The sequence below is a fragment of the Nomascus leucogenys genome, chromosome 2 (genome assembly GCF_006542625.1).
Source record: "Nomascus leucogenys isolate Asia chromosome 2, Asia_NLE_v1, whole genome shotgun sequence".
Taxonomy (NCBI): Eukaryota; Metazoa; Chordata; class Mammalia; order Primates; family Hylobatidae; genus Nomascus; species Nomascus leucogenys.
Genome location: NC_044382.1, coordinates 74,608,895 through 74,719,874, shown reverse-complemented (window position 1 = coordinate 74,719,874; position 110,980 = coordinate 74,608,895). Strand labels below are relative to the sequence as shown.

The following is a 110,980-nucleotide window of genomic DNA, read 5'->3' as shown; positions in this document are numbered from 1 at the left end:
CTTAGCTATTGGATGAGGGCTGCTCTTGGTGAGGAGAAAGTGTTAATTTCCTACCACTTCTGGCCTGCCCTGAGTGTGGGGAGAGCGGACTCTAGTGGCCAGAGAAAGTGATACCAGTGCTGCTGGCTGGATGATTGACAGGTGAACACAGCCCCTGACAGGGCCCCTTTGGTTCAGGTCAGGGCACCAGGAGCACTTGCTGCCAAGGTGTGTGCAGGTGACATTTTGGTGGCTGCTTCCTCAGAGAGAGGACGCCCAGTGCCTGTCCCTCATACTTTGCAAACACAGTAAACACTACCCTGGCCTGAACATACATCCTCTCTAATCCTCACATCAGTCTTTGGTATTTATATGAATTTCACTTATGAGGAAACTGAGGCTTAGATAGATCATACCAGTTGCCTGAGGTCATACAGCTGGGAAGGAATGGAGCTAGGAGTTAATCCCAGCTATGCCTAGCTCTAAAGCTTTTCTCTTTTACTGTCCTGACAGCCTCAGAGGAATGGCCCCAGAATATGAGGGAGTGTGGGGAGAGGGTGGCTGTTATTTAACTGTTATGATATTAGGTTAAAACATGTGAAATTGATGACATGTTTTTGGACAAGAATTGTTCTTTCTTTCTCTCTCTTTCTCTCTTTCTTTCTCTCTTCTTTCTCTCTTCTTTCTTTTCTTTCTTTCTCTTTCTTTCAAAAAATACTGCGGTGGTACTATAAAACAATAAATTTGGAACCATTATAAACTGGGCCCCTCGAGGCCAATTATATTATGATTGTATGGGCCAGGCCCACTCATGTTCACAGGTTCCATCTGTCTGGCCCACTAATCCGGCCTATGATAGTGATTTAACTAAAAGGCTAGACCATAGGAAAAATGAATCTTTTAGATCTAGTTAGAACTCCTTTTAATACTTCTGTTAAGACACGTACGGATGGAGAAGCCTCCCATGGTTGGCCCATGGACACAGGGATCCACATGCCCTCTCTTGCCCTTACAAACAGAATACTATGCTGCCAATCAAAAGTTGAATCAATGCAAGTAAACAATCTACAATTTTCACAGGTTATAGTTTGGGATTCTGGTTTAATAACTATGTTTCCTACAACTAGCATATAAGGGGGTTTTACACAACTTTGTAAAGGAATTGTCATTGGAATTTAGGTTAATAGTATAATATGGCTTGTGATTTCTTGTTACCATAACTTGATTTCCAGACCAAATTGTAATGTGGTAGGAGGCCACAGTGAGCTTCCATAATTCTGGGTGTTCAGGATCAACAACAGGACTAACTAACTTTGGTTGGGGTGATGAAATCCCCTTTTTACTCCATTTCCATGGATAGGGTGATTTTAGCCTTTTATAAAGGCTAAAATCTCTTGCTTTCTTTCTTTCTTTCTTTCTTTCTTTCTTTTTCCTTCCTTCCTTCCTTCCTTCCTTCCTTCCTTCTCTCTTTCTTTCTCTGTCTCTCTCTCTCTCTCTTTCTTTCTTTCTCTCTTTCTTTCTTTCTTTCTTTCTCTCTTTCTTTCTTCTTTTTCATGGAGTCTCACTCTGTCGCCCATACTGGAGTGCAGTGGTGTGATCTCAGTTCACTGCAACCTCTCCCTCCCGGGTTCAAGTGATTATCTTGCCTCAGCCTCCTGAGTAGCTGGGATTACACGCGTGCACCACAATGTCTGGCTAATTTTTTTTTGTATTTTTGGTAGAGATGGGGTTCCACCATGTTGGCCAGGCTGGTCTTGAACTCCTGACCTCAGGTGATCCACCTGCCTCGGCCTCCCGAAGTGCTGGGATTACAGGCGTGAGTCACTGTGCCCAGCCAAAAAATGGTAATTTCATGATCTTCATTGAAATACAAGAAAATCATTACAGGGACACTTTTTCACATGTGGCAGGAGGAGAGAGGGCTTACTCCTTAGGGAAGTGAAGGAAGGGTCCCCAAGGGAGGTGACACCTGATTGAAGCAGGGCCAGAAGCCCTCCAGGCAGAAGGGAGGGCAGGGGAGGCTGGGAGAGTGGGCAGGGCTTGGGCACGAGTGCTTTGTAAGCCAGAGCAAGGAGTTTCCATTTCACTCATAGTGAAGTGAGATGCCCTCAAAAGGTGGCTGATGAGACAATGGCCCTTTGTATCTGTGGGGGTGACACAAAACACGGTCACCTTTAGACGGTTCTTTGCTATTTCCTCTCCTGACTTAAATAAAATCTATTGAGAATTTCTCTGTTTCCTTATGTTGAAAGATAAAAGTCTTCAAAATCTGCAGAAGTCCTGAATTGCCCAGGAACAGAGAGAGCTCCATACCTCTAGTCGCCTGTCCTTTCACCCTCCATGTCTGTACTCGCCTGTCCTTGCAGCCTCTGTGTCTGTAGCCACCTGTCCTTGCAGCCTCTGTACCTAGTCTCCTGTCCTTGCAGCCTCCGTGCTGGTCCTTGCAGCCTTCGTACCTAGTTGCTTGTCCTGGCAGCCTCCATACCTGTAGTTGCCTGTCCTTGCAGCCTCCGTGCCTGTAGCCACCAGTCCTTGCAGGGCAGTTAAAGTCCTGTGAGCTCAGAGTTCACCTCTGCGTCTTCAAATGAGAAGCTTGTGCTGAATTCAGCCAGATAGGAGCTTTATGACGGGTTAGAAAAGTAAATCATTTCAAGCGACAAATTTCCCTAGCATGACCACAAAGTGACTAATAAACAGGACCATAAATCTGGTGATAAGTGGCCAAGTCCAGGAACGTCTGCTTGCTTTTATTTTTGGGGATTTCTCACTTCAGAATAAATGAATCCCTTCAGTATCCACTCTCCTTTTCCCACTTAGAGTAAAATCTTAATTTGGGCCACCATGGGAGATGGTTACAGTTCTGACTCCCAGTGAATGGTGCTTCCTGGCCCCAAACCCTTGCAGTGTGACATTGCTGCCCCTGACATCACATGGTGCGGCCTGTCTACCTCCTTGAATCTGGGCTGGTCCTGTGGTTTGCTTTGATTAATAGAATACAGTAGGAGTGTGGTCATGTGAGTTCTGGGCCCTAGACCTTTAGGAGCACAGCAGCTCCTGCCCTGCACCCCTCAGAACACTGAGGCCACCACGCCGTGATCCATACGGCCCACTGGAGAATGAGTGGCCTCATGGAGGAGACAGCAGAGGCCACTGCCACTGTGCATGTGTGAGGCCACTGTGGTCCTTCCATCCAGCTGTCCAACACCTGCAGCCACTGGAGAGTCCCACAGAACTGCCTGGATTGTCACCTCATGCAACTGTATGAGAAATAATCAATTGCTGATGTCTCAGTCCTGCGTGGTGGTTTGTTACATCGCAATGGATATTGTGTATAGCCCCTTAGTTACAGGGCACGTCTCCCCACCTCCTCTGCAGCTGGCATGGCTGCCTGGCGATGTTCTGGCTGATGGGATGTGAGCAACAGTGAAGTGAGCAACTTTGAAGCCAGGTCCTTTGAGGGAAGAAGTGTCCTTTCTTTTCACCACCTTCCCGCTGGCTGGAGCGTCAGCATCACGGTGCACCATTTTGGACCTTGAAGATGAGTTTGACATCAAAGAATGCAAGAGTGGAACAGAGGAGGCTGGGTCCCGCCTCTGCGGAGGCACCATGTCAGCCCTGGACTCCACATTCTCATGCCATTATAGGAGAGAGATGAGAACACTGGTCTTGTTGAAAACACTATCACTCAGAGCCTCCGATACAGCAGTTTATCTGTGTTGTAACTGATATCACTACCTTCCCAAGATTCTGTTCTCCCACTTGTGGTAAAGCCTGAAGTCTTCTTCTTCTTCTTGTTCTTTTTCTTTTTTCAGACAGTGTCTCGCTCTGTTGCCAAAGCTGGAGTGCAGTGGTGTGATCACAGCTCACTGCAACCTTGAGCTCCTGGGCTCAAGTGATCTCCCACCTCAGCCTCCCGAGTAGGTGGAACTACAGGCATGTGCCATCACGCCTGGCTGATTGTTTTATTTTTTTTTGTAGAGACGGGGTCTTGCTATGTTGCCCAAGCTGGTCTTGAATTCCTGGCCTCAGGTGATCCTTCCTTCTTGGCCTCTCAAAGCACTGGGATGACAGGTGTGAGCTGCCACTCCCGGCCTCTGAAGGCCTCTTGATGGTGCAGCTACCCTAGCTCCTAGCATTTCAATCCCTTTCCTCTTATCACTACTCATGATAAGGCCAGCACTCAAAATAGAGGGTCCCCAAGATGGTCACAGGTGCAGTTATGTTTCTCCATGTGTAGGACCTTCTGTGATGAGCCCATGTGGCTTGGCCTCTAGGGATTTTACCCTCCACCTCTGAGAGCACTGTGGGGTGGGTCCTCTCCCTTCATTCCTTCCCACCTGGTGGCAGGATGACCTGATAGAGAAATAGGCCGTGACCTGTCCCCTTGCAGATGCATGAGAAAGCTACTAGAAAAGTGTTTCCCTCCCTCTCTGGAGTGATTCCCGAGAGATGTGTGCCCAGATGGTGTGGATTTCCCTTTCCCAGGGAAAACACACAGGCTTTGTTTTTGGAGATTCTTAGCTTGTAATCACTTCCAATTCAGAAAAGAGATTCCAAACTCGCAGGCTTTGGGCCAAACCCAGCTGTCAGGTCTTTTTTGACCTATATGGTCTTGTTTGTTTGTTTTTGATTAGTTGCTGACATTTTAAAATTGAGAGATTTCTGAGAGGAATCTGTATTTATAGCTTTTCTTGAAAAATTGGAGGCCAGTCGGGGGTGGAGCTAAGATGACAGAATAGGAACAGCTCCAGTCTACAGCTCCCAGCATGAGCGACGCAGAAGATGGGTGATTTCTGCATTTCCAACTGAGGTACTGGGTTCATCTCACTGGGGAGTGCCGGACAGTGGGTGCAGGACAGTGGGTGCAGTGCACTGTGCGTGAGCTGAAGTAGGGTGAGGCATCGCCTCACCCAGGAAGTGCAAGGGGTCAGGGAATTCCCTTTTCTAGTCAAAGAAAGGGGTGACAGATGGCACCTGGAAAATCAGGTCACTCCCACCCTAATACTGTGCTTTTCCAAAGGTTTATCAAACGGCACACCAGGAGATTATATCCCACACCTGGCTCAGAGGGTCCTACGCCCACAGAGCCTCGCTCATTGCTAGCACAGCAGTCTGAGATCAAACTGCAAGGTGGCAGCGAGGCTGGGGGAGGGGCGCCTGCCATTACTCAGGCTTGAGTACATAAACAAAGTGGCCAGGAAGCTCAAACTCGGTGGAGCCCACCACAGCTCAAGGAGGCCTGCCTGTCTCTCTGTAGGCTCCACCTCTGGGGGCAAGGCACAAACAAACAAAAGACAGCAACAACCTCTGCAGACTTAAATGTCCCTGTCTGACAGCTTTGAAGAGAGTAGTGGTTCTCCCAGCAAGCAGCTTGAGATCTGAGAATGGGCAGACTGCCTCCTCAAGTGGGTCCCTGACCTCTGAGTAGCCTAACTGGGAGGCACCCCCCAGTAGGGGCGGACTGACACCTCACATGGCTGGGTACTCCTCTGAGACAAAACTTCCAGAGGAACGATCAGGCAGCACCATTTGTGGTTCACCAATATCCGCTATTCTGCAGCCACCACTGCTGATACCCAGGCAAACAGGGTCTGGAGTGGACCTCCAGTAAACTCCAACAGACCTGCAGCTGAGGGTCCTGACTGTTAGAAGGAAAACTAACAAACAGAAAGGACATCCACACCAAAAACCCATCTATACCTCACCATCATCAAAGACCAAATGTAGATAAAACCACAAAGATTGGGGAAAAACAGAGCAGAAAAACCAGAAACTCTAAAAATCAGAGCGCCTCTCCTCCTACAAAGGAACACAGCTCCTCACCAGCAATGGAACAAAGCTGGATGGAGAATCACTTTGATGAGTTGAGAGAGGAAGGCTTCAGAAGATCAAACTACTCTGAGCTAAAGGAGGAAGTTCGAACCAATGGCAAAGAAGTTAAAAACTTTGAAAAGAAATTAGACGAATGGATAACTAGAATAATCAATGCAGAGAAGTCCTTAAAAGACCTGATGGAGCTGAAAACCACGCACGAGAACTATGTGATGAATGCACAAGCCTCAGTAACTGATGCAATCAACTGGAAGAAAGGGTATCAGCGATGGAAGATGAAATGAATGAAATGAAACGAGAAGGGAAGTCTAGAGAAAAAAGAATAAAAAGAAGTGAACAAAGCCTCCAAGAAATATGGGACTACGTGAAAAGACCAAAGCTACATGTCACTGGTGTACCTGAAAGTGACGGGGTGAACGGAACCAAGTTGGAAAACACTCTGCAGGATATTATCCAGGAGAACTTCCCCAATCTAGCAAGGCAGGCCAACATTCAAATTCAGGAAATACAGAGAACACCAAAAAGATATTCCTTGAGAAGAGCAACTCCAAGACACATAATTGTCAGATTCACCAAAGTTGAAATGAAGGAAAAAATGTTAAGGGCAGCCAGAGAGAAAGGTCAGGTTACCCACAAAGGGAAGCCCATCAGACTAACAGCTGATCTCTTGGCAGAAACTCTACAAGCCAGAAGAGAGTGGGGGTCAATATTCAACATTCTTAAAGAAAAGAATTTTCAACCCAGAATTTCATATCCAGCCAAACTAAGCTTCATAAGTGAAGGAGAAATAAAATCCTTTACAGACAAGCAAATGCTGAGAGATTTTGGCACCACCAGGCCTGCCCTAAAAGAGCTCCTGAAGGAAGCACTAAACATGGAAAGCAACAACCGGTACCAGCCACTGCAAAAACATGCCAAATTGTAAAGACCATCAAGGCTAGGAAGAAACTGCATCAACTAACGAGCAAAATAACCAGCTAACAGCATACTGACAGGATCAAATTCACACATAACAATACTAACCTTAAATGTAAATGGGCTAAATGCTCCAATTAAAAGACACAGACTGGCAAATTGGATAAAGAGCCAAGACCCATCAGTGTGCTGTATTCAGGAAACCCATCTCATGTGCAAAGACACACATAGGCTCAAAATAAAGGGATGGAGGAAGATCTACCAAGCAAATGGAAAACAAAAAAAGGCAGGGATTGCAATCCTAGTCTCAGATGAAACAGACTTTAAACCAGCAAAGATCAAAAGAGACAAAGAAGGCCATTACATAATGGTAAAGTGATCAATTCAACAGGAAGAACTAACTATCCTAAATATATATACATCCAATACAGGAGGACCCAGATTCATAAAGCAAGTCCTTAGTGACCTACAAAGAGACTTAGACTCCCACACAATAATAGTGGGAGACTTTAACAACCCACTGTCAACATTAGACAGATCAACGAGACAGAAAGTTAAAAAGGATATCCAGGAATTGAACTCAGCTCTGCACCAAGTGGACCTAATAGACATCTACAGAACTCTCCACCCCAAATCAACAAAATATACATTCTTTTCAGTACCACACCACACCTATTCCAAAATTGACCACATAGTTGGAAGTAAAGCACTCCTCAGCAAATGTAAAAGAACGGAAATTATAACAAACTGTCTCTTGGACCACAGTGCAATCAAACTAGCACTCAGGATTCAGAAACTCACTCAAAACCACTCAACTACATGGAAACTGAACAACCTGCTCCTGAATGACTACTGAGTACATAACGGAATGAAGGCAGAAATAGAGATGTTCTTTGAAACCAATGAGAACAAAGACACAACATACCAGAATCACTGGGACACATTCAAAGCAGTGTGTAGAGGGAAATTTATAGCACTAAATGCCCACAAGAGAAAGCAGGAAAGATCTAAAATTGACATCCTAACATCACAATTAAAAGAACTAGAGAAGCAAGAGCAAACACATTCAAAAGCTAGCAGAAGGCAAGAAATAACTAAGATCAGAGCAGAACTGAAGGAAATAGAGACAGAAAAAACCCTTCAAAAAATCAGTGAATCCAGGAGCTGGTTTTTTGAAAAGATCAACAAAATTGATAGACTGCTAGCAAGGTTAATAAAGAAGAAAAGAGAGAAGAATCAAATAGATGCAATAAAAAATGACAAAGGGGATATCAACACCGATCCCACAGAAATACAAACTACCATCAGAGAATACTATAAACACCTCTATGAAAATAAACTAGAAAATCTAGAAGAAGTGGATAAATTCCTCGACACATACACTCTCCCAAGACTAAACCAGGAAGAAGTTGAATCTCTGAATAGACCAATAACAGGCTCTGAAATTGAGGCAATAATCAATAGCTTACCAACCAAAAAAAAGCCCAGGACCAGACAGATTCACAGCCGAATTCTACCAGAGGTACAAGGAGGAGCTGGTACCATTCCTTCTGAAACTATTCCAATCAGTAGAAAAGAGGGAATCCTCCCTAACTCATTTTATGAGGCCAGCATCATCCTGATACCAAAGCCTGGCAGACACACAACAAAAAAAGAGAATTTTAGACCAATATCCTTGATGAACATTGATGCAAAAATCCTCAATAAAATACTGACAAACCAAATCCAGCAACACATCAAAAAGCTTATCCACCATGATCAAGTGGGCTTCAACCCTGGGATGCAAGGCTGGTTCAACATACGAAAATCAATAACCGTAATTCAGCATATAAACAGAACCAAAGACAAAAACTACATGATTATCTCAATAGATGCAGAAAAGGCCTTTGACAAAATTCAATAACCCTTCATGCTAAAAACTCTCAATAAATTAGGTATTGATGGGACATATCTCAAAATAATAAGAGCTATTATGACAAACCCACAGCCAATATCATACTGAATGGACAAAAACTGGAAGCATTCCCTTTGAAAACTGGCACAAGATAGGGATGCCCTCTGTCACCACTCCTATTCAACATAGTGTTGGAAGTTCTGGCCAGGGCAGTCAGGCAGGAGAAGGGAATAAAGGGCATTCAATTAGGAAAAGAGGAAGTCAGATTGTCCCTGTTTGCAGATGACATGATTGTATATCTAGAAAACCCCATTGTCTCAGCCCAAAATCTCTTTAAGCTGGTAAGCAACTTCAGCAAAGTCTCAGGATACAAAATCAATGTGCAAAAATCACAAGCATTCCTATACACCAATAACAGACAGCCAAATCATGAGTGAACTCCCATTCACAATTGCTTCAAAAAGAATAAAATACCTAGGAATCCAACTTACAAGGGATGTGAAGGACCTCTTCAAGGAGAACTACAAACCACTGCTCAATGAAATAAAAGACGATACAAACAAATGGAAGAACATTCCATGCTCATGGGTAGGAGGAATCAATATTGTGAAAATGGCCATACTGCCCAAGGTAATTTATAGATTCAATGCCATCCTCATCAAGCTACCAATGACTTTCTTCACAGAATTGGAAAAAACTACTTTAAAGTTCATATGGAACCAAAAAAGAGCCCGCATTGCCAAGTCAATCCTAAGCCAAAAGAACAAAGCTGGAGGCATCATGCTACCTGACTTCAAACTATACTACAAGGCTACAGTAACCAAAACAGCATGGTACTGGTACCAAAACAGAGATATAGACCAACGGAACAGAACAGAGCCCTCAGAAATAATGCCGCATATCTACTACTATCTGATCTTTGACAAACTTGACAAAAAGAAGAAACGGGGAAAGGATTCCCTATTTAATAAATGGTGCTGGGAAAACTGGCTAGCCATATGTAGAAAGCTGAAACTGGATCCCTTCCTTACGTCTTATACAAAAATTAATTCAAGATGGATTAAAGACTTACATGTTAGACCTAAAACCATAAAAACCCTAGAAGAAAACCTAGGCAATACCATTCAGGACATAGGTGTGGGCAAGGACTTCATGTCTAAAACACCAAAAGCAATGGAACAAAAGCGAAAATTGACAAATGGGATCTAATTAAACTAAAGAGGTTCTGCACAGCAAAAGAAACCACCATCAGAGTGAACAGGCAACCTACAGAATGGGAGAAAATTTTTGCAACCTAGTCATCTGACAAACGGCTAATATCCAGAATCTACAATGAACTCAAACAAATTTACAAGAAAAAAACAAACAACCCCATCAAAAAGTGGGCGAAGGATATGAACAGACACTTCTCAAAAGAAGACATTTATGCAGCCAAGAGACACATGAAAAAATGCTCATGATCACTGGCCATCAGAGAAATGCAAATCAAAACCACAATGAGATATCTCACACCAGTTAGAATGGCCATCATTAAAAAGTCAGGAAACGTACAGGTGCTGGAGAGGATGTGGAGAAATAGGAACACTTTTACACTGTTGGTGGGACTGTAAACTAGTTAAACCATTGTGGAAGTTGGTGTGGCGATTCCTCAGGGATCTAGAACTAGAAATACCATTTGACCCAGCCATCCCATTACTGGGTATATACCCAAAGGATTATAAATCATGCTGCTATAAAGACACATGCACACATATGTTTATTGCGGCATTATTCACAATAGCAAAGACTTGGAACCAACCCAAATGTCCAACAATGATAGACTTGATTAAGAAAATGTGGCACATATACACCATGGAATACTATGCAGCCATAAAAAAGGATGAGTTCATGTCCTTTGTAGGGACATGGATGAAGCTGGAAACCATCATTCTCAGCAAACTATTGCAAGGACAAAAAACCAAACACTGCATGTTCTCACTCATAGGTGGGAATTGAACAAAGAGAACACATGGACACAGGAAGGAGAACATCACACACCTGGGACTATTGTGGGGTGGAGGGAGGGGGGAGGGATAGCATTAGGTGATATACCTAATGCTAAATGACGAGTTAATGGGTGCAGCACACCAACATGGCACATGTGTACATATGTAACAAACCTTCACATTGTGCACATGTACCCTAAAACTTAAAGTATAATAATAATAATAAAAAGAAAAATTGGAGGCCAGTCATAGTGGTGCAGTTCTGTAATCCTAGCATTTGGGAGGCCAAGAGGGGCAGATTGCTTGAGCCCAGGAGTTCAAGACCAGCCTGAGCAACATAGCAAGACCTGTCTCTTAAAAAAATAAAATAAAATAAAGGGCCAGGTTCAGTGGCTCACACCTGTAATCCCAGCACTTTGGGAGGCTGAAGCTGGTGGATCACTTGAGGTCAGGAGTTCGAGACCAGCCTGGCCAACATGTCAAAACCTCGTCTCTACTAAAAATACAAAAAATTAGCTGGGAGTGGTGGCGGGTGTCTGCAATCCCAGCTACTCAGGAGGCTGAAGCAGAAGAATCGCTTGAACCCAGGAGGCGGGGGCTGTAGTGAGCCAAGATCACACCATTGTACTCTAGCTTGGGCAACAAGAGTGAAACTCCATCTCAAAAAAAAATAATAATAATAATTAACCAGGTGTGCTGGTGCACACCTGTGGTCTCAGTTACTCAGGAGGCTGAGGTGGGAGGATTGCTTGAGCCCAGGAGGTCAGTGCTGCAGTGAGCTATGATGGCCCCACTGCACTCCAGCTTGGACAACAGAATAATACCCTGCCTCAAAGGAAAAAGAAAAAAAAGAAAGAAAAAGAAAAACTGAAACGTTTGGCAATATGAGGCTACAACAGAACCACCCTATTAGGCAGGACATGGCTCTCCAATCCCTCTGGTCCCCTGACTCCACATAGCACTCTGCCCTCTGAGCCTGGGCAGTTGTTTTTGAGGTGACCTTTGAGACCCTGGCTTCCTCTGTAGCTCAGCTTCTGCCCTGGCCCACCCCTCCCTCTTGAAACTCACATTTCCGAGGTGAGCCACACTTCGGGTGACCAACACGCTTCTGAAAGTGAAAGGCATTGTGATTAGTAATTACCGGAGAAGCCCGGCTTCAACATGGCCTATCTGGGAACCTGTCTGCGTTCCCCTAACTCCCTCTCACCTCTCAATCTTTGCCTATGCTGTATCCTCTGCCCAGAACTCACTTCCTTTTCTTGTTCACCTGACCCCCGCCTCAGCTGAAGTGATCTTCCTCCAGATCCTCTTGATCCCCCAGCTGGGGGAAGTTCTGCCTCTCACTTGCTGCCATGGCAACCTGCATTTCTTTCCCTGGAGACTGCACATTCCCAGGGGACAGGAAGCCCCATCACACCCCTAGACCCTAGGACAATACCTGGAACATGTAACAAACAATTGCTGAGAGAGGGAATGAAAGAATGAACAGGCTTGGGTTTCCCCAGCTTCCTATTCTCTGTGCCCACTTGAAGGAGAGACAGCTCTCAGACATCTGTTTCCCTTCATCCTAACACATCTTCAGGACCATATAGTATCCAACTGGGCCACTTCAGATTTTTCTTTTCTTTTTTTTTTTTTTTTTTTTGAGACTCAGGGTCTCTTCTCTTTCATCCAGGCTGAGTGCAGTGGTGTGATCATAGCTCACTGCATGCTTGATCTCCTAGGCTCAAAGGATCCTCCTGCCTCAGCTTCCTGAGTAGCTGGGATTATAGGCTCCCACCACCACGCCTGGCTAATTTTTGTATTTTTAGTAGAGACGGGGTTTCACCATGTTGGTCAGGCTGGTCTTGAACTCCTGACCTCGTGATTTGCCCACCTTGGCCTCCCAAAGTGCTGGGATTGCAGGTGTGACCCACCGTGCCCAGCCAGTACTAGCCAAATTTTTAAATTTTTGTAAAGTCAGGGTCTTGCTGTGTTGCCCAGGTTGGTCTTGAGCTCCTGAGCTCAAGTGATCCTCCTCCTTCCGCCTCCCAAAGTGCCGGGATTACGGGCGTGAGCCACCGTACCTGGCATACTTCACATTTTCTAGAGTCCAAGAGACTGAATATACAAAGGGATAGTGGTCAGACTAGACATAAAAATAGACATCTGCCCCCCAGCCTGCAGCAACCAGCCCAGAAGGCCTATCAATAACTAACACTCAGCCCCATGTCCAGGACTTAATCAATAACTGATGGCTTCCCTAATTTTTGTCCCTACTTCCAACTTAGGACCAACCAGACAAAGCCAAATATGTCCCCTAGTCAATTGCACAGGATGCCCGCTTCCAGTGAGCCACATACAGCCTCCCGGGCCAGCAGCTTCTACTTGGGGCATCCCGGAAGCCTTCCCATTTTCCACTACAAAGCTTTCCTACTGTACTGCCCATTTTTGAGTCTCTGCCAAAACACAAGTGATGGCCACTGACTCCCTTGCTAGAGTCAGCTCTGAATAAATAGGCTTTGCCTGTTCTCATTTGGTTGGTCTTTGTGTCTTTCCGCAATCCTCTGGTCCAGCTACTGTGATAAATAGATCAATAGAGCAATTTCCTTTCTGCTTCCTCTGTGGGCATTCCCATCTTGGCACAGACTTGAACAATTGCTAGAATCCTTCCCCTTATCTGCCCCCTATCCCCCACTGCCATTAAAGGATAAGATCCCTCTGCAGGCTGGGCTGAGTGAACGTGAACGGAATGCATTGGTTGCCAAGTTCTGCCATATACGCATTTGCCTGTTGAGACCAATCCTGCTACCATGCCAGGGCCAGGAGAGAGAAGCTGAGTGGGATGACCCCCCCTTACTCCTCCTCTTTGGAATTCTCCCTCTCTTAATTCACACAGGCATCTCCAGCCCAGCCCCTCCCAGGCACAGCCCCACTGGCTCAAGTTCTCACAGAGACCCTGGATTTCTGCCCTGTTCTGTTCTCTCACCCCACCTTCCTAGGGATTCCCTCACTCCCTCCTTTTACCCTAAAAAGGGATTAAGATGAAATCATTCTGTGGTCACTAGATGTTGTCTGTGCCTGAGACAGAGCGTGGACCCCTCTTAGAGGCCTGCTGGGTTTCCCTACACATGGAAATAAAGAAAAATCTTGAGTTTCTTCAAGGAGAATTCCAGGCACCTTGCTAATCTGGAGAAGTATATGAGCAGCCCGGTAAGCAGGAAGATAACAGTCACTTCAAACAATAGCCAAGGAAGTGAGAGCCAAAAGATGTGTGGTTCCCCAGAAAACCAAGGGTTTAAACTACATCCCTGAGTTGTTTTTCAGAAACCTGGACCCCCACTGTATTAGTCCGTTCTTGCATCGCTACAAAGAACTTCCTGAGACTGGGTAATTTATAAAGAAAGGAGATTTAATTGGCTAATGGTTCCTCAGGCATTATAGGAAGCATGGCTAGGGAGACCTCAGGAAACTTACAGCCATGGTGGAAGGCGAAGAGGAAGGAGTCATGTCTTACACGGCTGGAGAAGGAAAGAAGAGAGACCAGGGCGAGGTGCCACACACTTTTAAACAACCAGATCTTGTGATGACTCACTCACTATCACGAGAACAGCAAGGGAGAAATCTGCACCCATGGTCCAATCACCTCCCACCAGGCCCCTCCTCCAACACTGCAGATTATAATCCAACATGAGATTTGAGTGGGGACACAAATCCAAACCATATCACCCCCAGATGGAAAATGCCATCTGTTGGTATGTAGGCCACCGATAAGGAGGAAGTGAAGACTGAACTGTGATCACTATTCTTTGCTCTAAATTTCTTCCTGAGGGCCCTGGAGAGACAGTCACTCCCATAGGCCAGACCTTAACATTCCTTCCTGCTGACCTCAAGTTTTTAGATGAAGCTTTCCTTCCTTAACCAATTGCAAATCAAAGAATCTTTGAACCCATGTATGACTTGTAAGCCTTGCTTCAATATATCCTGGCTTTTTAGGCCAAACTAATATATAACCTCCAGGTATTGGTTTATGATTTTGCCTATAACTTCTGCTTTCCTGAAATGTACCTTGCCCTTAAAAACTCTTGCTTAGAGGGTTAACGTTGGGTTAACACCAATTTCTCAGTTGCTGTGTTGATGCTCAAGGCTCACAAATGCCCCCAATCTCTGGGGAATGGTCTTGGCTGCAGGAGAGCAGCCCTTCTCCTGGGTGGCAGTGGGATAAGCTGGAGGAAGGGGGGAAGAATGGCTGGTGGTCAATGACTGACCCACCCAGGGAGAACAAAGGGCCACACTTCAGCCTCAGGGAAGGACCCATTCATGCTTACAGCTTCGGGGGACCAGGCTGGAGTCAGGGTCAGGGGAGAGCTCCTTGTCACTTAGCCTTTTTCCCCACTCCATCCTGCTTTCTTCTCCTTGTCTCTCCAACGATGGGCATTGGACACTGAGCAGATACAACCAGGGGTCAGTTCCTGTCTGTGGGTGTAGGACGGATGGGTGATGGGAGGGTGGATGGGTTTGTGTGTGGACAAGTGGATGGATGGAAGGATGGAGTGGTGGGTGGATGGGCAGATGGGTGGGTGGATGGGTGAACAGGTGGATGGGTGGGTGGAGGGGGCCTCCACTTTCAAATGGAAGCCTTTACATGGAAGGTATGGGTGTTGTCACCAACACTGTAAACCCAAGCCCCCTTCTGTGACCACCCCTTTTCTATAATCGTTCCTCTTCTCTCCCTTCTTCCCCGGTTTCTCAGTAACTTGTCTTCACTTCCCCTTTTCTCCTGTGTGTCTATTTCACTGAATTTAAGTACAAATTAAATCCATATTCTTCTCATTCTGGTGAAATCGCTTGCCAGCATGGGAGTCTGAGCAGGGACAGCCCTCATTTCTCCCCAGGCTTTGCCAGCAGGAGCTCCTTCCTCCCTCTTCCCTTTGCTCGTGACCCAGCATTTCCCTGTCTACCAGGGATGCGTTGGCCACGTTCCCCAACTTCTCATTGATTTCCTCTGCTTGACTTGTTTCCTGTTGCCTGTTACTCAAGTTAAATCCTTGTTTTATTCTAAATTTGCACCAAATCAAATTAGTTTACCTCTTAGGCGACTCCTGCTTTGCTCCAGGCAGCTTCTGATTCATGCAATTATTGAGCAGGTCTGTGGGTGAGGGGGCTGAGCATTTGGTCCATTTGCTTCAAACCTGTGAAGTCTCTCCTTCACCCACCCATCTACCAATCCACTTACCACCCCATCCTTCCATCCATTCACCTGTTCACCCATCCATCTACCCATCTACCCATCCACCCACCACTGCATCCTTCCACCTATCCACTTGTTCACCCATCCACCCACCCACCCATCTACCCTTCCACCCATCCACTTGTTCACCCACCCATCTACCCATCCACCCACCACCCCATCCTTCCACCCATCCACCTGTTCACCCACCCACCCACCCACCCACCTATTTGCCCATGCACCCTCCACCCCATCCTTTCATTCGTCCACCTGTCCACACACAAACCTATCCACCCTCCCGTCACCCATCCATCCTACACCCACAGACAGGAATTGACCCCTGGTTGTATCTGCTTGGTGTCCAATGCCCATTGCTGGAGAGACAAGGAGAAGTGAGATGCAGTATCTCCCTTCAAAGAACTCTAATCTAGAGAGTGTCACCTTTTATCCTTCACTGAGAAAGACTGATTATTAACTTCCCCATCCCCCACCCTCAGCTTAGAACCATTGCAGCAAATGCTCTTTCCCAGGCACATAACTGAGCTGCAACTGTGACTGGGACTGGAACTATCAGATCCTTGTGTTGCCTGGATAACATTCTGCCATTCTTTCACTTCATTCATGCGCCAAGTATGGACTGTGTGCCTTCCATGTATCAGGCATTGTGTGGAGACCTGGGGATGAAAGGGTTAAAACTGCCAGGCGTGGTGGCTCACACCTGTAATCTCAACACTTTGGGAGTCTGAGGTGGTGGGGGTGATTGCCTAAGGCCAGGAGTTCAAGACCAGCCTGGGCAACATAGCAAGGCCCCCAACTTCACAAAACATTTAAAAATTAGCTAGGCATGGTGGTGCATACCTGTAGTCCCAGCTACTCAAGAGGCTGAATTGGGAGGATCACTTGAGCCCTGGAGGTTGAGGCTGCAGTGAGCTCTGATCACACCACTGCACTCCAGCCTGGGTGACAGAGTAAGACTTTGTTTCTGAAAAACAAAACAATAAAAGAAATGTTAGAAGGACACGGCCCCAGTGTGTGGAAGCCAGCAGTCCCTGCCCAGCCCCTGGAGCACCAGGCACTGCCTCATTCATCTCAAGCCTCTCCCTCTGCGATTCAGCAAGCAGAGCTAATCACTTCCTTCCTTGGGTCACTCTGCTGTCTAGTAAAACTTCTGGGGTATAATCTCCTTCTGGGGTTTGACTCCTTGAGGGCTGAGACCCTTTCCTGTTTGTCTTGCTTCTCACAGTGGCCACCCCAGAGCCTGGGTCATGTGGGCAGCCCATGCATGTGGGATGAGTGGTTGAGGGAACAAATATGACACAGGCAGCCTTTAGGGCAGAGAGGAGGAAGTAAAGTCATTAGCAAAATAGTCAAGACTCCAGCACCTTGAGTACTGTCCTCAGCCCGCACTAGCTGGGTGACCTGAGGAGGACTACCCAACTTCTCAGGGCCTCAGTTTTGCATCCGTGAAACGGGGTGACAGCAGTCCCCATCACAGGGCTGCTGTGAGGGTTCAATTAGCTAGTATAGATAAAATGCAATAGCAAAGACGTAGAATCAACCTGGGTGCCCATCCATGGTGGATTGGTTAAAGAAAACGTGCTACACACACCACGGAATACTATGCAGCCATGAAAAAGAAAGAAATCACGTCCTTTGCTGCAACATGGATGCAGCTGGAGGTCACAGTCCTAAGTGAATTAATGCAGGAACAGAAAACCAAATACTGCACGTTCTCATTTATAAGTGGGAGCTGAACATTGGGTACCCATGTACATAAAGATGGGAACAACAGACACTGGAGTCTCCAGAAGGGGAGAGGGAGGGAGGGAAGCAAGGGTTGCAAAACCACCTATCAGGTACTCTGCTCACTGTTTGGGTGACAGGATCAACAGAAGTGCAAACCTCAGCACCCCGCAATATACCTGTGTAATAGACCTGCACATGTACCCGCTGAATTTAAAATTTTAAAAAAGAAGCCGAGTGAGATGGCTCATGCCTGTAATCCCATAACTTTGGGAGGCCAAGGCAGGTGGATTGCCTGAGGCCAGGAGTTCAAGACCAGCCTGAGAAACCCCATCTCTACTAAAAAAATAAATAAATAAAAATAAAAAAGAGAGAAGAAAAAAATTGTTTTTACTAAGAAAATAAATAAAGTGCGTGGTGCTATAAATGTCATCATGGCAGCTCCTGTGTTGGCCGCCCGATATCATTACCCCATGCCTGCTTCTCCTTTCCACCTCCTGAGCTTCCCAGACAGTGCTCTCAAACTGTCACCACACCGGAACGCCACGCCTTCAGGGTGGGTTTTTGGAGCAGAGCGTCTTCCCGAGTACCTCTGTATGTGTGTATTTCTACACTTTAGAATTAAAATAAATTGTATTTTAAGAAAATGTGGGGGTACAACAGGGATTGTCCTTCAAAGAGAGAAGAAAGAGCGACTGCAGGCAGGGAGAGGAAGGGCAGAAATTTTAGGGTAACTCCACTTGGGCCCCGTGGGTGAACATGGGCCGGAAACGGACCCAGAAATCTGAGGGTTTCTGCCCACCAGGTTTCTGTTCTCTTCTTTCCACAGAAAACAAAGGACACAGGAGACAGACCCCAAATTTTTCAGTTCCACTTAGGCAAATCAGATCCGTATTAAGGCAGCAGCGTCCGATCTGGCTTCTCCATATCCACCTCCTCCCCTGTTTGTGCCAGAACCACGCTGCCCTGACCTGCTGCCCTGCTGGAACCTTTTTCAACCGGCGCCCCTGGGTTCAGGGATGGAGCAAGGATGGTGAGGATCAGCCCAAGACAGGCTAGCTGCTCTCCAGACTCCCCCAGACCCTCCCTCTGCCCTTGACCTCTTGCCATGGGCTCAGCCTGGGCTCTGAGCACCCCAGAGGCTAGATGGGGAGCTGGGCTCTGCTGACTCAGGGTCCCACGGGGCTGAGGAGATGGGTGACGGGCAGCCCCCTCCTTCCTCACTTACATCATTTCCCCAGCTGCCATCCTTTCTCTGGAAACATCATAGTTATGATTCACAGAAGTGGGGCTATGAGTTTTAGACACCCTGAGGTCCAGGCTGCAGCCACATGGCTCTCATCTGTAAAAGGGGTGGGTTGAGTTGAGGACATGTCCTGTCTTCCTCTTTGCTGAGCCTGAGTTGTCTGTTCTAAAAGTGAGTGGTCTCACCGTGGCTTTCTTCCAATTCGAGTTCACCTTGGCTGAGCCTGGGGCACCGTGGAAGTCAGTGGACAGCTTGAGAGGAGACAGGGTCTTTCGTATGTCCAGGGTCCTCCTCTCCTGCCTCCTCCGCCAGAGGTGGACCTCAACCCAGGGAAAGGGGGTGTCGAGAAGGCTGGGATCGTGGCCTCCTCGAAGGCGAGGGCTCTCTGGCCCTCACCCTGCCCACAACCCCAGCCCTGCATCCCCAATTGCCAGTTCCTCTTTTATCCTCTCCAGACCCACCCTGCACTACTTCCTCTTTTGGGGGGATTTTCTGTTGCTGTTTCCTTCCTGGTGTTCAACCCCCCATCTTCTCTCTCTGCAGTTTTCTTTGTCTTCCCCTTTCTCCAGGGCCCTCTCCTACCCATGTGGCTTGGAAGTGTGTCCGAGGCTGTCACTCCAGGTGACAGCACTGCCACCTTCCTTGCGCTGGCCCCTACTATGCCCATGCCAGTCTGGCCTTCCCGCCACCCGAGCATGGCCCACTCCTGGGTCTCTGATGGCCTCTGTGACCAGAGCCGGGGACCTCCTCATCTCCTGCCTCACTGGATATCTGGCAGGCTGTGCTGTGGCTCATGTCCCCTGTGCAGCCTGCCCGTCTCTCTCCCAGCCTCCTCCCGTCTCTCTGTGGGGCCTCCTCAGTCTTCAGCATCTCCTGCTCTGTGGCCACCGCTGCTGTTTCCATGGCCTGCATGCTCCTCCCTCATCACACTCTCACCAGGACCTTGCCCAGCACTTCTGCTGATGGGCCCAGAATCCAGGCTGTTCCTGGGGTCCAGACCCACACACCCAACTACCTCCGACCTCTCTCTCGGAGGCTCCACAGATACCCTCTTCCCACTAGGACGGCTGTCACAGCACAGCAATGATCACAGCTGCCAGCCCAGGTTCCTGCCCACTCCCCCGAGCCCTCTACACTACTCAACTCTCCCAGCAACGACAGGGGGTGTGGAGTTTCATGATCACCCCCATTTTGCAGATGAGGAAACTGAGGCACAGAGAGGTTGAAATAGTCCAAGCTCTTAAACACTACACTCTGGTTTCCTCAAAACTGAGGTTGGCCTAACCCCCACCCTTCCTCTTCCATCACCTCCGTCCTCCCTGCGGTGACCCATCAGGCTCCAGCCCATCCCCACAGCCACCAGCCCACCACACACACACAGACCCCCAACATCTCTCTCCTGACAAATCAGTCTCCAGCTGCTTCCCAAAGAAACCATGCCCCATATAACCCACTTTCTAAAATGAAAATGTGAAGATCTCAGTCCCCATGAATTCCCTTCAATGCTCTCCTCCACCCTCAGGACAAAATCAATGTGTCTTCACCAGGTGCGGTGGCTCACACCTGTGATCCCAGCACTTTAGGAGGCTGAGGCAGGAGGACTGATTGGGACCAGGAGTTTGAGACCAGCCTGGCCAACATGGGGAAACTCTGTCTCTACTAAAAATTAAAAAATATATATATATATTCAGGTGCAGTGGTGCAATCCTATAGTCCTGGCTACTTGGGAGGCTGAGGCAGGAGGATCCCTTGGGCCCAGGAGTTCGAAGCAGCAGTGAACTATGATCACACCACTGCACTCCAGCCTGGGTGGCAGAGCAAGACTCTATTTCTGAAATTAAAAAAAAAAAAATTGATGTACATTGGGGGGCTTCCAGGGCCTGAGGACTGCTTCCCCTTCCTTTCCTCCCAGTGGCCCTGACCTTGTCTCTTACAACTTCCCACCCTGACTGTCTGGTTCCCATTGCTGATTTCACACACAGACCCTCCTGTCCCCTGCCTCATCCATGTCTGGCTGCCCTGTCATCTCCCGACTTTGGTTGCTTTCAATGCTCAGCTCAAGCGTCACCTCTTCCAGGAAGCCTTCTCAGAAAGCTACACCTTCCCAGCCTGGGTGAGGCATCCTGTGGTCTCTGTGCTTCCCCCTCACAACAATGAACTTGCTGTTTATACATTTGCCTCTCTACTGACCCCAGGGCTGGGGCTTTGTGGTTTATGTTTTCTTCCCCACCTAGCAGAGGGCTTTCGTCTCCAGGCTCAAATTAGGCTTCTTGAATAAATGATGAATAAATGAGTGAATGAATGAATGAACAAATACTCGCTCTGTGCTCCTCCTAGGGACCCGGATGCCCCACTCCTTGGCCCAGACTTTTCAAGTCAGAGTGGAGGCTCCCACCAGGGTTTCCTTTAGGGTCCTGAGGGATTGGCATCTGCCCCGCCCCCCTCCAGTCTGGCTGAAATTTCAAGGTCAAGGGGTGCCTTCTGGCAGTCAAGGGGGAGCCTGGGAGGGGCAGGGCAGGGATTTGCATCCACCTAAGCAAAGGGCATCAAGCCAAGTCATCTGATGAGAGTGACTCCGGTCGGGGGGTGGGGGCGTGTGGGCAGCCGAGCCTGTCCTGGGATCAGTTGCGTTCTCTGCCCGCCCCCTCTGACTCATGCTGACAACCTTCTTCCTGCCCCTGGCAACCTCTCTGCCCACTTACTTCCTAGTACCTTGGTCCAGCTCTGCCTGCAACGGCTCAGGAGCTCAGAGCTCCACGTCTGACCTAGTCATGACCAGGACCAGGGCAGCTCTCCTCCTGTTCACAGGTGAGCCTGGACCCCAACGAAGTAGGACTGGGGACCCAGGCCCAAGGGAGCCAGGGCCCTGAACTGGGGGCTCAGGCTGGGGGGTTAGGATCTGGGTAGGAAGAAAGACTCAGTCAAGCATAAGGGGGAGGCTGGCACATAGGGTTTGAGATTTGGAGTTTGTGGAGGGAGAGGATATTGATGAACCAATTTCGGGGGAGTTCCAGAGATGCTGGAAGAGAGGCCAGCTGTCTCTATACTCCAGAGATTTTTAAAATAGGCAGAATGCGCCAAGCTTGTGCTCTGTGGACAGCATGCTTTGGTCTGCAAGTTTTCCTGGACTCATTCTCACAGCACCTGAGGGGCACGTTGGGGAAAGATCATTTTTAGAGCCTGGGTACTGCTCTGCAGAAATGGAGAACTGAAATTCGATAGCGGATGGTGGGCAAGGGGCCTCCCTGGACCCTTGGAAGGAGAGAAGGGGATGAGTCAGGTGTCCAGAAGACCCAGGCACCCCAGGCATCAGGCTCAGAGGAGAGATGGGGACGCTGGGGCCGGGGGTGGAGGGCAGCCAGGCAGGAGGAAGACCCTTCTCCAAAGCTCTCTTCCCACCTCTTTCCCAGCCTTAGCGACTTCTCTAGGTTTCAACTTGGACACAGAGGAGCTGACAGCCTTCCATGTGGACAGTGCTGGGTTTGGAGACAGCGTGGTCCAGTATGCCAACTCCTGGTGAGGCCCAGGTGGTGCTCGCCTTCGGCTCCATCCATCCTCTACCTGCTCAGGGCCCCATGCCCCCGGCCCTGCCCTGTTATTTGCAAACTCTCCTCTCTGTCTGGTGTAGCGACTGCCCTGGCTAATGAAGATTTGCCTTGAAGGCAGGCACGGTCTCACAGCTAACATTTACAGAGCAGTAAGTGCAGTGCCAGGCTCATCACAGGTGGACGCTGATTTAGTCCACACGACAGCCCGTGAGTAGGAATCAGTCGTGCAACAGACACTTATTTGTTTTTTCTTTCTTTTTTTCTATACATTTAAAAATATATAGAGACAGAGTCTCACTATGTTGGTCTCAAACTCCTGGGCTCAAACAATCCTCCCGCCTCAGCCTCCTAAAGTGCTGGGATTCCAGGTGTGAGCCACCACACCCAGACTCAACAAATATTTCTTGTCTCCATACGCCAGAGAATCCAACAGATAGAAATCCCTTCCACATGGAATTTAAGTTATTAAAATCCATCTTGCAGATGAGGAAGCTGAGGCTCAGAGAGGGAACGCAAACCCGCCGGAGTGGCAGCTGTGCCACAGCGTCCACACTCTTACCTGAAGTGTTCTTTGTCTCCTCGCAGGGTGGTGGTTGGAGCCCCTCAAAAGATAACAGCTGCCAACCAAACGGGTGGCCTCTACCAGTGTGGCTACAGCACCGGTGCCTGTGAGCCCATCGGCCTGCAGGGTGAGTCACCGCCCCTCCCGGGACCCAGGGCCAGGCTCGCAGGCTCCCCTGCTCCAGGGGCCCGTGAACTCACGGCGTTTCACTTCCAGCTTCCACTGTGTCTGAGACCCTCACCCTCAGATATGCTTCCTGGCCCCTCAAGGCCTCCCGGCCCATCGCACCCCCGCAGCTCTGTCAAGACCCAACAGCTTCCTTCACCTTCAGACCTCTTTGTCTCCCAGGTGGAGGTGACCCCTGCCCAAGTCTTCCACAACCTTCTCTGTACCCCCGAGAGTGACCATGCACATATCTGTCCCCACAGTCCCCCTGGAGGCCGTGAACATGTCCCTGGGCCTGTCCCTGGCGGCTACCACCAGCCCTTCCCAGCTGCTGGTGAGTGGCCCTGGGTCACAGGAGGCTTCTGAGGGAGGGAGGGAGGAGCCGGGGCCGCAGGGGCTGGGAGTCTCCTGTAGGGTGGAGGTGCTGGAATGTGAGGGTGGGAGGAAGCAGCGGCAGCCCCCCAGCAGCCCGCTGTGTCCCCAGGCCTGCGGCCCCACAGTGCACCACGCGTGCGGCAGGAACATGTACCTGACCGGACTCTGCTTCCTCCTGGCCGCCGCCCAGCTCACCCAGAGGCTCCCAGCGTCCAGGCAGGGTGAGTGTTGGGACCACCAAAGCTTTGAGGAGCTCATGCACATCCAATTGGGGGTGCGGTGGGCTAGAGACAGTCTTGCCAGAGTGGATCAGAAAGAAGGGATCTGGAAAAAGAGTTACCATGTGTTGCAGTGGTTCCTGACGCTGCTGCCCGCACATCCTGCCCGTCGCCGGCACGCTGCCGGACCTTTCCTGTGACCTTAACCTCTCCAAGCCTCAGTTTCTTCGTGTTGGATGGGGATAATAACACACCCAGCACTGAAAGTAACACAGGATGATTCATGGCCAGGGGTTAGCACAGCAGCTAGCACCAGGCGACAGCCCTATGAAGGCCAGCTGTTGTTATTTTCAGAGGAGAGGATCTATTTTCATCCAATGGGTCCTGGGACATGACCAATCGGTTTGTGCAGTAGTTTAGGAAAGGTCAGTGAAAGTGCAGTGTGAGCAACGTGTGTGTGTGTGCACGTGGGTACATGTGTGTATATGTGTGCACGTGTATACATGTGCACATGCACACATGTACATGCATGTGTGTGCATGTATGTGTGTGTGCATGTGCACATGCTGGTTGAGACGCAGGGCCTGGCTTCCCTGGTGCTGATGGGGAAAAAAGATAAGGAAGCGGAACAGTGGGCTTTTCAGACCTGGCAGGCTGAGGCCTCCCCCTGGTTTCACATTTGCTCTCAAGCCCTTGGTGAGACTGACATCTGGCTGCAAATAGGGTGCGCCTTCCAGCACCTCCGTGGGTCCAGACTCCATCCACAGGGGACTGGGCACCCATCAGAATGCCCAGGACACCTATCTCTCCGGTGGAGGCCTCTGGGGCAGCGGGGATGCTGAGAGGTCGCATGGAAGGGGGTTTCCTCTCCAGGTGCTGGAAGAGCGTCTCTTCTCAGGACAGATGCTGCCTTCACACAGGAGGGGAGTGGGGGCCTGTATTTAAGCTGAGAACAGAATAGGCCCAGTGTGTGGCTGTTGCCTGGGATGATTTGTTTAAAATATTAACAATCAAGGCAGGAGGGTCGTTTGAGGCCTGGAGTTTGAGACCAGCCTGGGCAACATAGTGAGACCTCATCTCTACAAAAAATAAATATAAAATACAGAGTAGCTTGGCATGGTGTTACATACCTCTAGTCCCAACTACTGGGGAGGCTGAGGCAGGAGAATCGCTTGAGCCCGGGAGTTGGAGGCTGTAGGGAGCTTTGATTGCACCACTGCACTCCAGCCTGGGTGACAGAGTGAGACTCCATCTCAATTTAAAAAAAAAAAATTAACAAAACTACCATTCAGCACTGAGCAGTGAGGACAAACACTGGCTAGGGACTGGTGCCAGTTTGTGTCATTGCTGGTGGGGTGACGTTGAGGGAGGAAGGAGGGATGGGTCCAGGGAGGGGCACAGATATCCAGGGTGGTGGAGGGGGAGGCCCTCTGCTTCCTACCATCTGAATTGGAGAAATCTTCCTGTTTTTTGTTTTTTTTTTTTCTTTTTTTTTCGAGACAGTCTTACTCTGTCACTGAGGCTGGAATGCAGTGGTACAATCACAGCTCACTGCAGCCTCCAACTCCTGGGCTGGGACCATAGAGAAGAGCTACCATGCCCAGCTGATTTTTAACAATTTTTAGTAGATGTGAGGTCTAACTATGTTGTCCAGGCTGATCTTGAAATCCTAGGCTCAAGCAATTCTCCTGCCTAGGCCTCCCAAAGTGCTTGGATTACAGGAGTAAGTCACTGCACCCGGTCTGACCTTCACTTTTTTGTCGACGGGGCTGAGCAGCTTCATCACAGCCTTTTTTATTTTTTATTTTTTTGAGATGGAGCCTCATTCTGTTGCCAGGTTGGAGTGCTGTGGCACGATCTCAGCTCACTGCAACCTCCACCTCCCAGGTTCAAGCAATTCTGCCTCTGCCTCCCGAGTAGCTGGGACCACAGGCGCGTGCCACCACACCCAGCTAATTTTTGTATTTTTAGTAGAGATGGGGTTTCACCATGTGGGCCAGCATGGTCTCGATCTCCTGACCTCGTGATCCACCCACCTCGGCCTCCCAAAGTACTGGGATTACAGGCGTAAGCCACTGTGCCCGGCCCATCACAGCCTCTTTAGGCAACTTTAAGAGAACGAAGGGCCTTGTTCCAGGCAAGGGGTTAGGGAAGCCCTGCCCCTGATGAGGAGAGGACCCAGGGTGTGGAGCCTGACTCCCATCGCCAGACTAGGGGCTTAGGGGAGGAAGGGTTTTGGGAGAGTGAGCTCTTATGGCCAAGAGGCCACAGTCCTGGACTCCAGGAGTGTCCCTTGGAGGACTGGTGTCACCTCCTTCCCCAGAGTGCCCAAGACAGGAGCAGGATATTGTGTTCCTGATCGATGGCTCAGGCAGCATCTCCTCCGGCAACTTTGCCACGATGATGAACTTCGTGAGAGCTGTGATAAGCCAGTTCCAGAGACCCAGCACCCAGGTGTGCCATTGCGGGAGGGAGGCTGCTGGGGATGGGTGCTTGGATCCTGGTGAAATGGCCTCAGCCCCGCCCTGTGTGCTTCTCCCAGTTTTCCCTGATGCAGTTCTCCAACCGATTCGAAACACACTTCACTTTCGAGAAATTCAGGCGCAGCTCAAACCCCCTCAGCCTGTTGGCTTCTGTTCGCCAGCTGGGAGGGTTAACATACACGGCCACCGCCATCCAAAAAGTCGTGTGAGTCCTGACTCCTTCCAGGCACAGTCCCAAAGCACCCAGGTCTTCCCTTGGGCCTCATCTGTCTCCATGAGAAGGGGACAGGCAGGGACCGAAATTCAGCCCGTGATACCCTTGCCAAGCTGGGGCCTCTGGGTGGGACTGCGGCCTCCCGAAGGAAAAGGCATCTTCTCATTTTCACGAGGGCACCAGGGGCTAGTGTGGGTTTGTTCACAGGCCTCTAAGACCTCTTCTTTCCTGACAGGCACCAATTGTTCCATGCCTCATATGGGGCCCGTAGAGATGCCACCAAAATTCTCATTGTCATCACTGATGGGAAGAAAGAAGGCGACAGCCTGGATTATAAGCATGTCATCCCCATGGCTGATGCAGCAGGCATCATCCGCTATGCAATTGGGGTAGGGTGTGGGATGGCTTCCCCCTTCTCCCACGGCTTCCTCTCAGGGCAACTTCCCTTTCTATGTATTTTCTTTTCTCTTTGAGACAGGATCTTGCTCTATCACCCAGGAAGTGGTGCAATCCTAGATCACCGCAGCCTCGAATTCCTGGGCTCCAGTGATCCTCCCACCCCAGCCTCCCCAGTAGCTGGGACCACAGGCGTGTGCCATCAAGCCTGGCTATTTTCTTTTTGGTTGAGATGGGGTCTTGCTATGTTGCCCAGGCTGGTCTCAAATTCCTGGCCTCAAGCAATTCTACCACCTTGGTCTCCCAAAGCACAGGGATTACAAGCGTGAACCACCGCCAACAACATCCCTTTCAAGGATAGAAACACCAGCTCTCTCTGCTCTTACTGCCTTAAGGATGAAAACTCTGCCCTAGACTGGAGACCATGATCCTTTCTCCTAAACTCCCTGATGCCGTCTGGGCTTCGTGTTTCTCCTGTGTCCACAGGGTGTGATCATGTTGATCTTGTGGGATTATTGGAGGATGTTGCACCCAGTGCACACAGGCACATTTGATTTATTATTTCTACTGAGTTGATCTTTTCTGGGGACAGGTTGGATCAGCTTTTCAAAACACAAATTCTTGGAAAGAATTAAATGACATTGCATCGAAGCCCTCCCAGGAACACATATTTAAAGTGGAGGACTTTGATGCTCTGAAAGATATTCAAAACCAACTGAAGGAGAAGATCTTTGCCATTGAGGGTGAGTCTGAAGGGAGCTCTTCGCTTGGGGAATCCTCAGCCGTTAACACCTTTTCACTTAGAACCCGAGGCTCCGTGAAACAGGTAGACAGCATCCCGGTACTCCTGCTTTCTGGGGACCCTGATAGCCATGTCTGTCAGCTTGTCCCCACTGACGTCCCCCAGCACTGTCAGAGCCGCCCCAAAGTGGCCCCAGGATGGCCCTGCTCCCCACAGAGAATGATCTCACACCACCACCGGCTCCACTGCAGAACAAAAAGCAGTGCCAGGCCCAACCTAGGAGACCCTTCCACCCATACTGGGCCCTACCCAGCCACGTCCCACCAGCCACTCACTCCCCTGGGCAAGGGGCACACGGACACCTGGCCCCCTCGGGTCTGCATGTAGACCTGTGGGGGGCCCTGATGAGGACCAGATCGGTGCTGCCATCGCTGTCCACATCCATGGAGCAGAGGGGGGCCCCGAAGTTGGAGCTGATCTGGAGGGCAGAGCCTGGTCCCTGTCACAGGCACCAGCTCTCCCTGTAGCCTCCAGTCTTAGCTTCTCCTAAAGCTGAAGTGTTCTTGGACCTGGCAAAGCCCATCTCCCTCCCTCGCACTCAAGCGTCATGCCTTCCCCCAGGTACGGAGACCACAAGCAGTAGCTCCTTCGAATTGGAGATGGCACAGGAGGGCTTCAGCGCTGTGTTCACGCCTGTAAGTAGGGCCCCTTAGGCCGATGATGTGCTGTAAGGGGAGGGGGGGCAGGGAAGGCCAGGGTAGGTGTCAGGTGGGTAAGAGGCGGGGGCGGAAGGCATATCTCTGGTACATGCTGTCTTCCTGCTCCGGCCTCTGTTCAGCCCTGGAATCCTTTTCTCCCAGGATGGCCCCGTTCTGGGGGCCGTGGGGAGCTTCACTTGGTCTGGAGGCGCCTTCCTGTACCCCCCAAATATGAGCCCCACCTTCATCAACATGTCTCAGGAGAATGTGGACATGAGGGACTCTTACCTGGGTGAGAAACAGCCAGGGGTTGGGGACAGGTGGGAGATGCACTGCCCAGGGTGGGGTCCAGGGTTCTGGGGAAGGGGGATGGGGGCTGTGCTGCCTGGGGTGGGTTCCAGGGTTCTGGGGAGGAGGGATGGGGGCTGTGCTGCCTGGGGTGGGGGTCCAGGGTTCTGGGGAGGGGAGATGGGCGCTGTGCTGCCTGGGGTGGGTTCCAGGGTTCTGGGGAGGGGGTATGGGGACTGTGCTGCCTGGGGTGGGGGTCCAGGGTTCTGGGGAGGGGAGATGGGGGCTGTGCTGCCTGGGGTGGTGGGCCTGGGGAGGGGAGAAGGGGGCTGCGCTGCCTGGGGTGGGTTCCAGGGTTCCGGGGAGGGAGGATGGGGGCTGCACTGCCCAGGGTGGGGTCCAGGGTTCTGGGGAGGGGGAATGGGGGCTTTTGTGCTGAGGCCTGGGCCCCTCAGGTTACTCCACCGAGCTGGCCCTCTGGAAAGGGGTGCAGAGCCTGGTCCTGGGGGCCCCCCGCTACCAGCACACCGGGAAGGCTGTCATCTTCACCCAGGTGTCCAGGCAATGGAGGATGAAAGCCGAAGTCATGGGGACCCAGGTTGGGCGTGACAGGAGCCAGAGGGGAGGATGAGGGTGGGGATAGTGGCCGGGGCTGGGGAGAGGATGGAGGGGCTTTGAGGGCCTTGGGGGAGGTCCTGGTACCTGGGGAGAGGTGGGACCTGGCCCACAGGGCTGCCTCTGGCAGGGACAGGCAGCATGACCCAGGCTCTGTCCTCCAGATCGGCTCCTACTTCGGGGCTTCCCTCTGCTCCATGGATGTGGACAGCGACGGCAGCACCGACCTGGTCCTCATCGGGGCCCCCCATTACTACGAGCAGACCCGAGGGGGCCAGGTGTCTGTGTGTCCCTTGCCCAGGGGGGTGAGTGGCTGATGGGCCTGGGCTGGGTGGGGTCTGGTGTGGGTGGAGGGGTTGGGCGGGTTGGGCCTGGCACTGCTTTTGTTCTGCAGTGGAGAAGGTGGTGGTGTGATGCTGTTCTCTACGGGGAGCAGGGCCACCCCTGGGGTCGCTTTGGGGCGGCTCTGACAGTGCTGGGGGATGTGAATGGGGACAAGCTGACGGACGTGGCCATCGGGGCCCCAGGAGAGGAGGAGAACCGGGGTGCTGTCTACCTGTTTCACGGAGTCTTGGGACCCAGCATCAGCCCCTCCCACAGCCAGGTGAGGCCGTGTCCCATTTCTGTCACTAGAGCAGCCTGCTTCTTGCCTCTCCCACTCTGTCATACTGGAAAACTTTCCCTTTTTACTTTTTCTTACCTCCCTTGCCCAGCTCTGAGCACCTTGTAGTAGTGGCGTGGTCTCAGCTCACTGCAACCTCCATCTCCCAGGTTCAAGCGATTCTCTGCCTCAGCCTTCAGAGTAGCTGGGATTACAGGCATGCACCACCATGTCCGGTTAATTTTTGTATTTTAGTAGAGACAGGCTTTCGCCACGTTGGCTAGGCTGGTCTTGAACTCCTGGCCTCAGGTGATCTGCCTGTCTCGGCCTCCCAAAGTGCTGGGATTATAGGCGTGAGCCATGATGCCCAGGCCCCTGCCAGTTTTACAAGGTACACAGGTCAGGCACAGAAAACCCATTTTACAGATGGAATCTGGGACACTGGGAAGACAAGGGCCTTGGTTTGTTGGAGGTTCAGAGTGGGTCCGAGACGGCGAAGGGTGCTCTGGCCTCCTGACCTCTAACCCGGTGCGCAGTCTCCCGGCTCCCTGCTGCTCACCACTTAGGTCCAGTCGTTTCAACCTTCCCTTCCACTCGCCCCTCGCCTCCCTGGGTGCTACATGATTTTATTCCCTTCCTGCCATTGAGGTCCCACGAAATGCCCATCCATCCCTGCAGCCGCCCTCCACCCAAGGGAGCAGGTTCCCTGAGAACGAAGGGCTGCTTTTCTTGGCAAAAGTCAAGAAAGCCCTGTTAAAAAATAGGCAAAGGGGCTGCTCCAAGTGGCTCAGATCTGTAATTCCAACACTTTGGGAGGCCGAGGCAGGAGGATCACTTGAGGCCAGGAGTTTCAGGCCAGCCTGGGCAACATAGGGAGACCCCATCTCTAGAAAAAATTTTAAAAATTAGACAGGCATTGTGGTGCTGTAGTAACTCTAGTCCCAATTACTCGGGAGGCTGAGGTGGGAGATCACCTGAGCCCAGGAGGTTGAGGCTGCAGTGAGCTATGATTGCGTCACTTCACTTCAGCCCAGGTGAAAGAGCACAACCCTGTGTCAAAAAAAAAAAAGGCGGGGGGGGCAAAGGATTTGGATAGGGATAGACGTTTCTCCAAAGAAGAGGTACAAAGGGCCAATGAGTGCATAAAATGATTCTCAATGTCATTAGTCATCAGCAAATCGAACCCAGGAGGTGGAGCTTGCAGTGAGCCGAGATTGCGCCACTGCACTCCAGCCTGGGTGACAGAGCGAGACTCCGTCTCAAAACAAACAAACAAACAAACAAACAAACAAAAAACTATAACTATAATGAGATGCCACTTCTCACCTACTAGAATGGCTAGAAACAAAGGCAGATAATGACAGGTGTTGGTGAGGTTGTGGAGAACCGGGCATCCTCCCGCACTGCTGGGGATGATGTAAATCCACGCAGCTGCTTTGGAAATCAGTATGGCAGGTCCTCAAAACATTAAACACAGGCTGGGCACAGTGGCTCACGCCTGTAACCCCAGCACTTTGGGAGGCCGAGGCGGGTGGATAACCTGAGGAGTCTGAGACCAGCCTGGCCAACACAGTGAAACCCCATCTGTACTAAAAATACAAAAAAAAAAAAAAAATTAGCTGGGCATGGTGGTGGGTGCCTGTAATCCCAGCTACTCGGGAGGCTGAGGCAGGAGAATCTGTTGAACCTGGGAGGTGGAGGTTGTGGTAAGCCGAGATCGCGGCACTGCACTCCAGCCTAGGCAACAAGAGCAAAACTCTGTCTCAAACAAACAAACAAAAAGTTAAACATAGAGTTGCCATGTGATCTGGCAATTCCACCTATAAAACATGCTAAGTGAGGGAAGCCAGACACAGAAGGCCACATGTATTCAGGCCAAATGTCCAGAACAGGCAGATCTGTAGAAACGGAAAGTAGATGAGCAGTTTCACAGGGCTGGGTGTGGGGGAAAGTCAGGGGCATGAGGGTGACTGCTAATGGGTGTGGAGTCTCTTTTTGGGGTAGTGGAAATGTTCTAAAATTGATTGTGGTAGTGGTTTCACACCTCTCTAAACATACCAAAAGCCACTAAGTCATATACTTTAAAGGGGTGAGTTGTATGCTATATGGTCTATAGCTCAAAAAAGCTGTTACCAAAAAGAAAAAAGTGCCAAGGAAGGTCCCTGCAGTTCTGTCACACACCAGCTGTCTGATCTTTGACAGGTAACTCACCCTCTCTGTGCTCAGTTTTCTCACTGGTAAAATGGTGATACTAATAGAACCAACCTTATTGAGCTGCTGCTCTGAGGATTAAATGAGTTAGTATGCATGAAGTGCTTATCACAGTGCCTGGCACACAATAGGTGTCATGTTGTTATAATCTGTTTTAATTTTCATTAAGATAATTTAACAACTGGCCAGACGCGGTGGCTCTCGCCTGTAATCCCAGTACTTTGGGAGGCTGAGGCAGGCAGATCACTTGAGGTCAGGAGTTCCAGACTAGGCTGGCCAACATGGGGAAACCCTGTCTCTACCAAAAATACAAAAATTGGCTGTGCGTGGTGGCGCATGCCTGTAATCCCAGCTACTCGGGAGGCTGAGGCAGGAAAATGGCTTGAATCCAGGAGTCGGAGGTTGCAGTGAGCTGAGATTGCACTCCAGCCTGGGTGATAGAGTGAGACTCCATCTCAAAACAAACAAACAAAAAACACATAGTTTAACAACTGAAAGGGAATCTAAAGAAGAGGGTGAAAGACTGTTGAGAATAACAACGGCCCACGTGTTGTCATGAAACTGCAAACAGTTCGTACCAATTCCCACGACCCATCACATGCAGGCATACCTTGTTTTATGTGCTTTGCAGATACTGCATTTTTTACACGTTGAAGGTAGGCAGCGACCCTGCACTGAGCAAGTCTATCAGTGCTGTTTTCCCAGCTGTGTGCACTCACTTTGTGTCTCTGTGTTACCTTCGGTAATTCTCACAATGTTTCAAACTTTTTTGTAATTATCATGTCTGTGATGGTGATCTGTGACCAGTGATCTTCGATGTTACTATTGTCCTCGTTTTGGGGCACCATGAAGCACGTCCATATATGAAGGTGAACTTCATCAATGTGTGTGTTCTGACTGCTCCACCACCGATAGCTCCCCTGTCTCTCTCCCTCTCCTGTGGCCTCCCTATTCCCTGCAATGCAATGATATTGAAATTAAGCCAAATAATAACTCTACAATGGTCTTCAAGTGTTCAAGTGAAAGGAAGAGTCGCATGTCTCTCACTATTTATTTATTTATTGAGGCAGGGTCTCACTCTGTCACCCAGCCTGGAGTACACTGGTGTGATCTTGGCTTACTGAAACTTCTCCCTCTGGGGTTCAAGTGATTCTCCTGCCTCAGCCTCCTGAGTAGCTGGCATTACAGATGGGTGCCACCAGGCCTGGCTAATTTTTGTGTTTTTAGTAGAGATGGGGTTTTGCCATGTTGGCCAGGCTAGTCTTGAACTCCTGACTCTAAGTGATCTGCCTGCCTTGGCCTCCCAAAGCACTGGGATTACAGCATGAGCCACCACATCTGGCCACATATCTCTCACTTTAGATCAAAACCTAGAAATGATTAAGCTTGGTGAAGAAGCCATGTCAAAAGCCAACACGGGCTGAAGGCCTTTTGCACCAAACAGCCAAATTCTGAATGCAAAGAAAAAGTTATTGAAGGAAATTAAGAGTGCTACTCCAGTGAACATATGAATGATAAGAAAGTGAAACAGCCTAATTGCTGATATGAAGGAAGTTTGAGTGATCTGGATGGAAGATCAAACCAGCCACAACATCCCCTTAAGCCAAAGCCTAATCCAGAGCAAGATCCGAATGCTCTTCAGTTCTATGAAGGCTGAGAGAGGTGAGGAAGCTGCAGAAGAAACGTTGGAAGTCAGCAGAGGTGGAAGTCAGCAGGGTTCATGAGGTTTAAGGAAAGAAGCAATCTCCACAACATAAAAGCACAAGGTGAAGCAGCAAGTACAGATGGAGAAGGCGCAGCAAGTTCTGATGAAGGTGGCTACACTCAACAACAGGTTTTCAATGTAGATGAGATGGCCATCGATGGAAGAAGATGCCATCTAGGACTTTCAGAGAAGTCAATGCCTGGCTTCAAAGCTTCAAAGGACAGGCTGACTCTCTTGTTAGGGGCTAAAGCAGCTGGTAGGACTTCAAGGTATAGCCAGTGCTCATTTACCATTTGGAAAATCCCAGGGCCCTGAAGAATGATGCTAAATCCACCCTTCCTGTGCTCTAGAAATGGAACAAAGCTGGGGTGACAGCACATCTGTTTACAGCATGGTTGACTGAGTGTTTTAAGCCCATTCTGGAGACCTGCTGCTCAGAAAAATAGATTTCTTTCCAAAGTTTGCTGCTTATTGACAGTGCACCTGGTCACCCAAGAGCTCTGATGGAGATGTTCAAGGAGATTAGTGTTGTTTCCATGCCTGCAAACACAACACCCATTCTGCAGTCCATGGACCAAGGAGTAATTTTGACTTTCAAGTCTCATTATTTCAGAAATACATTTCATAAGGCTATAGCTGCCATAGATAGTGATTCTTCTGATGGATCTGGGCAAAGTCAATTGAAAACCTTCTGGAAAAAAATTCACAATTTTAGGTGCCATTAAGAACATTCGTGATTCATGAGAGGGGGTCAAAATATCAACATTAACAAGAGTTTGGGAGAAGCTGATTCCAATTCTCACGGATGACTTTGAGTGGCTCAAGGCTTCAGGGGAGGAAGTGACTGCGGATGTGGTGGAAATAGAGAACCAGAATTAGAAGTGGAGCCTGAATTGCTGCGGTCTCGATGAAACTTGCACAGATGAGGACCTGCTTCTTACGGATGAGGAAAGAAAGTGTTTTTTTTTTCAGATGGAATACATTCCTGGTGAAGATGATATAAATATTGTTGAAATGACAACACAAGATTAAGCATATTACATAAACGGGCCGGTCACAGTGGCTCACCCCTGTAATCCCAGCACTTTGGGAGGCTGAGGTGGGCAGACCACTTGAGGTCAGGAGTTCGAGACCAGCCTGGCCTACATAGGGAAACCTCATCTCTACTAAAAAAATTAGCTGGGTGTGGTGGTGGATGTCTATAATCCCAGCTACTCAGGAGGCTGAGGCAAGAGAATCGCTTGAACCCGGGAGGCAAAGGTTGCAGTGAGCCGAGATCACACCACTGCACTCTAGCCTGGGCGACCGAATGAAAGTGTGTCTCAAAAAAAAAAAAAAAGAAGAATATTATATAAATGTAATTGATAAATCAGCATAGAATTTGAGAGGATTGACTCCAACTTTCAAAGAAGCTCTACTGTGGGCAAAATGTTATCAACCAGCATCACATTCTCCAGAGAAATTTCATGAAAGGAAGAGTCCATCCAGGCAGCGAACTTCCTCACTGTCTTATTCTAGGAAATTGCCATAGCCACCCCAACCTCCAGCAGTTGCCACTGTGATCAGTCAGCCATGTCACCATCAGGCAAGACCCTCCACCAGCAAAAAGATTATGCCTTGCTAAAGGCTTAAACGATTGTTAGCATCTTTTACCAATCAAATATTTTATTTTTATTTTTGAACTTTTATTTTAGATTTAGATGGGGTACCTCTAGCCTTTGTAGACTTCCTCAGTAATTGGTAAATTTCTCTTTTTATTTTGTTATTATTCCTTTTTTTCTTTTCTTTTTCTTTTTTTAATTTTTATTGTTTGGAGGCAGAGTCTCATTATGTCACTTAGGCTGGAGTGCAGTGGCACAATCATAGCTGACTGCAGCCTCGAATTCCTGGGCTCAAGAGATCCTCCTGCCAAAGCCTCCTGAGTAGCTGGGACCACAGTCACAAGCCAGTGTGCCCTGCCCATTATTATTACATTTTTTATTTTTTCGAGACAAAGTCTCGCTCTGTCACCCAGGCTGGAGTGCCGTGGTGCAATCTCCACTCACTGCAACCTCCGCCTCCCGGATTCAAGCGATTCTCCTGCCTCAGCCTCCTGAGCAGCTTGGATTGCAGGTGTGTGCCATCATGCCCAGCTAATTTTTGTGTATTTAGTAGAAACGGGGTTTCACCATGTTGGCCAGGCTGGTCTGGAACTCCTGACCTCAGATGACCCACCCGCCTCGGCCTCCCAAAGTGTTGGGATTACAGGCTTGAGCCACCGCGTATGGCTATTATTATTACTTTTAATGTCTGCTAGTTCCAGGGTGCACAGAGATTTAAAGGGCACATTCTTCCAGGGACTGGGCATAACATGAGCACTGGGAATGAAGGTGATAGGTTCTACAGGGGAGGCAGTGCCCAGGAGGGTGGATCTGGGTGTGGGTGCGACCACTCCCTATCCCACCCCAGCTTTTTCTTGTCCTTTGAAGAGACAGTGACAGCAAGACACAAAAAGGGGACTTGGGCCTGGGGTCGGATGGTCTGGTGTTAGGTCTGGAGTCGGCCTCTTAAAGGCTACATGGGGTTGACACTGTCCCAAACCTCTCTCCTGCATCTTTGCAACGAGGGAGGTGAGGTTGGACGAACTCTGAGGTCCCTTTCAGCCTTAATACTCATTGTGATATATTATTGACTGCTGGCCGTATCCTGGGTGCTGTTCTAAGAACCGTAGGAATTCCTCTCCTGCGCACGGCTAAACTCTGAGCTAATAGTATCATTATGTGAAAGATGAGGAAACGGAGGCACAGACAGATTGAGTCCTTGCCCACGGCCTCGTGGCTCATATGTGGAGGAGTCAGAATTGGAACTAGAGACTGATTGAATGAATGACACTCGGGTCACCAGGACACCCTTCCAATCTCCACTCTTACATCTGTTTCTTAGCAATCATCTCCCAACTCCTACCTCCTCTTTTCAGGTTCTTCTTGGTGACATCTGTTCACAACTCACCCCTTCTCTCCCTTTCCGATGGTCCTACCTCCATATTCCCCTTGTTACTTATTTCCAACTTCTTCCCCCACTTTCCATCTTGATTCACCCTTCTCTCTTCTGGCCAGCGGATCGCCGGCTCCCAGCTCTCCTCCAGGCTGCAGTATTTTGGGCAGGCTCTGAGTGGGGGTCAAGACCTCACCCAGGATGGACTGGTGGACCTGGCTGTGGGGGCCCGAGGCCAGGTGCTCCTGCTCAGGTGAGAGCAGCCTTTCTCGGAGGCTCCCCAGGTGGTCCTAGGTCCAGATGGGGGTGCCCACCCCACGTGGTGCTCCCAGGAGCCGATGGCCTGTCCTCAGCTCGGTGCTCTGCCCGCAGGACCAGACCTGTGCTCTGGGTGCAGGTGAGCATGAAGTTCATACCTGCTGAGATCCCCAGGTCTGTGTTTGAGTGTCGGGAGCAGGTGGTCTCTGACCAGATCCTGGGACAGTCCAGCATCTGCCTTTACATTGACACAAGTTCCAAGAACCTGCTTAGGAGCCGTGAGTCCCCTCCCCTCCAACCCAGGACACCCTGACCTCTGGAGTCCCCCATCCCAGGCCCCTGTCTCCCACCCTGCCCATTGTCCACCCAAGGAGTTCCTGTCTCAACGCTGTCCCTGGGACTGCCTACAGGTGACCTCCAAAGCTCTGTGACCTTGGACCTGGCCCTCGACCCTGGCCGCCTGAGTCCCCGTGCCACCTTCCAGGAAACAAAGAACCGGAGTCTGAGCCGAGTTCGAGTCCTCGGGCTGGAGACACATTGTGAAAACTTCAACCTGCTGCTCCCGGTGCGTCTGGGCATGAACGTGGGTGGCGGCCACGCTGGGGCTGGCAGAAGGCAAGGCAGGGAGAGAACAGGCTGCATTCCGGCCTCCCTGTGGCTCAGCCCAGCACAGCACCAGCCATGCAGGACATGCTTACTGCTTGTTAGCCAGAGAGTGAGTGAGCGAGCAAATGAGTGATGAGATTGGCTGCAATTGCCAGGGGCCACACGGTTGGATTTCAGGAAAGAGAATTGGGCAGCCTGAGAGAACTCTGGGGCTTCCGGCTGGGCTTTTTTTCAGGCATTCACTGGACACGTGTTTTTCCAGCTGCTCCTGGGAGACAGGCCCTGCCCTGGGGGCCAGGGGCATAGGGGTGGCCAAAACAGTCATTGCTGATCGGGAGGTCTGCGGGGAGGAGGAAAAAAACAAAGACAAACCAGGGGAGAGAACAGAGAGGGTGTCAGGGAGGCCTCCTGAAGGCGGTGACGCTGAGCAGGCCCTGGAGGAAGCGGAAGCCGCGTGGGAGCTGGGCAGGGGCAGGATAAGAACTGTGGATGGGGCCGAGCGCAGCTCTGCACAGTGCTCCCCTTACCCTCCGCTCTCCCCCACACCTGTCCCCCAGACCTGCGTGGAGGACTCTGTGACCCCCATCACCTTGCGTCTGAACTTCACGCTGATGGGCAAGCCCCTCCCTGCCTTCAGAAACCTTCGGCCTATGCTGGCCGCCGATGCTCAGAGATACTTCACGGCCTCCGTGAGTCCTGGCGCTGGGTTCTCCCAGAGAGGGCGCACAGCGTGAGGCCTGGGTTTCGGAGAAAACCCCCCATTGCCTTCCCACGCAGCTACCCTTTGAGAAGAACTGTGGAGCTGACCATATCTGCCAGGACGATCTCGGCATCTCCTTCAGCTTCCCAGGGTGAGCGCCCCCACCTTAGACCTGCCCTACTGCCCCAGCCTCCTTCTTGGAATCTGGGACTCCTGTCTCTGGCTCTCCCTAACATTGTCTCATTCTATACTCAAAACCCAGGTGTCTTGGCTGGGCACGGTGGCTCACGCCTGTAATCCCAGCACTTTAGGAGGCCGAGGTGGGAGGATCTTTTGAGGCTAGGAGTTAGGGATCAGCCTGGGCAACAGAGCGAGATCCCATTTCCACAAAAACAAAACAAAACAACAACAACAACAAAAAAATCACTTGAGTGTGGTAGAGCATGCCTATAGTCCCAGCTACTTGGGAGGCTGAAGCTTAAGGATTGCTTGAGCTCTGGAGTTGGAGGCTGCAGTGAGCCATGATCACGCCACTCCACTCCAATCTGGGTGAAAGAGCAGGACTCTGTCTCTCAAAAAAAAAAAAAAAAAAAAAAAAGAAGAAGAAGAACCCAGGTGTCCTGTCCCCTGTCTATCTCCCACATCCCCATCCACCCTTTTATCCCAGACCATTTCTAGCCTCAGTCACAGAATCATCTTCTCCTTCCCCTCCCCTGATACCCAGCTTGAAGACCCTGCTGGTGGGGAGTAACCTGGAGCTGAACACAGAAGTGATGGTGTGGAACGACGGGGAAGACTCCTACGGAACCACCATCACCTTCTCCCACCCGGCAGGACTGTCCTACCGCTACGTGGCAGAGGGCCAGGTGCTCCCTCTGGGGAAGGAGGAGGAGGCTGGGCTGGGCATTAGCGTAGATTCCCGTGCGGTTCAGAACCTGGGCTGGGCTTGGAGGTGGTAGTGCCATCTGGGGCATGCCTCCGCTCGTGTGGTGTGCAACTTTGGGCATCACAGTTTAAGGACACTGACTATCAGGAATGATTTCCTGAGAGGCCACTAATGTGGAGACAGACGGGAACCTCCCCAAATTTCTTTCTATTCCATATTATATCAATATTCTTCTTTTAAAGGAAAACATATCTCAGCCTTCAAATATTTTAAAACACTGTTCTGTAGAAGCAAGGGGTTGAATTTATTGGTCACTCTACATTAAGGCTTGGCAACCTTTTTCTGTAAAGGGCTAGAGAGTAAATATTTCAGCTTCGTGGTCCACGTGGTCTGTGTCACAGCTGCTAACCTCTGGTGTTGTGGAATGAAAGCAGCCATTGACATGGATGAGTTTATGAATGAATATACCTGCGATGCAGTAAAACTTTATAAAAAATAGGTAGTGGCTGTTGTTTGCCCATCTCTGCTTTAGAATGCAGAACTAGGACCACAGGGAGTCAAAGAGAACCAGATTTTTTAAACAAAAGTGTTATTATGGCTGGGAGTGGTGGCTCATGCCTGTAATCCCAGGACTTTGGGAGGCTGAGGCAGGCGGATCACCTGAGGTCAGGAGTTTGAGACCAGCCTGGCCAACATGGTGAAACCCCATCTCTACGAAAAATACAAAAATTAGCTGGGTGTGGTGGCGGGCGCCTGTGATCCCAGCTACTGAGGAGGCCGAGGCGGGAGAAGTGCTTGAACTCAGAAGACGGAGGTTGCAGTGAGCCGAGATTGTGCCACTGCACTCCAGCCTGGACAACAGAGTAAGACTCTGTCTCAAAAAAAAAAAAGTTATTAAGAAAAATTTAAAACATTTACAAAAGTAGAAAGTAGTTCAACAAAACTCCCCAAAACTTGTCACCTATATTCAACAATTAGCAACATTTTGCCACATTTGTTTCATCAATTGTTCCCCTTTGCTAAGGTATTTTCTTTCTTTCTTTATTTTTGAGACAGGGTTTCGCTCTGTCACACAGGCTGGAGTGCAGTGGTACAATTTCAGCTCACTGTAGCCTTGACCTCCTGGGCTCAGGAGATCCTCCCATCTCAGCCTCCTGAGTAGCTAGAACCACATGCACACACCACCACGCCTGGCTAATTTTTTTATTTTTTTGTAGAGTTGGGGTCTTACCATGCTGCCCAAGCTGGTCTCTAACTCCTGGGTTCAAGCGGTCCTCCCATCTTAGCTTCCCGAAGTGTTGGAGTTACAAACATGAGCCACTGTGCCTGACCTGCTAAAGTATTTTAAAACAAATCTCAGACATGAGGGTCATTGTACTCCTCCTTATTCACTCTGCTATGGTTTGAATGCATCACCCAAAGTTCATGTGTTGGACACTTAATCCCCAATGTAACAGTGTTGAAAGGTGAAACCTTTAAAAGGTGATTCGGTTATGAGGGCTTTGCCCTCATGAATGGATGAATACTATTATCTCAAGAGTAGATTAGTTATTTCAGGAGTGGGTTTCCTTCCTTCCCTCCCTCTCCCTCCCTCCCCTTTCTTTTTCTTTTTCTCTTTTTCTCTTTCTTTCTTCCTTCCTTCCTTCCTTCCTTCCTTCCTTCTTTCCTTCCTTTCTTTCTTTTTCTTTCTTTCTTTTCTTTTCTTTTCTTTTCTTTTCTTTCTTTCTTTCCTTGAGAGGGTCTTGCTCTGTTGCCCAGGCTGGGGTGCAGTGGCACGATCTTGGCTCACTGCAGCCTCTGACTCCCAACTTCAAGCAATTCTTGTGCCTCAGCCTCCTGAGTAGCTGGGATTACAGGTGCCCACTGCTACGCCCAGCTAAGTTTTGCATTTTTAGTAGAGATGGGGTTTCACCATGTTGGGCAGTCTGGTCTTGAACTCCTGACCTCAAATAATGCACCGGCTTCGGCTTCCCAAAGTACAAGGATTACAGGTGTGAGCCACGGAGCCTAGCCCAGGAGTGGGTTTCTAATTAAAGGATGAGTTTGGCCCCCTTTCCCTCTCACTCTCACATGCGCTGTCTTGCACATGTGGCACAAAGGCCCTCACCAGATGCTGGTGCCATGCTTTTGGACTTCCCAGCCTCCAGAACCACAAAGCTTCTATTGATACATTACCTAGTTTGCGGTAATCTGTTATAGCAGCAGGGAACAGACAAAGACACACTCTATAGTTCTGAACAATGGGGACCTCTTATATGACCTCAACACCGTTATCACACCCAATGAAATAAGTGATTCCTTGGTATTAAGATCATAGTCAAAATTCCATAATTGTCTCAAAAATATCTTTTACTTCTGGTCTATTTGAATGAAAATTCGAACTAGGTCCACACATGATGTTTGGTTGTTATTTCTGCTGTCCCTCTTAGTCTAATATTCCCAATGGAAGCACATTTTGATTAACGTATAAAAGAACACAGCAGGAAAGGCCATCTCTTGCATGTGAGGGGTGATCACTGTCAATGAAAGTGCTCCTAGACATATCAACCAAATGTAATGGGTGGACCTTTGTTGAATATTGATTTTAACAAATGAGCTGTAAAGAAACATTTTTGGAGACAATCTAAGAAAATAGAACATGACCAGTATATTGGTATATTAAGGAGTAATTGTTAATTTTGTTGGCTGTGATTTATTGGATCTGTGGTTACATTTAAAATACCCTTATCTGTTGGTGGTATACACTGAAGTATTTCTAGATGAAACAATATGGTGTTTGGAATATGCTTTAAAGTGTTCAGAAAGAGAACATAGTAGAAAAAAGAGTAGAAAAATGTTGGTTACTTAAAATGAGTGATGGTTATATGGGGTTGATTTTCCAGTCTCTATTTTTGAATGTGTTTCAAATTTTCCATAATAAGAGGACTTTAAAATAACAATAAAATGGTGAACATTTTAATATATTTGAGATTTCTACTTTGGAAGAAAGTTTGACCAGATAGCTATGGGGGAGCTTTTAAAAATGTAACCTTGGCTGGAGATGGTGGCTCATACCTGTAATCCTAGTGTTCTGGGGGACCAAGATGGGAGGATTGCTTGAAGCCAGGAGTTCAAGACCAGCCTGGGCAATATAGTGAGATCCCATCTATAACAAATAATCTTTTTAAATTAGCCAGGCATGGTGGTGGTGTGTGCCTGTAGTCCTAGCTACTTGGGAGGCTGAGGCAAGAGGATGGCTTGAGGCCAGAGTTTGAGGCTGCAGTGAGCTGTGATTGCATCACCGCTTTCTGGCCTGGGTGACAGAGTGAGACCTGGTCTCAAAAAACAAACAAACAAACAAACAAAAACATAAGCTTAAGGTGGGCCCCAGGAAGCTTCATCACTACTTCGTGGCGTGTCTTTGGAATGCTGTTATGTTAGGTTGGTGCAAAAGTAATTGTGGTTTTTGCCATTGCTTTCAATTTCAACTAATACTCCTCTACTTTTTCTCATGCCTAGAAACAAAGGCAGCTGCGTTCCCTGCGCCTGACATGTGACAGCGCCCCAGCTGGGAGCCAGGGCACCTGGAGCACCAGCTGCAGAATCAACCACCTCGTCTTCCGTGGCGGTGCCCAGGTCAGGCTGGCTTCTGTCCCCTCGCCACTCCCCTGCCCCACCCTGTCTTTACTGCTCTGTGACCTCTCAGTTCCTTTTCCTCAGATCACCTTCGTGGCTACCTTTGACGTCTCCCCCAAGGCTGTCCTGGGAGACAGGCTGCTTCTGACAGCCAATGTGAGCAGGTGAGCCGGGCCGGGCCAGGCCAGGGGCAGCGCCCCTCGTCTCCAGCCTCACACCCCATTCTCCTCCTCTGGGACCTTTGGCAACTGGGTCTCTCCTCTTTCTCCAGCGAGAACAACACTCCCAGGACCAGCAAGACCAGCTTCCAGCTGGAGCTCCCGGTGAAGTACGCCGTCTACGCTGTGGCTAGCAGGTCAGCAGGTACCCCACTGCAGGAAAAAAAGGTTATTTTCTCTGACTCTGATGGGGGTGGATCTCACCCCCTGCAGCAGCTGAACATGAGATGTTTTAAGTTTTGTGTGGTAGATAATACTGCCAGCAGCACTTACCAGTCAACACATTTGTTTTGTTTTGGTTTTTGTTTCCTTTTATCTTTGATTCAATTATTATTATTATTATTGTTGTTGTTTTTTGAGACAGAGTTTTCTCTTGTTGCCCAGGCTGGAGTGCAATGGCGTGATCTCGACTCACTGCAACCTCCACCTCCCGGGTTCAAGGGATTCTCCTGCCTCAGCCTCCTGAGTAGCTGGGATTACAGGTGCGCACCACCACACCCAGTTAATTTTTGTATTTTTAGTAGAAACGGGGTTTCACCATGTTGGCTAGGATGGTCTCCAACTCCTGACCTCAGGTAATCCACCCGCCTCGGCCTCCCAAAGTGATGGGATTATAGGCATGAGCCACCATGCCCAGCCTATTTTCTAAATTTTTATTTCAACTTTGATGTTAGATTGGGGGGTACCTGTACAGATTTGTTACATGGGAATATTGCATGATGCTGAGGTTTGGGGTACAAATCCTACCACTCTGGCCGTGAATGCAGAACCCAATAGGTAGTTTTTCAACCCATGCCCCTCCCTGCACCCTCCAGTGGACCACAGTGTCTATTGTTTCCATCTTTGTGTCCATGTTTGCTCACTGCTTACCTCCCACGTGTAAGTGAGAGCATGTGGTATTTGATTTTCTGTTCCTGCACTAATTTGTTTAGGATTATACTCCAGCTCCATCCATGTTACTGCAGAGGACATGACTTCATTCTCTTCATGGCTGCATAGTATTCCGTGGTGTATATGCACCATGTGTATGTACATTTTCCTTATCCCACGGATGGGCATCTAGGTTGATTCCATGTCTTTGCTATTGTGAATAGCACAGCAATGAACATATGAGTGCATGTCTCTTTTTGGTAGAATGATTTATTTTTGGGAAAGGGGGGATATATCCACTAATGAGATTGCTCGCTCAAATGGTAGCTCTGTGTTTAAGTTTGTTGAGAACTTAAACTACTTTCCACAGTAGCTGAGCTAATTTACTTCCCCACCAACAGTGTGTAAGGGTTCCTTTTTCTCTGCAGCCTCATCAGCATCTGCTGTTTTTGACTTTTTAATAATATTCACTCTGACTGGTGTGAGATGGTTTCTCATTTTGGTTTTGATTTGCATTTCTCTGATGACTAGTAAGGCTGAGCATTTTTTCATACATTTTTTGGCCACTTGTATAGTGTTCTCTTTATTTTACTTTTTTGTTAATGTTTTATTACTGAAACACCATATATATTATTTTGAGAAGTGTCTGTTGGTATCCTTTGCCCATTTTTTTTTTTTTGAGATGGAGTCTTGCTCTGTTGCCCAGGCTGGAGTGCAGTGGCGTGATCTTGGCTCACTGCAAGCTCTGCCTCCCAAGTTCAAGTTCAAGCGATTCTTCTGCGTCAGCCACTGGAGTAGCTGGGATTACAGGCGCGCACCACCATGCTCAGCTAATTTTTGTATTTTTAGTGGAGACAGGGTTTCATCATGTTGGCCAGGCTGGTTTCGAACTCCTGACCTCAAGTGATCCACCCACCTCGGCCTCCCAAGGTGCTGGGATTCTGGGCGTGAACTATCATGTCTGGCTGTCAACAAGTGTTTATTGTGGGCTAGTTATGATAATAATAATTGTGATGTTATTATCATTATATCCCAGTTTTAATAGAGGTTACTGAAGCCTTTCTCAAAAGCACCAAGATTCTCTTGGCTTCCCCAGGAGATACGAGACATGTCCCTACCTTTGATCTTCTTCTAAGCCTCACTGGGGAGCAGCATCCAAGCCCGAATTCCATCTAGGGCCACTGTGGTTCTGTATTACAGGGGCGCAGGGGATGTGGGTTTCTGAGATGGGGCTAGGACCCCTTGTGAGGAGAGGCCTCAGTTAACACGGAAGGGTCCACAGCATCGAGGGGCCCTTGGCGTCTGGACAGGACATTTCTTCTTGTCTTGGGAATACACTTGTACACTGCAGGGCTTTTAGAAGCCCCTCTTCCTCTTCCTAGTACCCTTGAGGAAGGATAGGGACAGATGGCCTGCCTGCCACAGAGGCTGTATGTCAGGGAGAAGCTGGATAAAAATATAGGGCCAGCTGGGTGGGGTGGCTCATGCTTGTAATCCCAGCACTTTGGGAGGCTGAGGTGAGTGGATCACCTGAGGTCAGGAGTTTGAGACCAGCCTGGCCATGGCCAACATGGAGAAACCCCATCTCTACTAAAAACACAAAAATTAGCTGGGCGTGGTGGCAGGCGCTTGTAATCCCAGCTACTTGGGAGGCTGAGGCATGAGAATCACTTGAACCTGGGAGGTGGAGGTTGCAGTGAGCCGAGATTGCACCATTGCACTCCAACCTGGGCGACAAGATGAAAACTCTGTCTCAAAAAAAAAAAAAAAAAAAAAAAGGGCCTTGAAACGCTGTCAGAGAGGGTGAGATGGTGAGATAAGGTGTTTGAAACTAAAAGGTCAAGTGTTTCAGCAGACACCTTCCTTCAACCAATGCCTTCCTCGAATTTGCTGTGTGCCAGGCAGGGTGCTGTGGTTATTTTCCATACATTCATTTGACATTCATCGAAGAGTTACTGAGCCCTCATTACGTGTGATCAAAACCAGACATGAACCCTCGCCCTTGTGGTGTGTGCCTTGCTGGATGTTCTCCTGTGCCTGGTGTTTCCCACCCTCACCTGCCCCTGCATGCGTGGAGGCTCCCAGCCAGGTGCACGCTCTGAGCTCATGTGCTGGGGTGTGCCCCAGGCTCTCATACCCCTTGGCAGCGGACCCACAGGCAGGGCTCACCTCCTCTAGGCATGTGTGGTCCACAGTTGGCCACACACGGCAGATGTGACTCTGTGGGTTAGGGCACAGGGAGTGCCAGGTTGGGGCAGTTTTGGGGGAGGCCAAAGTGGGAGGATCGCTTGAGGCCAGGAGTTCAGGATCAGCCTGGGCAATATAGTGAGACCCTAGCACTACAAAAAATTGGCAGAGGAGGAATGAGGCTTCAGAGTAGGCGTGGTGGGCTGGCGTTTGGACTATGACAGCTAGAGGACAGGTGCTGGAAGAGTGAAGCAGTGAGGCAGTGGTGAGACCGGCCACCCATGTGATGGTCCCAGCTGCCTACCAGGTCTCCAGGCTTGTGCCCAAAAAGGGCCCAGGAGGTGTTAAACTGAGACGTCATGAAGAGTCTGCTGTGGGCCCTCCCTCACCTCCAAGCCCCAGGCCCGGAAAAGCCAAGGAAATGGGAAAAAAGGGCCCCCGGGGAGGTATGTGGGGGACTGGGAAGGGGCAATGCTCAGTAGCATTTGGTCAACAGCATCAGCCTGGGCCACCCCTGTGCTGAGTCCCACAAAGCCCTGGCATCCTACATCCCCACAAAGGGCTGGAAGGAAAGCGGAGGGGCAGGCCCTGGCCCCTGCTCTCTTGCAGTCAGTGGCAGAGCTCTCTGCTCCGTTCATTGCACTGACTACCCAGCCCCAGCGGCAGCCTCCTCTACAGGCAGCTATGAGCTCTTTGCATTCATTTTTTTTTTTTTTTAAGAGCCCAGGTCTTGCTCTGTTGCCCAGGCTGGAGTGCAGTGGTGTGATCACAGCTCACAGCAGCCTTGAACTCCTCTTGGGCTCAAGCGAGCCTCCCACTTCAGCCTCCCAAGCAGTTGAGACTACAGATGTGTGCCACCACGCTTGGCTAATTTAAAAAATTGTTTTGGAGAGATGGAGTCTCGCTATGTTGCCCAGGCTGATCTTGAACCCTGGCCTCAACTGATCCTCCCACCTCAACCTCCCAAAGTGCTGGGATTGCAGGTGTGAGCCACTGCCCTCAGCCAATTAGCACTTGTTTGAAGCCCAGCCGTGCTTTTCTAGACTCTCTCTTTTTTTTTTTTTTGAGACCAAGTCTCATCGTGTTGCCCAAGCTGGAGTGCAGTGGCACCGTCTCTGCTCACTGCAACCTCCGCCTCCTGACTCCAAGCAATTCTCATGCCTCAGCCACCCAAGTAGCTGGGATTACAGGCACCCGCCACCACACCTGGCTAATTTTTGTATTTTTAATAGAGACGGGGTATCTCCATGTTGGCCAGGCTGGTCTTGAACTCCTGACCTCAGGTGATCTGCCTGTCTCAGCCTGTCAAAGTACTGGGATTATAGGCGTGAGCCCTGTGCCTGGCCTCTAAACTCTCTCTCTCTTTTTTTTTTTGAGAGAGAGAGTCTTGCTCTGTCATTCAGTGGCGTGATCTCGGCTCACTGCAAACTCTGTCTCCCAGGCTCAAACAATCCTCCTGTCTCAGCCTCCCGAGTAGCTGGGATTACAGGTGCACACCACCACGCCCGGCTAATTTTTGTATTTTTAGTAGAGACAGGGTTTCACCATGTTGGCCAGGGTGATCTCAAACTCCTGATCTCAGGTGATCTGCCCATCTCAGCATCTCAAAGTGCTGGGATTACAGGCATGAGCCACCGCGCCTGGCCTCTAAACTCTCTTATAACCTAACTCAGCCACAGCCCTTATTCCAGGACATGCCAAGGCCCCACCGACCACCTGTCCTCTCATGCTGTAGCCAATGCCTTCTGCAGATGCCCCGTGGTAGTTCACATCCACCTATGCCTCTTCTCTCTCCAGCCACGAACAATTCACCAAGTACCTCAACTTCTCAGAGTCTGAGGAGAAGGAAAGCCGTGTGGCCATGCACAGATACCAGGCAGGTGGTGGAGACGCAGGAGCCTGGGCTGGTGTGGGAGGCTGGGAGCCGGAGACTGGGGAGGGATGTGGGCTTCGGCGTGGGCTCTGCCCTCAGTGCCCTCTATGCAGGTCAATAACCTGGGACAGAGGGACCTGCCTGTCAGCATCAACTTCTGGGTGCCTGTGGAGCTGAACCAGGAGGCTGTGTGGATGGACGTGGAGGTCTCCCACCCCCAGGTACCCAAGGACTGCATGTGGCTCCTCCACGAATGCCCTTTCTACCTGGATTCCTTGTGCCCCATGTGGGTCCCTGATGTCCCAGCTAAGACACTTGTTCTCTCCATTTTCCCCTAGAACCCATCCCTTTGGTGCTCCTCAGAGAAAATTGCACCCCCAGCATCTGACTTCCTGGCGCACATTCAGAAGAATCCCGTGCTGGTGAGGAGGGCTCTGGGCCAGCCCTCACTGTAGGCCACACATCAGAGGAATTTAACCCAGGAGTTCATGTTCCACATCCATCCTGCTGAAGTACCCTCTTGCATTCGGATATGGCTGCTGCCCTCAAATCACACCGTGTAATGCTGCCTCCCACCTTCACACTCATCTTTCTCAGCCCCATGCTATTTATCTGCCCCCAGGACTGCTCCATTGCTGGCTGCCTGCGGTTCCGCTGTGACGTCCCCTCCTTCAGTGTCCAGGAGGAGCTGGATTTCACCCTGAAGGGCAACCTCAGCTTTGGCTGGGTCCGCCAGGTGTGTGGGTGCAACGACAGAGCCCCTGCCCCAGACTCAGGCGGGACCTGGCATGTCTGTGCCCATCTGCAAGCCAGGGCATCCCCGGAGCTCTGAGCCTCCCCCAGAGCCAGTTCCACAGGTTTCTCCCCACCCCTTGGCAGACATCGCAGAAGAAGGTGTCCGTTGTGAGTGTGGCTGAAATTACATTCAACACATCCGTGTACTCCCAGCTTCCAGGACAGGAGGCATTTATGAGAGCTCAGGTAGAGACCGTGTGGGGGGCAGTGACGAGGCTGGAAAGAGGGCCCCTAGGTCTACATCTGTGGTGCTGGGTGGGGGTTTGCAAGCCTGGGGGGAGGTGGGTGAAGGTCTCTGGGCAGGACAGCTGTCCCTAAGGGCACAGGTGCTGCTGTGTCTCACCTCTTGGAAGAGGGCCTGGGGAAGGAGGGGAGGGAGTTAAAGGTTGGGGAGCCTGGCAGGAGTCTGGGATAGCAGGAGGACGGGAGCGCTCTGACAGGGTCACTTCCACTTCAGACGACAACGGTGGTGGAGAAGTACAAGGTCCACAACCCCACCCCCCTCATCGTAGGCAGCTCCATTGGGGGCCTGCTGCTGCTGGCACTCATCACAGCGGTACTGTACAAAGTGAGTGTTTTATGCCACTCTTGACACAACCAGCATCTGGTCCCGCTCTTTTTGCAGAGTGAGAAGGAGCTCACTTTGAAGGCAGAGGCACATTCTTACTGGGTCACTTCATATGAGAAACTGCCTCCCACCTGCAATGTCACCTGTCCCCGGTGGCCCCCTACTTTGTGATTCCCAGGCTTCCTCTAATCTTTCTCCCTTTCTTTCCTGCTCTTCTCCATCATTCTATGTGTTTCCCTTGACAGCAGATTATCATATAAAAGCACAGACCTGGGTTTGAATATCGACATCACCACGGGTTCTTTTTGTCTTTGACCATAGGCCAGTGTCTGCTCCACTCTGGGCCTTGATTTCTCAATGTGAAGGTGATTCTACCCCAGCTCATAGAATTTTGGCCAAATCTAGGCTGGGCGTGGTGGCTCATGGCTGTAATCACAATAGTTTGGGAGACCAAGGCAGGTGGATCACTTGAGGTCAGGAGTTAGAGACCAGCCTGGCCTACCCGGTGAAACCTCATCTCTACTAAAAATACAAAAATTAGTTGGGCATGGTGGCAAGTGGCTGTAATCCCAGGTACTGAGGAGGCTGAGGCAGGAGAATTGCTTGAACCCAGGAGGTGGAGGTTGCAGTGAGCCGAGATCACGCCACTGCACTCCAGCCTGGGCAACAGAGTGAGACTCCATCTCAAAAAGAAAAGAAGTTTGGCTAAATCTGGATGACATGATGCATGTGAAGTTCCTAGTGCAGTGCTTTGAACCTAGCAAGGATTCCAGAAATAGTGACCCCTCCCCCCTCAGTCATCTCTTTTCTTCTCTTCCACTGAATGGACTTCCTGAGTTTCTTCTTCGTCCTCCCCCCAGGTTGGCTTCTTCAAGCGTCAGTACAAGGAAATGATGGAGGAGGCAAATGGACAAATTGCCCCAGAAAACGGGACATAGACCCCCAGCCCGCCCAGTGAGAAATGATCCCCTCTTTGCCTTGGACTTCCTCTCCCCCGCGAGTTTTCCCCACTTACTTACCCTCACCTGTCAGGCCTGAGGGGGAGGACCCATCGCACCACCGAGAGAGGCTGGGATGAGCCTGCTTCCTGTCTTTGGGAGAAAACATCTTGCTTGGGAAGGGGCCTTTGTCTTGTCAAGTTCCAACTGGAAACCCTTAGGACAGGGGCCCTGCTGTGTTCCCCAAAGGACTTGATTTGCAATTTCTACTAGAAATACATGGACAATACCCCCAGGCCTCAGTCTCCCTTCCCCCATGAGGCACGAATGATCTTTACTTTTCTTTTCTTTTCTTTTTTCTTTCTTTCCTTTCTTTCTTTCTTTCTTTCTTTTTTGAGACGGAGTCTCGCTCTGTCACCCAGGCTGGAGTGCAATGGTGTGATCTCGGCTCATTGCAACCTCTGCCTCCCGGGTTCAAGTAATTCTGCTGTCTCAGCCTCCTGAGTAGCTGGGACTACAGGCACACGCCACCTCGCCCGGCCCGATCTTTCTAAAATACCGTTCTGAACACGCTGCTCATCCCCACCTGTCTTCAACGGCTCCCCGTTACCCTCAGGACAATGTCTGAACTCTCCAGCTTCGCGTGAGAAGTCCCCTTCCATCCCAGAGGGTGGGCTTCAGGGCGCGCAGTATGAGAGGCTCTGTGCCCCCATCACCCTCGTTTCCAGTGAATTAATGTCATGTCAGCATCAGCTCAGGGCTTCATGGTGGGGGTCTCAGTTCCGATTTCCCAGGCTGAGTTGGGAGTGAGATGCCTGCATGCTGGGTTCTGCACAGCTGGCCTCCCGCGTTGGGCAGCATTGCTGGCTGGGAGGGAGGAGCGCCCTCTAGGGAGGGACACGGCCCCGATGCGGCTGCAGCTCACCCAGCCCCAGGGGCAGAAGAAACCCAACCACTTCTATTTTTTGAGGCTACGAATATAGTAACTGAAGAAATGCCACGACATGATTATTTTTTAAAAAAGTGTACTTTAAATTTTTGTGTTAATAAATTAAAACATGCACAAAAAGATGCATCTACCGCTCTTGGGAAATATGTCAAAGGTCTAAAAAAAAAAAGCCTCTGTGGATATGAGTTGGATATGAGTCCTGAAGGATGACACCGATGAGGTCCCTCTACCACGGTGGACCCTGGCCAGCCCTGAGGCCTGGGGCCAGGACAAGAAGTTAACCAGAGTAGGGTTGTGAATATCCCTCTCTGGGGAGTAACCTGACCTCTTAATCTGCTCACTCCACTCTCAGGGCTGGTGCCGATGGGAAGCTGGTGGAGCTGTCGGGTGGAGGGGGCATAGAATAGAGAAGGGACAACCCCCAGTGGCTACTTTTCCACCTGGAAAGGTCTCTGGAGTGACCAGTACTCACAAGCGTTTCCTACAAGTCCTAGGATGTGTCGAAGGGCACACTGTCTGCATATAGTGAGTGATTGAAGAGCACGTTGGGGTCCCACATTAAGAGCTGCTGCCCACAATAAGGTCATTCTTGTTATTATGCCACCATCCTGGCATAAAGTTCATCATGGTGCTTGGCACTGAGCTGGGGGCCACACAGGACAAGCGATTCACCAGCAAGGGACCTGGTCCGTGTGGATGTTTCAGTTAGAATAACAGAAGGGAGGCAGTTGAGTGATTTGAAGGGAAGATGGAAAGTGGCCCTTTACCTCCAGCCAAAAATGTCTCTCCTATACATCAGCAGAGGGTCCAAAATCCCTGTGGATTTTGAAGCTTTTGAGTCCCCAGGACGACTAATTATTATGCAGTTTCCCCAGAAAAGGAGTCAGATGATGAGACTTTGTAAGAATTCAGCCCTAGTGGCTGGGCACAGTGGCTGATGCCTGTAATCCCAGCACTTTGGGAGGCCGAGGCAGGGAGGATTGTTTGTGCTCAGAAATTTGAGACCACCCTGGGAAATATATTGAAACCTGGTCTCCACAAAAAATTTAAAAATTACCCAGGCATGGTGGCATGTGCCTGTAGTCCCAGCTACTTGGTAGGCTGAAGCAGGAGGATCACTTGAGCCTGGGAGGTTGAGGATACAGTGAGCTGTGATTGGACCACCACACTCCAGCCTGGGCAACAGAGCAAGATCATGTCTCAAAAAAAAAAAAAAAAATTGACCCTAGAGTGGTGTTTCTCAAAATATGTTCCACGAACCACTGGTGGTCAGTGATGATCTTCTAAGTGGAAGGTTTTAGAGAAAAAGAGCAAGAAACCCATACATCTCAAACATTTGAAACTGGTGATTTGCACAGAAATAGTGTTGTAGCCTTAATAATTGTGTGGCACAGGGACTCCAGGGACTACAGTGGGCTCTTGTTTAAATTCAGGTAACAAGTTGTTATTTTCTATTCTATTTTATTATTATTATTTTTTGAGACAGTCTCACTTTGTCGCCCTGGCTGGAGTGCAGTGGCATGATCTCGGCTCACCGCAACCTCTGTCTCCCGGGTTCAAGTGATCCCCCTGCCTCAGCCTCCCAAGTAGCTGGGAGTACAGGGGTGCACCACCATGCCCATTTTTATTTTTTTATTTATTTATTTTTGGGACAGAGTCTCGCTCTGTCACCTAGGCTGGAGTGCAGTGGCATGATCTTGGCTCACTGCAACCTCCGCCTCCCAGGTTCAAGTTCAAGCGATTCTCCTGCCTCAGCCTCTGGAGTAGCTGGGATTACAGACACACACTACCATGCCCAGCTAATTTTTGTATTTTTAGTATAGATGGGGTTTCGCCATGTTGGTCAGGCTGGTCTCAAATCCCTGACCTCATGATCTGCCCGCCTCAGGTAAAGCAATAGAGATTTCTTAGAACAATTGCTACATGTAGCTTTCCTATTCAAAAGTGATTAATGTTGTCACTGAATACAGAGGAGACAACAAAACTACAGTGTCATAAATCAAAGGTGCTTTTTAAAGTAGCAAAAGTAGGTACAAGTCACATAATTTCCGAGAAGCTTGTAGAAACAGCAGTAGAGTTCATACCTGTATGGAAAGGTTGCTTTTGGCTCCAAATAATAGAAAAAAACAAAAGCATGTAAGAGCAGACAGAAGGCCTTTACTACTCTGCAAGAGGTTCAGGTGCAGGTTAGTGTTTAATGCAGAGTCTCAGCATTGACAGATTCTTTCTGATCTTCCAATTGATCGTCCTTGGGGGGACGGTTTAGTTCTTTCCCATTGACTAGGGTTGAGTCAAATTCTATCCCCTTGGTTGCAGGCAGTGCTGAGAAGGTGAGCATGTGCTTTTCACAGGCTTAATAAAAAGAGGTAGCTCCAGCCAGGTGCAGTGACTCATGCCTATAATCTCAGCACTTTGGGAGGCCGAGGTGGGTGGATCACCTGAGGTCAGGATATCGAGACCAGCCTGACCAACATGGCAAAACTCCGTCTCTACTAAAAATACAAAAATTAGCCGGGCATGGTGGCGGGTGCCTGTAATCCCAGCTACTTGGGAGGCTGAGGCAGGAGAATCACTTGAACCCAAGAGGTGGAAGTTACAGTGAGCTGAGGTCATGCCACTGCACTCCAGCCTGGGGGACAGAGTGGAACTCTGTTCCAAAAAAAAAAAAAAAAGGAGGGGTAGCTCCGCCAGCTAGGAAGGTGGCAGCGCTGGTGGCTATTGGCTAGGCTACCTACAGTGTCTGGCAAATATTATGCTTGAAGACTATGCTGTGAGCAAGATTCCTTTGTGAAGGAACAGCTTGGACATTGTGTAATGTCAGAGGTATACAGCAGAATAGCAGTGACTAACGCTTGTGTGGGAGAGCAAGCATTGTCACCTCGTACTTGGAATAAGTCACTGCCTTACAAAGTCTGAATCAGCTTTCGTCTTTGTGCAACACATGTATGTGGGAGCTTTTCAGCTGCTGAAACCTCTAGCAACAGCAAAGGAGGTTTTGTTGTTTGTTTGTAATTAATGTTAATCCTATGAGTGGTGGGAGAGATAGTGAGGTAGATCAGCAGGACTTGTTTTCTGGTCACAACCCAGCTAATCAGAACATGATCTGGTCAAGACGGGATGCACTAAAAAAACAGCCCAAACCAGCAGATGGCCAGGAAAGCAAACTCTTGTTACTCTCACCACTTATTAGCATAAAGACACACCCACCGGTGCCATGACAGTTTACAAATGCCATGGCAACACACCATAGCAACGGTCAGCAAGTTACCTCATATGGTTCTGGAAACTCCCCACAGCTTTTCCAGAAAATTCTGAATAACCCACCCCTTAATTTGCATGTAATTAAAAGTCAGTATAAGTACAGTTAGCCAGCAGCCCACTGGCTGCTACTGTGGGCTCACTGCCTATGGGTTGTCCTGCTCTGCAAGGAACAGCCACCTTTCTGCCACTGCTGCTTCAATAAACCTGCTTTCTTCCACCACAGGCTCACTCTTCAGTTCTTTCCTGAACAAAGCTAAGAACCCTCCCTGGCTAAGCCCCAATTTTGGAGCTTACCTGCCCTGAATCAGTAGAATGGGCTAACTACTTATGGTGCACTCAGGCTAAAGTGGCTGATGCTTGCAGGGCGCTATTCACAGAGCACACGGTAGTTCGCAGGATGCCTCTCACCCTTGACTTAGTGCTTAAGAAAGGAGGGAAAATGGTGAACATGATCAAATCATGGCCATTGCCTATTCATCTTTTCAGTATTGTATGGAGAAATAGACAAGTAGGAGATTGCTTTTCACATTAATGTCAAAGAGAAAGATAGTTACTTGGAACTTAAAAAAATTAATTGTGATAAAATATACATAACATAAAATTTACCATCTTAACCATTTTTAAGTGTAGCCAATCTCAAGAGCTCTTTCTATCTTGTAAAACTGAAACCCTATACCCATTAAACAGCTCCCAATTCTCCCCTCTCCCTGACTCCTGGCAACCACAATTCTTTCTGTCTCTATGGATTTGACTGCTTTGGCATGTCATAGAAATAGACTCATACAGTGTTTGTCTTTTTGCGACTGGCATAGTTTGCTTAGCATAATGTCCTCAAGGTTCACCCATGTGGTAGCATGTGTCAGAATTCCCCTCCTTTTGAAGGCTGAATAATATTACATTGTGTGTATATACCACACTTTGTTTGTCCATTTGCCCATCAATGGGCATTTGGGTTGCTTTTTTTGGCTCTTGTGAATGATGAACATGGGTGCACAAATATCTCTTCAATACCATGCTTTCAATTCTCTTGAGTATACACCCAGAAGTGGAATTGCTGAATCATATGGTAATTTTTTTTTGAGACAGAATCTTGCTCTGTTGCCCAGGCTGGAGTGCAGTGGCACAATCAGAGCTCACTGCAGCCTTGATCTTCTGGGCTCAAGCGATCCTCTTGCTTCAGCCTTCTGAGCTTCTGGGACTAAAGGTGTGTGCCATCATGCCTGGCTAATTTTTTTAAAATTTTGCCAGGCACGGTGGCTCGTGCTTGTAATCCTAGCACTTTGGGAGGCTGAGGCAGGTGGATCACCTGAGGTCAGAAGTTTGAGACCAGCCTTGCCAACATGGTGAAATCCCGCCTGTACTAAAAATACAAAAATTAGCTGGGTGTGGTGGCATGTGCCTGTAGTTCCAGCTACAGGCAGGAGAATTGCTGGAACCCAGGTGGCAGAGGCTGCAGTGCGCCGAGATTGCACCACTGCACTCCAGCCTGAGTGACAGGGTGAGACTCTGTCTCAAAAAAAAAAATTGTAGAGATGGTGTCTCACTGTGTTGCCCAGGCTGGTCTTGAACTCTTGCCCTAAAGTGATCCTCCTGCTTCTGCCTCCCAAAGTGCTGGGATTACAGGCATGAGCCACCATGCCTGGCCTAGCTAAATTGTCTTTAATGTTGCATGTCTGCAAAAAACACATCTATAAAGCCAGAAAAGTTGAGCATCCAACTTTTTATGACTTAACTCTCATGACCTGGCAATTTTTGTAGCAAGGAGCCTGGGCTGGTGGTTTTAGGAGAACTGAGTGAAAAAAAGAAATACATTAACTAGATTGGATGCAAAGTGCCTGTTGGTCATGGGTGTTTTCTGCTGGCCCCTGTTCATCTGTGCCTGTTAGCCCACCCATGGGTGAGTGGGGCAAAGTGGCCAAACTGATTCTTAAGAGGGGCGTACATACAGAATCCAAGTTAGTCATGATTTCGTTTCTAGCCTGAGTGAATGTGTGTCCAGAATATTTTATAAAGTTTATCAGCTCAGAGGGGAAAACCTGTCTCCACACTACATGGTTTATACAAACCTGTCAGGAATTCAGCATGACGAAGGAACGCACAAAACACGTGTGAACAGATAAGTAAAAGGATCTACTGAAAATCTTCAGGATAGTATATTGTGTGACATGACCAAGAATTTGAAGTCAACATCTGTATTTGTGCCCTCTGGACAAGGGTATTATCCCTGATGATATAAAAATTAATTTTGGGCCGGGCGTGGTGGCTCACGCCTGTAATCCTAGCACTTTGGGAGGCTGAGGAGGGCGAATCACCTGACATCAGGAGTTGGAGACCAGCCTATATCAACTAATAATACAAAAAAATTAGCCGGACGTGGTGGCGTGCCCCTGTAATCCCAGCTACTCAGGAGGCTGAGGCGGGAGAATTGCTTGAACTCAGGAGGCCGAGGTTGCAGTGAGTCACACCACTGCACTCTAGCCTGGGTGACAGAGTGAGACTCCGTCTCAAAAAAAACAAAATTAATTTCGAGGCCAGGTGCAGTGGCTCCAGGTGCAGTGGTTCATACCTGTAATTCCAGTGCTTTAGGAGGCCAGAGGATTGCTTGAGTCCAAGAATTCGAGATCAACCTGGGCAACATAGTGAGACTCCATCTGTAGAAAACAAACAAACAAACAACAACAACAAAAAAACCAGAGGTGGGAGGATCACTTGAGCCCAGGAGTTGGAGGCTGCAGTGAGCTATGGTAATGCCACTGCCCTCTAGCTTGGGCAACAGTGCCGGACTCTGTCTCATAACAAGAACAACAACAAAAATTAATTCTACTTTAACTGTCAGTTTCATGATATCCTTCCATTAAGAAAAATCTTTTCTATCTGATGAACTATTGGCTAGGTTTTCTTTTTCTCTGCTTTTGACTAATGCATTTAATTACTTTCATTTGCAAACTCTATCCTTCTCATCAACTTTGTATTTTAGATGTGTCTATTGACAGCCTGGCTTCCCTCAGCGATCATTGTGATGAGCAAAGTAGATGAATAGGTAAAATTCAATGCAAATATTCCAGGGCATCTAATCCATACCCCAAATGGAAAGGGGGAGAATTGGAAGCCGGCAATTTGGATACATTACTATGGATGCATTTTTCTCATGCAGGGGGAAAAAGTGATTTGGAGAGAGAGAATTATGAATGCATGTGAAGAATAAAGTCAAATTTCCTGGGAGGAGGGGAAGACCAGGAGAAACAAAACCAAATCCTGGCTGTGGCCTCTAAGGCCTGGGGACCTGGAGTTGTGCTCTCCAGGCAGACACAGCTCATTCTGGAGAAAGGCTGCAAAAATATTCTCCTTCACATTGATTTGAAAACAATTATTAAATTCGTTGTTTTCTTATTTATCTAAGTGTAACTTTTTAAAACTTACTGAGAGAAGACTGGCACGGTGGCTCACTGCTGTAATCCAGTACTTTGGGAGGTCAAGGCAGGTGGATTACCTATGGTCAGGAGTTCGAGACCAGCTGGCCAATATGGCAAAACACCGTCTCTACTAAAAATACAAAAATTAGCCAGGCATGGTGGTGCATGCCTGTAATCCCAGCTACTCGGGAGGCTGAGACAGGAAAATCACTTGAACCCGGGAGGCAGAGTTTGCAGTGAGATGAGATTGCGCCATTGCACTCCAGCCTGGGAGACAGAGCAGGACTCCATCTCAAAATAAAAATTAATTAATTAATTAATTAATTAAAAATTTACTGAGAGCTGGTGGTTCCTTTAAGGGTGGAGCCGCCATCAAGTCCCCAGAGGATGCCCTGAATTTGGGGGCATCACCTTCAGCTGCTGTGGACTCCGAGCCTTGGCAGCTCCCGCTCCAGGCCTGGGAGAAAGATGATTTCCCGGCAGCGTGCGGTGATTGTGAGCATTTGACTATCTTACTGCATTTTGCCTTTATCATTGCTCTCCAAAAATGAGTGGAAAACAAAAAATTTTGCTCAGGCAAGCGATAATACAAGTTAGGGGAAGTTGGAGAATTTTATAGTTGCTGGTATCAGCAAATCGTGAGTTTCAAGCACTGCTTACAGAAGGAAGTCCAAAATCAAAGGGGACATAGAAATGTGTAAAAGATGAGGTGCGGTGAAGATGGAGAAAATGAAGAGATCTTTAAATTTCTGAATTATGAAGAATCGCCAACAAATTATTTTGTGGTTCCAAATACAGGGAGAAGTTCACAGATCCACAGAACTGATGACAGGGTGCTGCCAGCCACAAACGTTTCAGCACAAGAGGGAGAAGGCTGCCGCTCCACTTTGCCTGGGCAGTCTTTGTAAGGCGGTAGATAAGTCAGCCTTGAAGTTAACAATCACAGCCCTCGGCTGAGTTTCCCGCAAGGGCATCGTTAATGCATCACAGTTAATTTCTTCTGTCCATTAAATGTCAGTTCTCAGGTAAATTGATGTAAAACTTTTGTATAGAAAACTATTTCATATTATTTGCACTTGATGTTTAATTACATTTTAAATGTTTTGTTTGTTTCATTTTGTTTTGTTTTTGAGACAGAGTCTTGCTCTGTCGCCCAGGCCGGAGTGCAGTGGCGCAATCTCGACTCACTGCAACCTCCACCTCCTGGGTTCAAGCGATTCTCCTGCCTCAGCCTCTTGAGTAGCTGGGATTACAGGTGCGCACCACCATGCCCAGCTAATTTTTGTATTTTTAGTAGAGATGGGGTTTCACCACATTGGCCAGAGCTGGTCTCAAACTCCTGACCTCAGGTGATCCATCCACCTCGGCCTCTCAAAGTGCTGGGATTACAGGTGTGAGCCACTGCGCCTGGCCTATTCCTAGCCTTTTATATATAGAACTTTTTTTTTTTTTCACATTTTAAAGGAACATTTATGTTTAATCATGGAATACTTCAAACATACAGAAAAATCACAGAAAATAAATAACAACCACTCATTTATCTTCTCCCCAACCGCATGTAATAAATGTTAAAATATTGTGTTAAATGCTAAATTTAACACATGCTAAAGGTTCCTGGCTGGATGTGGTGCCTCACGCCTGTAATCCCAGTACTTTGGAGGAGGAGGTGGGAGGATTGCTTGAGTCCAGGAGCTTGAGACCAGCATGGGCAACATAGTGCGATCTCATCTCTACAAAAAACAAAAAAATTAGCTGGGCATGGTGGTGTGCATCTGTAATCCCAGTGACTGGGAGGCTGAGGTGGGAGAATTGCTTGAGTCTGGGAATTTAAGGCTGCGGTGAGCCCTGATCATGCCACTGCATTCCAGCATAGGCGACATAGCAAAACTTGTTAAAAAAAAAAAAAATTTCCTCTCTGCCCCGCCATAGACAACCACTCTTCTGATTTCTATCTTCGTAGATGAATTTTACCCATTCTCTAACTTGTATATGAAAGGAACCAGACATTAGGCATTCTGGTGTCTGGTTTCTTTCACTTAAGACAAAATTGAGTTAACCTGTGTTGTTGTACAGAACTGTAGTTTGTTCTTTGTTATTTATTGTAAAGACAGGGTCTGGCTATGTTGCCCAGGCTGGTCTCGAACTGTTGGCCTCAAGCAATCCACCTGCTAAGCTCTGGGACCACAGGCATGAGCCGCGGCATCTAATCTGTAGTTTGATCTTATTTCTTGCCGAGTAGTAGCCCATGGCATGACTTTGTTATTTTGGGTGTCCATTCTCCTCTGGAGGGGCTCTGCTTTTTGAAACCACACCCTGGCCTAGCTCCCCTTCTCCCTGCCTCTCTCCAGGCTCACATCCACATGCCAAGGCCTCTGCAGCCGTTCTGCTTCCTGTCCTGCCACTCCTGTGGGATCTCAGAGAGCTATGGGGCTCCCTGGGTACCAACTGGCTCCTGAGGCCTGGGGTAGGGTGGTCTTCCGGGAGAAGGAAGCCAGGTCCCTGCAGGTGGCAGAGGGGGACAGAATGAGGGTTTTTCCCCAGGGTGTTGTTGGCCCCTGCCCCCACTTCTGTTCCATCATTAACCAGGGCCCTCCTACCCACTGCCCCCCTCCTCCTGCTGCGTGGAGGCCCTGAATCATTATTTCAACTACCGCCTGGGAGGGTGAGCACCTTCTGTGCTCTGTCCCCAACCTTCCACTTCCCCTCAACGCGCTGCTCAGGGATGACCTTCGGCACCGTGCTTCTTCTGAGTGGTAAGTGGGGCCGGGGGCTGGGGAGAAGCTTGGAGGAGTTCTGAGGGAACTCCATCTGGGAGGGCAGGCTGGGGGCTGGTGGTCTGCTCCAACCACTCTCATGAGGAGCTGAGGCAGGGGAATGCTTCACGTGTGAGTGGCCCGGAGTCGGGAGAGTGTGACCTGAATGAAGAGGGGCTCAGGGGCTGTGCTCAGGTGGCGACTAAGCTACCTCTCCAGCTGGCTATGTTGTCCCAGGTTTCCCCACTCCCGCTCATGCGGTCCCTGGTGTGGGTGAGAGAAGTCTCCCCAGCCTCCCCCGGGAGTGGAAGGCCACAGAAGCCACCAGGGAGGGGGAAAGGTTGGACATCACCTCCCTGGGCCTGTTTCCCCCAAGTCCTGACGGCACGTAGGGAAGAGTCCTCCTGCTGAAAACTGCATCAGAGCCACATTCACGTGCCATCAAAAATCAGGCTTGGCTGGGCACAATGGCTATAATTCCAGCACTTTGGGAAGCCGAGATGGGCAGATCCCCTGAGGTCAGGAGTTTGTGACCAGCCTGGCCAACATGGTGAAACCCCATCTTTACCAAAAATATAAAAATTAGCCAGGTATGGTGGCGTGCACTTGTAATCCCAGCTACTTGGGAAGCTGAGGCAGGAGAATCGCTTGAACCCAGGAGATGGAAGTTGCAGTGAGCCGAGATTGTGCCATTGCACTCCAGCCTCGGCAACAGAGCGAGACTCCATCTCAAAAAAAAAAAAAAAAAAAAAAAAGAGGCTGGGACGTCCGATGGGTTGGGGCTTCTTTAACTCCCAGCCCCCCCGCCCACCAAATATTCCTCAGTCCTGGCTTCTTATCATGGATTCAACCTGGATGTGGAGGAGCCTACGATCTTCCAGGAGGATGCAGGTGGCTTTGGGCAGAGCGTGGTGCAGTTTGGTGGATCTCGGTAGGCCCCACTCACCCTCCTTCCCCAACCTCCACTACATCAAGTCCTGTGGATGGGTACACATGGGTTACCCCAGGGAGGTGTCCTGGAGGAAGGGCAGCAGGGGTGAGAAGTCTTTCCATGGCTCTTTGGAGGCCCTGACATCAGCACGTATTATTCTCAATCCCAGGAAGGGCCACAAAACTCTAGACAAGACCCCACCTTACCTCGGGAGGGAGGCCTTGAACCTGCCTTCCAGGCAGGGCCCACTTCTTGGGGCCAGTACAGTCACACAGGGCCCACACTCATTAAGTTTGGAGTTTAATGTTCTGCCCTTGACCTCTTGAAATTCCTGATTATTTTATTTTTATTTTTATTTTATTTTTACTCCAGCTCTGTTGCTCAGGCTGGAGTGCAGTGGTGCAATCACAGCTTACTGCAGCCTCAAACTCCCAAGCACAAGTGATCCTCTCACCTCAGCCTCCTGAATAGCTGGGACCACAGGTGCATGACATCATGCCTGTTTTTTGTTTTGTTTTGTTTTGTTTTACGTTTTACAGAGACGGAGTCTTGCTATGTTGTCCAGACTGGCTGAACTCCTGGGCTCAAGCAATCCTCCTGCCTTGGCCTCCCAAAGTGCTGGGATTACAGGTGTGAGCTACCCTGCCTTGCCAATTCTTAATGATCTGTACATTTGTGTTTTGTAAGTAAAGAATGACGGCAGGGCTGGGCACCATGGCTCACGCCTATAATCCCAACACTTTGGGAGGCCGAGGTGGGCAGATCATCTGAGGCCAGGAGTTTGAGACCAGTTTGGCCAACACAGCAAAACCCCGTCTCTACTAAAAATGCAAAAAAAATTAGCCGGGTGTGGTGGCAGGCATCTGTAATCCCAGCTACTTGGGAGGGTGAGGCAGGAGAATCGCTTGAACCTGGGAGGTGGAGGTTGCAGTGAGCCGACATCGTGCCACTTGACTCCAGCCTGGATGACAGAGTGAGACTCCGTCAAAAAAAAAAAAAAAAAAAGTCATGGGAGAAGGGAGATGCACTGGGGGTTTGGAGCCTTAGCTCAGCAGCAGCCCCACCTCCCACTGCCTCCTGGGGAAGGGGTGTCAGCTGCTGGCTCCCCCACCCATGTGGGAGCAATGACCGCTGCTACCTTCTGCCCCTGGCATGAGCTGGGTAAAGTCAGTTGGGGCGCTCACCCTGGGAGTACCCCGAGGGAGTGGGACACTACATAGCAAATAAAAAATGCCAGGACAGGTTGAGGAAGAGAGAGAAGAAAGGTAAGAGCCCCCTAACCCCAAAAGACCCCATGGTTTTATTTCAAATTGGGACCCACAAATTATGAACCTGCCCCCACTTCCAGGAGCTCATGTTTTCCTGTCCCAGAGAGTTCAAGTCACAATGTGACACAGGTGTCACCAAGGTCTGGGGGGCACAGGCAGGGAGAGAGCAGACCCAGGAGGACTCCATGGAGGAAGTGGTGCGGGCAGTGAGCCCCAGTGGACAGGAAGGCTCAGTTGGTCACAAGGAGCTATAAGAGGTCACCGAGCTCCAACTGCGCGCCCCTCTCCCTTCCCCATGTGACCAGCAGTCTGGGGGGATGGAAGCAAGCACCAGGAACCAGGGTTTTGTTTTTCTTTATTTGGAAATGTGGTCAACTGAAGTGCACAAATCTGAAAGACCCAATCTGATGAAGGATACACATGTGCGTGCCTGGGTGAGCCCTACCTAGGTCAGCTGCTCCTGTGTAAAATCCCACAGGCACAGGGCTGCTGTGGACCCCTTCTCATTACCCAACAAACCCAGAGAACCCCTGGTCAGACTTCTGTCACCATCAGTTTTTCAGGCCACATTTTAAAAAAAGAATACATTGGCTGAGTGCAGTGGCTCATGCGTATAATCCTAGCACTTTGGGAGGCCGAGGCGGGTGGATCACCTAAGGTCAAGAGTTTGAGACCAGCCTGACCAATATGGTGAAACCCTGTCTCTACTAAAAAATACAAAAACTAGCCTGGCGTGATGGCAGGTGCCTGTAATCCCAGCTAGCTGGGTGACTGAAACAGGAGATTCGCTTGAACCTGGGAGGTGGAGGTTGCAGTGAGCTGAGATCACGCCATTGCACTCCAACCTGGGTGACAGTGAAACTCCGTCTCAAAAAACATACGGGTTGATGGGTTACACTAAAGTTTTGCTCATCGTTTGTATCAGCAGGTTCCAAACTGCTACCTCTCTAGCCAATGCTCAGATTTTCTTCACAAAGCCTTAGGCATCCCCTGAATCATGATGCACAGGGATTGTAGCTTTCTGTAAAGGAGTGGCACCTAGAAGGAGCCCTCACATGGCCATTTAATGAAGCCTTGCTTGGCGCATTAAAATACACCAGTATCTGTCCGCTTTTCTCACCGGGGTGAGGAGATTGTGGGTAGTGAGAGAAAACATTTCCAAAATTAAAAAACTTTCCCACTCAGGGAGTTTTGCAAATAAACCATTGACTCTACATAACTATAGATATAGTTATGGATCCTAGTACACTGCTTTACATTGGCCAATTGAAATTGCTTATACAATATTTAAATTGGTCCATTGAATTACAGAATCAACTATTTGTTTTGAAAGCACATGTCTTCAGGAAATTGTTCCAATTAACTTGAGATGATCTTATTTCTTGGGTGGCTCAAAATAATGGCAACTCAGAAATGCAATGTGCTTACCCATGATTGGGAAATGCCATTTTGGTCTTTAAATAGTTTTTTTTTTTTTTTTTGGTGAATGTTAAAAAAAATTTCTAAACATAAATATACACATAAGTACGTATGCACGCTCAAAACCAAATAAACCCCAGCATGGCCCCTGGGCATCTGTGGGTTACACTCGGGCCCTGATTTCTGAATATTCTGCCAAGTGGCAAATGCCAGGAATTTCCCCCACAGAGTCTCACTTCCCCATGGAGGGACACTTTCTCGCCCCCAAGTACCCGCTGCTCCCACCCCTCCTGTGGCTGCAGTGACATGGCCACGGTTGTGTCTCCAGACTCGTGGTAGGAGCACCCCTGGAGGTGGTGGCGGCCAACCAGACGGGACGGCTGTATGACTGTGCAGCTGCCACCGGCATGTGCCAGCCCATCCCGCTGCACAGTGAGTGACCACCTGGGAATTGGGCCCCTCAACCCTCCTGGACCCAACTGTGCCCCCGCTTAGCTTCCAGTCCAGACCCTCCCCGCAAATGAGTGTGTGCTGTGAGTGAGACCCCTCGTGTCTGCCCTCGCAGTCCGCCCTGAGGCCGTGAACATGTCCTTAGGCCTGACCCTGGCAGCCTCCACCAACAGCTCCTGGCTCCTGGTGAGTGAGTGTCTCAGGCCACGGGGGGTGGGGTGGGGCGGGGGTGTTGTGGGGGAGGAGGCTGGGGCTGGGGGTGAAGGAGGAGGGGCTGCTAGGGGCTCCTGGCTCACAGGCTTCTGCCTCCAGGCCTGTGGCCCGACCCTGCACAGAGTCTGTGGGGAGAACTCGTACTCAAAGGGTTCCTGCCTCCTGCTGGGATCACGCTGGGAGATCATCCAGACAGTCCCCGACGCCCCACCAGGTAGGTCCCTGGCAGGCCGTGGTTCCCTGTGGAGCACATGCTGGCACTGAGGGTGAGCAGGCATGAGGCCTGTGTCTGGGCCCCTGTGCCCTCCCTGGAGGGCCGAGTGTGGCTAGGAGAGAAGCCAGGAGGGGAGGGCGGCTCAGGCAGGAGGCCTGCTGCTCCAGGGTAGAAGTTTTTTGTGGGGTTTTTCTTTACATTTTTTCTTTTTAAGACAGGGTCCCCGCCAGGCACGGTGGCTCAGGCCTGTAATTCCAGCATTTTAGGAGGCTGAGGTGGGCGGATCACCTGAGGTCAGGAGTTTGAGACCAGCCTGGCCAATGTGGTAAAATCCCTCTACTAAAAATACAAAAACAAAACAAAACAAAAAAAATAGCTGGATGTGGTGGTGCGCACCTGTAATCCCAGCCACTCGGGAGGCTGAGGCAGGAGAATCGCTTGAACCCAAGAGGCGGAGGTTGCAGTGAGCCGAGATTGTGCCATTGCACTCCAGCCTGGGTGACAAGAGCAAAACTCCATCTCAAAAAAAACACAAAAAACAGAGTCTCTGTCAGGCTGCATGCACCACCACACCCTGCTAATTTTTTTGAGACAGAGTCTTGCTCTGTCATCCAGGCTGGAGTGCAGTGGTGCAATCATAGCTCACTGTAGCCTCGAACTCCTGGGCTCAAGTGATCCTCCTCCCTCAGCCTACTGAGTAGTTGGGACTGCAGGTACATGCATCACACCTGGGTAATTAAAAAAAAATTGTTTTTTGTAGAGATGGGGGTCTTGCTATGTTACCCAGCCTGGTCTTGAACTCGTGGGCTCAAGTAAACCTCTGCCACAGCCTCTCAAAGTGTTGGGATGACAGGCGTGAGTCCTTGTGCCTGGCCTGAGGCATGAAAGTTCTGATGGAGGCAGAGAGGAGCCCCACTGTGCAGGCTGTGGAGGGCACAAACATCTTCCAGTTGCCAACAGGTGCATGGCCACTTCTTGAGTTTCAGAGGAAGGACCTTAGGGTGGTAAAGACGTGGTGAGGAAGATAAATCCATGAGGGAGGTGTTTCTTCTGGATGGTTCACTGCTGAGCTTCCAGGATTCCCCAAACTAACTTTCCTCTCGAAGAGAAGCAAACGACAGGGCTGCGGAAAACGCGATGTGCAATTTTGTCAGTGCCCATGTCTTCTACAGAGAACAGGGCCTGGGGACACCACCATGACATCTCTCTGAGGGTTGGTCTGCATCACGGTGGTGCCCAAGTTTGTTTTCCATGGGCACCAGGCTTCATTCCCTTGAAGCTTCATTCCCCCAAAGCCATTCAGTTTCCTCATTGGTAAAATAGAGCTCAATAATCAGGGGGTTATGAAGATGAAAGGGATTGAGGTGCATAAAGCGCTTGGAACCCTGCCTGGCACATACTATGTGATAGCCCCTCTGACCCATCTTCCAGCTGGGGACTGTGTGCTGGGACTGGGAGGAAGATACAGGCAAACTGTCTCATCTGCGGTGCGAGAGGGAATGCCAGGGGCCGCTCAGGGTGCTGACTGAGGGTGGGGCTTCAGACCAGAGAGGCCATGATGACAGGCATGCTGGGCCTTTAGACAAAGGTGGAGCAGCAGCAGAAATATTCCCAGAGCAAATGGTGAGGGTGGAGCCTATGGAGGGGACCAAGGGAAGGGGGAAGGGACATCCAAGGCTCTTGGGGGGACCGTGCCCAGCCTGAGATGTCTGTGAAGCCAGGTTAGGGAGGTGGCACTTAAAAACAAGGGGTAAATGTCTTCTCACAGCCATCTGTGGAACTCATGAGGTGGGATGCCTGATGCAAATGGGACTGGAGCACAAAACTGGTGCAGGCAAGGAGGGTGTGGGTCCAAGTGGAAGGGACCAGGGTCCACTGAGGATCACCTGTGTGCCAGGCAGTGCTGAATACCTGGTATGAATCACCTTATTGCATCCTCACAACATCCCAGGTGGTGGGCAGGCCCATTCCCATTTTACAGATATGAAAACCAAGGTTCAGAAAGATGAGTTCCCATCGATAGCAAGAGGCAGAGCCCAGAGCTTGAGCCATCCTTGCCTGATTGGTGGGGTCCTTTTTCAAAAGGATAAGTCCAGGCTTCTGCTAGTGGAAGCCCAGGGGATACAATAAAAAGACCAAGAAACAGAAGAGACATTGTGAGAGGATTTGCCACAGACCTGGCCTGAGAGAGGATGAGAGGGTGGTTTCTTGATGCAGCTGAAAAAACAGGCACCACTGCAAGATGTTGGCTGCCCAGATGTGGGCAAAAAAGGGGAGCTCCTGGGGGGATCTGCAGCCTGCCCCGTGTATGTCAAGATTTGCTGGTGATTGAAGAAGCAGGAAGGAAGTGACCTTCTGTTTCTCCCCAGCACCCTTGAAGCAGCAAGTGGTTGAGCAAGTGGGGTGGGGGAGAGGAAAGAGGAAAAGGCATTTTTTTTTCTGCAGTGGTGGGCAGGGGGCAGAAACCACAGCCCTGTGGTGTGGGCCTCACACCTTAGTGCTCTGGTGGCCTGATCTCCCACCGCCCTGTGGGCAGCACAGGATGTGGCTGCTGGTGGAGGTACCAACTGGGCCCTGAACACAGGCGACACCCCCATGGGCCTGGGGACGGCATGGAAAGTCTTGTTTGTTTATGTGCATATGGTGTGCCCTCAAGATTGCAGAGTGAACTCCATAGACTCTGAGGTCACTTGGGAATGTTCTTTTTTTTTGAGATGGAGTCTCACTCTGTCGCCCAGGCTGGAGTGCAGTGGCACAATCTTGGCTCACTGCAGCCTGCACCTCCTGGGTTCAAGTGATTCTCCTGCCTCAGCCCCCTGAATAGCTAGGATTACAGGCACCCGCCACCATGCCTGGCTAATTTTTTTTGTATTTTTAGTAGAGATGGGGTTTCACCACGTTGGCCAGGCTGGTTTTGAACTCCTGACCTCAAGTAATCCGCCCACCTCAGCATCCCAAAGTGCTAGGATCACAGGCGTGAGCCACCACTCCCAACTGGGAATATTCCTGGGCGCCGCCCCATGGGAGTGTGAAGGGTGGATGCAGTGCAATCATAACAGAGGCCCAAGGCCAGCACAGGGGTGCTTTCCTGTCATCCCAGCACTTTGGGAGGCTGAGGTGGGTGGATCATTAGAGCCCAGGAATTTGAGACCAGCCTGGGCAACATGGCGAAACTCCGTCTCTACAAAAAGATACAAAAATTAGCCAGGCAAGGTGGTGCACGCCTGTAGTCCCAGCTACTCAGGAGGCTGAGGTGGGAGAATTGCCTGAGCCTGGGGAGGTCGAGGCTGCACTGACCTGTGATCACACCACTACACTCCAGCCTGGGTGACAGTGAGACTCTGCCTCAAAAAAACAAAAAATTAAAAAACCAGAGTCCTCAGCCAATGCCTGGGGGGCTCAGAGTGCAGCTGACCCTTCAGACGCTGAACCAGTCATTGGTAAAGGTTTCCTCCAGGTGCAGGAGGTGTCCCTGTGGGCAACAGTTCCCCTCTGCCTAGCATGATTCCTGGGAAGGGACTCAGCTCAGAGCCAACTCCATGTAGCTGGAAATCAGGACCTCTGACCTGACCAGGGTAGGGTGGGGTCTGGGGTGGATCCCCACCCCACCCCCACAGCATCCCTAAGGCATATCCTACAGGTCTCGAAGGTGCCTGACACATGGTGAGAATGGTGCCAGCGGCTGACCCTGGCAGAGGGCCAGGACTTGTCTCCAGCACCCATGTGCGTGTTGCTTTATTCTTGCAGTAATCCCACGTGGTAGCCACTGCTATTACCTTCATTTTACAGATAGGGGCACTGAAGTCCAGAGAAGTTAAGTAATGTGCCTGAATTCACCAATTAGCACGTGGCTGAGCTGGGGTTCAGCCCAGGCACACTGGCTCCAGAACAGGCACCCTGAACCACTTTGCTAAACATTCGCCCTTGATGCTTGTGGCACCCCTAGCATCTGTGTTTAATGAATATTTGTTGATTAAATGGATGAGGAACCCACCTGGGTCCTGTGTTCTCATCCCCCTCTTTCCAGGCCATGTCAGAGGAAGGGAGCTGGGGGCTGGGGTGGCAGATTGGGGCCTCCTCCAAGGAGGGGTTGGAAACCAGGTGGGGATGCCAAGAACAGCCCCCGGGCTCTGTTGGGCAGGAGCTGCAGGAGGGGGCTGGGCCCCCGCAGTGCATCTCCGATTCCTCCCCATTCCCCCACAGAGTGTCCACATCAAGAGACGGACATCGTCTTCCTGATTGACGGCTCTGGAAGCATTGACCAAAATGACTTTAACCAGATGAAGGGCTTTGTCCAAGCTGTCATGGGCCAGTTTGAGGGCACTGACACCCTGGTGAAGACTGGGCACCTGGGGCTGGGGGTTGGGGGACGGGGGAGGCTGGCCTGGGGGAGGCATCCTGGGAGGGGTGGGGGCAGGGCAGTGAGCTGTGCGGGATGGGGCTGGGGTGGAGAATGAAGCTATGGTCCCAGCACAGGCCCAACTTGAGCCCTGACCTAGGAGGCCACCACTGACATTTAATAATGTATCCAAAAGCTACAGGAAATACAATGTTTCTGCTGTTTAAAAACATTGAAAGTGTTTAAAAAATAATTTTGCTATGAAATTTGACCGACTATAACTCAGCCAACTGATTGATGATTTATTATATTTTCTATGTAACTAATGATTTATTTTTATTATTTTATTTTCCAATAACTAGTGCCTATGTATGTGCAAAAAACCCCCCACTTTTTGTTTTTTAAACAGGGTCTTGTTCTGTCATCCAGGCTGCAGTGTGGGGGTGCAATCATAGCTCACTGCAGCCGTGATCTCCCAGGCTCAAGTGATCCACTTGCCTCAGCCTCCTGAGTAGATGGGACTACAGGTGCATGCCACCATGCCTGGCTAATTTTTTAAAATTTTTATTTGTAGAGATGGGGTCTTGCTATATTGCCCAACCTGGTCTCCAACTCCTGGCTCAAACAACCCTCCCACCTTGGCCTCTCAAACTGCTGGGATTACAGGCATGAGTCACTACGCCCAGCCTCAAATTCTTGAGAAGTGAGGAAATACACAAATTGATTTAATGTGTGATAAAATTTTTGAAAAGCTAAGCATAGCAAATAATGTGGTTGGCAAAGTTATTTTTAATAAACTGTGAAGGAAATATCATTTGGTTTAGATTTTCCAGTTTATATTTTGTATTTTTGGGCCAATGAATTTTCTTCTCTGGGTTTCAGTATATTATTTGTAGGGCCTCAAAACACATGGGAAATGGTTTGTAAATCCAAAATAAGTCCAAAATAAAGTTTACTAAAACTAAAAACAATATGGCTTGGTGTGGTGGCTCACACCTGTAATCCCAGCACTTTGGGAGGCTGAGGTGGGAGTATTGCTTGAGGCCAAGAGTTCGAGACCAGCCTGGGCAACATAGTGAGACCTTGTCGCTACCAAAAACAAAACTAAACTAAACTAAAAACAAAGCCAGGCATAGTGGCGTGTGCCTGTAGTTCCAGCTACTTGGAGGCTGAGGCAGGAGGATCACTTGAGGCCAGGAGTTTGAGAGACCCTGTCTCTACAAAAAATTAAAATAAAAACAATAGTAACAGGCACTGAGCCCTGGGCCGTCCCCACTGGCCTTTGCAGTTTGCACTGATGCAGTACTCAAACCTCCTGAAGATTCACTTCACCTTCACCCAATACCGGACCAGCCCGAGCCAGCAGAGCCTGGTGGATCCCATCGTCCAACTGAAAGGCCTGACGTTCACGGCCACGGGCATGCTGAAAGTGGTGTAAGCATCCCCGACCCCGGCTTGCCGATGTGGCTGCCACCCCCACTTCCTAACCCTGGGTCAGCACAGCTCTTCTCAGAGGCTAAGGGAGGCTCCAGGGAAAGGGGCTACCAAGGGGCATGTCGGGGCTGCAGGGAGAACCTCCCCCTGGGGTGCTCCTGGTTGCCTCGCTGCCGGTCTCCCTGATATAGGACTAGGCTCCTCTGCAGCTGTGCCTCCCCTTTGCCTGGTTCTGCAGAGCCTGGACCCCAGGACCCCTCCCCACCCCACAGCAGCCAGAGGCCCGGGCTTTGGCTCAGACACATCAGGCTCCCATCCTGGCTCCCCGTGAGCTACTCTGGGTGTAACCCTGGGGGTGATGGGCTCTAAGTCTCGGTGACTCTCAGATGAGGATAAACTCACAGCTTAGGATTGAGATCATGTGTGTGGGGTGCTCAGCCCACGGCACGCAGGAGGTGTTGGATAAATGCCTGAGGTCTTATCAGAGGATGGAGCAGTCAGGGACTCAGGAATTGTCACCCAAGGTCGTCCTGGTGCATTTCTCCCCCCTCACCTCCTCCCCTGCATCCCTCACCCCTGCGCACCCCCTGTGCTACCCAGGCACTCACCGTGGGCCTGCCCCGTGCGCATGCGGTCTATTCCTAAAACGATGTAGGAGGTGGGACCCCCGAGAAGGGCATGTGTTTCTCGTGGGAAGGAGCTCGGCTGAAGGTCGGGGATCCTTGGCTTCCTCTACACACCTCTGGGAGCGGCCCTGGGGTGGTGCTAGAATTTGGCTTAAAAAAGAGATGCTCCCGCCAAACGCACCCTCTTTACTTCTGGGAGGCTCTTCTGCCTTGAATGGTGGCCCCTTATGACTCAGCAACCCAGAGGAAGGCCTCTGTCTGTCCTGTAAGTTTAAAGTCACACGGGAGTCCCCTTCTGGAGTCTCCACCTCACCCCTCAAAGTTCTCCCAGTGGCGGGGCCTGGGGAAAAAAATGAATGAGGCAGGGGTGACCGAGTGATTCTCACCAACTCCAGTCCTGCTGTCATGCCCAGAGTGCAGGAAATTTCCCAGCAGCCTCCGCTCCCCAGAGCCAAGCCCATCTCAGGGCTGGACTCAGCCAAGGATTGGACCTTCCTGCTGCTGGTCCTTCCCTTCCCTCCCTCCCTTCCTTTCTCCCTCCCTCCCTCCTTCCCTCCTTCCTTTCTTCCCTTCCTCTCTTCCTCCCTTTCTCCCTTCCCTCCCTCACTTCGTTCCTTCTCTCTCTCTGTTTTGTATTTTAGACAAAGTCTCGCTCTGTCACCCAGGCTGGAGTGCAATGGCACAATCTTGGCTCACTGCAACCTCCATCTCCTGGGTTCCTGGATTCTCCTGCCTCAGTTTCCCAAGTAGCTGGGATTACAAGTGCACACCACCATGCCCGGCTGATTTTTTTATTCCCAGTTCAAGCAATTCTCCTGCCTCAGCCTCTGAGTAGCTGGGACTACAGGCCTGCACCACCACACCCGGCTAATGTTTGTATTTTTAGTAGAGATGGGGTTTCACCATGTTGGCCAGGCTGGTCTCGAACTCCTGACCTCAAGTGATCTGCCCGCCTCAGCCTCCCAAATGCTGGGATTACGGGTGTGAGCCACCATGCCCAGCCTCTTCCTTCTCTTTCTTCTTTTCTTCACTTTCTTTCTTTTCTTCTTTTTTTAAAAAGAAGTTTTATTACAAAAAAACAAAAACAAAGCAAAACCCAAACGGCCATAATGGTAAGGAAACTTTTTAAAAAAGAAGTATTATATTATCCACAGTCTCTGTAGTCAACTGCCCTACAGTATTTTAGTAACATCAAGGGATACTTACAAGTGAATCAATAAATCTCAGCTGCATAGCACAATGCCACTTCCATCCTCATCTTTATTCAGGCTTATTTTGTATGGTCACATTCAGGGCAGAAGCTATTTTCATCCTGTTTGGGTTTTTTCCCCCTCATCTAGGTCCACAATTTTTTGTTTTCCTTTTTTTTTCTTTTTTTGAGACAGGTCTCACTCTGTCACCCAGGCTGGGGTGCGGTGGTACGATCACGGCTCACTGCAGCCTCAAGCTCCTGGGCTCAACAATCCTCCTGACTCAGCCTCCCGAGTTGGGATCACAGGTGCATGCCACCACATCTGGCTAATTTTTAAAAACATTTTTTGTAGAGATGGGGTCTTGCTATGTTTCCCAGACTGGTCTTGAACTCCGGGCCTCGAGAGATCCTCCTGCCTCAGCCTCCCATACTGGTTTCCTTTGAAATGGCTGTGTCTACTAACAGGCTAGGTCATGACTGGCTAAACCCTTTCCCCAGTGTTGGATATTTGGGTTATTTCCATCATAGTGTTTGGCACCTGTGTGTATTTGCTCTGAGTTTATCTGAGTTTATAGAGTTACATGAGCAGGTAGTTACTTTTATTTTTTCTTTTTTTTTGAGACGGAGTCTTGCTCTGTCACCCAGGCTGGAGTGCAATGGCATGATCTCGGCTCACTGCAACCTCTACCTCCCAGGTTCAAGCAATTCTCCTGCCTCAGCCTCCTGAGTAGCTGAGATTACAGGCACGCACCACCACACCTGGCTAATTTTTGTATTTTTAGTAGAGATGGGGTTTCATCATGTTGATCAGGCTGGTCTCAAACTCCTGACCTCGTGATCCTCCCATCTTGGCTTCCCAAAGTGCTGGGATTACAGGCGTGGGCCACTGTGCCCGGCTGACAGTTACATTTTTAATTGTTTGTTACAGCTGTTATCGAATTAGTAGTCACCGTAGGCCATTCACTGTAAAAGCTTGACCTTGTTTAATCTTCAGGATAACCTGACACTACTTGTTTCAGTTATCTACTGTTGCCTAACAAACCATCCCCAAATTAAGTGGATTAAACAACCCAGCACTAAGCTGGTGTCTGGTGCCTGTGGGAGATATGCTGGAAGGTAGGCTTAGTGGGGATGGCTGAGCCTCTTACTTCAGGTGGCCTTCCTCCATGGGTGCCTCCAATAGGGCAGCCGGACTTCTCTCATCATGGCTCAGGGCTCCCAAAAGTGCAAAAGCAAAAGAAACCAAGGCTTCTGAGACCTATAACTGGCATGGTGTCACTTCCACCGCATGCTACTGATGAGAGTGGGACTCAGCCAGGCCAGGTCCAGTGTGGGAGGGAACCAGGTGTGGTTCACTGGGGGCCATCTTTAGAGACAGCTACAGCACAGTTATCCTCATCATGCATGGAGAGAGGCAGAGGCCCGGAGAGGTTAAGTCCCATGCCCAAAGTGTGTCTGACTCCAAAGCCCCTGCTTTGAACCACACTGCCTCTGGGGAAGAGAGTTCAGCCATGGATAGAATTTAGAAACAAAGAATGTGACTTCTTTTATTATTAATCTAATTATGGTTTGCGTGGCTTTCAAAAATGGCCAAATTAGCTGGCTGTGGTGGCTCATGCCTGTAATCCCAGCACTTTGGGAGGCTGAGGCTGGTGGATCACTTGAGGTCAGGAGTTTGAGATCAGCCTGGCCAACATGGTAAAACCTCCTCTCTACTAAAAATACAAAAATTAGCCGGTCATGGTGGTGGGCACCCATAATCCCAACTACTCAGGAGGCTGAGGCAGGAGAATCGCTTGAACCCGGGAGACGGAGGTTGCAGTGAGCCGAGATTACGCCACTGCACTGCAGACCCTGGGCATCAGAGCGAGACTCTGTCTCAAAAGAAAACCAAAAATGGCCAAATCAATTCCTTAATATGCCTGATAGAATGTGAGGGTGCCAGGACTCCCCAGCCTCTCCAGATGAGAGCACTGCAAATGATGTCTTTCCAGAGTCAATCACATCTCACTAGAGTCATCTTCGTTTCCTCCCCGACAGGACACAGCTATTTCATCATAAGAATGGGGCCCGAAAAAGTGCCAAGAAGATCCTCATTGTCATCACAGATGGGCAGAAGTACAAAGACCCCCTGGAATACAGTGATGTCATCCCCCAGGCAGAGAAGGCTGGCATCATCCGCTATGCTATCGGGGTGTGCCTCTTCTTCACCCCTGCCCCAGGCTCAGCCTGCACCTCCTTCAGGTGCAGTGCTGCTGGGCTCATCCTCCTCAGCTGCCTCTCTGCTGCAGGTGGGACATGCTTTCCAGGAACCCACCGCCAGGCAGGAGCTGAATACCATCGGCTCAGCACCTCCGCAGGACCACGTGTTCAAGGTGGACAACTTTGCAGCCCTTGGCAGCATCCAGAAGCAGCTGCAGGAGAAGATCTATGCAGTTGAGGGTAAATGGAAGCAAGGGTGCGCCTGGGACCCAAGGGATCCCCACCCAATTATCCCATGCAGTCTTTTGTTTGTTTGTTTGTTTTTTGAGATGGAGTCTCACTTTGTCCCCAGGCTGGAGTGCAGTGGCATGATCTCGGCTCACTGCAACCTCTGCCTCCTGGGTTCAAGTGATTCTGTCGCCTCAGCCTCCTGAGTAGCTGGGATTACAGATGCACGCCACCATGCCCAGCTAATTTTTGTATTTTTAATAGAGGCGGGGTTTTGTCATGTTGGCCAGGCTGTTCTCCAACTCCTGACCTCAGGTGATCTGCCAACCTTAGCCTCTCAAAGTGCTGGGATTACAGGCGTGAGCCACTGTGCCCAGCCTGTCCCGTACAGTCTTGATGGGCCATTCCTGTTCACAACTCACTCAAAATTGCTGTCCGGAACCCAAGCCTCAGATCATGTTCTCCTCCCTGTGTTCTGAGTCCTCATGGGTCTCACAGCTTCTAGGAACTTCACTGACCTGTTTCCCTACAGGAACCCAGTCTAGGGCAAGCAGCTCCTTCCAGCACGAGATGTCCCAAGAAGGCTTCAGTGCAGCCGTCACAATGGTGGGTAGAGCCTGCCCTCAATCCATAGCTCTTGGATATCAACTCTGCACCCACCCTGGGCTGGGGGCTGGGAGCCAGACATCAACAAGAGCAGACCCCGTCCTCAATTTCACCCTCTCGCCAGGCAGAGGCCCCCACGCCGTGTGTCAGGGGCCAGGAGCATAGCAGGGAGGAGGGTAGCCTGGGTTCCTGCTCTCAAGGATCATGTATTCTAGTGGAGGAGACAGTAAGCAAGAGCCTCTCAGATAGCACTAAGCATCAGGGTAGAGAGAGAGATAGCCAGAGGAGGCTCAGTAATGGAAAAGGCCAGCCCTGGACAAATCAGGGGAGACTGCTCTGGGCACAGGACAAAGCAAGTGCCAAGGTCCTGAGGCAGGACCCAGGTCCTCGGTGGGAGACAGCCAGGCTTGCCAGAGCCCAGGCTTGCCAGAGCCCAGGCAGCCTGGAAGGAGAGGGCTGGAGGCTGAGAAGGACCAGGTGGGATCAAAGATGTGGTTTGGAAGTGTGTGTGTGTTCAAAGAAACCAGATGGGGCCAGGCACTGTGGTTCACGCCTGTAATCCCAGCACTTTGGGAGGCTGAGACGGGCGGATCACTTGAGGTCAGGAGTTTGAGACCAACTGGCCAACATGGCGAAACCCCGTCTCTATAAAAATACAAAAAAATTAGCCAGGCGTGGTGGCTCATGCCTGTAATCCCAGCTACTTGGGAGGCCAAGGCAGGAGAATCGCTTGAACCCAGGAGGCAGAGGTTGCACTGAGCTGAGATCATGCCACTGCACTCCAGCCTAGGTGACAGAACGAGACTCTCTCAAAAAAAAAAAAAAAAAAAAGCAAAAAAAAAAACCAAACCCAGATGGGTTTACTTCAGAGTAATTTCGGGGTGTCTAGGGAGTGGTGAAATGAAACAAGATTGGTCAAGAATTGCTCACTCAAGGTAGGTCACACGTACTTGGAGGTTCATTATACACTTATTTCTACTTCTGTATGTGTTCTAAATTATCCATATCAAAAGTTCAAGAAAGCAATAAACAAAGTACACCCAGGAGGAAATGCCTGCGGCTCCCGGAAGGAGCTGAGGAAGACCTCACAGAGGAGGCGACATTGACGTTGACTTTTCCAGCCGGGCATAGTGACTCACACCTGTAACCCCAACACTTTAAGAGGCTGATGTGGGAGGGTCACTTGAGGCCAGGAGTTTGAGACTGGCCTGGGCAACATAGTGAGACCCTGTCTCTACAAAAAATAAAACAAAATTAGCCAGGCATGGGTGGCACGTGCCCGTGGTCTCAACTACTCAGGAGGCTGAGATGGGTGGATTGCATGAGTCCAGGAGTTCAAGACTGCAGTGAGCTAACATTGTGTCACTGCATCACAGCCTGCATGACAGAGCAACAGCCTGTCTCAAAAAAAAAAAAAAAAAAAAGGATGAACTTGACTCTTCCAGGGAGGGGAAATGAGCTGAGTCCCAGAAAACAAGAAGGGGAGGGAGGTGTCCCGGCCAAAGGCTTGATGTGCTTTGGAACAGAGGGAGGCTCCATGGCTTTGATGGGGAAGGGTCCTAGGTACCACCGTAAGGGCCTTGGCGATGGTTTTCCAGCAGGGGTGGCTGCACATTTGGGTTTGGGGAAGCCTGGCACTGGGGCAGTAGACAGAGAGGCAGCGGTGAGCACAGCGGGGGCAGACAGAATGGTGAGTGAGAGGAGAGGGGGCTGGCGGAGCAGTGGCTGTGGGGACAGGCAGAGGCACAGAGGCTGCTGGTGTGGGCCGGGAAGACAGAGAAGAAAAGCCTGGATGGTGAGTGATGCAGGCGGCAGGCGTGTCTCTGGGATATGCTGTCTTCCCGCTCTAGTCTCTGCCCAGCCCTGGAATTCTTTCCTCCCAGGATGGCCTCTTCCTGGGGGCTGTGGGGAGCTTTAGCTGGTCTGGAGGTGCCTTCCTGTATCCCCCAAATATGAGCCCCACCTTCATCAACATGTCTCAGGAGAATGTGGACATGAGGGACTCTTACCTGGGTGAGAAACGGCCAGGGGTTGGGGACAGGTTGGAGATGCACTGCCCAGGGTGGGGTCCAGGGTTCTGGAGAGGGGGGATGGGTGCTGTGCTGCCTGGGGTGGGTTCCAGGGTTCTGGGGAGGGGAGATGGGGGCTGCGCTGCCTGGGGTGGGGGTCCAGGGTTCTGGGGAGGGGGAATGGGGGCCTTTGTGCTGAGGCCTGGGCCCCTCAGGTTACTCCACCGAGCTAGCCCTGTGGAAGGGGGTGCAGAACCTGGTCCTGGGGGCCCCCCGCTACCAGCATACCGGGAAGGCTGTCATCTTCACTCAGGTGTCCAGGCAATGGAGGATGAAGGCCAAAGTCACAGGGACGCAGGTTGGGCATGACAGGAGCCAGAGGGGAGGATGAGGGTGGGGAGGATGAGGGTGGGGAGAGTGGCCGGGGCTGGGGAGAGGATGGAGGGGCTTTGGGGGCCTTGGGAGAGGTCCTGGTACCTGGGGAGAGGCAGGACCCTGGCCCACAGGGCTGCCTCTGGCGGGGACAGGCAGCATGACCCAGGCCCTGCCCTCCAGATCGGCTCCTACTTCGGGGCCTCCCTCTGCTCCGTGGATGTGGACAGCGATGGCAGCACCGACCTGATCCTCATTGGGGCCCCCCATTACTATGGGCAGACCCGAGGGGGCCAGGTGTCCGTGTGTCCCTTGCCTAGGGGGGTGAGTGGCTGATGGGACCTAGGCTGGGGGTCTGGTGTGGGTGGAGGCATCGCCTGGGTTGGGGTCTGACACTGCTTGTGTTCAGCAGAGGGTGCAGTGGCAGTGTGACGCTGTTCTCCGTGGTGAGCAGGGCCACCCCTGGGGCCGCTTTGGGGCAGCCCTGACAGTATTGGGGGACGTGAATGAGGACAAGCTGACAGACGTGGCCATTGGGGCCCCGGGAGAGCAGGAGAACCGGGGTGCTGTCTACCTGTTTCACGGAGCCTCAGAATCCAGCATCAGCCCCTCCCACAGCCAGGTGAGGCCAGTCTTCAGCCTCTTCTAGTCCCAGCTCCTTCCCATGTCCTGAGTTCACCGAACGCAGCCTCCTGTCTCTGTCACCATTCCCTTCCTTGTTGCAGTGGTTTGTCAGCTAAGCACACGTCATCTCTCTTCTCTCCTTTGTTCCAGAAAGCCTTCCATCTGTGTGGGCAGCTTAATGGTTAAGAGAGCAGGCTTTGAGGTCAGAGGCCAGTTCAAATCTCTGGCCGGGCTGGCCATCCTGAGCTGTGTGGCCTTAGGCAGGTGACTGACAGCTTTGGTCAGCCTTAGTTTCTTTCTATAAAACGCAGAAATGATAAAACCAACTCCTTAGACTTCTTGTAGAAATAACAGTGAGAGTGCTAAGGCAATCACCACTGCACTCACTGAAGGTTCATGAGTGACCTGACCAGTGATGAATACACAAATATATTATACGCCTATTGTTACGCTCTTACTTCCTCACCAACCTGCACCCTCATGATGGGTTGGACCCAAAGAGCCCCCTTCTCTGTTTGGGGGTCCCGAGGTCCTCACCCTGTTTGCTTTTTTTTTTCTTTTTCTTTTCTTTTTTTTTTTTTTTTTTTTTTTGCGACAGAGTCTCACTCTGTCGCCCAGGCTGGAGTGCAGTGGCGTAATCTTGGCTCACTGCAACCTCTGCCTCCCAGGTTCAAGCAATTCTCTTGCCTCAGCCTCCCGAGTAGCTGAGATTACAGGCATGTGCCACCACACCCAGCTAATTTTTGTATTTTTAGTAGAGATGGGGTTTCACCATGTTGGCCAGGCTGGTCTCGAACTCCTGATCTCAGGTGATCCACTTGCCTCAGCCTCCCAAAGTGCTTGGATTACAAGCGTGAGCCACTCCGCCTGGCTGTATTTGCTTTCAATTTCTATCTCCACATCTCTCCTTTCCAATTTCTCTCTTCAGATCCTCTTTCACCACAATCTGTTTTCCAAATCTCTCTTCTCAAAGCTTTCCCATCACCTGCCTTTGACTTCCGCCTCTCCCATCTCTCTGGCTAGCGGGTCGCTGAAAAGATGAGCAAACGGAGGGACAGACAGATTGAGTCCTTGCTTATGGTCTTGTGGCTCATACGTGGAGGAGTCAGAATTGGAACTAGAGACTGATTGAATGAATGACACTCGGGTCACCAGGGCACCCTTCCAACCTCCACTCCTACATCTATTTCTTAATAATCATCTCCCGACTCCTACCTCCTCTTTTCAGGCTCTTGTTGGTGATATCTGTTCACAGCTCACCCCTTCTCTCCCTTTGCCACGGTCCTACGTCCATATTCCCCTTGTTACTTATTTCCAACTTCTTCCCCCATCTTCCAGCCTGATTCACCCTTTTCTCTTCTGGCCAGCGGATTGCTGGCTCCCAGCTCTCCCCCAGGCTGCAGTATTTTGGGCAGGCGCTGAGCGGGGGTCAGGACCTCACCCAGGATGGACTGATGGACCTGGCCGTGGGGGCCCGGGGCCAGGTGCTCCTGCTCAGGTAGCGACTCCCCAACATCCTGCCCTCCCGCGCTATGTCTGATTCACCGGTGCTGCCCCCCCAGCCACGTTATCCTCCCAGAAGCCAATGTTCTGTCCTCCCCACTACTCTGGCCCTCAGGAGTCTGCCGGTGCTGAAAGTGGGGGTGGCCATGCGATTCAGCCCTGTGGAGGTGGCCAAGGCTGTGTACCGGTGCTGGGAAGAGAGGCCTAGTGCCCTGGAAGCTGGGGATGCCACCGTCTGTCTCACCATCCAGAAAAGCTCACTGGACCAGCTAGGTGCGTTTCCCCCATAAAGGGGGCCCCGGCCCCTCATCCCATTAGGGGCCCCAATGCCATCCTGAGGATGGGATGGGCCTAGGAATCCAATCTTACCTCCACATCCACTCACCACCTGTGCCAGAAACCTGGCTCATTCTCTCCCCTCTTCCTCACACCTGGGCCTGTGGATTCTGTCTCCAGGGCTGACCTGAAGTCCACCGAGTTCTCTCCTGGGCCCCAGCCACTGCCTTCTCCCAGCCCCTGATTCCCTTCCACCTATACCAAAGTCATGACATGAAGCAGTTCCCACATTTGTTCTTGCACCCTCCCACCCATTTTCCACAGAGGAACTAGAGTCGACTGGTCCTAAAATGCAAATGTGGGCTCCTCACTCCCCTGCGTAACCCGCCTTGCATTTACAAAGGCTCCAGTCCTTCCCTCCAGTGCCCTTTCTGACTTGGCCTCCTGGCCTCTCTGGCCTCACGGCATCCCACTCCTCCTTACTAGGCACGCTTTTCGTAAATGCACCAGCTTCGCTCTCCCTTCTGGTCTTAGGCCCTGTTCCCACAGTCCCAGACGTTCTCCCCACTCCTCACCTGGCTCCCGCTCATTCTCCAGGCGGCTGCTTAGCCATGGTCCATCCGGGATGGCAGCCTGGCCAGGTCCAGTGAGCGTGCTCTCCTTAGAACCACAGGAGAGCCTCCCCTCACACTGATCATGCTGCAACATCACGGCCCATGTGCTTGGCTTCTTTCTTAGATTGTGAGTTCATGAGAGTGGGGGCCATATCTATCCAGCTAGCTAATCTATCATCTATCTGCCAAATCTATCATCTATTATCTATTAATCTAATCACCTATATAATCTATCATCTATCTACCAATCTATCACCTATTAGCTATCATCTATCACCTATCTAATCTATCCTCTACCAAATCTATCATCTGTTATCTATCATCTATCTAATCTGTCACCTATTTAATCTATCATCTATTTATCTATTATCTAGCCATCCATCCATCCATCCATCCATCCATCCATCCATCCATCATCTATCCATCCATCTTCTCCACGTGTGTCCCCAGCACGTGGTATAATTCATGGCCCATAGCAGTGTCCGGCAAACATGTATTGCATGAACAAATAAATGAAAACAAAGCATTCTAGGTTATTTCTGCCTTTTCATTTTCCACTCTCCCCTGCACTTCAGGTGACATCCGAAGCTCTGTCAGGTTTGATCTGGCACTGGACCCAGGCCGTCTGACTTCTCGTGCCATTTTCAATGAAACCAAGAACCCGACTTTGACTCGAAGAAAAGCCCTGGGACTAGGGGTTCACTGTGAAACCCTGAAGCTGCTTTTGCCAGTGAGGACTTTGGGTTCTGGAAAGGGGGAGGGAGGAGGAGCCCAAGGCTGGCCTGGAGCACCCCCGTTCTCTGCTGAGCGAGGTGGGAAGGGTTAGGATGTTGGGGCTGGAGAGAGAGAAGTTAGGGCAGGAGAACCTGGCTCCACGGCTTGGAGGGAGCACTGTCAGGGCAGTGGGGAGTGGATGCAGTGGAGGAGGACTTGTGGTGGAGCGTAGAGAGGACAGCAGGTTCTTGACAGCCTGTTCTCCCTCAGGATTGTGTGGAGGATGTGGTGAGCCCCATCATTCTGCACCTCAAATTCTCGCTGGTGAGAGAGCCCATCCCCTCTCCCCAGAACCTGCGCCCTGTGCTGGCCGTGGGCTCACAAGACCTCTTCACTGCTTCTGTGAGTCTTCCGATGAAGTCCCAGGGATGTGCTGACTTCATTTTGTCTCCATGCGCTTAAGAATCCACTGTAGCTCCCCATCACCCAACCACATCCAGTCCAGAAACCTGACTCCAGTCTCTCCCTTCCTCCTCACACCCAGGCCTGTGGGTTCTATATCCAGGACTGACCTGAAGTCCACCCATTTCCCCTCTTGGTCCCAGCTGCTGCCTTCCTCTAGCCCCTCGATTCTCTCCCACCTACACCAGAGTCGACACGAAGTGATTCCCATATCTATTGTTGCACCCTCCCACCCATTTTCTATAGAGGAGCTAGAGTCGACTGGTCCTAAAACGCAAATCTAGTCTCTTCACTCCCCTGCGTAACCCCCCTTGCATTTACAAAGACCCCAGTCCTTCCCTCTGATGTCATCTCTGACTTGGCCTCCTGGCCTCTCTGGCCTCACGGCATCCCACTCCCCCTTACTAGGCACGCTTTTCATAAATGCGCCAGCCTCGCTCTCCCTTCTGGTCTTAGGCCCTGCTCCCACCTCCATTCATGCACCCAGGAACTGTACATATCTCAGGCAGTTCCCACTTTTCCCTAGCACAGACTCTCTTGTTCATTCCCAGATCCCTTCCAAGTTTCCTCATTCCTATCTCTGTGCCTTTGTCCCTGTTTTGCCCCTCATTTAGAAAACACTGCCTTCTGCCTTCTCTCCCCGTCTCCCCCCGAAGCTCCAGGCTTTCCTCCCTCTCTTCTGAAGGCCACACTCAGCAGCTGCCGCTCCTTCTCTGGTCCCTGTTACACCAAGGTGGTGCCACAGCAGATATCACATGGCTGTTATAACCATCTCCATCTACATTTGAGGCTGTCTTGGGACTGTAGCTTCTTTGAGCATAGGAACCATGTCGAATTTGCCTGTCATTTCAACCTTCCCCCAGCCCTCACCCAACCCAGAACCTGCACAATTATTGGCACTTAATAATGTTTGTGGAATAATTGTTCCAGGATAAGCTGGATGTGACTCAACTGAACTTTATGTCCCTTGAAGCCAAGGATCTTGTCTTATCTTTCTTTTATATGCCAACCTCCAAACCGCACCTGCGCCCCTTGTTGGTGTCCAGCAAAGTGGTGGGGGCAGTGGCTTAGTAATGCTCAATGTTGGTGAGTGCTTCTAAGGAGGGGCTTGGAGAAAGACTAAGATGTCAGATGGGAACAGAATATACTATTTTGCTGCAGCTCCCCTTCGAGAAGAACTGTGGGCAAGATGGCCTCTGTGAAGGGGACCTGGGTGTCACCCTCAGCTTCTCAGGGTGAGCTGTAACTCCTTTCATATCCAGACACTCGGGCTTCCGAGTCCCCCATCCTCCTAGGAGGCTTGTGCTGCTCTCTAGCTCTCTTTCTAACAAAAGTGATGTTGACTGGGATGTTATTGGCCCAGAGCTCTGGAGTTCCTGGGATCCTGCCCTGCCCTTCCCAGTTCCTGCCTATTTCCAGTGGAGTCCCACTCCCAGCCTCGTCCTTCCCCTTCAGCCTGCAGACCCTGACTGTAGGGAGCTCCCTGGAGCTCAACGTGATTGTGACTGTGTGGAACGCGGGTGAGGATTCCTATGGAACTGTGGTCAGCCTCTACTACCCAGCAGGGCTGTCGCACCGACGGGTGTCAGGAGCCCAGGTAACAACTGTTGTAGGCTCTAGTGGGAGGGGGCCTCTCCCCTGCCCTGTAGCCCCGGGAGTTACAGAGTGTTCTTCAAAATTGTTCTGTGATGATATGTGCTCTCTCTCTCTCTGACACACACACACACACACACACACACACACACACACACACACACAGAAAGTGCATAAAGCATATATATGGCTTAATGAAGAATATTAAACAAACCATAGAGTTAACATCCAGATCAAGAAATAAATCGCGCTAGCATCCCCAGAACCCTCTCCCCGTGTACCTTTCCCCATCACAGCTCCATCCTCTCCCCAAAGGTCATCACTATTCTGACTTTGTGGTCACCATTTCCTTGTATCTCTCTCTCTCGCCTTCCCCCCTCCTTCCCCCCTCCCTCCCTCCCTTACTTCCTTCCCTCCGTCCCTCCCTCTCTCTCTTTTTTTTGAGACCGAGTCTTACTCTGTCATCCAGGCTGGAGTACAGTGGCACAATCACCACTCACTGCAGCCTAGACCTCTTGGGCTCAAGCAATCCTCCCACGTCAGCCTCCTGAGTAGCTGGGACTACAAGTGCATGCCACTACGCCCAGCTGATTTTTATTTATTTATTTATTTATTTTTTAGAGACAGGGTCTCACCATGCTGCCCAGGCTGGTCTCAAACTCCTGGGCTCAAGTAATCCTCCCACCTCAGCCTCTCAAAGTGCTGCGATTACAGGCGTGAGCCACCACACCTGACCATATTGTTTCTGTGTGTGGGTCTTATTTAAGAAACACTTCCAGGTTATGAAAATAGCCCCCTATATTATATTCCAAAAGCTTCATGGTTTTGCTTTTTCACATTTAAGTATTTAATCCAGTTGGAATTTATTTTAATTTATGGAGAGAGGTAGGGATCCAATTTCTTTTTCTTCTTTCTCCTCCTCTTCCTCTTGTTCTTTCTTTACTTTTCTTCTTCTTTTTTAAATTTTTTTGTATGGGTCAATTTTCCTGGCATTGATGGAAATTGATTGAAAAGTCTGTCCTTGGCTGGGCGCAGTGGCTCACACCTGTAATCCCAGCACTTTGGGAGGCGGAGGCGGGTGGATCACCTGAGGTCAGGAGCTTGAGACTAGCCTGGCCAACATGGTGAAACCCTATCTCTACTGGAAATACAAAAATATTAGCCAGGCCTGGTGGCAGGCGCCTGTAATCCCAGCTACTCAAGAGCCTGCGGCAGGGGAATTGCTTGAACCCAGGAGGTGGAGGTTGCAGTGAACCATGATCATGCCATTGCACTCCAGCCTGGGTGACAAGAGTGAAATCTGTCTCAAGAAAAAAAAAACAACAAAAAATGAAAAGTCTGTCCTTTTCCCTAGTGCTCTGCAGTGCCACCACTGCTGTGTATCAAGCCCACACATGCATGCAGGTAACTTTTTAAAATTCATTCTCCTCCCCTAGAAGCAGCCCCATCAGTGTGCCCTGCGCCTGGCATGTGAGACAGTGCCCACTGAGGACGAGGGCCTGAGGAGCAGCCGCTGCAGCGTCAACCACCCCATCTTCCATGAGGGCTCTAATGTCAGTGCTTTCCCCCAAATCCCCATCACTGTCCTCCCTTGTCCCAATCTGTCCCTCACTCTGCCATGCCCTTCCTTTTATCCCCATTCTTTCCTTCTTCTTCCCTCAGGGCACCTTCATAGTCACATTCGATGTCTCCTACAAGGCCACCCTGGGAGACAGGATGCTTATGAGGGCCAGTGCAAGCAGGTGGGTCCAGGCCAGGGTATCCCCCACCCTCCATTGCATGCCCCGGCTAGAGACCCCTTTCCTGGATTCCTTCCCATTGGTCCCCCCTTTCTTTCTCCAGCAAGAACAATAAGGCTTCAAGCAGCAAGGCCACCTTCCAGCTGGAGCTCCCGGTGAAGTACGCAGTCTACACCATGATCAGCAGGTGCCCAGTCCCTGGCCCTCCCCTTGGACCTCTGGCCTTCCTCTAAGCCTGGTACTCCCTCTGAGTCCCAGCCTGCTCTTCCAATGATGCACAGCTAAGCTCTCCTGTTTTGGGATGCCTTCGTGGGTGAACAGCCATATATAATGACATTTATGCTGCATAAAGATGTTTCTGGGCTGGGCGCGGTAGCTCACGCCTGTAGCACTTTGGGAGGCTGAAGCAGGTGGTTCACCTGACGTCAGGAGTTTGAGACCAGCTTGGCCAACATGGTGAAACCCAATCTCTACTAAAAATACAAAATTAATTAGCTGGGCGTGGTGGCGCCTGCCTGTAATCCCAGCTACTTGGGAGGCTGAGGCAGGAGAATCACTTGAATCCGGGAGACGGAGGTTGCAGTGAGCTGAGATTGTGCCACTGCACTCCAGCCTGGGCAATAGAGCGAGATTCTGTCTCAAAAAAAAAAAAAGGTGTTTTTGTCAACAATGGACCCACATTTACTACGGGTGGTCTCCTAAAATTATAATGGAGTTGAAAAATCTCCTAATGATATCACAGCAGTTGTAACATTGTAGTGCAACTCATTGCCTTTTTTATGTCTAGATACACAAATACTTTCCATTGTGTTACAATTGCCTACAATATCCAGTACAGTAACATGCTGCACAGGTTTGTAGCCCAGGAGCAATAGGCTGTACCATATCACCTAGCTGTGCAGTAGGCTCTACCATCTAGGTTTGCATAAGTGCAACCTATGATGTTTGCACAATGATGAAATTGCCTAAGGCCGGGCGCAGTGGCTCACGCCTGTAATCCCAGCACTTTGGGAGGCTGAGGCAGTCGGATCACCTGAGGTCCGGAGTTCAAGACCAGCCTGGCCAACATGGTGAAACCTTGTCTCTACTAAAAGTGCAAACATTAGCAGGGCTCAGTGGCACATGCCTGTAATCCCAGCTACTGGGGAGGTTAAGGCAAGAGAATCACTTGAACTTGGGAGGCAGAGATTGCGGTGAGCTGAGATTGTGCTACTGCACGCCAGCTCGGGGGTGACAGAGTAAGACTCTGTCTCAAAAAAAAAAAAAAAAAAAGAAAAGAAAAAAAAGAAAAAGAAATTGCCTAACGATTAATTTCTTGGAATGTATCCTTGGTGTATTTGTACCCTAATAATATATGCCATAGCTCTTGCTGCTTCTCTCAAATCAACTTGCTGGTGGGACACACACACTTTGCCACCACTGTGCCTTTCCCCCTCTCCCTCCAAAAGGAAGGCTTCCTTTTTTAACATGAAACAAATCCTGTCCTTTGTATTAAATGTGAATGTGCTGAAGCACAGCTGCTAGATGGAGATCAAGGCTTTTCTGAGCACCCTGAATTGGGGAGCTGTGCCCAACAGGATATGGTCTGTCGCCACACAGAGGAAAGGAAAGGTCAGGTTTCTATAAAACTCAGAGCGGGGCAGAGGTGTGAGAAACTGTTGGGAAGGTCTCTAAGAGCCCGGCCGAGGCAGCGCAGGAAGGGCAAGTGTAGGGCTGAAGGCAAGAGGGTTCTGCAGGTGGGTGGAGGTGTAGGGGCAGGCAAGGCTGGACGCAGAGCAAGGCATCCCACACACTGGGCTGAAAGCCTGTAACATTGCTGTGGGATAGTTTGCTGCTATTGCTTTTTTTTTTTTTTTTTTTGATGGAGTCTCACTCTGTCACCCAGGCTGGAGTTCAGTGGTGCAATCTGGGCTCACTGCAACCTCCACCTCCCAGGTTCAAGTGATTCTCCTGCCTTAGCCTCCCGAGTAGCTGGATTACAGGCATGCACAACCACATCTAGCTAATTTTTTGTTTGTTTGTTTTTGAGACGGAGTTTCACTCTTGTTGCTTAGGCTGGAGTGCAATGTTGTGATCTCAGCTCACTGAAACCTCCGCCTCCCAGGTTCAAGTGATTCTCCTGCCTCAGCCTCTCGAATAGCTGGGATTACAGGCATATGCCACCACGCCCGGCTAGTTTTGTATTTTTAGTAGAGACACGGTTTCTCCATGTTGGTCAGGCTGGTCTTGAACTCGCAACCTCAGGTGATCCGCCCCCCGCCCCCATGGCCTCCCAAAGTGCTGGGATTACAGGCATGAGCCACCACACCTGTCCACTGTTGCTTCTGATGTATTAAGTTGTTAGGGGAAGAAGCGAGGGAGATCAAGTAGTATCACTGTCCTTTCAAGCCACATGTAGGTTTCCCTTTCTATCTACAGGAAAATACTTACAATAAGAGCTTACAGTTATATATACCCATGTCAGGCATTGTTTTATGTTGCTGTTGTTTTATGGTGGTTTTCTTGCATCATCTTAAATACTTTATATGTATTTACATTTATTTAATCCTACCAATAATTATATTGTTATCCCCATTTTCACCAACAAAGACATCAAGAAGTGAAATACTTTGTTCCTGTCAATTTCTAAGTGAGCAACAGAACCAGGAATCAGACCCAGACGGTTTGGCTGCAGAGCCCATGCCCATGGCCGTACATGGCATGTCTCTCCAAGGACTGGGGAAACCTGGGTGGTTTACTTAGACCTGAAAACAGGCTTAGGCTGTGCATGGTGGCTCACGCCTGTAATCCCAGAACTTTGGGATGCCAAGTGCTGGGATTACAGGCATGAGTGGGAGGATGGCTTGAGCCCAGGAGTTCAAGACCAGCCTGGGCAACATAGTGAGACCCCATCTCTACCAAAAAAAAAATTAAAAATTAAAATAAAATAAAATTTTAAAAATGAAAAGAGGTTTAGAACTAGATTTTAAGGTGAGAAAACAAAAGCATAGAGAGAAGGGTTTGGGGTGGGGGGCACAGAGGAAAACCGGCATACTTAGGGAAAAATAAACCCTAAGATTTATGGAGGAGTCCCTGTGTGCTGGGCACTACCAAGCCCTGGTCACAACTCTACTACAGCGAGGTGCTACGGTTTGCATCCCCATTTTAAAGAGTGAAAAGCTACAGGTTCCAGAGACGTGAAGGGGCTTGCCTCGGTGACTCAGGTAGGAAGTGGTCGACCTGAGATGTGAAACCAGGTGGTTTGACACTGGAGCCCGTGTTTTTAGTCATCAGGCTGATGGGGGGTGAACTGCTGGGGCCATTCCTGTGCAGCTGGTCCAGCTGCTGTGTGTGAGGTGCAGGCCCCTCTGCTGGTCTGCTTACTTTTGCTGTTTGTTTGTTCGTTTGTTTTGAGACAGGGTCTCACTCTGTCGCCCAGGCTGGAGGGGAGTGGTGTGAACGTAGCTCACTGCAGCCTCGACCTCCCAGGCTCAAGCAATCCTCCTGCCTCAGCCTCCTGAGTAGCTGGGACCACAGGCGTGTGCCACCACTTGCAGCTAATGTTTGTATATTTTTTTTTTTGCAGAGACGAGGTCTCTCTGTGTTGCCCAGGCCAGTCTTGAACTCCTGGGCTCAAGCGATCCTCCTGCCTTAGCCTCTCTAACTGTTGGGATTACAGGCGTGAGCCACCTCGCCTGGCCAGCTTGCTCATTTTTACTGAAACTTTAGATGTTAAGTGGTGAGAGGGCAGGGAGTATGGCTTAACTTGAATCCCCAGTGCCAACCACACAGCCTGTGTTTGCTGAAGGAAGTTTGGGTGGAAAGACCCCACCTGCTGCCTGGAACACTGATGTCCCTTCCACAGGCTTGTGCACAGGCACCATCTTCCTTCACATTTAGTCACCTGCCCCAGGACAGCCAAATCTAATTTCTTCATTCCCACCATGAAGGGGCCCTCACTCCATGTCTTCCTGAGTGATCCAGCTCTCATTCCTAGAGTCCCCTTAGGCTAACTTGTGCTGCTGCAATCTCTGCAAGCATTACCAGAGGCCAAACACTACCTATTAGAGAAAGCAGTGCAAACGCCTTTGCCCCATGTAGGAGACGTGAGGTTTAAGTTGGGTCTTTAAGTGTAAATTTCCAAAACTGGAGACAGTAAGAACGTTCCAAGGAGGAGCTTGAGCAAAGTCATGTGGCTATGAAAGAGCCAGCAGTGTGCAGGGCAGAGCTAGTGGACCTGGGTGATGGGGGCAAGGGATATCAGAGGGAGGGGAGCTGAAGCCGAGGCAGCAAAGGTTATGTGGGACCATCTTTTACTTATTTACTTTGAATAGGGACAGGGTCTCACTATGTTGCCCCAGCTGGTCTGGAACTCCTGGGCTCAAGCAATCCTCCTGCCCCAGCCTCCCAAAGTGCTGGGATTACAGGCATGAGCCACTGTGCCCGGCCAAATAATGTCCATCGTTATTTCCCTGAGACATCTGCCCAGCCCAACAGAGCTCTCTGCAGTAGGACAGGGCACAGCTGGGGACAGTTTCAGGGCTGTTTTTCACCCACAGGCTCTCTCTCCAGGCAGGAAGAATCCACCAAGTACTTCAACTTTGCAACCTCTGATGAGAAGAAAATGAAAGAGGCCGAGCATCGATACCGCGTGAGAGTCTAGGGAGTATCCATGTCTGCCTTCCACGTTGTGGATGAAGTTGGAAGTTGGTGGATAAGACGGAGAGGAGCCCTGGGGTAGGGCCAGGAGGGAAATAGGATTTGGGAGGCTCCAGAGACCACAATAACACTCTGCCTTGATTTCCTGCAGGTGAATAACCTCAGCCAGCGAGATCTGGCCATCAGCATTAACTTCTGGGTTCCTGTCCTGCTGAACGGGGTGGCTGTGTGGGATGTGGTCATGGAGGCCCCATCCCAGGTACCTGCCTGTCTCTCCTCTTTCTTCAGACTGACATCCCATAGCACAGCACTCCCTCTTACCAGGGACATGTTGCTCATTCTGTGGCTAAGTGCTTCTCTCTCTCCCCAGAGTCTCCCCTGTGTATCAGAGAGAAAACCTCCCCAGCATTCTGACTTCCTCACCCAGATTTCAAGAAGTCCCATGCTGGTGAGAAAGTCCCTGAACCCCCACCACAAGATCAGCCCCCACCGGGGATACTGGGAAATGTACTGCTAGGCCGCAGAGTTCCATGCACGTCCTGTAACTGCTCATCTGTTCCCCACCGCAAACCTGACCATATTTTTTCCTACGGTTCCCTCCTCAGTGAAGAACCCCTCAGCTTCACCCCTCTTCTGCCCCCAGGACTGCTCCATTGCTGGCTGCCTACGGTTCCGCTGTGACGTCCCCACCTTCAGCGTCCAGGAGGAGCTGGATTTCACCCTGAAGGGCAATCTCAGTTTCGGCTGGGTCCGTGAGGTGTGTTGGGGCAGCGGCAGAGCCCCTGCCCCAGACTCAGGCGGGACCTGGCATGTCTGTGCCCATCTGCAAGCCAGGGCACCCCCGGAGCTCTGAGCCTCCCCCAGAACCAGTTCCACAGGTTTCCCCCAACCCCTTTGCAGACATCGCAGAAGAAGGTGTCGGTCGTGAGTGTGGCTGAAATTACATTCAACACATCCGTGTACTCCCAGCTTCCAGGACAGGAGGCATTCATGAGAGCTCAGGTAGAGACCATGTGGAGGGCAGCGACCAGGCTGGAAAGAGGGCCCCTAGGGCTACATCTGTGGTGCTGGGTGGGGGGTTTGCAAGCCTTGGGGGAGGCGGGTGAAGGTCTCTGGGGAGGACAGCTGTCCCTAAGGGCATGGGTGCTGCTGTGTCTCACCCCTTGGAGCAGAGCCTCAGGAAGGAGGGGAGGGAGTTAAAGGTTGGGGAACCTGGGAGGCATTTGGGATGGCAGGAGGACAGATGCTCTCTGATCTCTAAATCAGATGGAGATGGTGCTAGAAGAATACGAGGTCTACAACGCCATTCCCATCATCATGGGCAGCTCTGTGGGGGCTCTGCTAGTGCTGGCGCTCATCACAGCCACACTGTACAAGGCAAGTGTTTTATCCCACTCTTTTTTTTTTTTTTTTTTGAGACGGAGTTTCCACTCTTGTTGCCCAGGCTGGAGTGCAATGGCGTGATCTTGGCTCACTGCAACCTCCACCTCCCGGGTTCAAGTGATTCTCCTGCCTCAACCTCCCAAGTAGCTGGGATTACCGGTGGCCTGCACCATGCCCGGCTAGTTTTTTGTATTTTTAGTAGAGATGGAGTTTCATCATGTTGGCCAAGCTGGTCTCAAACTCCTGACCTCAGGTGATCTGCCCGCCTCGGCCTCCCAAAGTTCTGGGATTACAGGCGTGAGCCACCACATCCGGCCTTATCCCACTCTTGACACCATCAGCATCCAACCCAAGCCCTCCTACAGACTGGCTGGTATAGTGAGAACTCAGACTGTGGAGGCAGGCAGGCCTGGACACACATTTTGGCTGTATCATGTACTCACTGTTTAATGTTAGGCAAGTTGCTCCACCTCTCTGAGCCTGTTTCTCTTTTTTTTTCTTTCGAGATGGAGTCTCACTCAGTTGCCCAGGCTGGAGTGCAGTGGCACAATCTCAGCTCACTGCAACCTCCACCTCCTAGGTTCAAAAGATTCTCATGCCTCAGCTTCCCAAGTAGCTAGGACTATAGGCACACGCCACCATAGCTGGCTAATTTTTGTATTTTTAGTAGAGAGAGGGTTTCACCATGTTGGTCAGATTGGTCTCAAACTCCTGACCTCATGTGATCCGCCCACCTCGGCCTCCCAAAGTGTTGGGTTTACAGGCATGAGCCACTGCGCCTGGCCGTTTCTCATTTTTGAAATGATAATAATGCTTATATCACAGAGCGGCTGAAGTGAGAGAGAAATGAGGCCAGGGCATGTGCACAGATCTGCCTGGATCTATGCTGTCCTGCCACGGGTCATGTGTGTATCTACTGTGCTCGGGGCCAGCAGATGCTCGATATATGATAGCTGTTCCCATAAATGTTCTCGCACACAAACATCAGTTAGCTTAGTTGTTGCCTCCTCTTCTCTCTCAGCTTCTTCTTATTCCCAATTTTCTTCCCTGCCCTCTTACCCAGCTTTTCTTTCTTTTGCTTCTTTTTCTTTTCTTTTTCTTCTTCTTTTTTTTTTTATATATGGAGTCTTGCTCTCTTGCCCAGGCTGGATAGAGTGCAGTGGCATGATCTCAGCTCAGGGCAACCTCTGCCTCCCGGGTTCAAGCGATTCTCTTGCCTCAGCCTCCCAAGTAGCTGGGATTACAGGCGCACCACCATGCCCAGCTAATTTTTGTATTTTTAGTAGAGACGAGGTTTCACCATGTTGGCCAGGCTGGTCTCCAGCTCCTGACCTCAGGTGATCCACCTTCCTCAGCTTCCCAAAGTGCTGAGATTACAGGTGTGAGCCACCATGCCCGGCCTTACCCAGCTTTTCTAATTTATTTCCCCTGATAGCTTGGCTTCTTCAAACGCCACTACAAGGAAATGCTGGAGGACAAGCCTGAAGACACTGCCACATTCAGTGGGGACGATTTCAGCTGTGTGGCCCCAAATGTGTCTTTGTCCTAATAATCCACTTTTCTGTTTATCTCTACCACTGTGGGCTGCTCTTGCTTGCACCCATAAATCAACTTACATGAAAACAACTTCTGAATAGATCTGCACTGGCCTAAGCAACCTACCAGGTGCTAAGCACCTTCTCGGAGAGATAGAAATTGTAATGTTTTTACATATCTGTCCACCTTTTTCAGCAATGACCCACTTTTTACAGAAGCAGGCATGGTACCAGCATAAATTTTCATATGTGTAAGAATTGTCACATGAAATGAGGATGTTTATAGCACACTTTCCTTGCATGGAAGAGCTATAACCCAGGGACCTGAGTGCTTTTCTGGGAATAGTTGGGGGAACCTATTTGTGGGCATTGAAAAAGTTTTTTCACTTTCTATGGTGATGGGAGCCTGCAGTCATCTTTTCTTGATGGGGCTGAGAGGCGTATCAGGGGAGAGGGTCAAAGAGTGAGTGTGTGTGTGTGTGTGTGTGTGCATGCGCATGCACGGGCACGCAGGCATGCATTGGTCACGGGTTTCTTACACACTTCAGGTTCCTCCGTAATGGTAAGTGGGCAGGCTGTCCTAGGAGGTGAAGAAATGTCCAGAGCTCATTTGAACTCCTGTCTCCCTTGAATGAGGTACTCAGAAGCCAGGAGAGCCAGGCTAGGAGCATGTGATTTCTCATATAGAAGACCCATTGAGAAAGATTATAGAGAATTATCAAAAGATTCCAAATCCAGCATTAGGTCCCAAGGCCTCACACACAGGACTGTGGAGCCTCCCTCTGAAATCCAGATAGCTGGGATTCACAGACACCAGCGGCTCAGGTGTCAGGCAAGAAGTGGGACTTCAGGATCTGCAGCCCTGGGCTCCCATGGTGGCTCTGCCGAGCTGCCGGAACTTGGACAAGTCATTTAATTCCCGAGAATCTCAGGTCCTCCTCTGGAGAAGGGGAACTAAATTTATACCCTGCTCCCAGCGTTACTGTGAGGATTCGGTGTACGGGGAAGCCCATTACAGCCTAGAGCCCTAATTATTAATTGGTGTGCGTGAGAGGCCTCATTATTACTAGGTGAGAGAGAGGGAGCTGGGATCGCCTACCTGTGAGTGGAGGAGGCTCCCTCGAGCACCCCCGTATCAGCGACGTGGGAAAAGCACGTGGAGCGCCCACCGCGCTAGGCGCATGCGCGGAACAGGGGCGCTGACCAAGCTGGGCGCATGCGCGGAGCGGGCGCCTCTGGGCGCGCTCCCCGTGGCCCCGCCCTCCCTACAGAGCCGCAGACGCGAAGCTTCACACCTTTATTGTGCCTGGGGGCGTCCGGGGCCTCAGGAGTGTTCGTAGCCCGTGGGCAGAGGGTTGACGTGGGTATTGTGGAACAGAGTGTGGTTGCCGTCCCCCCAGGGGAAGGGCTGTGGAGAGAGCGGAGGAGGGAGCGCGCGTAAGCGCCGTGAGTCCAGAGTCCGCGCCTCCCGCGCCCCGCGCACCCCGCAGCACCCCCGTGCCGCCCGCGCGCCCGTCCCGCGTACCTTGGTGCGGATGCGGAGGTGTTGGTAGGGACGGAACTCGGGGCGCGGGCGGTGGCCCGAGTGGAGATAGGAGTTGAAGGTGCAGAGGGCCACGCTGGGCAGCGCCAGCACGAAGGTCAGCAGACGCCAGGTGCGAGCTGCGGACGGAGCAGGGTGGGCGCGGCGGTCTTGAGGCGGCGGGCCCGGGAACAGGTGGGCAGGGTAGGGGAGCCCCGGGATCCGCCCGCTCCCCACTCACCTCCTGCCCCTCCGTGGCCTCCTTTGGCAGCGCTGGCCAAGCCCCGAGTCAGGGGCCTCAGAGGCAAAGCCATGGTGGTGCGGAGAGCCGGGAACCAGCGCTGTCCTCGCTCCCTTTCCTGGGGCCTGGGGTCACCTTCCCTCTCTGGGCCAATCACTTGCTAAGTCTGGAGCACTGGCGGCTATTCTTAGGGGTTTCTATATTTAAAATGGGGCCTGACTGGCTTGAGGTCGTCTCCAGACAGCTGTTGTCCTGTGCCTCTTATTTTGGCAAGGGGGCATTTAAGTACAATATGCCATTCTTTTTATATAGTTGCAGGGAAACTATTTTGTTCCCTATTCTATGCCTGGTGGCTGGCACACAGTTGGGCTTTAATAAATATTTGTAGAATGAATTAAGTGTCTTTTTGAGTCTCAGTGTTTTCAGCTGTAAAACGTATAATAATTTGTACCTTAAAAGATTTTTTAAATAATGGAGACGGGGATCTCACTATGTTGTCCAGGCTGGTGTGGAACTCTTGAGCTCACGTGATCCTCCTGCCTCAGCCTCCCACGGTGCTGGGATTACAGGCATGAGCCACCGCACCCGGCCCTTACATCATTTTTATGAAGTTTATGTAAGGTAGGAATGTGTCAACCTGGATTTTGGCACGTAACAGTAGTTCAGTATATGTATTAGTCACAGTTCTTTGCAAAGAACAGAACTCACTCTCACTAGTTTCAAAAGATAGGTAATTGAGAATCTTAGGTAGCTCGCTATGTCTGGTATAGCCAGAGAGGCCTACAGTCTGCACAGTCAGAAACAAGTCATTCCGTTGGCCAGCTGCAGTGACACCCCCACAGCTCACACTGCTGGACCCTGGATGCCAAAAGCTTCATTAAGGCTGCCCTGGAAAGCCGGAATTTTCCACCCTCATCCCCTCTTGAAAACAGATTCTTCATGAAACGTGTATCCTGGGTCGCTCTTTTCTGAAAGAATTATGTGATTGCACCAACTGGCAACCCCTAGGTCCCCCAGCTGCAGGAGGGGATGGGAAACTGAGCTCTGGATTCTGCCTTAGGGAGGCAGGAATTGTAGGGAAAATCTCCAGGCCTAGGATGAGTATTCAAAAGGTTCCAGGCAGCCACAAGCCTGACAGGTGTCTACTGCAAAGTGCATTATTTCAATCTGAAAAATAGAACTACTTGGAGAAAGAAAGCCTAGACAGGGCCGGTGTTCACCCTCTATCAAAGCAGGTCACAAGAAAGCCACAAGACCAGGCAGGATGACATCTGCCTGTTCTGTCCTCAGCACCAGGCAGGGACCTTGGCATGAAGTAGGTGTTCTAAAAATATGTATGTAATGAATGCTTGAACCTTGTTACTTTGGTTAACCCTACAGCAATGCCTTTTCAGAATTACAATCCAATAGGAAGCTTCCAGCTTTGATTAAGGGCTGATGTACTAATATGAACTTCATATACAAAAGAAGAATGAATTATATAGACATATAATCTGAATTTAATATATGAAAGAAAAATGAGGAAGATACATTTTCAAGAAGGGGATCTATACCTGTTTCTGGGTAATAAACTGAATAGTAGGTTCCACCCAACTTTAAGCTGCTGCTGCTACTTTTTTTAAAAAAATAACCTCCTTGAAGCAGTCAAATGTTATACAGTGTTACAAAAATGATTCCTGAGCTCTCACTGAGCTATAATAGAATTCTTCCTACAGTTTTTTTCCCAGCTGGACTTGGCATTGTTGCAGAGAAGATGGGGCCCTATTCCAGTTAAAGATACCTGGCATCTCCCTCTACACATAGCCCCCTCCCTACGTATATAAGATAATGGCTCCTGGAGAAAACAGACATGAAGACAGGTATTTTTACTTGACAAAGTTCTGGAGGCCAGGCATGGTGGCCCACGCTTGTAATCCCAGCACTTTGGGAGAACAAGGAGGGTGGATCACTTGAGGTCAAGAGTTCGAGGCTTGCCTGGCCAACATGGTGAAACCCCGTCTCTACTAAAAAATACAAAAATTAGCTGGGTGTGGTGGCCTGTGCCTGTAGTACCAGCTACTCGGGAGGCTGAGGCAGGAGAATCGCTTGATCCTAGGAGGTGGAGGTTGCAGTGAGCCAAGATTGTGCCACTGCTCTTCAGCCTAGGCGACAGAGTAAGACTCTGTCTCAAAAAAAAAAAAAAAAAAAAAAGGAAGGAAGAAAAGGTTCTAGGCTTCTTTTCTCCCCTAAATGGCCCCTCAGAGTTTTTCTGGTTGTTGTCAAACAATTCCCTGGGAATTCCCATCCGTTTGTTCTCAGCTCGGGAGCTCCCATGGAGAGGTTTTCTTGCTGGGATGTCAAGAACGCCCTGAGGAGGGCCACTTCTGTCCTGGGCTGCTGTCACCATCACAAGGTGCACTTGCCCAGGTACCCAGAGACCTCCGCTCAGGTGGTCTGTGCTTTTCTGGGCCCATCACCATCTTACCTGCCTCTCTAGAGGGTGTGCAGAGCTGTCTCTTCAAGGCTGTGCACTCAGCATTGTTTTTGTAAGTTCTCACTCACACAGTTCTTAACCTGGCTGCTGCCAACACTTTCAGTTTCTAGAGGTTTAATTTTTCCTCCACTTTAGGCAGAGGGAAGAACAAACTCACCAGGTGCTAAATAAACCCCGTAGGGCAGCATCTCAGCCGCTTTTCAGAGGTGTGAAGGAGGTGGAGGCATGACTCAGGGTCAGTTTCTCTTGTGCCCTCTTCCTGGGATGCTGCATACCGTGACCACATTTTCTAAAGCAAAGATCGATTACAACATGTGATCTACTATGTATAAATGTTTATGGGGGCCCTAGGGACAGCGTATTTGAAATTAGAATTGTCCTGGAAAAACAACTGTATGGTGATACAGGACATGGGTTAGCTAGAATGAACAGGTAGAGAGAGTTGGAGCTCAGACAGCATTGGGGTGGGGTCCAGTGGCAACAGGGGCATAGACTCTAAATAAACAGGGCTCTGAGCTCCCTCTGCACTTGGGAGGGGCCAACGGCTATGTAATAGTGGTTGTCTACTGTTTTGTGTCATATGACCAATATATCTATGCCTTTTTTTCTGATACTGACACACGCACCCCTGCCCCCCTTATTCTCAGTTCAAGTGGGGTTGACTCCCTCCTCTAGCTCCAAGAAGGGCCACATGTTCCAGGCCTACCCAATCAGAGCATTCTATTCTCCAGGCCATAGTGATTTTTTTTTTTTTTTTTTTTTTTTGTGACAGAGTCTCACTCTGTTCCCCAAGCTGGAGTGAAGTGGTGCAATCTTGGCTCACTGCAACCCCTGTCTCCCATGTTCAAGTGATTATTCTGCCTCAGCCGCCCGAGTAGCTGGGATTATAGGTGCACACCACCACGCTTGGCTACTTGTTTGCATTTTTAGTAGAGATGGGGTTTCACCACGTTGGCCAGGCTGGTCTCGAACTTCTGACCTCAAGTGATCTGCCTGCCTCGGCCTCCCAAAGTGCTGGGATTACAGGAGTGAGCCATCCCACCCGGCCGTAGTGATTGTTTTTTGTATTTTGTTTTGAGACAGGGTCTGGCTCTGTCACCCAGGCTGGAGTGCAGTGGTGTGTTCATAGCTCACTGCAGCCTCGAACTCCTGGGCTCAAGCAATCCTCCTATGTCAGCCTCCCAAGTAGCTGGGATTATAGGCACAAACCACTATGCTCAGCTAATTTTTTAATTTTTTGTAGAGATGGGTCTCACTGTGTTGCCCAGGCTGGGATGATTGTTGTAGGGAGGGGCACAAGTCCATGAGTTCCAATTTTCAGACCTCTCTCTTGGACTGTTGAAATACAATTGTACTTCAAATGGACTTGGAGCTGCTGGAGCTTCAGGCTGGGGCCTTCAGTTGAAGCCAGTATTGAAGCCATTTTCAGAGCAGACCTGAAAAATGGGAGATCTAGCCCTGTTAATATTATGTGAACCCCTGAGTCAAGATGTGCCAGAATTGAGAAAGAGCTGAACTCTTAAGACTTTTCAGTTATGTGAAATAACAGATCCCCTATTATTATAGAAATGGGGCTTTAAGTCCTAATTTATTGTTAAACATTTTTTTGTGAAGCTATAGCACATCTCTAAACTTTTACCAGCACATTTCTGATTTCTGTTCCCCTGTACTGATCCATGTTTTATTGAAGTTTTGGGGCTTCTTTTGTAGAAATGATAGAAATATAGTTAATAAACATTCTGGAGTATGTATGCCTTTAATGAATTAAACCTAATAGGCACTTGATATGAAGGGATTTAATATTTGTGAAAATGAAGTGAGACAAATAAATTACACATTGAGATACAGCCCAAGTTGCTAAATATTTAAAGGTTGAGGCTTGTAATTTTATTTTCTTCCATTTCATAATAGTGTAGTGTGACACATCACAATACATCTCTACACTGTGACTTGATTTCTCTCAAATCTGTGTGTAATGCTGGGAACACTGATGTTCTGGCTGAACCCATGATACTTGCACACTTGTGCTTGGTTTGCCTCATGACTGGGGTCATTTGAGCCAAGGCTGCAAACTAGGACAGAGTTTGAAACTGGGGCTCCCCTGCGAGAGCGTTACCTCACATATTATGGGACCAGGACCACTAGGCCAGCTGGTCTATAAAGAGCTCCTAAAATGGCAACCTATTAATCTCAGAATTTTTTTTTTTTTAGACGGAGTCTCACTGTGTTGCCCAGGCTAGAGTGCAGTGGTGCAATCTCAGCTCACTGCAGCCTCAGCCTCCTGAGTAGCTAGAATTATAGATGTGCGCCATCATGCCTGGCTAATTTTTGCATTTTTAGTAAAGATGGGGTTTCACCAAAATCTCACTATCTGAAATTATGGCCAGACTGGTCTTGAACTCCTGACTTCAGGTGATTCAGCCTCCCAAAGTGTTGGGATTACCAGCGTGAGCTACCATGCCTGACCATAATCTCAGATATTTTCTAAACCAGTATGTTGCCACCAGTAAATGCTGATTATTAAAAATACACTCAAAGGCCTTTTTGGCCTATGACTGATGCTGCTGAAAATTTGATACAACCATCTTGGCAATTTGTGGTAATCTCATTTCTACAAATGTGTGGAGGAGATGCACGAGGCCCAAGTAAACAATATTGTTTTCAGTTGCTTTTTTCTGTTATCACTATAAACATAACCATGGAATCATCGAATGACAGGCACAGTAACCAGGAAGACATCGATTGATTGGGTGGGGTCACCTTCACAGTCACCTTGGCTAACTTTCCAAGTATGTACACATTGTATCTTGGGAGGACAACAAGGATGAAAGAAACCCAAGTTTTAGCACAGAATACTTGAGCAGCTGGAATTGGTTCCTTCACATAAGTAATATTAATTGAGCACCCACTGTGAGCCAGGCCCTGTACCAGGGTCTCTGCTCTCGTGGAGCTCAGTCTGCTGGGGAGATAGACAGGTTACCAGACAGACATGCCCTATGTTCTCAATGCCACTGGAGCACTCACCACGTCAGGTGTGACACGAGAGGTGGGGCAGTCTCTCAGTGGAAGTGGGGCTCATATGAATGAGTAGGGCAAGTCTGGGAGACAGAAAAGGGGAAAGGTCATTTTGGGCAGTGGAAGGAAATAAATCAAGTGCAAAGACACAGAGGTGCAGGAGGCCCTGGCAAGCAAAGGCACAGAGGTCAGGCAAAGCCCAATGGAGAAGCATGCATGCCACGCTAAAGCATTTGAACCCTGTTCTGTAGGCCCTGCTGGGGTCGGCAGAGGGGCTGGAGGGGTGGGAGTGGCAGGCAGGAGATGCTTTCGGGCAGGAGACTGACATCAGATTTAGTGTTGGAGTCTGGAGTCTGAGGGAGGAATCTATAATAACTGGTAGGTTCTATGGATGCTGAACCAGAATGCAGAGGCGGGAAGCAGGGGAGATTGGCTAGGAGTCTTCTGCAACAGTCCAGGCTCATGATGACAGGACTTGCACCTGCGAGAGAGCACAGGCCACAGAGGGCACGGGGTGCTGTCAAAAAACTCTCCTGAGGTACAACAAGTAGACGGCAGTGCCTGATACTACTTGGATTGGGAGAAAGAGGCATCAAGGACTGGGGTAGCAAGCTTGGAAACCGAACCAGTAATGCTACCACAGACTTTCATGCAGTTTAAATTCTCATAGGGTAACTTTCCTCACTCTAATAGCACATCATTAAGACAACCAACAAACACTTTTAAAAATACTTATCTAAAAGAGAGGCTGGGTGCGGTGGCTCATGCCTATAATCCCAGCACTTTGGGAGGCTAAGGTGGGCGGATCACCTGAGGTCAGGAGTTCAAGACCAGCCTGGCCAGCATGGTCAAATCCCCTCTCTACTAAAAATACAAAAATTAGCTGGGCGTGGTGGCGGGCGCCTGTAATCCCAGCTACTCAGGAGGCTGAGGTAGAAGAATCGCTTGAACCCGGGAGATGGAGGTTGCAGTGAGCAGAGATCGTGCCACTGCACTGCAGCCTAGACAAAAGAGCGAGATTCCGTCTTAAGAAAAAAAAAAAAGTAGAGAGAAATAATATTAATCACTAATATTAAGATAACACAATATTATTCCTGTCCACACCAAGAATATACCTTGTATATTATTATTACTTCGATAATATACCTTTGCCTACTACCTACGTAGATCCTTTTGTTATTTTAGTTATTTTAGAGAGACAGGGTCTCACTCTGTCGCCCACGCTGGGGTGCAGTGGCCTGATCATAGCTCACTGCAGCCTTGAACTCTCCAACTCAAGCGATCCTTCCGCCTCACCCTCCTGAGTAGCTGGGACTACAGGCCAGCGCCACCACACCAGCTCGTTTTATTTTTATTTTACAGAGCTGTGGTCTCGCTAGGCTGCCCAGGCTGGTCTCAAATTCTTTGGTCTCACGCGATCCTCCCACCTCGGTCTCTTAAAGCGCTGGGATTACAGGTGTGAGTCACCGCCCGCAGCCTCACCTGCCTAAATCCCTTAATGTATAAGGGAAAGGAGCGAGAATTCAGGGGAAAAAAACAAACATAGCCCCCAGCACTTCTGAGAAAGATCTGCCATACAGAAAAGCCGTCCTGAGCGGGTCTTTGTGGAGGGAGGGGACTGCATCTCAGATCCACAGTTCACTGGGGGCTGCAACTATTCCACCCAGGGCTGCAGCACGCTGGTTCTTCAGTGTCGGGCCAGGTTGGACCTCTGGCTGGAGGCCTTCCACACCGGAAACACTGGTAGGGCTCCTCTCCAGTGTGGGTTCGAGGGCGGCGGAGGAGCTCGGCACTGTCGCTGAAGCCTGGTCCTGGCCTCGCCGAGCGGTCGGGCCGCTCTGTGCTGCGAGGCCTCCCGGGTTGGCTCAGGGTAGCCTGGGGCCTGAACCGCCTCCCGCGAGTCCCGTCCCGCACTCGCACTCCTTCTGGGCCCCATTGCCCCCTCCTGCTGAGCTGCCGGCTGGGTGGCTGGCGGAACCTGGGCAACTTCCAGGCCTCCCGGAGGCCCTGCAGGCCCTGCGGGAAGGCCGGATGGAACCAGAGGCTGGAGACTGAGTGGGGGGCCAGGATAAAGGAAGGGAGGTCGGGGCAGGAGTGTGGATGGGGGCAGATGTTGAAGGAAGGACCCGGGGCTCCCACAGGGCCGGAGCCCGGAGGTGCTGCCCGGGGCGACTGAGCTGGGTGCGAGGCTGACGCTCTCCACGCTCCCAGGCCTGCAGGTCTTCTCCCTTGGGTGCGGGAGGACGCTCTGGGAGAGGGAGGTCTTCTCACTGACGCTGTCACCGCAGCTGCAGCAGCAGAAGGGACGCTGTCTTGTGTGAATTCGCTGGTGGCGGATCAGCTTCCACCGGTCCCCAAAAACCTGCTGGCACTGGGGACAGACGCAGGGCTTCCTTCGGCCAGTCTGTGCTCCTTGGTGAGCCAGCAGCAGAGCTGGCCACTAAGCCCTTGCCGCACTCACCGCAGACAAATGGCTTCTCCCGAGTGGACTCGCTGGTGCTTGATGAGGTTGGAGCGGCCACAGCAGGTCTTGCCGCACTGGGGACAGTGACAAGGTCTCTCGCCAGTCGCTGTGGACCCGCCAGTGCTGGAGGAGGGATGCGCTCTGAGTAAAACCCCTTCCGCAGGCTCTGCTGCAGCAGGTCAGAGCTCTGGCTGAAACGCTTTCCACAGTCAGGGCAGGGGAAGGCTTCTAACGAGCAGGGCTTCGGAGATGACCGCTCAGGGAGTAACTGTATGGGAGGCTCTTGCCGCACTCGGCGCAGCTGTGGGGCCTCTGCCGCACTCAGGCTTCCCGTGGCCACGAGCTCACAGTTTGGGAGCCGCACCCGGCCCCAGGCCTCGGGGGCTGTCAGGAGAGTTCTCTAATGTAAGACTCTGGGCAATGTCATCTGAAGGTGTTTCTTGAGGCTCTCGGGCATGTCCCTGGGTGTTCCCCATCACTAGGTCCGTCCTCTTGGATATGCTGGTCCTCACTGCTGTGTCCAGTTCTTGCGGAAGGAAAGATTTCAGATCCCGGAGCCATCATTCTCTCTAGAGGGAGAGAAAACCACAGAAGAATTTTACTACAAACTGCAAAGGAGACTTTGCTTTCAGAATCCTATAATCAATGCTTCTTTATTATTATTTTACTTTTTCTTTCCTTTTTTTTTTTTTTTTAAAGACAGGGTCTATCTCTGTTGCCCAGGATGGAATGCAGTGGTACGATCTCTGATCACTGCAATCTTTGCCTCTCTGACTCAAGTGATCCTCCCACCTCAGTCTCTCAAGTAGCTGGGACTATAGGTGCATACCACTAGGCCCAGCATTTTTTTTTTTTTTTTTTTTGGTAGAAGCTGGTTTTTATCATGTTGCCCAAGCTGCTCTCAAACTCCTGGGCTCAAGCGGTTGGCCCACCTGGGCCACCCAAAGTGCTGGGATTACAAGCATGAGCTACCATGCCTGGCCTCCTATAATCAATGCTTTTTTTTTTTTTTTTTGAGAGGGAGTCTTGCTCTGTCACCCAGGCTGGAGTGCAGTGGTGCTATCTATCTCGGCTCACTGCAACCTCTGCCTCCCAGGTTCAAGTGATTCTCCTGCCTCAGCCTCCCGAGTAGCTGGGATTACAGGCACCTGCCACCATGCCCGGCTAATTTTTTTTTGTATTTTAGTAGAGACGGGATTTCACCATGTTGGTCAGGCTGGTCTCAAACTCCTAACCTCGTGATCCACCCACCTCGGCCTCCCAAAGTGCTGGGATTACAGGCGTGAGCCACTGCACATGGCCAATCAATGCTTCTTAATAGTAAGAATTATTTTAAAATTTGGATTGGGGTTATAAGACTTTTAGTAGTCTTGGATATTACCATCTTTATCCTGAATGAAAGTGTAGCAAGAGGCTGGGCACAGTGGCTCATGCCTATAATCCCAGCACTTTGGGAGGCTAAGGCCAGAGGATCCTTGAGCCCAGGAGACTAGCCTGGGCAACAAAGCAAGACTCTGTCTGTATTAAAATTACAAAAGCGTGGTAAGGATCATTTCCTCACTAACCTTGAACATCCAAACACAAACCATCAAAAAGAATCAACTTCAGAAAGACATTATTGCTTTATTGGTTAAGGTGATTAAAAGAAGGGGGGCCCTCAGGCCACAAAGATAATTAACTGATTTGTCACAAACCATATTGAAACTCTTTTTTAAAAAGGGTATAGATAACTTTTAATTTACAATTTTAACAATCAAATTAGCCAAGAGTAGAGTTTGCAATAGGACTAGAAAGTATTCCAGTGGCTCATATATAAGTGGGCTAATTTTATCTATTTTTAGGCCTATTAGGCCTGTCAGTCTGGATTTTCCATTACTTGGAAATGGGGACTGGGGAACAGATGCTTCTGGCTGCTCTGAGCCCTGGCTTGATCCTTGGGTCTCATCTCTCTCTCTCACCATTTGTGCTTCACCTCACAGTGGATACTTGGCTCTTATCTCAGGACCTGACCTCCCACTGAGCTCCAAGCCTGCAAAGCATGCTGCCACCCAGGCATTTCCCCCTTAACATCCTGCCATCACTTCAAATTTAATATCCCTATGCCAAAAAATCACTGACTCCTAATTTCACTTTTATTGGTGGCAACAGTTTCATTCTCTTGGACACCTAAGCTCAAAAACAGTGGAACTTCTTTTGACTCATTGCTCTCCTTCCTTCCCTAGAAGTAAGTGAGCTACCATTTAAAAGTGATGTGCTCATTCTCAGCAAACTATCGCAAGGACAAAAAAACAAACATCGCATGTTCTCACTCATAGGTGGGAATTGAACAATGAGAACACTTGGACACAGGAAGGGGGACATCACACACCGGGGCCTGTTGTGGGGTGGGGGGAGCGGGGAGGGACAGCATTAGGAGATATACCTAATGTAAATGACGAGTTAATAGGTGCAGCACACCAACATGGCACATGTATACATATGTAACAAACATGCACATTGTGCACATGTACCCTAGAACTTAAAGTATAAAAAAAAAAAAAAGTGATGTGCTATCATCAGTCACCCGGGAAATTCAAATTAAAACCACAATGAGTGCCCTTATGCACCCACTAAAATCGAGCAGACTGAAGGTGCTAACTGTTGCCTGAGGATATAGAGTCTCACACGTTGCTGGGGAAATGTAAAATGGCCTGGGCATTTTGGAAACCAGTTTCGGTTAACAGTAAATTAAATGTACACTTACCACATGACTCAATAATTCTACTCTTAGGATTTACTCAAGGAAAATAAAAACATACGTCCACACAAAGACTTTTTCACAAATGTGCATATCAGCTTTATTCATAATAGGCATAAGCTAGAAACATCCAAATGTCCATCAATGGGTGGAAGAATAAAGAAAGTGTGGTTTACCCATGTAACAGAATACTAGCAACAAAGTGGAACTGCTGTTACCTGCAAGCAATGGATAAATCTCAAAATTATGTTAAACCAGAGAAGACAGATACAAGAGAATACATACTATATGATTCAATTTCTGTGAAATTCTGTTTCTACAAAAAGCAAAACTTATTCATAGGGGCAGAAAGTAGACCAGTGGTTCTCTGAGGCTGGGTCAGGGAGAGAGCAGCTGACTGCATGGGGCATGAGAGGGTGACGGCAAAGTTCTGCACCCTAAATGTGATGATGGTTATGCCCGTGTATACATTCACCAAAAACCAGCAACCTGTACACTTAAAATGGGTGTGTTTTATATATAACTTATACTTCAGTAAGTGTCAGCACAGATAGGCTAAGCTTCTTCTGAGATGTAACACAGGTAGACAGGAGTATCAGTGCTGACTGGCCAACTATCTTTAAAATATTTTATTAAGCTATAAATAAAACGGAGTTGAAACAGTCAGGACTTACAGTGTACTTACTACGTGCCAGATACTATTCTAAGAGTTTCCACATATTGGTTAGACCTCACAACAACTCTCCAAGATACTAACGATTACCCCATTTTACAGGTGAAGAAACTGAGGCATAGAAAGTTTAAATAATTTAGAAAAGCCATACATAGAGTAAAAAAATTTTTTGGCTCCAGGGAGCTTCCTCTTAACTACTATGCCACAATACTTCTCATTAGGACAATTTTGAAATAGACACACTCCTTCCTCCATAATTTCATCTCCTCTACAAAAAATATTTTTACGTTTGCATATTTTATTCAGGCTTTGCCAACATGCATATGCATTTTAACTACTCCGTAATCATAGTTCAGACACAGAGCAAGAGGAAGCCATTCCAAGCAACAGAAGAGTCTCATTTTGCTCTCTGAAAAATAAGCATTTTTTTAACTTACAAACATTTCTCATTCATTCACATTCTTTCATAATGATCTATTTTAATGGCTTTGTTTGAAATACCATATTATATTGTATTCATTTCCTTTATTATTGGAATAGATCATTAGTAGAGATAATGCTGTAATTAGCATCTTCATGGAATGCACAGAGCTTATTTTTTTTCCCTGTGGAATCTTTTATGTAGGAATCATTCCCAGGAGTGCAGCTGCTGCCCCATATAAGAAAGGGCCTCTGGCCTCGATAAAGTAGCAGCTCTTATACCAGTATGAATGAGCTAGTGTTCAATTTGCTAGTGCCTGAGACTGGTCCAGACTCCAGCCCATTCATGGTCTTAAGGGCCCTAGGAAGACCACAGCAATTCCCGCAACTCTCCTTTGGGAGTCAGTGGGGACCTGTTACCGAAATCAGTCCTTGTGCCAATTAAAAGTACCACAGGCTGCCAGAAATTTCCATCTAGTTTTCCACTATCACTCAACATTCTTCCTGTGACTGTAACTCCTCTCCTACATTCCCTGTCATCAGCCTTGCCCAGGCAAGGCTGATCTCATCCCTAGATGAGTGTGTGTTTTCCAGCTGGCCTTTTGTGATTTGATTCCCCTCTCTTCCAATGAATGATCTGACACAAGGGCTGTCAAGCATGCTTGTTACTGTAGGGCAGTGCTTCCTGTTTTCACAGCATGGAACCCACAGAAAATGTTACAATTTGAGCAACTCACAGGGATAAAGGGTTGAGATTGCTCCCTGCTGGAGGTGCCCGGCCCAGTGCTTCGGGCCACCCTAGGCCCTACCTACCTTCCTCAGGGGTTAAAGCAGTGGTTCTCAGTGCTAGCTGCACAGTAGGATTACCTGGGAGCTTTCAAAATTATTTTGTCTGTGCTGCACCCAGGAGTAACAACAGCCAAGGTTAAGAACCTTTTTAGCTAAATGGTTATCTGTTTATCCTCAGTTACCTCCACAGCTTATCCTTCTACTACAGTGCCTCCTGAGTAATGGGCACACCGTACAGTATTATTATTGATTATTATTAGTATTAGAGACAGGCTCTCCCTCTATCATCCAGGCTGGAGTGCAGTGGCACCATCATGGCTCACTGCAGCCTCGACCTCCTGGGCTCAAGCGATCCTCCCTCAGCCTCCTGAGTAGCTGGGATCACAGGTGTGCACCACCACACCTGGCTAATTTTTTTTTTTTTTTAAATAATTAGTGTAGACAGGATCTCATTATGTTGCCTACGCTACTCTCCAACTCTTGGGCTTAAGCGATCCTCCCGCCTTGGCTTCCCAAAGTGCTGGGATTACAGACGTGAGCCACAGCGCCCAGCAGAATACAGAAGTAATAAACTAAGGTCAATGCCATGTACTGAGGTGTTCAAGGTTCTGAACTGCTGGACTCAATGTCACAAGATAAATTTTAACCTCACCAAATCCTCTCAGTTTAAGAGTATCTGCTAAGTTCTGAGAAAGCAAACGGGGCGTGTGAAAAGATGGGTGTTCATGCCTGTGTGTATATGGGGTCGGTGATGAGGTTAAGGACAGAACCCAGGGGAGGACTCGGGGACGGGGGAGGCGGCTGGGATTTTAAGGCGGGCCGGGTGTGCTGCAGCCAGCACTGCCGGAGAATCGCTGGGAAACGGCTCCAGCAGTAGAATGGAGGGTGGACGGCCGGCGGCAAAGGCGGTGGAGGGGCTGGCCCGCCCTTTCCCTCCTGATAACACCGACGTGCGTGTGGGGTCCACGGAACGCCCCACCAAGCCTCGCCTGGCGCGGGGTCGAGGGGCTCGGCGGAGGCGCGTGTTCAGAGGTGGAGGCGGTGGGCCCGGGCTGCGGCCCTTCGCTCGTTTTTTTTTTTGAGACGGAGTCTCGCTGTGTTCCTCAGGCTGGAGTGCAGTGGTGAGATCTCGGCTCACTGCAACCCCTGCCTCCCAGGTTCAAGCGATTCTCCTGCCTCAGCCTCCTGAGTAGCTGGGACCACAGGCGTCCGCCACCACGCCCGGCTAATTTTTGCATTTTTAGTAGAGACGGGATTTCACCATATTGGCCAGGCTGGTCTCGAACTCCTGACCTCGTGATCCGCCCGCCTCGGCCTCCCAAAGTGCTGAGATTACGGGCGTGGGCCACCGCGCCCGGCCCCTTCGCTCGCTCTTACCCGGTGAGGTCCCGTGCCCGCGTACCTCCCGCATGACACTTGGGCGTGCGGCCGAGCCGGAAGCGCCCCTGCCCCGCGAGCCGCCCCCGAGAGACACGGCGGATCGGAACCCAGCCGGGCGCGTAGCTCCGGGAAGGGGACGTGGCGAGGACCCGGCAGCCACGGGGCCTGCGGGTAAACGTGGTCCCCGCAAGGGACCCTGGGAACTGGAGGCGTCCTGACCCGGCGTCCGGGGCTCACGGCCCAGGACTAGGATGCCGGGGGTCTCGGGCGTCCTCCCTAACCTCAGTCATAGGGCGCCCCGTATCCAGCCCGCCCTGCTTGCCTCTCGCTTCCCCCAAATACTGCCCCGACCTGTCCAATGGCCCCCACCAAGACAGGGAGAAACGACTGAGACAGTGAGGACTCCGCAAACAGCCGCGGGAGACCCAACCCCTCCACTCCCTCACCAGGATGAGGGAATCCGCGCCATGCGCATGCACACGCGCCGGCCTTTCCTCCTCCCACCTTCAGCGCGTCTCGCCCGGGAACCGAGGGAAGGGAATGACGGCGCGACGGCGACCCCTAGGGGCGGGAGGAGGCGCGAGGAGCCGGGCTGGGAAGCGCCATGCTGCAGGTTGAAGGGGGACATTGGGTCACTGGGCTGGGTGGGATTAGGGTAGGGCGAGTGAGGCCCTGGCCTCTGGCACAGAATTTAAGGAGGCACCCCAAAATTTAGTAATCAGGATACACAGACTGGGCGCGGTGGCTCACGCCTGTAATCCCAACACTTTGGGAGGCCAAGGTGGGAGGATTGCTTGAGGCTAAGGAGCTAGGGATCAGCCTGGGCAACAAAGCGAGACCCCCATCTCTACAAAAAAAATTTTAAATTTAGCCGGGCTTGGTGGTGGGCGCCTGTGGTCCCAGCTACTCAGGATGCTTAAGTGGGAGGATCACTTGAGCCCAGGAGGTTGAAGCTGCAGTGAGCTATGGTGGCACCTCTGCACTCCAGCCTGGGCAACAGAGCAAGATCATGTCTCTTTAAAAAAAAAAAAAAAAAGCCAGACGCGGTGGCTCACGTCTGTAATCCCAGCACTTTGGGAGGGCAAGGGTAGTGGATCAGTTGAGGTCAGGAGTTCAAGACTAGCCTAGCCAACATGGTGAAACTAAAAATACAAAAATTATTCTACTAAAAATACAAAAATTAGGCCAGGTATGGTGGCGCACACCTGTAATCCCAGCTACTTAGGAGACTGAGGCAGGAGAATCGCTTGAACCCAGGAGGCAGAGGTTGCAGTGAGCCGAGATCATGCCACTGCACTCCAGCCTGGGTGACAGAGTGAAACCCTGTCTCAAAAACAACAACAACAACAACAACAACAACAACAAAACCCCAAATTATATTATACGCACACCCTACTGAGTTTGATTCCTGGTTCCACCAGTTAATAGCTGTGGGAGTTTGGGCAGTTTGGTGAATCTAATCTCTGTATCTCAATTTCTTCATCTGTAACATGGCAATAATAACAGCACCTACTTACCTCATAAGGTTGCTGGGAAGATTCGAGGAGAAAAGCCACGTGAGAGCTTAGCACAATGTCTGGCACATGGTAAGTGTTCAGTGAATGTTAGTCAGTTGGTGGCTATGGCAGCCATCTGCTGAGATAATTCCCAGTGATCCTACTCCTGGTGTTCACATCCTTTTTAGTCCCTTCCCACAGTGCACCAGGTTGGTCTATGTGACCTGTGGAACACTATAGGAGTTTCTTTCTTTCTCTCTTTCTCTCGTTCTCTTTCTTTCTTTCCTTCCTCTCTCTTTTTTTTTTTTTTTTTTTTTTTGACAGAGTTTTGCTCTATCACCCAGGCTGGAGTGCAGTGGCACGATCTCGGCTCACTGTAACCTCTGCCTCTTGGGTTCAAGTGATTCTCGTGCCTCAGCCTCCCAAGTAGCTGGGATTACACACACGGCCACCACACCAGGCTAAATTTTGTAATTTTAGTAGAGATGGGGTTTTGCCATGTTGGCCAGGTTGGTCTCAAACTCCTGACCTTAGGTGATCCACCCACCTCAGCCTCCCAAAGTGCTGGGATTACATGCATGAGCCACCATACCTGGCAAGAAATAATTAGGTTATAAAAGTCATGACAGTGAAAACCTCCCAACTTATTCTGAGGCCAGTATTACCCTACTGTCAAAATCAGACAAAGACATCATAAGA

The 110,980-nt window shown here is 50.0% G+C and overlaps 4 protein-coding genes across 6 annotated transcripts; 2 read left to right on the top strand and 2 right to left on the bottom strand.

Moving 5' to 3' along the window:
• Window positions 1-21,463: 21,463 nt before the first annotated feature.
• Window positions 21,464-73,258, top strand: ITGAX (integrin subunit alpha X). Of its 2 annotated transcripts, XM_030797779.1 has the most exons (31): window positions 21,464-21,611; window positions 22,214-22,319; window positions 22,937-23,040; window positions 23,342-23,412; window positions 23,563-23,674; window positions 25,995-26,125; window positions 26,214-26,359; window positions 26,604-26,757; window positions 27,357-27,507; window positions 28,128-28,201; window positions 28,367-28,496; window positions 28,948-29,090; window positions 29,272-29,412; window positions 29,502-29,711; window positions 36,720-36,850; window positions 36,970-37,133; window positions 37,266-37,420; window positions 38,019-38,150; window positions 38,239-38,312; window positions 38,886-39,027; window positions 42,546-42,662; window positions 42,747-42,826; window positions 42,934-43,017; window positions 47,735-47,813; window positions 47,924-48,031; window positions 48,149-48,232; window positions 48,433-48,546; window positions 48,690-48,791; window positions 49,063-49,173; window positions 50,034-50,127; window positions 73,219-73,258. In XM_030797779.1, exons 1-30 carry the CDS (start codon window positions 21,575-21,577, stop codon window positions 50,109-50,111), a joined length of 3,465 nt encoding a protein of 1,154 aa, XP_030653639.1. In that variant the 5' UTR covers window positions 21,464-21,574; the 3' UTR covers window positions 50,112-50,127; window positions 73,219-73,258. The 2 variants fall into 2 exon arrangements, with proteins under 2 accessions (XP_030653639.1, XP_030653636.1); XM_030797776.1 differs by lacking the exon at window positions 73,219-73,258 and having other exon boundaries at window positions 50,034-50,407.
• On the top strand, window positions 60,436-93,462 carry ITGAD (integrin subunit alpha D). 2 transcript variants are annotated; one of them, XM_030797774.1, is made up of 30 exons: window positions 60,436-60,487; window positions 61,313-61,418; window positions 64,434-64,537; window positions 64,671-64,741; window positions 64,868-64,982; window positions 69,186-69,316; window positions 70,610-70,755; window positions 74,614-74,767; window positions 74,865-75,015; window positions 75,536-75,609; window positions 77,493-77,622; window positions 77,834-77,976; window positions 78,174-78,314; window positions 78,403-78,612; window positions 79,982-80,112; window positions 80,233-80,390; window positions 81,583-81,737; window positions 81,992-82,123; window positions 83,345-83,418; window positions 83,639-83,780; window positions 85,213-85,329; window positions 85,439-85,518; window positions 85,619-85,702; window positions 90,067-90,145; window positions 90,305-90,412; window positions 90,524-90,601; window positions 90,797-90,910; window positions 91,054-91,155; window positions 91,420-91,530; window positions 92,972-93,462. In XM_030797774.1, exons 1-30 carry the CDS (start codon window positions 60,457-60,459, stop codon window positions 93,083-93,085), a joined length of 3,486 nt encoding a protein of 1,161 aa, XP_030653634.1. In that variant the 5' UTR covers window positions 60,436-60,456; the 3' UTR covers window positions 93,086-93,462. The 2 variants fall into 2 exon arrangements, with proteins under 2 accessions (XP_030653634.1, XP_030653632.1); XM_030797772.1 differs by having other exon boundaries at window positions 60,437-60,487; window positions 78,400-78,612.
• An 892-nt stretch (window positions 93,463-94,354) lies between these two features.
• Window positions 94,355-95,181, bottom strand: LOC100595948 (cytochrome c oxidase subunit 6A2, mitochondrial). The gene is made up of 3 exons (XM_003280466.2): window positions 94,835-95,181; window positions 94,597-94,733; window positions 94,355-94,479 (listed from the first exon to the last, which is right to left on the bottom strand). The coding sequence occupies exons 1-3, from the start codon at window positions 94,905-94,907 to the stop codon at window positions 94,396-94,398; spliced, it is 294 nt and encodes a 97-aa protein (XP_003280514.1). The 5' UTR covers window positions 94,908-95,181; the 3' UTR covers window positions 94,355-94,395.
• Window positions 95,182-101,718: 6,537 nt separating this feature from the next.
• On the bottom strand, window positions 101,719-109,413 carry ZNF843 (zinc finger protein 843). The gene is made up of 4 exons (XM_030821893.1): window positions 109,232-109,413; window positions 108,808-108,950; window positions 102,857-103,170; window positions 101,719-102,762 (listed from the first exon to the last, which is right to left on the bottom strand). The coding sequence occupies exons 1-4, from the start codon at window positions 109,411-109,413 to the stop codon at window positions 102,010-102,012; spliced, it is 1,392 nt and encodes a 463-aa protein (XP_030677753.1). The 3' UTR covers window positions 101,719-102,009.
• Window positions 109,414-110,980: the final 1,567 nt, after the last annotated feature.

Excerpts from the sequence above, each read along its gene's own strand:
- ZNF843 (XM_030821893.1), bottom strand. The coding sequence starts at position 109,413 with ATGTCCCCCTTCAACCTGCAGCATGGCGCTTCCCAGCCCGGCTCCTCG. Across the intron at positions 103,171-108,807 it reads GCCCAAGTGTCATGCGGGAG|CCCCCGAGGCCTGGGGCCGG; the intron begins GTACGCGGGCAC and ends CTCTCCTGACAG. Across the intron at positions 102,763-102,856 it reads TTGTCACTGTCCCCAGTGCG|TGGCCAGCTCTGCTGCTGGC; the intron begins GCAAGACCTGCT and ends GCAAGGGCTTAG.
- ITGAD (XM_030797772.1), top strand. The coding sequence starts at position 60,457 with ATGACCTTCGGCACCGTGCTTCTTCTGAGTG. Across the intron at positions 80,113-80,232 it reads GGCCAGGTGCTCCTGCTCAG|GAGTCTGCCGGTGCTGAAAG; the intron begins GTAGCGACTCCC and ends TCTGGCCCTCAG. Across the intron at positions 85,519-85,618 it reads ATGAGGGCCAGTGCAAGCAG|CAAGAACAATAAGGCTTCAA; the intron begins GTGGGTCCAGGC and ends TTCTTTCTCCAG.
- ITGAX (XM_030797779.1), top strand. The coding sequence starts at position 21,575 with ATGACCAGGACCAGGGCAGCTCTCCTCCTGTTCACAG. Across the intron at positions 29,712-36,719 it reads TCAGCCCCTCCCACAGCCAG|CGGATCGCCGGCTCCCAGCT; the intron begins GTGAGGCCGTGT and ends TCTTCTGGCCAG. Across the intron at positions 37,134-37,265 it reads CAAGAACCTGCTTAGGAGCC|GTGACCTCCAAAGCTCTGTG; the intron begins GTGAGTCCCCTC and ends GACTGCCTACAG.
- LOC100595948 (XM_003280466.2), bottom strand. The coding sequence starts at position 94,907 with ATGGCTTTGCCTCTGAGGCCCCTGACTCGGGGCTTGGCCAGCGCTGCC. Across the intron at positions 94,734-94,834 it reads AGGCCACGGAGGGGCAGGAG|CTCGCACCTGGCGTCTGCTG; the intron begins GTGAGTGGGGAG and ends CTCCGTCCGCAG. Across the intron at positions 94,480-94,596 it reads ACCTCCGCATCCGCACCAAG|CCCTTCCCCTGGGGGGACGG; the intron begins GTACGCGGGACG and ends CTCTCTCCACAG.